Source organism: Chiroxiphia lanceolata, chromosome 7 (genome assembly GCF_009829145.1).
Source record: "Chiroxiphia lanceolata isolate bChiLan1 chromosome 7, bChiLan1.pri, whole genome shotgun sequence".
Lineage (NCBI taxonomy): Eukaryota > Metazoa > Chordata > Aves > Passeriformes > Pipridae > Chiroxiphia > Chiroxiphia lanceolata.
In genome coordinates this window covers 25,181,503-25,325,681 of record NC_045643.1, presented here as the reverse complement: position 1 = coordinate 25,325,681, position 144,179 = coordinate 25,181,503, and the positions used below count along the sequence as shown (strand labels likewise).

General features: G+C 43.4%; 1 protein-coding gene across 16 annotated transcripts; it reads right to left on the bottom strand.

The window, feature by feature from the left end:
- Positions 1 to 44,823: 44,823 nt before the first annotated feature.
- Positions 44,824 to 139,120, bottom strand: BIN1 (bridging integrator 1). Of its 16 annotated transcripts, none has more exons than XM_032692688.1 (20): positions 138,936 to 139,114; positions 101,284 to 101,364; positions 95,647 to 95,701; positions 95,133 to 95,227; positions 93,178 to 93,273; positions 88,560 to 88,667; positions 85,850 to 85,942; positions 80,521 to 80,606; positions 79,107 to 79,182; positions 77,086 to 77,168; positions 74,368 to 74,418; positions 69,537 to 69,687; positions 65,349 to 65,477; positions 62,401 to 62,508; positions 60,381 to 60,404; positions 55,722 to 55,814; positions 54,826 to 54,936; positions 53,371 to 53,472; positions 52,117 to 52,167; positions 44,824 to 50,386 (listed from the first exon to the last, which is right to left on the bottom strand). In XM_032692688.1, exons 1-20 carry the CDS (start codon positions 139,017 to 139,019, stop codon positions 50,279 to 50,281), a joined length of 1,785 nt encoding a protein of 594 aa, XP_032548579.1. In that variant the 5' UTR covers positions 139,020 to 139,114; the 3' UTR covers positions 44,824 to 50,278. The 16 variants fall into 16 exon arrangements, with proteins under 16 accessions (XP_032548579.1, XP_032548580.1, XP_032548581.1 ...); XM_032692689.1 differs by having other exon boundaries at positions 74,374 to 74,418; XM_032692690.1 differs by lacking the exon at positions 74,368 to 74,418 and having other exon boundaries at positions 138,936 to 139,113.
- Between the last annotated feature and the right edge of the window lie 5,059 nt (positions 139,121 to 144,179).

Below are 144,179 nucleotides of genomic sequence, written 5' to 3'. Positions count from 1 at the left end.
TCACACACCTCCTCCTCCTCCAGCCAATCCCACCATGTCCCCATCTCCCACGTGTGCAGCACCACTGTTATCCCAGTCAGTACTTCTCAGACCTATTGTGGCCATGGAAGTGCCATTCCTGGGCTCTCTGGACACCCACTTCCACATCTGCACCACAGCTCAGACTTGCTGCCTGGCCTAAGCACCCACAGCAGTGCATGGTTTCTTCTGAGCTCTAAGGAACGTACCTGCCAGATATACAGAGCCTCAGCCACTGTGAGAAAGTCCCAGAGTGAGGGAAGCCCCAAAGAGGCTGTCTGAGCACGTGAAAGAAACAAAGAGTGATGGAGAAGAGGAACTAATGAGCACAATGCCAATCACGTGCACTTTGTCCCTAACCTAAATTGTCCCACTGTCAAATAAGGTCTAGCCATGACAGAGGAGTTTATATTGCTGCAATAATGAGTGAAACCTTGAAGCCACCAGATGTCCTGGAGCAAGAGGCCGCTCATCCCTGCTGCAGTAACTTTCAGCTGTGAAATGTAAAATTCCATAAAGAAATTATTCTCACGTGCACACTTTGACAAAGGTAAAAGAGAGCAAGGAATTGCAGTGGGAGAAGAAAGTACCAAGTCAACAGCTATTTCTACACCCACCCAACCTGTTCCAATTATAGCACAGGCTTGACTCCACTTCCTGGATTTCAGCAAGGGAGCAATTGGAGCTGATAAATTAATAACCTCTAAAAGTTGAACCCGTTCCTTGCGATTGCTGGTCAGCATTTGGCAGAAGTGCTGCAGAAATCCATGTCATGAAAGGGAACTGCAGCTGAAAGCTGGGACTTACAGACACCAGTGCACATCGTCTTCCAACAGTGAGAAGCCCTTGAGGAAAGACTGAGTTCAGCAGCCAAATTCCAGGGCAGGAATTTCCTCACACAGTTAAAAAAATTAAAGTCATAAAATGTTTCATGATACAATAAAGAATACTGAGAACAGGGAATAATTAAAATCATTATTATTTTAACATAAGGACAAGACAACCAATAGTCAGCAGCACTACTTTCCTCTTAAAATGACTCAGCCTCCAGGAACGTGGGGAAGTCTGAATGCTCTCACTCTTTCATGCAGTTCCACCATATCCAAGTTATCCCTTTGGGGGTTCCTTGTAAAGGCTCCTGGGCCCTCCTTCAAAGTTCACCAAAATAATGAAGAGCTCTTCAGTGGTTTTGGAGTTGCTGTCGAAGTCCATTCAGAACCCCAAAGCAAAGGTGGTAGGAGGGTTAATGCTCCCTGAGTGCTGGAAAAAGCACTGCTTAAAGCATTCAGCAGACAGATGAGGCTGTGCATGCCTGCTCAGAGACTCACATAGGGAATTAATCCTGCAGTGTTCATTAATAATAATGGGAACTAAATGCTGTATTGCATGTGTCATGATGGGAACAGACTCCTTCTGGTACAGCGTGGGGCTGTCCGAAACAGATGATTTAATTAGTATGTTACAAGTATTGATTCTGGGAATAAATATTAATTCAACAAATATTGCTAATGAGATTCTTAACCCAGCAGTATGTCCTCCACACAAACCAGAAGCAGTTGCTAAATTTAATATATGTTATATCCCAATACTGACAGGAAATCTTAAAACCACTGTTAAAGGCAAGAGCAAAAATAATGGTTGCCTCCCTCAAATCTCTGTTTAAAGTTAACATGTACAACTGGCCTTTTCATATTCTCATTTTAATGAATAGGTTCCTCTTTTAAAAGATTTTAATTTTTTAGCAAGTAAAATGTACCTGTGAGGACTGGGAACAGGTTTCCTGAGACGGGTCCAGAAGGTAAGTCTCTGCTAATCCTTGGATTAAAACCAAAGATCTACACAATATTCTTTTTGCTCTGGGCTTTTCTCTGTGTAGAGGTGCTGTGAGCCTGCACAGACACCTCTGACAGATACGAGGACCAGTTCATGCCCTGCACTAAAATAATATGTTCAGAGCAGTCCTTATTCACCTCCTCCAGATCATGCTTGCAAGTTCTTACTGTGTTTCTTCTCATTCTACACCTTAGTTAAAGTCTATTGGGGGCCTAAACTCTACTGGCTGCTCACTTTTGCTGAACACAGCAACAAAGAGTTCAGGAAGATTTTAACCATTTTCCTCCAAAATCTGGCAATGAACCTAAGTGTTCAATGGGACTTCCTGTTGATCCACATATTATGAGCAGTACCAGGTCCAACTGCGAGTCCTCTCCTGCTACCATCAGCAAGCCAGACCTCTTCCAGATAATCCTACATCTTTTAATTCAGATTTCTTCTTCCTGACTGCACCACCAAATTTTGCATCCATTTTCCCTCAGATGCTTGAATAGCACCAAACTGGGAAGGAGGGAAGAAGGTTTCTTCCTACAGCAGTGAAGTAAACACATGTAATAAATAGGAGAGGCTTTGCAAGGATGCTGTCCAATGAATTTGACCTTCACTTACTAGTTATTCATAAGTATATATATGACCAAAAACTTTTATCTGGAGTATCTGCATTTTTTGCAAGGGAGAAATGGTCATTAACTTATGCTTCCCCACCTGCTCTTTGTAAGCAATATGCAGGCTTGTTATGTGGTAGTCAAGAGAAAAATCTCTCTGACTTTTGTGTATTAGTTCAGCTTTTCTCTGTTCTGGGAAGTTTGACTTATCATTAAACATCCCAGAAGTGCCAGCTCTAAAAATCATTTCTACTTTGATGTTATTTTCCACCTCTGAGAAATTGCTGCTCTCTTTTTGGGATTTGATTTTTATTAGAAACTTTTTTTAAAGGCCAAAAACTAGAAGTACATCAACAAAATCAAACGACTCCATCTCCAATTCAAGAACAGTGCCAAAACCCTTCCATATTTTGGTGAATTTTTTTGTACACATTTTCCAATCCATCTCATTCCCCCCCTCCTTTACTACACAAGTGTATGAAAGGAAAATTGATTTTTCTAGTCAAAGTTATTAGCTATTATGTTGTATGAGAAACTAAGAACAGTCATTCTGGGTTTAAACAGGTGTCCAGCCTGGTATCCTTCCACAGCACATCAATGATGACCATTGAAGGTCAAGTGAGCCTATGCAATACTTTCCCCCAGGCACTTCTTTCCTCCATGCAGTCATTAGCATTTTAGTTGCATTCAGTAACATTCACTTCTGCATAATAACTAACTACATGTAGTTCTTGGAGCTCAAATTCAGTGTCAATTTATCATAACTAGTTGGTGCTAATCTATACTGGTGTTGAAAGAGCTGAGCTCTCTTCCTTGTTCCCCTATTAACTAAATGCCAGTCTGCATGCACTTATACAGAGATTCTGAGCAGATGACATCTTTCACCATTTCTAACCTCCCCAGAGAAGAGTTTTCACTGCAAGTGTTCCCAACCCTTTGTGCCAATTAGTTGCTCTTGTCCAGTCGTGTCTCCAGAGTGAGCTGCTCGCTATCAGCTGTGTGGATCTGTAGGTTAGAATCACTCTCATGAATAAATAAGAAGGCACAGTCAGTTATCAGGAGCAAAAATATGCTGGAGATGAAAGCTCACTAGTAGAGAAAAAAAATCTTTTATTACTTTTAGATGCCTTTTTGGTCTTATTATAATGGAAACCATGGGACTAGAAAGTGAAGGGAGATAAGGGAGGGCTGGTACAGGTGGATTTCATTATTTTTTTAAACAAGAAAATATATACACATTGTCAAGTAACTGTTCCCATCTGGGAAATCCTATGTTGCCTTTAAGCCCTGCTCACGTAGAGCACAGTGGTAATGTAGCAGCACCAGTTCCAGGAGGAGCTGTTGGCACAAGAATGTCCTCCCAGCTTGGTTTGTTGAGGACATGGAACAGCACCAAGCCTGTGCTTAGGTCCCAGACCTGCAGCTAGTTTGCCTCCCTATAGCAAATTCGTTACAGGGCTGCTTCTGTCCCTCCTGACTAAGCAGTGACCATTGCACTCAGCTGGACTGTAAAGCAACCTGCTAACTAAGAAGAAGCAAAGGGTACACAACCTGGCCTTGCCTGTGTTTGTAAGTCCTAACCCACCAGCTGGAACAAGCCTTTATCTTTTTCCTATGGATTCAGGTATTCTAATGCAAGGACTTCAGGGCTTGATTGTTCTCTGCAAGCCTTTCCTGTAGACCTGAAGAACCGAACTATATAACAATTGTGGCATGGAGATTCTGCATAGACCAATCTTGGATTATTGCTAGTAATGCTTAGTGATCCTTGAATTCATGAGGAGGAGAGGGGACCTCGGTTCTCGCATGAGTCCATTTCTACCATGTAGAATCAGGTCCAAAGAAAAAGATGTCAATTTTCTTTCAGGGAAATTTCTGCAGGATTGCTTCTGCAGGAAAAAATTATATGAAAAGTAATTGAAATTAATTTTTTGGTTGGCTTTGTCTCTGGCTGGATTTTCTGATGTCTAATAGATTGTAAGTTCTGAAGCTTTTCCCCAAGTCTTGACAGTAATAACAGTGCACTCTTATGTAGATTCTGCTGTCTAGTAAAAGTTGCGATCACGCACTGACAACACATTAAAATTCTCTTTAACCTCTTTCAGGTCTCTTGTTTTTACAAAATACATAGAACCTGGCTATATTTGAGATTTCTATCCCTCTGCCAAATTTGGTGATAATTCAAACTCCTAAAAAAATTGGTGCAGGTAGAAGATGAACAAACATGGCTCCATAAACACAGGGAGCATGGTCACATAAGCCAAGGACAACATGACGGGATTAGCTGATCCAAGGTTTCCCTCCAATGCTGATCAATGCCAGCTATTTTAGGAAACATGTTAGAACATGGCAAGCATTCAATGATACTTCAAGCATTTTTCCAGCCTACTGTAAATCCTGTTGAAGGTTTTCCCAAACCAAAGGGGATACCCATCAAAGGATTTTTTTTCTATGAATTTTTCCACTTATCTTTTACATACGTGTAAACTTCTAGCATCTGCAGCAAGAAACACCACAGCCTAAGGGTACATTTTGTGAAGATGACTTCCTTTTGTTTGCTCCAAGTCATGACAGTTTCTTGTCCGCATATTGAAAAGGGCATGAGGTTGCAATTTACCAGATTTTTAAGAAATCATCCCAGTCAGTACAGGAAAGTATCTGGCCTGCAGGCTACTCCAGAGACCAACATCAGAGTCTCACTAGACACACTAGATGCTCAGATACACACAAATCTGAAGGTTACTAATACTTGGTTTACCTGTCCCCTGCACCAAGACTTCTGAAAAAAAAACCTGAAAACCAGAAAAGGGAGAGTAAGGGAATAAAAGTTTTCAGTTTGAACTCTCTTTCTATAAGCTATCCATCACACTGTGAAAGATCTCAGATATTTGATTCTGGCATTGCAGACTTTTGTAAGCTCTTTTCCTACATAAGTAACTGGGCAATTTTCTCTTTGTACAATATATTTATATCGTCCAGCGACTACTAGAATCAATGAAAGCCCTCCAGTTCAGCTTAAAGTAGTTAATCAGTCTCCAAAAGCTGATCTTTGTTAGTCTGCTTTGAAAATCTAAAAATTAAGGCTTATTTTCTCTTTTGAGGCATCTTAAAAAACTACCCAATCAGACCCTCAGAGTAGATTATTTATTAATCTGTTCTGAAAACCTAAAATAGAGAAAAAAATTAAGATTATCAATGTCTTGAAGATTGATGAAGGTGATTTTCACTGAATCTCTATGGAGGAAAACTTAAGACTGCTAATACTGAATATAGGTCAATAAATCATTCCAAGTAAAAGTGACCTAATTAACACTCAAGCACTGATTTGAATGCATGAAGCTCATTATCTTGACTCAAGGTTCACTCTCACAAAAAAGAAAAAACATTAAAACTAAAATACTCACGGAAAACTTTATGGGAGCAGAGTTTCTGGACAAGATGGAAGGCAAATGTTGCTGCTGGTTTCCAGTCTTAGATTCTTTAAGGGAAGACAATAGGAAACACTTTCAATTAGTCTGATACAGCATCACTGGTGATGACTCCCTTTGTAAAAGCACCCATTGCCTACTTGAAAATATCCCCAGAGTGCAAAGGACATCAAAGCACAGTTTATTGCAGTACCCAAATAGCATCTTTGCATCGACCTACGCCCATGGAATATACAAGCCCAGGCCTGACAGGCAGTCCTACAGGCCTCAGGGACTTTGTCTGGAGGAATAAAATCCATTGCTTTGCCCTCTCAGAGAGGCCGAAGGCCAAAGTAATTGCATGATCACCCATGTATCTAAGCAAAAAATCCTTCCCTAAATTATTCTAATGGCCCAAGGCTAAATCCACAAATCCTCTTACAATCCCTTCTTTCCCAACTTCAATCAGTTGAAATAGGAGTATTCTCACTACTTTTGTGCTAATAGTTGAACAGTGTACAAGGGAATATACTACGGCAGATGAAAAAAGTTGTATTTGTTCTGAGTATCACATGTAAATTCAGAAAGATTTAGACCAGGAAGTGACTAAAGCCTGCTCTTCAACAGACAAGGTGGATTCTCTCTGTGATACAAATTCCCACCATTGCATCCCCAACTATGCACAAGTGAAGATAACACAATCACAGACATTCAGGTTTTGAAAGAACTAAATACAAGGTAGTTTAGACATAGTTAATCTGGAAACTAGGAAATTATGTCTAGTAGATGGAGGAGAGGATTTCTAGAACAAGAAAAGTAGAGAAAGAAAAGTAAAGAAAAAGAAAAGTAGGTTTTGAAGCTGAAGTTTGATTGTATGACAGGGATTATATAGTGTAAATGCATAAAGTTCTGCAGTGGAGCAGAGCTCTTCTGTGACCTGTAGTCTTAGTACTACCTTTACGATATACAGCTGTGTATAAACTCATGTACATGGCTTTTTACGGTCTTTGGTGAAGGTGTATGAAATTGGGAAATTGAATCCATTTATCTCATTAACTGAAAAAAACCGCAGAGTGGAATCCTGTTCCATACAGCTCACTTGACTTAATTAACTAATGTCTGAATCAGTGCTTGTTTTCAAATACTGTCATTCTAAATCAGGAGCCAAACCCAGCAATTGTTTCTTTTCTATTAGAGTAATTGAGGAGGGTGCCATTTGATTAGCCCGTGGCTTTATTGATTAATTTATCATTTTTTTGTTTGTTTTTGATTTTGATTGATTTTCTGTGCTCCTTGCAAACGAGTAGGTTGTCATGAATACAAAAGTGCTTAACACAGAACCACTACCACAGCTCACCTGTCTGTTGTTTTCCTGGTGTCTTCTTCACTTAAACTGCATCCTTGTGCTGTCCACCAGATTTCATTCACAGCAGTTGCTGCCTGAACTAATAATTGCACCTGAGCTACGGCTTCCAAAAAAGAATAGTATCCTTACCAGTGACACAAAAGGACAGAAAAGCAGGTAGTCACAGTGCCCCTTTGGCATGAAATTAAGGTCTATTTAGACACAAATCTCAGCGCAGCATGACAGCAGAGTTTTGCGGACATACAACATTTGTAGAAATCTCTGCTGATACACAATAGTTAATATTTTAGGAAGAAAACAGTGATATGACGGTATTGTAAAGCACTACCATACCCATGTGGTGGCATCAACTTGTCCTGTTTGATTTTATAATGAGTAGAAACTCATGCCATTGCTAAAGAAACCTTATTCCAGTTCTCATTTACGCCTCTCCCATATAGAGTGTCCTCCAAGAGTAGTGGCAAGTAGGTGTACTCCATCTAGTGAACAATTGGTTTTGTAAAGGGAACCTTGCCTCATGAGCGTCATTACCTTTACAACCTGAGATTGTGTTAGAGCCTCTTCATACACTACTGTCTCTCCTCCAAGTCACCATCCATGGTCATGGACCCATTTGAAAGCTTCTTCCACTGACACAGCTAAATGTCTTCATAACCAACCAGCAGGATGGTTTGCAATTGTACTGAGCTTGAGACTCACAGTCCTGCACTGCAGATCAGCTGTTCAGTGACGACATGGTAGGTCTGGCACTGCTGTCACCTGCACCTGATCCTCTTGGCTTGAGACCAAGTGCACCTTGCTCATGCACTGACGCTTTCTTACAAAGCCAAGTAGGAGAAAGTAGACATGTCCTTCCAGAAAACCAGTGTCAGAAAGCTCAGCATCAGCTGTAAAGGCTTGTAATTTGCAATACAAAAGAGAAATCAAGTGAAAAAGGGAGTGTTCCAGCCTGTCAGTTCACCACAGAGTTTGGGTTTGTTTGTTTTCTAGTAAGACAGTGATAAATTGCAGCTTAGACTAATGAAGGGCACGGGGTCTCCGGGTCCTGAAACCAGCACCCTTGAAATCTTATGGTGTTCAGTGAATGGAATAACTCAAAATTTGAAACAGTGTAAAAACAATATCCAAATATCTATGTTTTGTAACCTGCTCGGGGATTGAGATTTGTAGCAGAGTTGTTCACTTCTTCACTTTGCTTTTTAGATCTCTTGTAAACTGTTTAGTTTCTTTGTGCCTTTCTCCCATAAAACAGATTAACTGATTATCTGACTCTAGCTAGGACTTTTGAAGAAGAAGCATCCAATATGCTCAATGACTGAGCTTGGACGAGGGAAGCGTTGAGGAGAGAGTAAAATAGAGTAGTAACAGTCGTATTATATGACATTAGGCAGAACTTAACACTTTTTACTTTGGTTAGGTTTGATTCTGCCAGTTCCTTGCAGAAAGTCCCAGCCACAAAATGATCAGAGCCATCTTGATATTTAAATAATAAATAATACTTAAAAAATCATAGTCTGATAAAGAAAAAGCTTGCAAGTACCTTGCTCATCTTTTCATATTCACAGACTTAGACTAGCAGGCTAACTGTTGTTATTAAAGAAATCTCATACTAAAGAAAACTGCAAAGAACCACTTCTCACACATGCTCGTTTAGAACTTAGACTAACTAGTTCCTATAAAGCACTAGTTCATTATATACATAGATATACATGATGGTTCCTCATGCATCCATTAAAAATTAATCTACATTATCAGCACTTCTATAATTTTTATAATCATTAACATCACCATAAATTTTAATATGTTTTCCCAAACCTCTTTTAGCTACCCGGAGTATTCATACCTTATCAAAAAATTGTCTAAACAAGTAGCCTCCCAACCATCTTATCAATATTTTCTCATCCTATTGTCATCCTCTAAACATATTCCACTTGAAAAAATTAACAGCAAATGTGAATCTAAAGCCTTGAGCATGAAAGATAAAATTTGCATTTGTGGGGAAAAGTAATTGGCTAAAAGTAGCTGATTCCTATTTCTGTAATGCCAAACACCAAAACTCCTAAATAGATAGAACTTTTAGAAATTGAGATTCCTCCTACTTACAGTTACTAAAATATAACACCCCAATATTTTTGCCAGGAATACCAGATGGACCCGGAAATAGAAAACAGAGGATACACTAAATGTGAATATAAAACACATGAGTTATTGAAAGGAATTTGATCTTATGGTTAAAAGTTCTGCAGCTAAGAGACCTAAGTTTGACTTGTGACTCTTTCTTCCATGGAAGAAAGAGTCAATTAGGAAGTCAATTAATAGTTCGGTGCATCCATTCATCATCAGTAAAAACCGGTATTGCTCTCTCACCTCCTGGAAGAAGTTGTCTTGAAGATAAATACCTTAATGCTGTGGAGTGTTCAGACACTGCATGGACTCATTGTCTGAGTACTAAGCGTTCAGTTTTCTGAACCAGTGTTGTTTAATTACCGTTCCATCCACAATATTGTAAGAAATCAAATCCCAACTGAAAATAGCTATTCTTTTGTTATTTCATGCTGCACTATTGGAAAACTTAGAGGGGCTGTGCTAACAGAAAAGGAAACTGACTGTTAACAAGAAACAAACTCGAACAAGGTAGACCAATCAGGAAACATGACCAAAAAAAAAATCAGGGAGATAGGGAAAAACTGCGGAAACAACCACTCTGCTTTTAACCATGTGGTAGAAACAGTGTCCTTTAGAGCAGCACCATTAGGAATGGAACATGGGAATTCTGATTTTCTATATATGTACCTTTATAAATGTACCTACATATATTTATTCATATATTTATTCACGTATGTAAATTAGTATTTTTCCAACTGACAGTCATGAGTTCTTTATCTGTCCCTCAAACATAGTTCACTGAAATGGGATGTATTATAACATAATCCCATACTAGTAACAGTTTTAAAATATAGAGCAACAGACAGTTTGAAGTGGTCCCAATTCATCTGTGATGGTAAGCAGAACAAAGACACTATTTTCAGGCTATAAAGAAGAAGGCATAAATGTTGTGCAGATCAAGAGTCTGAACCTTTTTCCATTTACCCCAGTAGAAGTTCCATATTAAATTAAAAAGATTATACTGAATTTTTAACAGCATGCCATAGTACTATTCTATTGTCACTTCACTCAGATCTAATAGTAAGCAAGCCACAGAGATAGAGAGAGGCATATCTCAGGATTTCAGGCCTGATTAAAACCTTTGGACTGTGATAAAAAGCACAAAAGCTACTGGGAAGTTGGGTGTCCAGATACCGTCTTTTAACTTTTGTCGTTTGATGTGTTGCTGATATACCCAGGATGATTCTTAGAAGCCAGGTGAGTAACCATACTAGCTTTTTCAATAAAAGACTACAAAGCAATGTATCTAGGGTTCTGGAGAAATAGAGAAAGTTGGATACTCTCCTTTTCACCTCATGAAATAAACTGTGATGATAACAATCCTGAAACATCTGTCTGTGCTGCCTTGCATTATAGAAACCTCATCAAAAACTAATTAAGAGCCAAATCCTATTCTATCTAGTTTAAGATATATTTCTATAAGCTTTTAGTGCCCCTTTTGAGCTAATTCTGTGATCTCATGAAAATAAGGCACTCATCATTACTCTCAGAATTACAAAGACACAGGTAGGACCCTAGCAGCCCTTTTTGCCTGAGGACCAAAATAGTACTTTGCTCCCAGGTTTAGATCTGATGCACAACAGAAAGTGTCAGAAGGTCAACAAATATAATTAAATTCAAAGCACAAACAAGCAGATCTTCACTTCAGGCCACATCTCCAAACAGCAGCCAGTTGGCAGAGCGGAGCTCAGCAGGTTAGCCATGGCCTCTCTGCCCACTTGCTAGAACAAATGGTGCTATTTCAGTCTGCCATGGCTGCAGGCAAGCGATTAACTCTCAGGCTGATGAATTGAGAGCAGAACTAAATGGAACAACCCAGTTTTTCCATGGGGTTCACTAATCACAATTCACCACCTAGTAGGAAGACGTGTAATCTTAGATTTTTGCAGCCTTTCTGCTGGGTAACATGATTATACTGTAAAGCCATAATACAGAATGATGCTGTATACCTTTATGGAGCCTCTGATGGTTTAAAGGCATTGTAAGAGAAAACCCAACCCACATTACACATAGAATATAATTAGCTGCTGTTACAGAGAAGTTGAGAAGACAAGACTAAGCTGATCAATGAAAAGCCTGCAAAATCTCCCTGCAATGGAGCGATATAGGAGAGGTAAACTCAGAATAGGACAGAAACCAAAAGAAGTGCAGGAGAGAAATCCTAAAATTAAAGAGAAATAAGGAGGATTCATCACCTGTGAGGTGAAGAAAGCCATATAGAAGGGTATGAGATTGAGCAGGACATGGGGAAGCTGAAAAAGGATTTCCAACAGACTGAACCAAAGCTAAAGACAGGTTGTGAGAGATCGGAGGAGGAACAGGCAGGTATTCATGGAAAGGGGCAAGAATAGTTTTAGTGGAGAGTTTCAATACAAGAGGCCTGATTGAGCCAATATGAGGCAAGGAAAAAAGAAGAAGGTTTAAGAAATTTGACTTGAAAAGCAACAGGGGAAGTAACTTTCAGTGGAAAGACAAAGGAGAGCTGAAAGAAACAAAGAAATGGGTGCAAAGAAAAAGAAATTCAGCAAACCCCAGGAGATGTGATCCTTTGGGAAACCAAGAGATTGTGCTGTGTCATTCACACCTTAGTTTATGGTTGGTTCTGGCTTTTGGCAGGAGGTTCCACTTTTGCTTCATCCATAACCCTAGAGAAAAAGCCAAAACAGTCATTAAAATACGAGGCATTTTCCCCACTTACTTCTGGGACAGAATGGCAGGAATTCTGTTCGTAAGGAGAAGCTGGTGGTGACCTCTGACTCAAACAGGTGCCTTCTCCACCTAAAAAGTCCAAACCCCACAGCCCTTACAGGTCCCTACAGGAGGGGATGCATACAGCTGATACACAGCTCCTCAGATCTGCTTGGTTTGCTTTCTCTATGATTATGTCACTTTACTTGGCTCAGAGCAGCTGGTAGGAAGGAGCCTAATGGATGTGTTCAGATTGCTCACCTTTCACCTCACACCCATCCATTAACACCTCCCAGCCTGAAGAAAGAGCAGAGATGCTTCTGCCTTGCTGCTTGGCTGTTAATAACAAACAGCATTGGATGGGAAGCCTACAGACTCCCTGGTGCTAAAAGAAAAGAGTTCTCTCTGGCTTGTCTGACCACTTTTTTGCAGGTTGGTTTTCAATTGACTTTTAGGCTACCCTACAGCAGAGTGCTCACAAAAGGAGTAAGTCTGTTCTTGCACATGGGCCTTTCATCTGTATGGTAAGGTGGAAATAAAAGACTGTGCCACAGTATTTAACTAAGGATTCTAGAGCAATTGGCTTCCCATTCGCCATGGATAGCCTGAGATCACGCCTAGAAAGACTAATTGCCACAAGAGTGTTATGGTCATCCAAAGACATTACTGGTACACATTCTCCAGCCTCTGCAGTATGTGTCTAATGGTAAACTGCTACCAAATTTAAACTAAGGTCCATAGAACACAAAGCTGGAAACCTTGGGGTCTTATATTTCCTACAGAAGCTGCTGAGGGAACAGGGCTGGTTTAATCCCTCTCACCAGCAGCACTCCCTGAAGCATAAACAGTACCCTTGGAAGTACATCACTCCCCCTCACCACCAAGGCAGTCCAAACAGAAAGGTTGATGTAGGTTCTGCAGTGTGGGTGGATAAATTGGCCATATGAACTCTGGAGTCTGCAAAACTGAGAAAGTAAAAAAACAAACAAACAAAAAAAATAAAGCACCAGCAACAAAACCAAACAAAAAGCTAAACAAACAAACAAAAAAAGCCCAAACACACATAACTGTTTGGACTTAATCTCTTATTATCGTTATAGTGCTGATGACACTGGTCTTTGCCGCAAGGTTTTATCACATGATATTTTAAAAACAGGGGGTTGGGGTAAAAGGATTATTTTTGCTTCAGTTGTCTTACCCATGTGATCAGTTCTTTGAGATGAACTAGAATGAATGTCGAGGGGAGAGATTGTCTAGATACAGAAGGAAATCTTTCATCTTGAGAATTAATCAAACCTCCACAGAAGTTCAGAAACTTTCCAAAAGCTTTTTCCAATTTTTTGATCACTCCAGAGATCTTGTTTACAGCAATACACGGCAAGTCTGATCTTTTGAGTGGATTGGTATACGACCTTTTCAGTGCCTCATAAAAGGGAAAGATACAATCTGTAGCAGTCTACAATGTGCTTAATGCAAAATATCTAAGCAATAGCAGAACCTGCTCTGCAAAGGTAGATCTTTTGGGAACTCATGGAAACCACCTGAACCATCAGTAAACTGGAGCAGTCTGGAAAAACACAGGTTCACAATTGCTACTAAGATGTTTTATCACAGTTTTCTTTTGAATATTTTATAAGCTCAACACACCCATATAGTATGAAAATTGGACACTCACATCTGCTCAAAAGGAAGCTGGGGGCAAGTTAAAAAAGTGCCCTGTGCATCACACCTTTACTTGGAAACCATGGTTTATTAGTAGTGGAAAAGTCTATTTTGCAATAGGAAAAACTGTAAACAGAAAAATTCCCTGCAGCGTTTAGTAACCTCAGAGTCCCTACAGAGCCCCTGCCATGGGTTACCCTACAGTAACCTCTTCAACAAGCAAAGAAAAGTTCATACCTTCTCCCATGAACTACCTGCAATGTTCAAGAAAGGTGGGCTTTAGTTCATATTTGCTTTCCTCTCCCACACATTTTTTATAGTTAACATATTAAAATCAGAATTGGAAATGTAAAAAACATTTCTTCTCAACCAGAGCAGAGTTTTTTTGAAGTCTGTTCATAAAGTCAATAAATCCCTTAACTTTTAGTAGGATTATTTAGATGCTGCATATGCATCTATATCATCACACTTGAGACGCAGGGCTTCACACTTGATTATAACAGCTTTAACATGATTTGACATATGACCTGGCAGCAACAAAATTCTTTGGTATGGCAATTTAGACACCCTTTCCTCTGCCTTTTTTCCTGTAAGAAACAATACAGTCTGATGTCCAGGACATGGGAGTTTCCAATGTCTCTAAGTGGTCACAGCCTCAGGAACATGGGGAAAGGACTTGAGAGAAAGAGGGCAGATACTCATTCTTCTGTTTTAGAAGTGAAGCCTCAAGGCCTGACACACAGCATGCTCAGATCTTCTGAGATGGGATGCAGTGCTACCAGGGCTTTAGAGAAAGGGGAGGGCTTTGAAATTTGTGGGAGATAAGCCCCCCTGCATCATCAGCATCAAGTAGGGCAGTGTTCTCAGCATGCAGGTAATGAGATCACACTACATTGAAAGTCAATGAAGACTTTGAAGTTCTGACTTTACAAAGACAAACTGATTCTTACATTTTTTGCCTTTCCCAAGCTTGCATTTCTGGCAGGCACCTAAAAAGAAATGGTAACTAGATGTAGAGTAAATATAAACAATTACTGTGTTTTACCCATGTGTTATCCCAGTGGTACTTGGCATTTTAAGAGCTTAAAGTTTAATTACATTTTTGCTTTTGGTACATTGGACAGCCATTCACCTATGAAGAAAAGCATCTGAGAGGGTTTCAAGCACATTTAAAACACTCAGAAGCAAAAATTGCTGAAGTGTGTGAGGCTGGCTCTGTGTTTTGATGTGCTATAGAATAATGTATGGAATTATTTATACATTCCCTAAGTGGTGCATTTTCACTGTGCTTTCAGCTAACTTGCAAACTCCACTGGTCCCATCTCAGGAAAACTCTCTCTCCATATTTGTTAACGCTTCCTTGACCCATAGCACACTATTGTGTGGAAGGAGATATCTGAAAGTCTGCCCAGACTGCCATGTTACAAGAAAAGGTGGAAAGAGATGACTGAGAACATTTCAGTCACTCCATTGCTCACAGAATTTCTTATTTATTCAGATTTCCCACTCACAGATTCCTCCGATGACTTTGGTTGCTGATGCCTTTCCTGCCATTCCTTCATGAGACAGGAGCTAGGGACCCTTCATGTTGAACATCTCTGAATCTGTTAATTAGCAAGGAATCCTTGTTACAACATTGAGCTCCAAAGGTCGTCCACAGGGTCATAATGTTATCAACAAGAAGTCTGTCAGGGCAGGTTGAAATGACCATGCAGAAGGTAGCTCTAGATGTTCATCAGGTGGGCAAGGGGGCAGGGAAATGGTCGTCACCATAAATCACTGCAGAGGTTTCCTACTTGCCTGGTTACCTCCTGAGTCATGTCACCTGCATGTGTATGCTTTTACATCCCTCTCTTGCTGTCCTGAGCATTCACCTGCTGCCAGGGGCATGGAGCCCCTGCTGTGCTCAGCTCCACCAGTCTGCACTCCAGAGTGGGGGAATTGATTTTGCTAACACACGTCTAAAAACACAGCCTTTTCTGCTGTGGTAAATCAACACAGCTCCACAGGATCAGAACAATAAAACACAAAGCAAGCTGGGGGTCTATTTTCTCTGCCTGAAGGGTGCTCCATCATGCCAAGCTATGATTACTACAGTCCCACGCCAGCAGTCTCCTCCATTTCTCAGGTCCAGTCTTGGTAGTGGGGTACAGGAGCACATGATTGTTTGTTTTAATCTAATCACTATTTATTTTCAGTTATCTGGGAAAAGAGAAAATCTTTCACACACAGAAAGCCCTGTATTTCTTTACTTCTGGCTATGAGTGTCCCAGTTGCAGAAAGACAGGACCCGGCCACAGAGGTTCTGTTTTGGGGAAAAGATGGGAAATGTGAAAGTGGGCAACAAAAGTATAAAAAAGAGCATAAAGAAACAGAGGGAAATGTATGATCAAAGAGAAACTTCTAAAAAATGGTCTAATATTTCTTATACATACCTGTATACATATATGATTACATTTATATGTGTAAAGTCACTGTGTACCTATATATGAAAATATGCATGTACACATGTGGGCTTCGCTAGAAAAGCCATTATTTTCATTCTAATCTGTGAGGGAAGTATGCAGCCTGGTGTGATTGTTCAAAGAAAGAAGGGGGAGCATTTGATGACTCTAACTCCTACACTGCCTCCTGCCACTTTCAGTGAGGCTTTTTTCCTCACTCAAAGCTGTCTGAAGGATTCACACATGCACAGATACACATATGCTTATCTCTTTGCTCAGATGCTTGAAAGGTTGTCCCGGACAACAGTTACCTGCTCAGTCACAGGGAAAACTTCTCTTTCACCAGCAAACTTTCTGAGAGGCCTCTGGACTTCCTCGCTTTTGTTTCATGTTTTGTTACTTTTTCTTATTTAGCTGAAGAAAATGGTTAAAGAGAAGTCCAGCTCCCCACAGTGCCTTTCAAAACCATTTCAAATGTACCTCACTGGGCTGAGACAGCTGTTTTTCTCCTCTTAGGAAAAAGAAAAGAAAAAAAAAAAAGAAAAATAATAGAGAGTCCTTTTGTTCCTTTTTTTCCCCACCCTACAGACTTTCTTTTTAAAAAGACGCGTGTGTTTCCACTTCTGACCAAAGTTTCACAGTAGGAAGACAGCATCTCCCCTACCACCAGCAGCCTCCAAGCCTCACTCTGTAGCCTTCCCATTCCACATGGAAAGGCTGCAGAGCTTAAGGCATTACCTTTATTTCTCTCTGCAGTAGCTGGGCACAAATCCCAGAGTAGCATCACACCATGTTACTCCCTGTCACTGAAGAAGGAGAGGTTACAGGGACATTTTCATTTCAAGACCAGAAAGTCAAGTGTACCAATTGTTGTTCATGCTTCGGAAGCCTATCTGAAAAAGCATGGTGGCTGGGCTCCTAATCCATATATCCTAACCCACACCATAACTCTACATGCTCTTGCAGAAGTGCTCCAGAGACACGCTGAGGGTTAAGGAAATGCAGTGACTGCCTGCAGTCCTAGGCTGGACAGTTCTACCAGGTCCTGCCTCAAGGACCCACTAGGTATTAACACAAAGTTTGAGGTTGTCTGCAAGACCAGGTTGTGTGCAGCCCATCTGGACCTTAGGCAGGACTGGATTAGACTGTGGCACCTCTTCAGGCTGCTGGATGTGAAAACATGTACTGAACCAGGAATCTATCACCTCACAGAGGGCTACCATGCCAACGAGTGAGCCGTCTTCCTACCATCCATCTTTCTTTCCTGAGGACTCACTTGTCATCCCTGGTGTAGGATGCCCCCAGCTCACACCAGGGAGATGAAACTTTCAATAATTATGGTTTTGTCAATTAACCTTTCAGATTCCAGCCCTAATGGGACTACTGCTGACATCAAGAGAAGGGATAAGGGGTGTTGTGGGATCAGCCCTTGCTAAACCAAGGGCCAGATAAGCAGCGTTTTAAGACATTGGAAAGTTATATCAAATATGATTTATAATCATTACTGTTACAGAGCAGATTCAATGAAAAAAGATAGAGCTACTTTGACAGAAATAAAGGCAACTACAAAATAACCTTTCTGAGGCACTAGCATTCCCATGTAAGAGTCTGAAACTGAATCTAGACTGCAATGAAATAGTTCTCTGAAAAACCATGCTACAGTCCATTGGCTGGGTCATGCACATGGCTGAACTGTGACTCTTGGATCTAAAGGCATCAGTCACTACTGGCAGAGCAGTGTTAGTAGTTGTGAAGCAGGAACCAGGATCTGATCTTTGTAAAGGGACATAGATAAGTTTGGTCAATATATTATTTACTGTGTGTCTACACTGACAGCTGGATTGGATCCAAGCCCCCTGGCCACCCTCTGATTTACCAGAGCCTTTTAGCAACCACATCTCTGCTTTAGCTCAGTGGTGAGCCAGAATTAGCCAGATCTCAGTCCTGCTGAGATCCCCAAAGAAGGGTTGTGGTAGGTCAAAGCAGCAGTAGCCCTGGGCAGAAAATGTCAGGTTTCTGTCAGTGTCCAGTTAGAGGGATTGTGGCAGCTCTGTGGGATCCTTTTCCTAAGATAAACTAGGTAAACATCTCATGCTTCTAAGGCTGATAGAGAGTCTGTCCTAGAATGCTGTCACTTGGAATTGGACATAAATAGTTACAAAGAGTTTTGTAGCTGAATTAAGACCCTCTTCTCTCGGCCATCAGTGGATACTCACTTTCTCATCTTCTCAGACAAACTCTTATACTGGATTGCCAAAGGAGCAACAATGTGTTCAGCTACAGTGTCTCTGCAGACACCTGTCTTGGTTCATTATGTCAAAGTCACCGTGGCTCTCCTGCAGGCTCTCATGTCCTCCAGTTTGGAAAAAGACAGCACAGAGTCAGGGTAGCGAGAAAACAGATACTTCTTAGAAAGTCCTCCCCAACCTTTACTAAAATACAGCAAGATCTGAGCCCACCCAAGGAACACTCAAACCAAACCACACTCAAAGCTCAGGCTCAAAATCAGGCTGGAGCAGAACAGCATGTTGCTGATCAGTACATTATTACACAGCAGCTAAGTTACACTAATTTTCCTCCTCCTTAGGCCTTGGTAACATCCCAGATAATACAGCATGGCTTATCTCCAGGAAAAAAAGGGTTACATCATGATGCACAAGCTGCAGAGTAAAACCATGTGAACAGAGGGACAGTCACTAGTGCACAACTGCCTCCCAGTAACACAATGAGTTGCTTTAATTTGGAAAATTGTCTAAGTTCCATATTTCATAGTATCTCTTTTAACATGCATATTGGATGCTGTTTCTTACGTCAGCCTGTGTAGCTTAGGGCTCTTCTGTCATCTCTTATGGAGCACAGTTCGTTAAGCTTCCCGACAGCACCCTGTACAGGTGCTGGGGACAACCACAGGCATTACCCTCCACACCAGGAAGACATGCACTGCTCCTCACAGGCCATCTCATCAACTTCCCCAATTGTACAGGAGTGATCCCTATGCTGTTTTATCCATTTTAAAGTCCATTAAGGCTGACACTTATGCAAATGTAAGTGTCTCATTCTTATTAGAAGGGATGTTTAAATTTGAGCTCCTAAAAGAAGAATATGTGTGCACTGTAGCCTTCAGGAGCTTCTCACACACCTGCCTACTGAGACATATGGGTCATTTCAACCAGCCACCCATCTTCTTCCCTGTGAAACCATGAGCTGCCTGCACAAGCGCCTGAGGAAAGCCAGAGCCATACTGACACCAACTGACTTATTCTATGCCTGCACAAAGGATGGACAGACATTTTAATCTTCATTAGCACAAAGCCATGCATCTGAAAAGGAAAAATCAAACACTAGGAAAGGGCAGGAGAAGCCTGAAAAATCACCACAAGGCCACCTTCCCACCTCTATCTTGTCATATCAGGAAAGGATACTCTGATCAGGACTGCAAATGGTACCCCTCTTCGTGAGAGAAGTTGAGTAGTTTTCTCCCATGCTCTGTCTCTCACAGATGCCACTAAATTGTGGTCAAAGAGAGCTAAGCTGCCATCCCTTTCCTGGAGTGACTTTGCCTACATGTGGCACTTAGGGACAAGATTTAGTGGTGGACTTGGCAGTGCTGTGTTAATGATTGGACTTCCAACCTAAACGATTTTATGATTCTGTGGCCATGTTTGGTCACATTGCACTGTTTGTTAAGTGATCTTAAAAACGTTTTTGAAAGGTGACTCCTAGCACTGACATCCTTGCAGAGAGGAGGAACTGAGGCACATCATCGTGAGGGACCTTGCCTCTAGTCTCAGGGATTAGGAGTAACTGTAGCCAGTTTTGCAGCCTCAGAGTAATTCAGGCTGCACAGTCCAGGCTGGTGCTAAGTAGCTGCTGGCACTGTCAGCTTTTGTTCCTACAAGGAAATAATTCTTTGATCATGAGATTTCTCATACACATGTATCTGGCATATACACATAGAATTAGTTATAACTGCCTCAATTCTGAGCCATGTGAAGTCATTAAAATTCATTCCAATTAATGGCAATGAGCCGAAAACAAACCCAACACCTGCAAGCCAGAGAGAAATCAGCAGTTACAATACTTTACATATGTCACCCTACCTTGGAAATTTTGCTGGAGCTTTAATGTGCAGGCTGTGAACTGAAAATGAGGATTTCTCTGCTCAGACAGATCTTTCCCACTAAGGAGTTGAGGAGATTAGAAAATCCAGTGCCCAGTTAACCTCATTGTGGCACATTGCATGCAGCTGGTCCAGAACTACCTGCTTGGAGGAATTTGGAAACCTTTTTATCACCTTATAGCAAGGGAAAATGAAGCACAGATGGAAAGGCACAATACACTAGAATCAGTCTCTTCTGAGTCTCACCTTGAGGAAGGACATACACAGTTTTTGACCTGATCTGGGTTGAACAAGCAGGCAGAGTCTGCAGTCCTGCTAGCCCACACTGCTTCAGAGAGAGCTGGGAGACAGGAATAACCAAGAAACCCACCTGCCAAAAGCAGGCACATGCTGATGGTGAGAGCAGCCCCACAAGCTGCCGAGGCCCAGCTGCAGCTGCCAACCTCTGCCCAAGACCTCTACTGATCAATTATAGCTTTCTGGGCAGGGAAGAGAACTTGAAAGCACAAGAGCACACAGGTCATTTTCAACAGCCCAAAACATCACAGTCTCTCTCAGTTCTGCACCAGCCCATGAACTAGAAGGGATGGATCTGCATACCCTCCACAAAGCCATTTCCAGCTCTAGAAAGGTTAAGTCATGGGGATTTCACTTTAGTCTCACACACAGGAATATGCAAACTGCAATAAAAGTAGAATTTCTTTGTGTCACTCCATCATGCATAATCTGGCCTGATGGAGCTTTTGGGAAGGGAGGCAGGAGAAAAAGATAAAAACTTCTGAAATTCATGTTTTTGTAACACAGCAGCACTTCAGAGACAGAGCACACATTGTGTTCATTCTCTCTCCTATCTGCAGTGTTGATATTTGCTTTAATGATTTTTTTTTTTCCATTTCTTCTCTTGGTGTTCAGTGGGAATCATCTGCATCTCTTTTTCCCTACCAGGAGTGAATGAACCATAAGTGCATTTTGTATTCAACTTAACAGACTGATTGACTTTAGACTAAGTTTCACTATTTCCCATCTGACTTTCATTACCCAGAATAAGATGGTAAGTCAACCTGAACTGAAAGTAATTAAGGGAGCTTTGGAAAGGTGGGGAAAAAAAAAAAAAAAAAAAAAAGAGGAAAAAATCACTCTCTTCTCAAACACATAATTGTACAAAAATAACACAAAATGCAAATGACTTATAGATGCTACAATCTGGCTCATTTATTGTCACTTTGAAGACAGTAACTACAAAGGGCTAATATTTTTAATCTACTGACACAGTAGCACTGCTAAATTGTGCTATTTAGCATCTTCCAAAAACACCTCATGGGTTTATGTAAAAGTGCCTGAAGGAAGCTTAAAAGTCATTTCCCATTCTGACATTCCCCAAAATACCAAATCAGGCAGGATATGGGACAGACTCACATGAGCTAACACTCTACCTCTTGGATTTCACACAAAGTGAAGTGCAGCACCTTCATCAGCGTGACTGACTAGAAGGTCAAAGGGATATGGCTTTAAGGGCTGGGCTCAAGGCCAAAATATTTCAAATGTACCTTCTCCAAACTTGGATCTGCACTTGACAGGCAGGATTTCTTTTGTAGCTATGATCAGTAATAGGAGCTTCCAGTACTTGGAGATGACAAAGGCAAAATCCCAGAGAGCTATAAGGGTAATCACAGAATCCTGTTGGAAATGATCTAAATATATTCCAGGTTACTTTGGAAAAAAAATCAGACTCATGGGGACAATATGTGCTGAGAATGCCTGTGACATCACCTTGCACCTGCTTCATCCCATAAAAATTCTCCTTTCAACAGGTGCCATTAAAACTCTGGTATTTGATGGCAAACCAGGAATCATTTTGGTTCAGGATCAGGGAAAAGGCAGACAACAGGGCATGGTACACTCTACCTCTAGCCCAATATAAATTACACTCCTTCAAAAAATCACACAATGGTGATTTCAACCTAGACATTATGTTGCTTAAACCACAAGAAGAGATAACAGGCTTCATATATGGTCCATCAGTCATATTAACAGTAAGAGGAAGCAGCAAAAACAAGCAGTAGTGACAGCAAATCCCCAGGAATGAAGCAAGGATCAGCAGTGCAGGAGGAGGAATACATGGCACCAGCTTGTTTGAGTCCTTACCTCTAACAGCTGATAAACTCCTGCCATTGAATCAGCTTTTGGTCACTTATCTAAATAATGCTTCCCGTATAGCAGAAGGCTTCAGCAAGACAGGAAGAGCTAATCTCTGACATGAAAGTCTTCCTTCATCTCAGCAGCACAACAAAATGAATTAAAGATAAAAAATGGGTCAGGGCTTTACTTTGGGGAAGGACAAAAGCACAAAGCACAGAGGTTGTCCTTCCCCCAAAACTTACCAAGCAAAAACCAGCCATGTGACTGCTGTAGGTGCTGTGAAAGGTCCATGAGAGCAACAGATTTCTGGCCACTGTGTTTTACTCATGACCATGGACTTGAATCACACACTGGATGTGTATCCATAGCCTTTGGGGGCTTTCGGATAACTGAACATTAAAAAATACTTTCTCTCGTTTTCAGGCAAATGTGCACTGCAGGGATTTATCCTCTAAATAAGAGATTTGTCCTCTAAACAAGCTCCTCTGTCACATTAAAAACAGTGAAACCTCTCATATCTTATAACAAAGAAGACTACATCTTCAAATAGTATGTTTAAACATCCAACATAATGAAAGAGGATAATTTATGCATCAAATAAGAATCTGTCACTTTGTTCTGTGATGGTGAACAGTGTGAAATTCATCACTTATGCTACCTCCCAGCAGGAACTGTAGGGAACATGGATGTGAGTGGAGTGCCCTGAGTAGCTGGAGTCTGGAACCAGCATCCTCTACCAGTTTTTGTCAGGTTATGAGACTCCAGCATGTCCTTTGGAAGTTTACAAGCAAGAATCTCCATAGATGAGAAACAGGCAGGGGATACAGGTGTATGGCTGTCTGTTCACCTGGCTTGTTTATAGGCTCTTAGTCTGTGTTTGTTGCTGGTATCCACATACCTTCCTGTCAGCTGAGAAATAGTATGATCCACACTGAATCTTTCATCTGTGCTTAAGAAAGAAACATACCCAATGTCTTGCATCGTCAGCAACGTGTTTCTTCCTTCTGAGTTTTATCAGAAGAGCAAGATCTGGTTTATTTGGTTTACCAAATATGGTAAGAATCTGTTATCCTCATAGAACATCTGGTCTCCAGAGATATCAAAATCATTTATGGAAATTAAGTCTCTCCCAGTTACTTAGAGGACTGTTATTCTTCAGCTCTAACAAAGCAAATAGTAACAATCTATCCTAAACCCTACCCACACATACCAAATATATCTATTTCTCTATCATCTACCATTAAAGGTCTTCCTGTCCTCAGGCTCTTTCTATGGCACATCTAAGGTTCCAGCGTAGATAACAAACAGCCATTGGACAGCATGCCCTCGATACAACACTACGTGTCCTCTGTGGGTTGATAGTACTCAGCCAACCCTTTCCGACTTTCTGCTAATTTCTAGTGATGCCAGGTCCAGCTGAGCCAAAAACACATCAGCTATTCATAGCAGTAGTTCTGGAAGCAGTAGCGGCATGAGTTGAAATTTTTAGCAGCAACTATCCTATCCTTCTACCTCTGCAGCTGCCCTGTGACCTAAAGGAAAAAAACTTATAATTTCTTCATGAATTATTTTTTAATTCACTCAGTCCTCTGACCCTGTTCCAGCACCTTTGCACAAACAGTGACTGTCTGTGCAGCAAAGGTAATAAGACCAGGAACAGCAAGGGGAAGGAAGGGACAGCAAGGGACACCTGACTCAGTGTCATCATGAAAGCTTATACTGGGAAATCAAACCTGAATGTTCCCACATGTTTCCAAGACTTTAGAAACCCTTTTCTCTCTAATTGTTTCACTGATTCGTGTAATTACATCAAAGTAGGACAATTGTCCTTAACATTTATTTACCTGGAAGTTTGCTGCTTCTGTTTCAGGCCCAAAGAAAGGCTGTTGTCCCCACCACTTCCTTCGATTTTTAATTTTTTTCTAAGTATGGTTCTTGATCTAATAAGAAAAGATATTATCCCTGTCTGCCAATCTTATCTCGAGTATTTATGGCAATTACACTACTAGGGGCTGTAGAGTTATTTAGTTGTCAATATCTGATCACGAATTTATTTGTTCATAATATTTGTTTTAATTTACCTGCAAGGCTGATTTTTCCTCCTTCTTTATTTCCATAGCAATCAATCTTCCCTTATGACAATGATCCTAAGCACCAGAAGCAGGAAAGAAGGCTCCCACCATGAAAGCCCCTGTTTTTGGCTGCCTTAATGATGCAAGGCCAGAAGATGGGGGAGATGTTACTTTTGCTTGTTCTAGTCCAGCAGTTTTTGTGAGTCTGTGTCCTCCTTTCCCTTGCATCCCTATGCCTATGGTGTCCACTGACTCTGCACCTACCCACATCTCTCACTGGGCATTCTCCTACAGAGAATGCTTCTTCAGGATTTCAACCTACAACACTTAGCAGAGTCTGGGTTAAACTTAACCAAATCTAGAGAAGCCAGGTCTGGTGCAGAAGCAGAGATCCCCTCTCCTCACATTGCATCTAAATTGTGTAAGTACAAGCACATAACAGCTGCAGAACTACATTTATACAGCTGGTCCTGTGCACCAGTTGATGGTGTAGATGTCACCATACCTTCAGAAAGCTGACCCCAAGTCCAGTGTCTGGGAGAAACCCACTGCAGGGAGCAGGATAGACACAGCCAGCAACCACAGCAGTTTCCTCATAGAGAGGTTACCTTCATAAAGGACAGGTTCAAAATTAAATTCCAGGCTAAAAAACAGAAAGAAAAAAAAAATCAAGCTGAAAGCACAGCTGGGGTTGAAGGCAAAGGTAAGAGAAGAATCCTACGGGAATCCAGTAGGCTCAAACAGAAAGCCTTTAGGATAACAACTGATGATCTCTTTATCGGATATACCAGGAATCACCATTATTATGCAGACATTATGCAAACCTTATACAGTAAAATCCTGAAAAAAATAGTTGTATGACGGTTTAGTCAAAAAGCCTTCCTTTTTTTCACCTTTTAGTGCTGTCTGTGTCATACAAGGAACTCATGGGTCAGAGCCTCTAGCTAGAGTTTTATAGATGAGAAAATGTGGATGGGAAGGAGATATCATCCTTTCAGGTTGCCTGAATTGTGCTCATGCAGGGAGACACCTCTTGGCTGCTTCATCTTCCATTCAACTCCTTCGTGTTCCTGGGGAGCTGGTCAACCTTCCTTCACTCATCCTGTTTGACCAGTTTGGTCATTTGGGGGGTGTTTCAGCAACCTGCCAGGTTCTTCCAGATGAGATACAGAGGGGAAGACTTTTAGAAAAAGGGCAGCTCAACAAAAACACTGTCCTTATTTTTGTAAACACAAAAGCTCCCCAAACCTTTGATTTGGATTTGCTTTTAGAGGACATTTGCAAAGCTCTGCCTGAGTGCCAGCGCTGAGCAGAATGGACCCACATGCTGGGAAATTACCCAACTGCTAATTTCAACAAACAGAGCAGCTTCTGATCTGGAGCACACTGGAAGGGCAGAAGCTGCCAACCACCTCCAGCGTGTGTCGAGGCTTTGTTCCTTTAACTTCAGAGGAGCCATTTTATCTCGGCACTCCAGCAGTGAGCAAGTGGAGGAGCCATGTCAAATGAAAAATAAAAATGAGCAATGCCTATAAAAGAGAGATATCATGAGAACCTGCCACTTGGGAATAATGAAAGGCTCGGGCAGGTTGCGCTGATTGTGCAACCTACCCGAGGCCTGTCAGCTCTGATAACAATGGCAGCCATCAATTCCTGCAAAAATGGCAACAGCGTGAATTGGAAATTGTGAAGCACCATTTAGGGTTGAAATGAGATTTTCTTCAGAATGCATTTGTCGGCATGTTCCCGTTCACTTGAAAAGGGATGGACAGATCAGAAGGAACATGAAGTAGCCAGGATTGGGAGTTTTTTTTATTATCCCTCCCCCTCCTTACGAAGCAGTTATAAATGCCAAACGCTTTCACAAAACAACAGTGGTTTCAAAGCTGCCAAAGGGCAATTTGAAAGTCAAAGGTATTTTCTTCAAATTACCTTGAATAACGATACATGTTATGAAAGGGGTTTACTTTTTGGAGCGTTAAAGAGATACCAAAAATCCAATTTTATAGTCAGATTATGGAGACAGGCAGTGGAGGGCTCTGTAAAATTGTCAGAGCTCCTCTTTAGATGCCACAGATGTCTGTTTGCCTTTCACAGACACCTACAATGAGGCATCAGACAGGACTGAAGGGGGCAAAAGAGTTGTGGTTGTTTAGAAAATTTATTTTGTTAGAATATTAACAAAAAGAGTCAGAACTTCCACAAATATTGCCTATTAATAGTGGAGAAAGCACACATCTCGAGACAATGCTGGTCATACTCCCTGAAGAGACAGGTTAAAGGAAGGTTGAGCCAGAAGAAGAAAATAAGCCCAAGACCCTCTTTGTCAGATCTAGATTACAGTATTCAGGATGCAGATTTTTAATATGGTTTTGTCCCCACACTCTTTGGTACATGGAAAGGGGTTTTTTCTTTTCATTTTTCTAAACAGTATGACATCTATTATTCCCAGGGAAAAGAGCAAATCAAGTCAGCCCCTCAAATGCACATTTTCTAACTGTAAGAGTGGATAGATGGAGAATAACAGGACAAGTCTTTGCAAAAGGAAAATTGAGTCTGGAATCTGAACAGGATGAACATAATCACTGTGTTCAGTGCAGAGGAGAAGGCAAACCTCAGGATTGAATTTTGCCCCAAGATGAGCAGGGAAATATAAACCAGAGGATAGGTTCAGTCCTGTTACACAATAGAATCTTTTTGCTTGCAAGTCCCAGTTCTATTTTCCCTCTTTCTGTGTTCTTGAATTGCTTTTGATCCTTCAGAGAAAGAAGAATTGTTAAAAAGGGGGTACTTTTTGAAAAGCTTAGCACACTTAGTTTCCAGCCAGTAGATATTTTTTCTCTGAAATTACAGATTTCTTCTCTTTTTTCCAGTCCAGACTGACCAGTGACAGCTTTGTCCCTGTGGGCAGAGATGGTGCTCATCGACCCAAACCCAAATATGACAGTAATGGATGATGCCCTCAGACAGTTTCTAGGAGATAAATTCTAACTCATCTAAGTCAGAGCAGTCAAATCCAGCTCCCACTGGGGTCAGGTGTTCCACATTGTTGTTTAAGTCCCTCAATGAGCACCAAGCAGTCAGACAAGGAGGTAAGACTGATGGGAACTGGGAAGCCTTTTCCATCTCTCTGTTTCTTGAAAACTGAAGTCAACAAGTTGCCTCCTCAGATAGTGCCTTTTCCGGTGAAACCAAATGTGGTGGACCCTTCAGAGAAGACTGTCCTGCTTGCCCGAGCTGTGCCTTTTTGCCTGTGCTGTCACAAGCCCCATCGGGAATATTTTGAAACTGAAGTCTGCGACTGCATAGAATTTAAGAGGCACTAGTACTTGCTTTGCATAACAGACAAGGAGCCACAACCTTGGTTAGTGCTCTCTGTGAGCCCCATGGAAGGAGAGACTGAAAGCACACTTTCCTCAAACTTTCCCCTCCACTTGTGACCCTTAAAAGCATATCTGCAATAAGGGAGCAAATCTGGCTTTGTGATTCCTTACACACTGTATTCATACAATCTAGGATATTTCAAAGAATCGTTATGAATAGAAACAAGCTTCAGACAGTAACTCACTGCATTACTTTTAACTTGTGGTTTCCTTGCCAACTAAGCTTCTACAAATGCACTAGGACTGACTGGAGAATTTCTTTATGAATCAGAAAGGCCAAAAGAGAAAAAAGGGGGGAAAAATTGTTTTACACTTCCCATTGTTGCTTGATTTGCTATTTAAGCTTCAAAGCTTCAAACTTCTTTCATCAAACAGATGGCAGATCTGTGTTTTCTGAGGCTGAAGTGTACATAGGTGCACACACACACTCACAAAACATCAATCCCTATCTGTCAGCTGCAGTAGACTCTTTCTTCCTGCATTTTACAGAGTAGGCTGAGGACCATGTTCCTCAGGCTACGCTGAAGTGAACAATTATGCAGCTGAGATAATAGATTCAGACTAAGGAGGATTGAAAGCTTTTTTGTGAAAAAATTTGTTGTTACCTTAAAAAGATTTGTCAAGTTTACAAAGCCAAACACACCGAAATCAGGAATTAAGTCCATTTGGTAAACAAGCCCTAGTTTTTTTGTAAATAACGTGTGTGCATGTTATTTACACATGAACATCCCCCCAGTACCAGAAGCTCTGATTGTACCTGCTTTTCGAAAGCCCAAGTTTGTTGCTTCCTGACTGTTTCATGAAGTTTCTAAGGAGAAACATGGCTCACTCTGGGAAAATAGCATTCCTGATTCACATTAATGGCCAAATTGTTTCAGCTTGAGGGGGTGGGGGCACAGAGGGGCCATTTCCTCGGGTGGAATATTAAAAAGCAAGGCGTTTGACCATTTTTGGCAAGTGTGGTTTGCCAGAGACATTACACGGAGAGGCCCTGAGGGTTGGTGTTTCTCTGGCTGGTTCTCAGGCTCTCTGATTACATGCTGCTCCCAGCCAGCAGCTACAACTGGAGCAATTTTTTTCCTTTCATGTTTTATCCTCAAATGTTGGCTTTTCAGTCTTACCATGTGTAGGCAACAGATCACAGAATATACTGTTTTGTAAAGGACCCACATGGATCATAGAGTCTAACTCTTAAGTAAATGGCCCATACAGGGATGGAACGTGCAACCTTGGTGTTGATTGGCACCACACTCTAATCAATGGAGCTAATCTCAGAAGCCTTACTTTGCACTGAATAACATATTTTGCAGGCAGAGAGCACAGCCTGGGGGAAAGAGCAGCTCTGTTTCCAAGAAAAGTCCTTGGGGAGCATTCGTTTGGGGCTGGTTGGAGCCTTGGGTACCCACCTTGTGGGAAAGCCTGAAGAGACTCAAATGGCAGAGCTGGATCTTAGTCACACACAGAAGTGAATGGCACTGGACTGTCAGCACAGCAGCAGTGGCAGGAGCCAGGGACTCATGGTCATGCCTCTCTGGTGGTAGCTGCAAATAGCAGCCCCCTTCCAAGACAAGTCTAGCTATTGTGGTTGTCCTGTGCCACGCTTTGGTTGTCCCCTTCAGATGATGGAGTGATGCAAATTCTGCTTTCTTCCTCTGTCAGGGATTTCTGTTCATTTTCATCAACATCATAAACCATCTTTCAGTGATTCATCTGTGCTAGAACCAAAGGGTTTAACCCTTCCCCCTGCCCTCCCTTCCTCATCTGTCACCCATGATGACACGGTGATAATAAATGCATTAGAGTCTGGGAGATGTTCACAAGCTGGTGGGTGCAGGAGAAGGCTGGTGCATCTTACTTGGGCCAGCTGGGAAAGGAAAGCCTTGGGAACAGTGTGGGGCTTAGTGTGTGCTTCCAGAACAGCCAGGGCACGTACAACGTTATTCACCCATCTTTGATATTCCACTTTCATCATCATCATCAGAAAGAAGTAATCAATTAAAAATTAATATCCCAGCTCAGAGGTAGCAGTATTATTTCCTAATAAGCTTCTTGCCAGCCACTGCAGTAAATCTGACATGACATGGTCATAAGAGGAAAAGTATAAAATTTCACTCTTTTTTATAAATGTCTACTCAAAATTCATCTCCATGCTTGTAGAAGTTTCCAGGTATAGGGAACCTTGTCCCTCTTTCTTAAGCAGTGTAAGAAGCAGTAGTTAACAACAACTAATAGTAATATTTGGCTTGATGAAGCCTTTTGCAATGTTTGGCAACACCCTCATCATTAAAGACCTCTCTTTCCCCTGGGGTGCTTAACCATCACCATCTACCCACTGTCCAACAATTTCTTTTGTGTTAACTCCTGGCAGTCTTGTAAGGCTAAAAAGTGAGAAAGATCTCATACTTTGAGTCACTAGTAGTAGGACCTCCATTCAACTACTCTTCTTTAAAATTTCTTGTCCAGAACATTCATAACCCATAACACAGAATTTCATCCCTAAGATCTCATCTTTCCCAAGGGTGCTGGGACCTGATACCTTCTTGCCCCAAATCCCAGTGTTAAGACCTAGAGAGGCTTTTTACTTCTTATTAACCCAGTACCTCCTTCAATCTAGCCTCTGCAATTCTCAGACTGAGTTATGTGCCCCACTGACTCAATGCTCAGTGTTCCTAGGCCATTTGCTAAGTACAAGCAGACTTTGTTCAAAGGAGAATACTTCTGGGCAGAGGGAATTTAGCAATTGAAGGAGGAAACAGCAGCAGTCAAAAGAAAATATATTGACTTGTCCATTGTGAGCTGAAAAGTCTAATAATAACCAATAAAGTTCCTCTACTCCCCAGCCAAAAAAATCTTCCTTTTCAGATTAACTCATCGCTTCTCAGGCTCCTTGCCTTCAGCCCTTTAATGTTTAACACAATATATTAAAGCAGAAAACAATGCCCTCAGCTCTTTTTCAGGAAGGACCATGAAGTAAAATATATAATAATCTACCTCTTTATCTTTTCTCCAAGGGAATCTTTGCTCTCCTTCCCTCATAAACCTTCCTGGTAAACTGGTGCTGCTGATTATCTCCTGCTCTCCATTGGACTGGCTCTACCATTTGCTTTCATTCCTTTTTTGCTTTGACGTTTTTGCTCAGAGGTTCAGACCCCAAAGTCCCAACAACCAATAAAACACCTGCAGAACACTTTGGTTTTGGACTGGACACAGTACATGTAATCTCTTTCTGAAGAGAAGTGCTAGAGACCTTCACTCACCTCCAGTTTCTGGACAGAGAGTGAGATGGGAGAGGAGGAACCACACGTGGGGAGAGATCTGCTCCTTGCACAAGTGAGTGCGCACATCTGGTAAAGTCCTTCATCCAGTAACGTGGGTTCCCTCAGGTGTTGCTGGCCTCTGCCAGTGTCTGACAGCCCCAGGAGAAACTGGATCCCATTTTATACTGGAAAGTGGCAAAGCTGAAAGTAAAGATGACCAAGGGCAGAGCGAGCATCCAGCCTCCCAGGTGACAGCAGTACGGACAGCACAGACACCCTGTCTATCAGCCCTCTGTCTAAACCACAGGGCTATTAAGCTAATAGGCATTAGTGTATGATTTTTCCCACAGGAGCATTTATTTCCTTGTGTGGTTAACTGCTCTGTCTTGTATTTCTCACTGTCATTGCTGCATTGGCATTCTGCAAACCTCCTTATTTGCTGTTCTTTGTCCTTCTCTCTTGGGTTTCTGTCTGCACTGGGATCGAGGTAGACTGAGGCGTATTTCATCTTGCCTGCTGTAGTAGTGATGTTTGCCATGAGAGAAAGGGTTTGATCTGGGAGAAGGAGGGGGAGGATTTAGAAGGAGGAAAACAGTGAAAGAAAAATGAAGGAAAAGCAACACAGGCAGAGAGAAGAGATTGAAAATGTTGATTTGACATCTGATGCTTCCGAGAAATTCTTGGCCATATCTACTAAGCATGAGCCTTTGTGCTCCCTTTCTAGCAGCAGCAGGAGAGGTACAACAGCAGAGACTTGTGCTGCAGACAGTCAACAGAATATCTCATCCTCCTAAAAAGCAACTGCTGTCCCTGCTCTGAGGAATAAAATACTCTGCCTGGATTTTGTGGAGTTTGCAAATCCTGGGAAACTGTGTTTGACTCCATTTTACACATTGCTACTTCTTCTTACTCTTTCGCTTTGCCTTTTCCTAGTTCAAGCCAAAGAGTCTCCATACCCTTTGCAAAATATCCATACTGGTTTATGATTAGGGGAAGTGAGCGTAGGACCAGAAAGCAAATCTGTTTTCTGATGGAGCTCTTTCCCTTTGGGCAACACCAGGTTTGATTCCACATAGCCATAGAGATACAGAAGACAGATCTGGAAACACGTGGAGATGGTCATCCACCACCATGACCTGCTCTGCCTAAGCACTGTTGACACACTGTTTTATAAGCACAACTAACCCCTGTATGGCTCAGGGTTATTATTTCACTATACAGGGAGCAGAACTAAAGCACAGCAAGAGCAAAGGAGGGAAACATGGTGAGGGAAACCTCCAGCTGGATGAGGAGCAGAAGTCATAATTCAAAAGCCAGTTAGCTGTCTTGGGCATTGCCAAAGGTCAAGGCAAGCCCTGATGCTGTCTAGAACAAGTGGAGACACTTCCCAAATCAACAAAGCTTCAAGGATATTTCAGGCCTTAAATCTGTCACTGCGCCAGGTTGGGATGTTACCTCTAAGGCTGGGATAATCCTGAGTAATGTATTGCAGAGAAGAGGCACACAACATACATATGTATTCACTTATACGCCGTGTCACGCAGCAGGATGTCTGTGACAGGACATCTTCCTACCAGGGCTCCTGAAATTCTCCACCACTAGGCTGACAGTAAGCCACTGTAAATTGCAGGGTGTTGGGGGTGGATTTATGATTCATATCCAGATACATAAACGTATTTCTATATCTCTTTATACATCATGAGGGCTGCCTTATTTCTGCCTTGGAGCCCCTGGACAAATATACATGCTTTTAAGCACATGGGCCACAGATTTCACATAAAAAGCACAGAGCATTCACACAGCAGATGTGTTGTCAGGGAAAAGAATACAGCTTAGGTACCTTAAGTCAGACTACAATGGATATCCAGGAAAAATAATGGAAATTCTTAAAATCAAGCTGAACAATGATTTTCGGGTGGATAAAGTGGACATATCTAGGAAAAAATGTAATATTCCTTTGCATTAATATCTATTTATAAAACTTTATCTAATTAGGTAGGTAGATTATATGAAATAAATAGATTTCATGGATGACAAATTGCATAGGAAAATAAATGAAATATATTTAGTAGGCAGATTTTACATCCATATATCAGTTGCTTGAAGTTTCTCAAACACATACAACTCTGTCAATCATCCCCAGGAGACAGGTCAGCGCTGAGAGCACAAATTAAACAGCAACTAGAACACCACAAGGTGTTTCAGACACGTGTGCCACTGCTACCTCTCAGCCAGCTGATGTCCAGACAAAGTGCTGTCATTCAAAGGCTACACTTTCCTTTGGGACTAGACAGTGCTAACGATCAATGGCGTGGCATTTTATATTGTTCCTTTCTGATGCTTCCTAGAGAGGTTGCACATTTTTCATTGCTACCACTTGTAGCAGAAATGTGTGCTCGGCACATGTAGTGACTTGAAATTCAGAAAAACAGAGAAATTTGAAATAACCTTCTTTTCCTTCAGGGCGGTGATTTAATATTGCCAGATGTGAACCCAAACTCAGTCTTGCCATAAAGCCACTTAAATTCCAACACAGCATGACTGAAGAGAGAGAGGTGTTACCAAACAGTGACTTTTTCAGTGTACCCTTAATTAAACCCAGCATGGCAGGACACAGAGTTCTGCAGTTTGCATCTGTGGGCTTTTTCCTATGAAACCCTAGATGCTCCTTCTGGGAATACAACTCCCTGTGTGTCAGCAAGGAAATTAAATCAGTGCACAGAACGCTGCAAACCATGGGGCAGCACTGCCACCCTGAGCTGCTCCTGTGGATGTGCACACCAGCAAGGCAGAGCGAGAAGTTTAGCTGCATAAGGCAACAGGATCTTTGTGTTAACTGGTTCAGGCAGCAGCTCCCGTAGCCATGAAGCAAGCTCTCAAACTGCTTCTGGCTTCAACAGGATCCTTTCCTCTCTGCATCACTTTTGGGTTACATCCCAGAAGCCATAGATTGTGTGGGACCCCAGGAATGAGACTCTAGACCCCGTGCCCTTGCAGCAGTATGGGTGTACTCAATGCTCCCAGCCTGGCTACTCACAGTTTGCAGGCTCTCAGACATCTGCATCTGTAGACTGGGTTGTTTCAGAGACCTGAGCATGGATGATACCCCTCTATTCATATCACACTCATTCAAAGTCATCCCAATGACACAAATCCAGCATCCAGGTTGATCCTCTGCCTTCTGAGGGTACCGGTGTATGGCTGATCACTCATGTGGGTCTTAAAATGAGTTTTCATCTCAATATCAACAAGTGTTGGTCTTATATCAGGTGGCTGGACTGTAAACTGGAGTATTAGAAGCCACTTTTCTTCAATGATGACCACAGGGCTGAATGGAGAATGGGTCTAAATTGGCTTATATCTGGATAGACCTGATGTCGATCCAGATGTCTATCTAACTTCTGCTTTGGTCATTTGTCCACAAAAGTAGTATGACTGTTTTCCTGCTCTATGGCAATACATGCACTTAAGACAGTGTGGAGGTGTCATCTGAGCGTGGGTCACAATAGATGCAATACCAAGTGTTTAAGGGACAGAGTCTTTGCTTGGCACTGTGACATAAAGGCCTGTACCTGGGTGTTTACCTGCAAACTGTGGCTGTCTCAACTCTGACTGTAAGATCTCTTCTCTCTTCCCACAGTGTGCTATCCCTCTTTTACCAGGGCCACCCGTCAAGCATTTTTCCCTGCTCACAACCTGCCTCCTACAACTTCCCCACGGCTGAGAGGTCATGCTGCTCCCAGGGGACCTGGCCACTTCATGGGGACTGTTTTGCTTCCTCATAGGAGCTGAGACACCTGGAAGGAAGAAATAAGCCCTTGCACAAGCGTGTCAGTAACACACCGGTTCCGTGAAGGCTTCATGGAGATACCCTGTCTGCAACATCCTGTGCAACACTCAGCACACTGACTCTTTAACATTAGGCTGAATTTAGGAGCAAAAATAATGATATTCTTTATAATGCACAGGTCAGTGCTATAAATCTGGCTTTTATAAGTACCTGGTGTGATCAGTGCTTTCACAACCTTTCAGCATGGTTATAACCAGTCCTGTGGCTTTCACTCACCACGGGGTGTTGCAAATGGAGTACTTTGGTCCAGCAGCCCAGGCACTTTTACACCACCAAAATTTGCTTTGTCACAGAGTCCATTAAGGGGAAACGGTGCTGTGCTTCAAAGCAAGTCTTTTGTACCCCTGTAAAATCATATAAATCTACCAGTCTCACTGCTGGGAGTGACTGCAAACAGGCTGAGGGAGTTTTGCAGAGATCCAGGGCTATTAAGTGCTGCTGACTAGACTTGAAAACACAGGGCACTGCTAGTTCTTTTAAAGTCTGTGCTAATGACTGCAACACACACTCCCCAGCTCCTCATCAGAAAAGTTGGCCTTGCCTTCTATTTTCTGATGAAAAGCCTGCCCAGCTGTCATTACGCTCTGCCCTTCTCCATCCGACGGCTGGACCACACCACTGGGTGCAATCCAGCCTCAGACAACAGAACTTTTATCCTCTGAGGAATGGGCAACACAACTCACTTCCCCGTAGCAAAAAAGTAGGAAAGAAATTACAGCTCTGGCAGATGTAGGGCTTTATCCTAATTACGAAACTCTTTTCCCCAGCTGAGATGAGGCCTGTTAGCTTTCCTCCATCCCATCCCATGGATCAGTGACACTTGCAAGACAATTTCCAGCCACAGCATGAGGCTGCATGCAAGGAGTTTGCCTCTTGCTGGGGCTCCACAGTCTCCCTCCTACTCCAATTTTTTTCCCCCCAGATGCAGAGCTGGGCTGAGACGCTGCAGAGCTGAGGTCTGCTTGAGATGTTTCTGCTAAAGGAAGGCAACCACTGCATGGTTGCAGCAGCAGGGTCATATCAAAACCCCAAAATGCCATAGAGACAAGTCCTACAAGAGCTGTAAAGGAATGGTTTGCAAGCAAAGACTCACCCCTGTCAAAGCCCAGCTCAGGAGCCAGCCATGACCCTGGTTGTAGCAAGAGAACAAGACCTGAATGTCATAAGGAAGAATTAAGTCTGAAAGAAACCAGAAGAGGAGAGCACTGTTTGTTCTCCATGTCTGACAGCTGAAGGTGGTCTGCTGCCCTGTAATCTTGAATCTGAAGAAGCAAAGTCGCACAGTGCTGTCTTTGGTAACACTGAAAGACACTACATCATTTCTGCAATGGCTTTTACAAGAGAGATGTGTTCTTTCCAGACCATCCCAAAAGGAAAATCAACCTCTAGGAGACATATTATGCTAGCCTAGCATAATACCACGCTTTTGTGACAGGTTTCCTGCTGAGAAACATGAATAATATTATTTCTGGAGAGGAGAAGCAGCCCATCTCATCCCACAGGAAGCCCCTGACTTTGCCCAACACCAACGAGCAGAGAAAGAACAACCAGAGAGAGAACAACCGTTACTCTCAGCCCACAACAGGTACTCACAACAGAAGGTACCAGCACAGGGAATGCTACATCCACTCTGAGACACAACCCCTGAATGCGCTGGTGAAATACACCACGGGGCCACTTCCTACACAGAGCTCTTATGCAGGTATGTGGCCTTTCATGGCACCTTTTTCACATGCAAAACAGCTCCTCAGGTTGCTGCCTGCTCAGGTATGGGCTGGGCTTCTGCCTGCAGATGAGGGCAATGGAAAAGATGTGACAGAAAATCTTATTTTATCTGAACATCTAAAGGAGAAAAATATGCTAGTAGTTTCTGATGAAAATTGGATACAGTGGCCATCAAAACCTGCTCAGGGACTAAGGAGGACATGGGGTGAGAGACCTCTAATCCAGCCTCAGCTGCTGTGTTCTTAAGAGCCTAGGACTCCATAACCTCCTGTGATTATGCAGCAAGTCTGGGGCAGGGCAGAGACCAAAGCCAGCTCTCTTGAAGCCTATTTCAGCTGAACTTCCTTTCCTGATCCATCTACTCTTCCTTAAAGATGATCTCTAGTATTTCAGAGGCAATCCTTTATCAATGGAAAGGACATAAAATTATATATTTATCTTGTTTACTCTACTTCGGCTTTGGGTATTTTTGTAACTGCCATCTCTCCATGACACAAATATGTTACTAATGTCTATTCTTAAAAATGGGACTTCTCAGAAGAATCTTGGCAGTTCTGACACCAAAACACCCATGATTTGAGTAAGATTTAGGTACAGAGGCTTTTCAGTCAGTCCCCGCAAGCATTTATCTGAATCTTACAGCACCTCAACTCCTTAGAAAATCCAGCCCCAACACGACACTGTAGTCTCCCACTAGAATGTCTGAATTCTTTCATAATCAACACAGAAAACCAGCAGCCTCCATGCAATTATCCAGCTGACAGCTGCTTCCACTACAGCAGTGCCTACATTTGTATGAGTGAATATCAAAGTGGGACAACTTTTGTACATCATCACAGGAGTATTTGGCCATAAGATGACTAAGCAGCCCATCAAAGCTGATGCATGTAATAACACAGATAACAGAACACGGTTTCCAACTACAACACAATGTATTTATTCACCCTTTACTCCCGTTTTCTTTCCTTATTTTTCCCTTTTTCTCCACTCAAGCAACTGCCTAGTGACTATCTCACACCTGAAGACAGGTGAAGTAGAGGTGCTTTGGGAGTGCTGTTGCTGTGTGATATTCCATGGGTGTCAGCAGCAGTGCTGTCTCAAAGGCTTGCCCTGGCTACCTGTCCTGCAGAGAATTGCTGCTGAAACATTGCTCTCTTCGCTATTGTTGTGCCAAAAAGTCACTTCACCTTTAGCCATGGAGAGCCCAATTTTGTTTTCTGCAGCTCGAGATCTTTCTGCTCAAGCAAGTGTGATGGTTGGCACCAGCTCTGACCACAAAACCAACCCCTCAGCTTTAAAAACTAGGCTGAGCCCAGTCCTTCCTTTAAGGCCAACAATGGCTTGTTGAAGCATCCATATCCCTGGTCATACAGACTAAGATGTGAAAACTGCTTGGATAAACAATAAAGGGCACAGGCCTAGGGAGGGCAGAGGCAGGAATGACTTCAGTGCTATACATGTGTGGTCTACTACACACACAGAGAAGATGCAGTTCAGTTGCTACAGGCTCTATACAGAATGATGCAGCCATGACAGCTAACACCTTAGGAGGTTGTATCTACTTCAGGCTATGTTTAATCCCTTCAGTGGCAGCATAATTTATAAACCTACACATTAATAAAAAGGGGGTATAGGAAGAACCGTTCATCTCCTGGTGCAAGTACTTTGACAGAACCTAAATGAGGCCTTGTAGGAGTTAAAGAGCACCAGAACAGTAGAAAGTTCAAGTGGGAACGAAGAAAAGTCATTACAGATTTAACCAGCTGTGTAAAATCCCCAAAGCTTAGAATTAAAAGCTTTTAAAAAGCCTTGGATGGACTCATAGAGTCATCAAAATTTAAAGGCAGAACTATTCCAAAGTAGATGCTAACCAGACTTTTAACTCTACAATGGAGAAAGAAGTGGAGCAGGAGAGGATTTTAAAAAATAAAGAAGAAAAAATTCCTTCAAAGCCTATAATAGATTTGGGCTGGCCAAGCTACTGATAGGAGCACTTCTGAGTGGCTGTAAATCCCACACTTAATCTGCAGTGTGGAGCATGAAGCAAATCCACGACTGGTAACTGTATAAGAAGTTGCTGCAAAAGTCTGGAGTGAGCTGGGTTCCTCACACAGCCTTCTTCCAAGCAGCTCACCTCTCCAGGGCTTGCAGCCAGCATGCCTGAGGTAGGGGTCCTGTAAGGTCTTTAATCTAAAGGTGTCACTGGTTGTGACTCTGAACATTGCCTTTCATCAGTCTTCCCCTGTCCTTTCATGCTCTTTAGCCTATTAAATATGAGGACTATTGCATTTCAGGACTGGGTACATCCTTCTTGAGATTCAGAAACAAGGATCAGAGGGAAACAGAGGTACATACCTGAAAAGTCTGCAGAGAAAACTGTCTTTTGGACATACTGATTCATATTGAAAAGTTTGGAGTTTAGCACTTTCTTTTTCTGGATATTTTTAATACTATCACAGCAATTGCACTTTCTTTCCCCTTGAGTTTCTTAACACACTAAGATCCACAGGATTCCCTCCTGCTGTTGGAGATAAAAATGGTGCAAGCCCAGGGCTCTTCTGAGGAGTGCTCTGGTTATGAGGCAAACAAAGCTGGTCAGCACTCCTCCAGCTGCACCACCTTACATCAAAAAAGATGTTGAATTAACAGAATTGTAAAGTTTTGTAGAATATTTGTAGTAAAAATGTTATGTTCTAGTGGTTTTGTTATCTAGTTTTCACTTTCACTGTATATAATAAAAATGGAAAAGCTGAAACACGAAAATACAGAAAAGAGGAGTTCTGTGATTGGTAGAACAATATTGTGCATGAGCTCATTGAAACTCAATTTTAACCTTTTATCTCAATTTGCTTTTAAGGTAAATTTGGAAGTTGCAGGCTAACCCACAAGTAGCAAATCAAACTTTTGTGTCAACTTAAACCCACATTCCTTCCTGCACCACATTATTCACACAAAATTTATTGTATTAGGACAATAATGGCAGAGGAGAACCCCCTCCTTTTTTTTCCCCCAAATTTCCAGCATATACTGCTTATAAAGAGCTTGAGCATCAAAATGAATCACAATCAAGTAACAGGCCACAGGAATGGCACCTGAAAGGAGGAAACCAACAATATAGTCTAGTTTCAGGCAGAGAAGACCTTCCTGGCTGTCACACACTCATCAGGAAACCATTTGTTTATACATTATTATTATTTATGATAAATGGAGTGTGCTCTAAACCCAAGGCCAGAAGAAGCTGTGCAGCTGGAATAAGATGCTCCTCAGATGGCTGCTCTGGGGAGACTGAAATGTTTTTGCAGAGCTAATTGCCTCATAAATTGGTTTTATTCTCCTAGCTGAGGCTAATGTCTTCTTTTAAAGTTAATAAAAAGAACTCAATTTGCTGATTGCTCTGGACTGGTACTAGCAAAAAGAGCTGTTCAGGGACTCTGGAAGGGCCCAGACAATTCCTCAAAGCCATTGCAGCTTGGTTGCTAAGTGGTGACAAGCAAGGTGTTCCCTGTCTGCTATTTAATCCATTTTTCAGTGATGCTGTCACATTGGGCACCTTGGGTATCCCCAAAAACATTGATGGGGAGAGATTATAATTGACAGCCTCCTGTAGCAGACCCCAGGGCTCAGGAATTGAAAGAACAGAGCAAATGTTTATGCCAAAAGAGCACGTTATCAGCAAGCATGATATGAGCTACAGTGTCAGAGCAGCACTCAGACCCAGACCAGCCTCACGCAGCTCAGTGCACAATATCAGGGCCACCTCATACCCACCCCATTCCACGGGTCAGAGCCACCAGCTCACTAGCACACCACTTACAAGTGCATCCCTCCAGAGATCAAACTCAGAGCAACTCTGCAAAGGTTTATCAAATGGGGCCTGGAGAATTACACATAAAACTGGTGCACATTGACAAGCCCCCAAGCACAGACAGGTGCTGTGTCCTGTCCCACCAGCCGTCATCCACAGCTAGAGCCTGGGAGCAAGTGGAAGAGCACCAGCATGTACTTTTGTGCCCTGGTCAGGTAAGATATCAGCTATTCCCAGCTGGTGATCCTTACATCACAAACTCCCTGCCCTTCCAGTCACGAAGTAAAGGAGCTCCCTATCCAACACATACCATGTGTGGTGGCTGGATGCTCCACGCAGTCATTGCAGCACACTTACACCAGCTGCAGCCATCACACGTAGGGGAGCTCTTCCATAACCTGAGATAATCGAGAAGGTGACAAACCTACAGCTTCTTACGTGGACAAAAAATTTCTCAGGAGTTAAGAGGGGACTGAGTCCAGGAAGAAAACCTTAGCAAATATCTAAGGAAACTGCTTAAAACTCGGTGCCCCTCCACCCCCCAAGCACTGAAAGGATCAAGTCCTCTACTAGTGCTGAGCACAGGGAATTCAGCTCTGTTGCTCAGCTTAATTAAATAGAAATATGAAGTAAGAAAGAAAGGCTAATTAGATAGAAATGCAGAGTTACAGGATATGAATGCTGATTAACCTAATAATAGACAATAATGCTGTTGAAGGAAGTTAAATGGATTGTTTAACGGATGGAATGATCTACAGTATGTAATATATAAAGTACTTAACAGTAAACATTTAATTACCAACTTCAATGGCATTTTTCTTCACCGTATGGAGAAAAAGTACTTCATAAAAGAGTTACTGGATGGGAGTAATTTACAGTCCTGCAAAAACATCTGTATCATATGGGAAAGAGCAACAATTCCTCAGACACAGCAGAATGCCTGAAACACAGTGAGCAATGCTGGGAGCTGCCAGATAGAGTAGAGTAAAGCAAATCAAATGCCTGTACCACTGATCTGGTACATCACCACTTCTGTGGGGCAGGACCGATGGCCTTCCTGTGCCTCCCACAGGAAAGAGGACTTAGGAGGCAGAAGACAAACATGACACTTCACACGATGGCTCCAGGTGAAACTTGCTGAGGATTTAGGAAGGTGGTCACTTGTCACAGAGGAGCAAAGCCACCCTCTGGTGTGCATTATAGGGAAAGTTCTTAGAGGGCTGAAAGCATCTCTGGTTAATGTGATCATCAAGTGCAAAGCCATAGCCCAGCCACTAACCCACCCTGTTCCCAGCACAGATGCTCTCGGTTTGAGCTTTCCTCAGATTTCCTCAGAGGGGCCAGGCAGAAGTCTGGCATACGGAAGGTGTTTTTCAGACATTCGGGATGTTTTGTACTGAGGTAAGGCGCTCACAGATGTCTCGAGTGCCTCCATGTGGCCGGCTCACACCTAACCACAACATCACCTTCCACAGCAAATACAGCACTTTGTGCAAAATCAATAGTCATGTCTCTCCTGGAAGCCTTTAATAGGCATGTACAGAGGCAATCCTGGACATTAGAGAGGGGAAGTCACTCCAGGAGGCTCTCAGGGGTCTCTGAATTACAGTCTGTGGCACAGGAGTTACTGAATATGCTTGACTTCTGCTACAGTAGTGAACGTTGTGACAGTTACAGAATGTGCCCTAAAGGGGAACAGGATCCCCTTTGGGATACAGAACAACAGGCTTGCACTTCTTACTAGCACAGCAGCAGTCCTAGTACTATCACATTAATTTCATACTTTGGGCTGTGTCATGCTGCTCAAACAATGTGAACGTGTGCAATTTAATTTTAATAGGTTGCACTCCTGCTAGAGCTTTACTTTCTTCTACCTTATTGCAAAGCAGCTGGGACAGAGGTGATGACCTGCACTTGGTGGAGCTCAATCCCCTCCCTGGCAGGGTCACCTCTGGAGTGTATTGCTTCCTCTTCACTTGGATTTCAAAAAGCAGCCTTGCTTGCACGTCCTCCTTACTGCATGGCTCTGTCATCCTCCCATGCCTGATGCAGCATAGATGGTACCTAAATTTCTATATATTAATTCATCAGTAAATGCTGAGACAAGCAGAGTACATATGGAGAAGTCAGCCTCAGTAAAAGGAAGCATTTCAAAATGCAGACAGGAAGTGAGTTACCATCAGTGTTAGGAAAAGGAAAGCTGATATTAGATTGGGCCCCTACCAGAGAGTTGGCTACCTGACTCCGATAACTAACAAGTCCCCTTACAGATCTATTCCCCCATCTATTCCCCAGAAAAAGCGATCTCACCAAATACCTACGAGCAGTACATCAGAACAGCTCACACATTCTGCCCATTGCTCCTGGCAGGGGGCTGCGCCTTGCACAGTGAGAAGTGATGCCTACTCCATTACCTGCACCACAGGGCCAAGGGGAGCAGGCTGGCCATTAACTGCCTGTGATGAGCTAATTAATCATGGGCATTTGCTGAATTCCTGTTCCAGCACCATTATTAATGGCTCTGTGGATTGGGCCGCATAGCAGACGGGCAGCAGAGGCTCCTCCACCTGCTGAAGCAGCAATCCTGCTCTGCAAAGGGCATCGGCTTCACCCACCCAGCAAACTGGATTGCCAAGAGCTGCCCCAAACTCCCATCTCCTCCCCAGGGTTGCAGAATGACTCCCAGCTCCAGTCGGGCTCAAACTCCCCACCACAGTGTCTTCCCAGGTGGCACAGGCTGCAACTGAAGGACAGCCCTGCTACTCAACCACTCCCTTCATGTGAGGATGTCATGGAGCGACTGACACCAGTCACTGCCAGTCCTCTACAGCACATAATGCCCTGGCTTCCACCTTGCCCGCTCCCAAGCACCCTGGCCTCACCTCGTGCCACATGTGTATTCTCCATCTTAGAGGCTTTCTTCTCCAGCTGTGTTCCTGCTCTTCCCTCAGTGTGGTAAGGGCTTTTTCAAGGTTGGACCCAGGGAACCATGAACCTAATGCTGTTCCAGGTGTACTGCCAGGGTTTATGTGGCCACAGCTCGCACACAGCCAATGAGACCAAGTGCTGCTTGTTTGGAGCAAGAAAACATCACTGGGAATGAATTATGCAGCTGAGCAGAGGTGGCTGACAATGAATGTACTGTTCACTGCTTCCCCTTGGCCAGCCGTCTTCTCCTCTCCCATTTCCTTTGTATTTCTGGGTTATGGGAATGAAACTGTGTGAGGAAGGGCAAACAGAAGGCATGCACGGAGCCTCCATGCCTCCCAGTCTCGCTCTTGCCCTGCAAGCTTCCAGCTGTAGCAGAGCTGGCCCGGCTCAGCCTTCTAGGAGTTATCCATCATGCCACACTAAGGCAGAGCCCGGGTCACCAACTGCAGTGATAGTTTCAGTGGCACAGCCTGCCTCTTCCCCTCTGCCACAAGACTTGATTCAGGTCCATCCCAGTGATATAGAGGTGAGAGGGTAAAAGGCACTAAGTGAAGGAATTATGTGAGCACAGCCTGGTCAGCTCCCCGTGCTGGCTCTGAGGCTTGAGCACCTGCATGCTAAAGCTAAAGTGGACTCTGACAGTCCATTCATCAAAATGCTAACTGGCACTGATTTCCATCAGATCCTAGTCTGGCCTTTGGCCAGAACTTGCTATTTACACACAATGTCCCATGTGCAGCTATGCCAAGCCCGTCTAGAATGAGGCATCCAAGGGATTGGCCCCAAACAGTCAGCTATGAACTGTGAACCCCTCTAATCCTGTCCCTCTTAAGTCCAAGATCACTGTAGTGAAAGGGCACCAACACACCCTTTCTACCCCATTAGAGAGCAGATCCCAAAGCCAGCCTGGGAATGGAGACCAGGTGTGGCAACAGGCCAGAGGGAACTGGGAGAAGTCTGACCAGATGGGGTAGAGTGCCCTTGTGGTGTCATATTCACAACAGACTTGCCTTAGAGAATGAAGGTCACATTATTTAGGAGTTAGTAGCTATTAAAAAGTAAAGATCTCAAATCCTTCTCTACACTGCATTTGTTTGGTGTCAGGTCCTCACAATCAACCGGAACAGAGATGGCTACTAGAAGAGTTTATTCTACTGTAGTAGTCATTCAGGGAAGGACCAGTATTGCCCTCTCCGTTCCATGTGTTTGTAAGAACTCCCAGTGTTAAAGGTGCCTGGACACCAAACCTCTTTGAAGCTACTCACCGCTTTGAGGAGAAAAATTCCTGAATGGTTTCAGCTTCTTAACATAAAGGTAGGGAAAAATAAGAGAGAGAGAAACGGACGCAGGACTTAGGATGACACAAATTATATTTCTGAACATTGCCAAGAAACAAGATGGGACAAATTCATCTAGCACTTGTCACTGGAACTGGGCATCACAGCTCTGAATACAATGGGAATTGTTCAGCTTTGTTTAAACAAAACAAAAATTAAAATAATAAAAAAAACCACTCAACCCCCAAACATTTCTCAGGTCATTGTGATTAAACTCAGATACTGAATAAACAGAAGGAAAATAGATTGCTAATACATTGCCAAAGTAGTTCCCATTTAATTCAGTTAAAGAGAAGCAATAAGCCCAGGACTGCATCTGGCAAGTTTCAAGTAGGGACCTTCTACATGAAACGCAGACTAGGGTCAGGATTAGCAGAATATGCTGCAAAAACAGGTGAAGGAATTACAGCCATAGGACACATCAAAGTACAAGCTCATACAGACCAGTCTTCACGGTTGTAGCTTGTCCATTTAGTTTCATAAGCCAAATTTCCAAAAGGATCTTCTAATTCTCAGACCTCATGCATCAGCTACAGACCTGATGCTTCATGAAGACTGGTGGCACAATCTACCTCTGGGGACCACAGGGACACTTTCCATCAGGAGTTTGCTATGCAGAAATGTCTGAACCCAAGCATGCATGCAGAGAGGTGTCTGCACCAGTACCAGGGTGGTAAGGAATAGCTTCCCTTTTGGCAGCCCAGAGACAAAAAGCTGTTGCTTGTTTTCCTGATATCAGCACTATAAAGCTGCATTAGGGCGTCGGGTTTGCTGACGGACACGTTTGTGCATCTTCTAGCTTTGCACTTTTTGCTTATGGGACATGCCCTATGCTGCCATCATCCTCAAAGAGCATGGGAGAGGCTGGGAAGTGGGAGGAGCTGGAGAGTGGGGCCAGATGATAAAAACACACAGGCTACTGAAATTAGAGGCTACTGTGTTAGATGTACACAGGCTTGTCTGTGGAAGATCTGTAGGTCTTCCTAGAAAGGGCTGAGAGACACCTCTGCATCCTCCAACAAAGAATATTCCCTGTTTTGGGGCACTGACTGCACAGCACCCAAAACATTTTCAACACTGGCAGAGCATTCAGTGTGTCTAGCACAAAGCAGGAAAGAGGAAACTCTAAATTCAGTGCTCTTGGCAGGTGAAAGGCAATTGTTATCATATTGACCATGCACATCTGTATTTGTATTTTGTTCTTAGCCCTAAATAAAGAGTTTCTGGACTTTCCTGGAACTAAGAGGTGAGAGAGTCAGCACATCAACCCAAAATGAAAAAGATAATGGATCATGTCTCCATCCTCTCCCAGCATTTCCTTAGCCTTGGGCCTTTTGCCTCCGAGAGGCTGCTGCAAAACTCAATTGAGCTGACATCCCAATTCCAGGCAGAATATGGGGCCCTCACTCCTGCTTCAACTCCCCTTTGACTTGGGGGTGTCTGCCTTGGCCACAGTCTTTGGATAGTGGGACAGGAAAGGGTTCTGCAGTTGTGAACAAAGCTTCAAGGACTGTGGCAAACCAATCATACAAAGCAACACCAGCTCTGAGCAGCTGGAATGAACCTGCACAACCCCTTTTACTGCATCACCTTCACAGCCAAGAAACACAAAGGTGATGCCCATGGAAAACAGCAGAGTATGCAGGAGTCTCACCTGGAACACCACATTCATCTTTATCCTGGGACCTTCCTTAATTCTATCTAATAAAGATATACTACTGACACTGCTAAGACAGAAAAAGGGAGAAAAAGCAATGCCTTATTTCTTTCTTATCAGTTGGGCAAATGATAATTCCCACTGCACAGTGGGATTAGGCTCAAACTGGAGTAGTATCGTAAATCTATAGTCATAAATCTGTGACCAAACTAAGACCAGAGTAAGAATGTTTTTCTAAGCCAGGCTACAAAACCAGTCAATGAGAGATGCTTTTATTGTTCACCCAGTAAAACAATCAAGTGGAAGATTATTAAATGGGGAAACAGCAGCTTTGCTGGGCCAGATACCAGGTATTCCCTGAAATGTGTCCAGTGTGCCTGTCAGTGGAGCAGAACTGGGCAATAGGCTTCTTTGGGTTCTCTTCAGTGGATAATGTATTCGCAAAAAATACAGTTTAGGATTAACTGTAATCAGTCATCAGATTAAGAAGAAAGGCAAAGGTAAAAAGACTACTAACATTAAAACATTTTCTTTCAGCATTTTCAGAACAGGTTTCACATTTTTGCTTCAAAGCAATTTGATAAAAGCCCAAGACACAACATGCAACCTTAGAAATGAACGTTTCATTTTGGCATGAAAGGAATTGTTTGTTTGTTTTAATTTTTCCCTTTTTCATTCCACTGAGAAAATGGGGAAAAAAAAAAAATTGTCTCAGGCCACCCTTACAACTTTTTTCCTCAGATTTTTCAGTTCAGCCCGCAAACTGAAAAACCACTGTGGGCACAGCCTACTTGGGAGTTTACTTGTCCCTCTTTCTATTTGAATCAGACCTAAGCCAAAGAAGATGGGAAATTCATTTCATCAGGTAATACCAACCAGAACCAAGGTATTTAGGAGATGCAAAAATACTGAAAATGGGAGGAGTCATGGCTGTTTAGGAGGCTGAACATGACCCAGGAGATAGATCTCCTGGTTCCAAAAAACATTGCCATCTACAAGCTTACTGCTATGTCATCCTACTCTCACATAAGGCAATTTATAAACTGTGGGTCTGATCCTGCATTTTCAGAATCTGACTGAGATGTGCTGACACCATTTATCTGTGAGCAATGCAAGATCCAGGTAACCCACCCTAACCTGCTCTAAACAAGGGGGTTTGGGGCTTGGGGTTTTTGGGTTGGGGGAAGCAAATGGAGAGAGGCACAACACCCTCCCCACTGGCAATATTGGAGCATCACTCGTGACCTGAAAACAACATCCCTTTTTCGCAGAGTGCTACCACTTCTGCAGGGACAATACAGTACTGGATAGTTACTTTGCAAGCTCAGTAAAATGAAAAGGCCTTACAAGGATCTTTGTTGGGACAGTCATCTGGTTTAAACACAGCAGAGGACAACAACAACAGCTAAAAAACCCCACAATAAATTAGGTATCAGCACAGCTTTCTAAATGGTCTAGAACACTTACTACAAGACGAAAATCACAGCTCTGGTACTTAGAATCTTGTCTTTCTTTTAAAAAATCGAAAGCTATTATCCACAGGTTTTGCATAAAAATAAACATTTTAAGCTGACAGCATTATGTTAATTGGATCAACCCGCTTTTTAATATATATATATTTCTATGAATATTTAAATGTATATTTTATATGAATAATCTTCAAAGGAGTAATGGGAGTCACAATGCATAAAAATAGATATTTTGGGAAAAAAAGAGTAATAATAAAGACAATCCCGATGAAAAAAAAAATATATATATCAAACAGGGCAGTATTCTAAAGTAACAGCTCACCATACTACAACTTGTGGAGTCCAGTCCTTCTGTATTGTGAGCAGTTACTCCTAAATATGATTGGACTTTCTAATAGTGATGTAAAATGAATTCCTGCACATCTAATTAAAAAAAAAAAAAAAAAAGAGATGGGATTTGGGTATGTAGAACAGATTTGATACCTATTAATTGCTGTAAATAGCTAGCATGGATCATCTTTCAAACAAAGCAGGAGGAACTCCAACAATTCATGCATTTATAAGAATATATTTGCTAATAAAAATCAGATCAGTCCCTCTGAACTAATTGTTTTTAAAAAACACAATTTTTGTCCTACAATGTTTTTTCTGTTGTTCCATGAGTAATTCAAACAGATTGGAAAAGGTGGGCTTTTCAGTAGTCTTTGTCAGCATTTTGTGCAGCTTTGACAAAAGCCAACTCCTAAAAGTTCAGAAGATAATTTCAGAGTAATCCTGCCCCTTTGCAGCAGGAGGTAACCTCACTGTTAAAAATCCCTCAGGGTAAAACAATCATGGGGCAAGAGGGGAAGCCATAAAAAATTAAAATAGCCTGACTTGCTTGCCAGCTGCATCAGTATTCAAGTAAAGTTTAAAGTACCTTTGTGGGACTTTAGAGTCTTGGAGAGTCAGACCGGCTTATTTTAACAAGTGTAATATGCACTTAGAAATAGCCTTGTCATCTGCTTGTCTAAACTCAAAAAAACAAAACTCAAAAACAAACAGAAGCAAAGGAAAGGTAGAGGAAAGGACTCAGCATCAGTATTAGACTGCGGAGTGTCTCCTTGACACTGACACTTTGATATTCATGCCTTCCTTTCTAATGCATTAAAACATCATGAAGTCACGCAGCCATTTTAAACGAGCATTTCAAGAGTCCAGTTTTTATAGAGGTTAACTTGATCATCAGCACAGCACTGGAGAAAGCTGATCTAATGATATTTTACTTACAGAACTCTTCAAAGGAAAATAAGTAATACAATTCCACAAAAAACAATGCCAATGAAAAACACAGAAAGCAAGTTGTTTTTAACTCGGTGTTCTTTCTTAGATATGCTTACAGGAAAAAAAATAATTCTTCCCTTATCTCTTTCTTTAAAAGCAAATTTTCTAACCAGTAGATTTTAGAGCTATCTTCCATCTACATGAATCTAAGCTTTTCTGAAATCACCTATAGGGTTGGGGGGGAGGGTCAAAGGATTCCCTCTCCTAAATTTCAGAGATATCCAAATAGCATGTTTGTTTTTCCTTGCTTCTCTTCTTGAATTTGTCCATTCCCCTTAGGATTTCACAGGTTAACACTACTGTGAGAATTTAAGTGTCTGCATTTGAAAGAACTTTGGACTGAGCACAGCTTCACACATTTCACCTTCTTCATGCCCTTTCCATGTAGTTTCTTCTGTCTTTACATATACGAAAATCACAGTTTGTGTAACATTGTTTTAAAGGAAGAAAATAAAATACACACACACACATACATTGTATTGGTGAACACTATACACTAAGTATTTTTTTCAACAGCATAACAGAAAGTCTGGCCTACTGTAGGTTGAACATGTAGGGAAGGCTGAATTTTTATGGTTGCCATGCAAGTCACCTTCAAGTCAAAACAGATTAACCCAGCCAAGAGTAAATGTACCTTCTACTCTCAAGCTGTTAGACAAATACTGCCTTTCCAGGGATCAGGCTGACACCTCACCAATTCAGTCAATGCAGTATTTAGAGAACCACACTGAGTTGCTTCTGCATCAGTCCTTTGAATTCAAATGCTGTTTAAACCAAAGGGGAAAGAGGGTATCTGAATTGCCTTATTATTATTAATATGTGTATATTTCAATAACACTTCGAATTTCAATTTACTTCTGAAACCTTGCCCTTTGAGAAGAACACACCCTTTAAGCTGACTTTTTTTCAGGCTTCTGATCCTTTAAAATTCTCTCTTCTTTTCCTTCTGTTGTTCTTTTTCAATTATCTATCAGAAAACTTGCTTTCTTCCAGCAGAAATGCAGCTGGTGGGCTTGAGCTTTCACTGCACCCGTTCTGTGAAATTCTCTGGGAAAACCCCTCGGCATTGGTCAAGTTCCTTATGCTGGATCCAGTCAGACTCCTTCACACCCATCAGCCATCCTTCATCCTGGAGGAGAAGACAGAAATCAAGTGCTAAGGGATAGATGTGAGCAGGGATTTTTGTTACAGAGGGTAGGCCAAGGAGGTGTCAAGGCATTATCAAAGCCATGCTTGTATTTGGCTTGGAGACAATCCAGGAGGAGCATGGGGAAGAAGGAAAAAATGCATTTGTTCCCTTCTAAATGGAGAGAATGCTACATCCCACCAGAGCTCCAATTTGACCCAGACTGTGCAGACACTGTGAAACTGTAAAGAATGAAGTGTAACAGAAATATATTGTAATTTATACCCACTGAAGCAGGAGAAATTCTGCCAAAAGAGACCCTAGACCTACAGGATGGGAATCACCTATCTCACCTTTCACCATCTAAACATGAGGGGTCCAGCATTTTCCATAGTCATAAAAGTGACAGGCACGTCCAGAGTGTAATTCAACCCATTCATCTTGGGCACAGGTATCTGGAAAGGATGAATGAGTCCTTTCCAGATATGATGAAGGAGATGCTCATCCCCTGCTCCAGTCAGAGCACCTGATGACTGGCATTTTAGAGCTGGTACAGGCAAAATAAGTCTTGTTTGCTACGCTGAAATTCTGATCAATGAGAATTGGGAGCTGAGAAGCTCAATTCATCTTCCCAAAACTCAGGAGTCTGTTGGGCTTTATGCAGAGTGAGGTCAGCAAAACTCTCAAACTTTGGCTACACACTCAAGGTCTCTCTGAAGGGTCTTCCCTAGCCACCAACCTATACATCTATAAACATGGATGAATTTTCACTGAGGCAAATGGAGTCCTGCTTGGCAGAATCCACTCATGAGGAGAACCAGACTTTTCACCTTCTGCCTGCAGGCTGTCTAGCACCAAGATTTCTGCTCCATCCTAGGCATGTGAGGAAGACAAGATATTCAAGGTGGGAAGGCTGCACTGCTTGCAGCTCAGGTGTGCAACCACCCTATTCTCCACATGCCTTGGAGCTGCCACCATGGAAGCACCCCTTCAGCATGCAAATGTACCCTCTCATGTGAGCCATTTGCAGTGGGGCAGCCTATGGGTTAAGGGTGCAGCATGAGGCAAAAGAGCTGCATAGCTCTGGGTGCCTGCAAGCTCACTTAGCCCTTGCTGCTGCCTTAGATTTGAACATTCAGGAGATGTCATGAGAATGGCAGGAGATGGGAGCCCATCTGCAGCAGCCAGCTGCAGGGGCTGTGGGAGGATTGACGTGCCATAAATCAGGAAGACAAACAACTAGGCAGAAGACACTGGGCCCAAGTGTGTGGAAGGCAGCTTCCAGCTCACAGCACGCCAAGCACAAAAGCTCATCCATTTGCACATAGCGTCTGTGCCATACAGCATGCATCACTCCCACCTCATCCTGCTACCAAGGGTCTCCTCAGCTGTAGGGATTAGACACAAGGACCCAGACTGAGCCCTGACAATTTTAAACCATGCCACTTAAGTGCCAGCTTAGAAGCACTGTTGCACTCAACCCTTTCTTCTATCAAGAGAGATGAATCCAGGCCTGGATGACATATCCACAAACTGATACCTAAGCTGCAAGACAGACCACAGTCTGTCATCCTAAGCTTCCTCCACTCACGTGCACAGTTCATGCACATGTTAACAGCCAGCATTTTCTGGCTGGGGATGGTTGAGGTTAGCTGTAGCACAGGATGCACTGTAGAAGGGTTAAGGGGCTTCAGTGCAGCTACAGTGTTATGTTAGCAACACTCAGAGCTCACCCTCTGCAGCTTGGAGAGTCTCGAGTTCATGGCTGTTGCACCCACATCCAGCTAGAGTGCAAACACAGGGCGTTGAAAAACTGCTCCACAAACGCCAACTCCTACCACAGAAACTAAGGGAGCTGTCAGGCTTTTCCCATTCAGAAAGCTTTCTGAGAAAGAAATGCTCAGAAATGCTTTTGCAGGGCAGTTCTACTCAGTGAAGAGTCTTGTCTCCAGAAGGAATCACTGTGTGTTCCCCAAAGAGCCCTTCCCCCCTAGCTCTGTGGGAACTGTTGGCAGATTATAGCTCCATTTCACAGGCATCAGCATGATCTGCCTCTATAATTCACAAAGCCAACAGAGGATCCACACCTTCTGAGGTAGTGAACTACCTCACCTTCCCTTTAATCCCTTGTGGAATCCAGACCCCGTCTGGACTTGGCCAAACCCAAAGAGCTGATGACTGCTGAATCAGTTTGGAGAATTTGTTTCTTTTCCAAACAAAAACCTGGAGATGTGAGCATGAATTTTATAAAATCACCATCTCTCTCAGTGGAAGTAGTAAAGCTGCTGCAGATTATCAGCTGGGTGCCCCTCAAACACAGCAAGTGAGGAGGACTTAGTCAAAGCTTCCAGAAATAACTCAAAGAAAAACAGGGCCAATTAAATTCAGGTTGAAGATGGGCAGCAAGACTGTTTTCCGGGGCTGAGAGACCTGCACCAGCCTTTGATTCTGCTGCCATCTCCTGACCAAACATAGTCATTTGGAAACAGCCATTGCTATGGTGAAGTATAAGCCATCATCCACCACCAGCTGCTTTCTTGGAGCTCCAACATTTCTCAAAACAGGAGAAAACATCATCATAAAGTGTGGATCACTCCTCTCAATGCTACAGTCTGAACTTTAGTGATCACACAGAATGTGCATCAATTTAAGGGGCAGTGAAGAGGCAAAATATGGGCTCTGTTGAGCTCCCTGATCAAGAGAGCCATAGTATTGGCTCAAATGTTCTGACAGGGACAGGAACCCACTGCTACTCCATATGCTTTACGTAGGATAATGTCTCTACTTTCCAATAACAAGCAGAGTCCTCCCCTTTATTGCAGGAAGCCAATCTCAAGCTCAAGGACAACCGGTTTCTCTTGCCAGCTCCCAGCCACAAACTAATGGCTCTGCATCCAGCCAGCCGACTGTTAGTGAATAAAGAAGCAGCTCTGGAAACCCCATTGGCTCCACATGGGCCAGGCTCACACCCCATCTTCCCCACTCACCTGCTCCTCAGGGTTCTCAAATGGAATCACAAGCACCACATCCCCGGCCTTCAGCTGCAGCTCATCACTGTCGGTGGCGGTGTAATCGTGCATGGCCTGGACCTACAGGGAGAGAAGAGGTGGGTGAGCCCAACCTTCTCTCACCCAGCTCCGTAACAGGTGACAAGGGTTTCCTCTTCATTGATTCACTGGATGATTCAGGTTGGAAAGCACATTTCAAGGCCATCTGATCCAACCTGATGCTTAATGTAGGGTAAGCTTTGATCACAAATGTCACATCCAGGGGAATAACTGCTTCCCTTAATTTAATGACTACAGGCTTGTTCATACAGCCTGGCATGCAGCTCTCCTTGGCCACAACAGCATCCTGGTGAGTCTTATGCAACTTGTTATGTATCAATCAGCACCTCCCTGTCCTTCAGGAGGGTTGAATTCTCATGGTGTGGGCACAAAAACCTCACAGGGTAGAAAGTCTGTGTCCACTTGAATGGTGCCCTATATTCTTTCTGCAGCTGGACTGCAAGACTATTAGAGATCATAGCTTCCCACCTCTGTCACAGCAAGTAGGGAGAAAAAATGTAGGAAAGAGTATTAGTTTGGATGATGATATCCATGTTTTCTCTTTGGTATTCAGCCTAATGCCTTTCAACATCTGTGTTACAGCTTTTCTACTTCAAACCACAGCTCTCCACTTTGAGCACTACAGCCCATAATACCACCTGCAATCAGCCTAAATGTTAGGAGCCTCCTGCCATTCTTCTGATTTTAGTAGAATCCCAGAAAAAAAAAACAATGGACATGACTAGAGCAGACAAAAGCATTCCTGTAGCAGGAGGCTGTCATTTCTCACTTTTCAGGGCATGATGCACCTATGCTGTCTTCCTGCCATATTCCATTATGCACATTATATTTGTGGCCTATCCTCATCCAGAATCACTCCTTCCTCCACACCTATGAAAAAAAGCTCCAAGTGATCTTTGACGTGTTCAGAACATCCACCCAACTTCCCTTCCTACTCCTTTATTTTTCTCTCTTCATCCTGGCTTTCTCATTTCTCCAAACACAGTCCTCTGTTTCTTCTGGTGTTTCCTATTCTTCTCCAATTACCACTTGCACCAAAGCTTAACTCTTTCAGCTAGGAGCACAACTTTTTATTCACTATCCAGAGTCTGTGACTGACACTACCACACCACCAAGACAAAACCAACTGCAGCAGAGAGAAGGGGTTTTTCTACACAGCACAGTAACACCTTTAGATGCTGATGCTCTTACCAGTCCTTTGAAACATTTGGAACTGCATGAAGCTGCACTGAGGAAGGTGTATCTCTCCTTCAACTTCCTTTCTGCATTTTAATGTGGCATAGCCCATGGACATGCTGAGTGAAAGCAACTAATTCATTACAGGAAAGAAAAGATAATCACCAGGAACTCAATGCCCCACCACCACATACTCACCTTGAACAGAAATCCTGGGGGCATGTCAGCTCTTTCAGATGAAGCACCTGCTTCCACAGCGCCATTGACAGTTGCAGGGAAAGTTTCCACAACAACAGCAGGCAGAGAGGTCTGGTAGGCAGTGGCAGCCAAGGAAGGAAAAAAGCCATTGAGAAAAGAGAATCCAAAACTGAAGCTCCAAGTCCATCCTGGAGGATCCACATCCCAACCATCCCATGGCTTCAGTGGGTTTTCCCAGCACACCAGACAGTGACAAAAAGACCCCAAAGGACAGCAGAGGCAGTAGTGAGAAAGCAGGACTGGTGACTGCTGTCTTCCTCTGCCTAAGACTGCAGAAAGGAAGGCAGAGACGATTTATAGTTTTTCTGGGACCATAATGCCCAGCATTTCCCATTTGCTGTGGTCACAATGCATTCTTACAGAGCCCTCGTGGAACAGACAACTCACATATGACAGCCTATAAGACCCAAGCTGCCATGAGTTGGGACCTACTCCAGTCCCCTAAAAACGTGGCAGTGTCACCAAAAAAAAGAGGGAGCCTGGATATTCAGGGGACCTAGGCAGAGCCCAGAGGACAGGGCAGGTAAAATAAATGGCAAGCAAGGGGGAATCCAGCAGACAACACAAGTCTAGGACAGCATGGGCTGTGGACTGGCTTCACAGGATGGATGAAGGGACAATTCTTTTAGTGAATCTTCCACCAGAACTTCTCCCTAAGCACTGCACAGATAAAATGCAACAACTAAGCCTCTGAATAAAAGCATTGTAACTCCTCAGGGAGCAGGGATGTGCTTTTCCAAGCTATGCAGCTCTTTTCCCAACCCAGTCTCCCACATCTTCTGTATAACAAAGGGATGTGATGGAGAAAAGGGACTGCTGTCCCTCGAGGTATTTACCGATCCTGAGTCAGCTTCAGTTTTAGATGCTTCAGCTCCAGCTGCTGCTTCTGATCCAGCTGCTTCAGCTCCTGCATGGGCTGCTTCTGCAGGCTGCAATACAAAAGTTATCCCGGTGGGACGCTATTCTCATTCCAGCTACATGTGTGAGCAGCAACGTGCAGCCAGCCTGCCCAAGTGCTCTGCTGCTGCCTGCTGCCTCCTGCTGCAAACAGGTGAGACACTGCAGGTTCTGGCTATGTTTGTTCCTCCCTCTTTCTCTGCAACCCACAGAAATCACCACATAGCCCGAATTGCCTGAATTCCCTCACTCCAGGCTCACAGCAGGAAATCCATGAAACTCCGAAAATTTCGTGCATCTCTTTCTTTTCACGATTTAAACTGCAGACCTACTTTACACAGTATCTACCATTACATCTAGATTGCCCACTTGTACATGAATACAAGTTCTCTTGCATGCCAAAGTACAAGGATCTCTCAATAAGCTACTTCCAAGGATACAATTACAGAATATTTAAGCACTTGCCACCTCCCAGAAACAGAAGAGCATGGTAGTAATGTGTTCAGATTTAGAACTTAGTCTGGACCCAGCATCAACATGACATTAACTCTGTTTTAACACAAAACTAAAGATATTCATTTGCCCCTCCCAGAAATTGCAGCAATGAAGGAAGTATGTTGCATCTGGTAGCATCAATGTTGTAGATCAGCCCACTGGGAGATGGGCCAGGCAGCATCTGGGAAGACTCCCAAAATTTGCCATTTTTAATACATGAGAATAACCAGCTTTAGTATGCCTACATGCCTTATACATTTGATAAACATGTTGTCCTGGTTCAGCCGGGATACAGGTTATTTTCTTCCTAATAGCTGGTACAGGGCCATGTTTTGAATTTAGGATGAGAGTAGAGTCGATAACCCACTGACGTTTTAGTTATTCCTGACCAGTGCCTACACTAAGTCAAGGACTTTTCAGCTTCTCATGATGCCCCGACAGCGAGGAGCCTGCAGGGCACAAGAAGCTGGGAGGGGACAAAGCCAGGACAGCTGACCCAAACTGGCTGAAGGGATATTCCATATCACACGTCATCATGCTCAGTTTATAAACTAGGGGTAAAGCTGGCCAAGGGCCGTTGCTCAGGAATGGGCTGGGCGTCAGTGGTGATGAGCAATTGTTCTTCATTTGCACCACTTGTTTTTCTTTAGTTCTATTTCTCTCTTATTGTTATTTTCCTTTCCATGATAACTGATTATTATTATTTTATTTGAATCAAGTTGTTCTCATCTCATTCCACAAGTTTTCTTACTTTTACCCTTCCAATTCTCTACTCCCTTCCATCAAGGGGAGGGAAATAAGCTGTAGGGAAATGGTGCTTAGTTTTCAGCTGCAGTTAAAATATGACACATGTACCCCTGAACACAATAATATCAAAACAAGACATTGTCCAGATTCCTTAATGTTGCAATTCTCACAGTCCCAACCTTAAAAAAGTCCAGTGTAAAGCAATGACCATGGTAACCCTTAAATATACACCCATCTGGCTACTAGCCATGCATTGGCACGGTGCTCCAAGTAGTATTCTAATAGCAGCAACAACAAAGAAATATATCCTTGATTTGATAAAAATCTATTACTATACCTTCAGCTGCTCCAGTGGTGTCATCTAATACATGCTCTCCTCTCCTATCACATCCTTCCTCATGTCTCCCCATCACCACGTCCACAGGCCTATACTGCCAGAACACATGACAAAGAGCAGAGCTGTTCCCATCCAACAGAGGATTCCCTCTGCAGCTTTGGTAGTGCTAAGGCAAATATATGCATATGAAATGATACAAAGGCTTCTCCTGTGTAATTGGATTCACTCCCAGGTTGCTTTTTATTTGGATTCAGTGAAACTGGAATTGGGACTGATGCCAGGCCAACTCTATCTGACCAAGCATGTTTTTTATGTGGACAAGTGAAAAGGAGCTCAGTATGAGGGTTTTTTTCTTAAAAGCAGCTAATTTGCAAAAACAGTATTTAATAATCAGAGAAACTGAACCTAAATTAATCCCCTGCATTTCAACATGTCAGCTACTAATTTTTCTATTTTATATACCTATGGGGCATTCCAAGGCCTATAAAAGCATTTACAGTTGTGGAAAGATACCACAGGGAGAAGAAGAATTGCTCACTGCTGTTACTAGGTTTGAAAGCTTGGCTTATTCCAACAGCAGCATCATACATACCAAATGCAAGTTTTCCAGTCTGCAGAACTAAGCAAGCTGTGCTGCATTCACGTTTCTATGCAGTTGTTAACCTCTTGGTCTATGGGACTACATAACCATACAACAAGTCTCTCATTAGCAAATTTGCAGATGACACTAAGCTGGGGGGGAGTGTCAATCAGCTGGAAGGCAGGAGGGCTCTGCAGAGGGACCTGGACAAGCTGGAGAGTTGGGCTGATTCCAACGGGATGAGGTTCAACAAGGCCAAGTGCCAGGTCCTGCACTTTGGCCACAACAACCCCCTGCAGCGCTACAGGCTGGGGACAGAGTGGCTGGAGAGCAGCCAGGCAGAAAGGGACCTGGGAGTTTGGATTGACAGGAAGCTCAACATGAGCCAGCAGTGTGCCCAGGTGGCCAAGAAGGCCAACGGCATCCTGGCCTGGATCAGGAACAGTGTGGCCAGCAGGACCAGGGAAGTGATTCTGCCCCTGTACTCAGCGCTGGTGAGGCCACACCTGGAGTGCCGTGTCCAGTTCTGGGACCCTCAGTTCAGGAGGGATACTGAGGTGCTGGAGCAGGTCCAGAGAAGAGCAACGAGGCTGGTGAAGGGACTTGAGCACAAGTCCTGTGAGGAGAGGCTGAGGGAGCCGGGGCTGTTCAGCCTGGAGAAGAGGAGGCTCAGGGGAGACTTCATCACTCTCTACAACTCCCTGACAGGAGGTTGTAGCCAGGTGGGGGTTGGTCTCTTCTCCCAGGTAACTATCAGTAAGACAGGAGGGCATGGTCTTAAGCTCTGCCAGGGGAAGTTTAGGTTGGATATTAGGAAGAAATTCTTTACAGAGAGGGTAATCAGCCATTGGAATGGGCTGCCCAGGGAAGTGGTGGATTCTTCATCCCTGAAGGTTTTTAAGATGAGACTGGATGTGGCACTTAGTGCCATGGTCTAGTAACCACAGTGGTAGTGGATCAAGGGTTGGACTTGATGATCTCAGAGGTCCCTTCCAACCGAGCTCATTCTATGATTCTATGATTCATCAACAGCAAAAACACTTCAGAAAGCTTGAAGAGGAGGATTCCCCAGCTACAGGGAGTTCTGCTTTTTGACCATGTATGGTATGCCAAGGTGAGAATTGGTATGGTGAGAACATCTTGACTAGTAGCATTCCCTGGTTGAGTAAACTGTCCTTTGGGTGAAATCAGTTTCCAGGAAGGGAGTAATGGCCCAAAACACTTTTTACAGCCGAGACTGCATGTACAGCTCAATCAGAAACAGTCATACCTCACCCCTGCCCATCCACTTCAAAGGAATAAGATTTTTCCTTGCTAAACCAGCCTTTCCTCTCTTACAAAGACAGACTGACAATGCACATACAGGAGAATGACAGGTGTTAAACACTGACGGCTGATAAAACACACAAGGGAAACTTCTTTCTCAACATCACCCAAGCTCATGTGAAGGAGAGTACCAGCCACAGGGAGTCCTTAGGCCAGGTTCTCAGCCACAGCTAAGTCATGTCCTCCCAAGTACTCACTCTAGGTGGTGATGTGGCCCTGGGGAATGGAAAGGTTGGCAGGACTGAATTCCCCAGCATAAGCCAAGGCTGTGAGCTCACACACTGGATACAGTCAGCTCAAGCAGCAAGCAGGCTTGAGTGCCCAGATCGAGTGTTTTCTGTCCACACTACTGGTTGTTGGTCCAGAGGGACTAAAAAGTAGTTATGCTTGAAATATCTCACAAAGCGCTAATGTGCAGCAACCTGAGACCTTCCCAGACCAGATGGATATAGAGGGCATAAATGAGGGTCTGGTTTCGGTTCAGATGCAGAGCATGTGTAGGGTCTCCCTTGTCAGCAAGCTTCAAATTGAGGTTGAGGCGGATGCCAGGTGAGTCTTGGGCCTGCACCTAACTTTCAGTGTAGACACAGGGGGAGCTAATTCACATCAGCCTTTCTGACAATGACGGTCGATGAACAGGAAACACCACAGATAATTCCAGATGTGTACATACCCAGTGGTACAGGCAGTAATGATGAGAGGCAGCTGACATATTTATACATTGCACACAAGACCAACAGGATGTACAGAATTTAGGAAATACTGCGTTGTAGAGAGTGAGCATGATGCCGTAGTGGTATTAAGTATGAGGTGAAAGTCACAGCATTATGCCAAGAGAAAGATGAGTGAGTTAGCAAGAAAAAGGAATGGGTTTGTGCACGGGTAGAGTCATAAGTTTTAGAGTGCCAGACTTGACTTTCAAACATGTCCCATGGTTGCCCCTGGGGCTTCACAGATGGTGCATAAGTGCATTCAGCAGCACATATAGCAACTTTGATTCGGGGTGTGCAGAAAGGAAGAGCGGTGAGGGAAAGGAGACAGGTATGCAAACAGAGATGGCATTGGCATATGAACGGTACACGATGAGAGATGAAAGCCATATGAATTTCTTACCTCCCATAAATCCCAAGGTAAAGACTAAGCATGTCAAAGAGCAACAAAAATAAAACATGTTTATACGTGATTATTTCAGTGAGTACAAACATTACAGACGCTGATCAGACTGAAGCAGACATACACATTCAACAGCACTTATCTCTGCATGTTTTGAAATATTTGTTACTACTTGAATTTATACACCCCTCCCCACTGCATATTCAAATCTAAGCACCAAGGCACTTGAGTAAGAGTTTTTTCCACCTCTGGTATGAAGGGAGACAGTCAAGCCACATTCAGTTATCAGTGGCAGATCACATAGTCAGAAAAAAAAACCAACTAAACAAACAAAAAAACCAAACCAAACTCACAAGTTTGTGGTCCATTAGGGTTAAATGTTTCCCCATATATCGATGCCCAACAGAGTTGGCATGATTTCAGAGCAAGAGATCAACTGGTGCCCCAACCCTGGCAGTTTTCAAGGCCAGGCTGGATAAGGCCTTGAGCAACCTGGTCAAGTGCAAAGTGTTTCTGCCCATGGCACGTGGCATTGGTACTAGATGACCTTTAAGGTCCCTTCCAATCCCTTAACATTCTATGGTGTCTTTGGATCAGTAGTGAAATATCTTAACCTCTTTGCCAAACTGCTCACCCTATAGAAAAGAAATCTGACTGCTTTGATAACTAGGTGGTTTTCACTCAGTTTTATACTTTCGTTACCATTAGAAATTATCAATTTCAGACTCTTTCTTTTACTGACTTATGAAGCTAATAATAATTACATTAGAACACCAAATATTCCATTGCTGAGCGGTTTTGGAAAACTAATTTAGTGTAATATTTGTTGCTTGCTGAAAGGGTAACAAATAATTCCATTTTAAGTCTAATTTATACTCATATCCTATGTCAGTATAACCAATTATCCAAGCTATAACTGGTGATTCAGAAAAATAATTCTAGTAAATAAATCTAAAAAAATGCTTATCCTGTAAATTTATCTTGCAGCTTGTTCTGTAAAGCAAGTTCTGTAAGGCAAGTAGACACAAAATGCCCATCTGCCCACTTAAAGTTCCAAAAGGGGGTAGCTTGCCATATTGGCATATATCAAGTTATGATGATAACTACTATCTTGCAGATACAGTATTTTAATTCAGGAGAATCAAATGCCTAATGTTTGATCTCTTTAATAAGAGAGGTCTTATTCCTACAAAAGTCTGTGCCATACAGACCTACTTGACATGAGAAATACGGTAAACATCCCAATTATGTTTATTACAAATTTTAATGGCATCCACAAAAAATAAGCAGTCCATACATATTAAATGTAAAGTCTCAGTGAGGACAACAACCAAATTCAGGATGCACTTCAAAGCCTCCAGCCGTTTAGACATAAAATGAAGTGCAGTCCACCTGCATCTGATGGTGGACAGGACCAGTCACAGATCAGACCAGAATTAGGGCTTTTTGATACCCACTGTGCAGCACTGTGGCCAAGGAGGAAGCTACTTCTTAACTAAGAACACAGGCTATGTTACACACAGAAAAAAAAGGGCTTCACATCACTTGAATATCCCATCTACAGCTTTATTCACCTTAAGTCACTGCAGATTATCAAAGTGTCTATTAAAAATCCCTTAGAGAGCAATTTATAACAGGAACACAGAACTCAGGCTGAATTCTCATCCATAGAGTTACAGTTTAAATCCATATAGCAGACAGAGGATGCTAAACTAAGGAGGGACATACATTAAGTTGAATGAGGTGCCAATAAGTAGGTTGTAAGAGCAAAGCACAAGCATCCCACAAACACCTAGTGCCAGACTGTGGCCAGGCTAGTAGCCATCTGATTCTCACTGGACTTGCACATCCAGCAGAGAAGACCAAGGTGCCCACCTCTAGTGCCCAGGTCTGGGCTCCCACACGTAACACCCAGCCACCCACAGCTCGGGTCCACATTATCATTCAGGTGACTGCAAGTCACAACACACATGGCAACAAGTCAGTTACAAAGGGAGAAGGAATGGTGATATGAACCAACCTGGGAGGCGGGTGTGGGGGTCTTCCCCACAGTGGCATCTGGTTTAATGGGATCAAAATCCAGATCCAACAGGCTGGCTCCCTCCTGGAAGGGCCCAGGGGCATCAAACTTGGCAGCAGTGAGGAAGAAAAGCAGTACGAGCATTAGACACACACACGTGCGTGCACAGTACAGGGAGGGTATGTGATATCCCAGAGCTAAAGCTGCAAGCGCAGAAGACATGGTGGCAGTGCAAACACCTGATGTGACTCCTGACTGTCTGCATCCTACAAACACAAGCAGGTAGCACAGGGTGCCACTGTAAACCAAATCTGAGCCTTTTCCACAGGACTCATTCATCATCTCACCTGGCCAAAGGTGAGATGGTGATGTGGTGTAAGCACCTAATCTGCTGTGGTCAAAAGGATCACTGCCACTACCAAGTCAGAAAGGCTGTTCTTCTATTTATATCTATTCCTCACAGCTCATCCAACTGCCTTTGTACTGACAAACCAAGACTGACTCCCTCAAATACATACAAAAGAACTGGCATCTATACAATCTATCTCAGGAACAAAAATCCAGGGACAAAACCACTCAGACTGCTGGAAGGTAAATCTGGGAGATATCAGAGCTAACTAAAGCTCCTAATTTCCTTCTGCCTTCTGAGACAGAAATACAAAATACAGTAGCTCACCCTAGTAAGAGATTTGAATCCCTTCCAAATTCAAAATGCCATTTTCAATGGTTTCCATTTCTGGGCAACCCAGAAATATACACACACAAGTCTTCTGAAAAAGCACAAATTTGAGAAGCTTTGCTACTCTACAATTTCAGCAGCATAACTCCTTTTGAGTGATTAATGCTCTACCTAAGGACAGTGATGGCACATTTGCTGATTGTCATTAATAAAACAGTCACTACAGAGGACATGAGTCATTAGTATTCAAAACTTGACTATCACTTTCGTGTTTTAGATTTAATCTAACCAGTACAAGACACTCCTTTCTACTCTGCTTCAGAGGAAGCTGCTCTCTCTGGGAAGTCAGGAAGATTTGCCCATTTCCTCTAATCTCCCAGGAGACTGGCCTTACTGTTTCAGTGACCTTTCCAACAAATGTGGCAGGTTGGTCTCCACAGTTATATCATAGCCCCACAATGGAAAAACTTCTGGAAAGTAGTAAGACACACTATTTAAGAGAAGTTCCCTGAATACTACCAACACCACCATAATTTTCACCTCCTCTAGTTTCTCTTACTCCAATTCTCTTAGAGATGTTTCTCTCCCTTATGAATGTGTCTTTGGCATCCGCAAGGATGAGGACAAGGAATCAAGCTCTCTCATCTCCCAATAATATACCCTGACCAGTATGGAAAAACCAACTGTCAATCTACTATGCTCTTCCAGCACATCCAAGCTACCCATTAGAGCAGTTCCAAACGCAATCTTTAGTTTCATTTGGTAGAGACACATCAAAGGCTGCAGTCATGGAATAGCCTTACCTGCCATTCAAGATTTAAATGCAAGGGCTAGCAGCCTTTCCCTTTATCCAGATCTTCCACAAGACAGCTCATTGAAACTAAGACATCTCTCATTGGAACTAAGACATCTGACAGGAACAGCCCTGGGCAACACACTGAGTTGTAGGAGCTGTTGGGTACTTCAGTGAAGATTGTTTTGGCAATCAGAGTCCTCCCTCGGAACTACCATCTAATTGAAAGTCACAGCAAATGCCACCCTGGGTCAGAGCACTGATCAGGTGCAGAAGAGCAAGTCTGACTAAGGGACTGGCATTCACGTGGAAATACATGATACAAACCATGGAGCAGACAGAGCTGTCCACTAAAATACAGGAGAAGGAAGCACAGAAAATGATAGTGTTGCTCAGCTGCCTGTGGTCCCCACCTTCCAACACTGATGTCAAATCATCTCTCTGCTCTGCAATGCAAAATCTGACATGGACTTCGTTCCCTCCCCACTTCATCTCTGCTCCTCAGCAGATGGGTGGAAGGTGGCAAACCAGAGGCAATGGAGCAGCATGATGCAAAGAAAAGTTAGGGGCTGAGTCACAGAGGAGCACTAATAGAGACATTATTTGTGCTTTAACAAGCATTTAGGGAGAAAAATATATACACATGTATACATATATATAAATATATAAAGTATATGCAGGTATTTCATGATACAGCCAGAAATCTGGTCAGGCTCTTATATACATAAGGACTGCCATTCGCCTAGATCCAACACAGAACTCTCTACCTGGGCATCCCCTCTGGCAGTGATGTAAATAAAAGGGAAAATGAAGAGGAAAATATATAATATGAAAATGTTTTTCCTTTTTCAGGGCTTCTTTTCAGGTTCCACCTGACAAGAAATACTGACAGACTGTGTAAGCAGTCCTAACTTAACAGTAGGCCCATCTAACTGCAGGCCTCTATTCTTTGCAAAGAGAAATTCATGCAATTCCTGTTGGTCTTTCCTAGGCAGGGGTGGGCTTTAAGCCACAAAACCCACGTGTAAAGGCATAGAGAGCTCAAAACTGCCTTCTCCCAAAACTGGTAGAGATACCTGGGTCAGCAGTTAGGGCCATACATGAGCAGAAAAAACATGCTTCATCCATACTCGGGATCAGTGAGTCTGGAGAGAGCTCATTGGATATGAAGACAGCTGTAATCCACATGCATCGCTGCTGAACAAATGCAGTGATTACTTTCTGGCATCCTGACCAGAAAGTTTCTTCTATGAATGAAAGCTCTCAAAGGACAGTGTGTTACTCAAGACTTCCTTCTAGCCACCCTCCCCTTTAAGGTAGCCTCCTATCTAACCCACTGCCTTCCAAGGTCCAATGCTGAGCTTCCTTTCCTCCTTTACCTGACCAGGTTTCATGACTTAACACCTCCAAAGAGAAGAAAGGTTGAAAGGAAAAGTTCAGAGGCAGACAAAAATTAGGCAGGGCATAGCAGCTAACCTGCGAAGGGGTTGTCACACTTATCTCAGGGACAAAATTGTCATCAAACAGACTGATGATGTTCTCCTGCTTGATCTCCTTGGAGGGGGTGACTTTTGGAGGCGGAGGCACCGGAGGCCCTTTCCTCAACTGCATGCAAGTGAGCACACGGCCACAGCACAGACGGCGACACCCAAAAAAACCAAAGACAGGAACCAGGTTAGTCACAAAAACTGAAGGTGAGGGAAACCACAATCACTGGCTTAGAGCAGGGTCCAATCAACTCCATCTGAAGAGGGAGGGAGTAGGGGTTGAAGGGCTGTATTGAAACAAAACAAAATAAACAATCACACGCCTCCAGAGAAGGTTTGGCATCATTAGTTACACTTCAGCCGTGGGCAAGTTTCCCTCTGCAGAGGAGAAGCGTAACACAATTAATATGCATTGACAGGACATGCATACATAATTAAAGCATGTGCAACCTTCAAAAGAACCACTGGGAAGGGAACAGATCAATTACTGAGAACATGATCCAACAGAACAGGCCAGCGCTGCCTCCCTTTTTCTGTACTTACCATACCTAAGGGAACAAGAGAACAGGCTCAATTTGTCCTACTATGGGCAGGTGACCATGAGGACAGACTGATCTGCCCAGTACTGGCTCCCTGGTGCACTGGTTATCAGTGTGCTGTAAGAAAGGTCTGAAGGAGCTCTTGATGGCATCTTAGCTTTAGATAAGAACAACTCTAACTTCCAAGAAGCCACAACTGCTGTGAACCCAACTCTGCTCTCAGTTTCACCAGTGAGCACTGACACTAATGAAGTCATGTTTTCCAAATGGAGATCCCAAGGAATGCATAAAACCATCTGACCCGGTAACTCTAATACCCAACAGCCACCATCATGCTAAAGACTCAGCCTGACACTGCATTCACACCCCTGTGGAAGCTGTGGTAGACCCTCCCTAGATCAACCCATCCACATCCTTTTCACCTTTTCCTGTGCTAAAAGTTTAATGATCATTTCTAGGTCAAATCAGACTTTGAGGAGCTTCTACTGTGTTGAAATAAAGCAGCCATACAAGTTCCCAGCACCAAAGCAATGCTTAGCACTGACAATGCTTTCCATTTACAATACAGTTTTACAGCTACTTGATCTTCTCATCATACCTAGAATCCCAAGGCAGCAAGACTCAGAGACCTGACAATGTGTACCCAGTCTATCAGTGTCAAGCCCAGAGCTGAAACACAGAAATCCATGGCTCCTAGTCCTGTGTTCATTCTTCCAACTTATAACTGAGCTCTACAAGGATTTATTTAGATTCCTAAGGATGTGCCTGGTCTTCTACAGGGTTAACCTACTTTAGAGAGAGTGAGTGTGTGTGGAAACACAGAATTTTCCTCTGTATAGCTAACTAGGGGAAATAATGAAAATAATGTGTTCTTTCAACTTTTCACTGTTTGCTGAAGGTGGTGTGTCCATACTCCCTGAGAACAATCCCTTTCTGAAAACCCCCTGCTTGCAAGATGAGATCAGAAATTTCAGGGAAAAGCTATTCTCAGAACCTAGCCACCCTCTGCAGAAATGAAAGGTTCCAGTTACTAACTCTAAAGTCAAAAATATCACAACTTTTCTGCTATTTATTTCTCTAATACAGTCTCCTTCCTTCCAATGCATTAGTGTTTTGGAGACGACCACTTCCACACTATCCAGCATTACCTCCAATAGCAGTCTAAAATCACATTTCAAAGACAAGATGACTACATACTGATGTTGGGTTATACCTACAAATTAATCACTCACTAAAAACTTTGTTGCCTAGAATAAAGCAAATCCTCTAAAATTTTTCTGCTGATTTGGATCCCCCAGAGCTTTACCTGTCGAAATTCAACATAGTTGCACTGATTTCAAAAGTCTCATTACAGCATTTCAGTGGTGTAACTGAGAGCAGAAGTCTGACCTTTGAAGTTTCATGGACTCCCTGAAGTCCTGTGTCATCATCAAATCACTACACAGAGAGCTGACAGCATTAATTTCTTCCAAAAGACAGAAATAAACTGTTCTCAAGAATTAAAGGACAGTAAAAGAGGTTTGGTGTTTTTTTCTGGTATAGGGAATAGTTCAAAATTTAGATAGCATTTATTTGGTCACTCCTGTTTTGTCGTCTTTCTTTCCACAGCCTTTGCTTATGGTTTCCTTTAGTATTTCAGACATGAAGAGGCCAGAGAACTGTTCTTGCTTTTTGCATTTTGGTCCATCCTCCCACAGAGGGTGAGGCCCCCCAGCCTCCCTCGGAGGACTGTTGAACAAATCACTTACCCAGAGGTCAAAAGTAATAAGACCTGTGAAGACTTCAGTATTAAAGTTGAGCAGACACTTGTGTTTCCCAGCTGGCTGACAAGCTGACACACACTTTCTAGACTTTAACCATAGAGACACCAGGCTTGGCTCTGAGTGTGAAACTCCTGCCCTTGTCTTCCCTCCCTCTGGAGCTAGCTCCATCTCTTATCAGGTAGTGTGATTATGGAGTGGAGCTCTTGCTCTTCAATGTAGTGATGCCTGGGGGGATGAATTAAATATAGACTGGGAACGAGCTGCCAGATGGTGGCAGCATTAGCTGCAAATACCATTTCAGTCTCATCCTGAGGCCCATCCGAGGTTGCAGGGCTGCACTGGAATGTTCTGCTTGCTTGGCAAGGGGTGCTTCTAGCCCCATTCCTGTGGGCAGGCAGGCAGGCAGCAAGTGAATAAGAAAGCACTTGCAGGCTGGCAAAAACAAAGGTTATCTGTGCTATTTAAAGGAAAGGGAAGAAGCCAAACTCATTAAGACAAGTCCACAGACAGGGTGAGCGAAGTCTGCTGTGAACAGCTTAATAAATCTGTACAATTTCTTGTTTAAAATTTTAGCCAAGTTCTGTAAATCTCTGGGGGGAAAAAAATCAAAACCAAACCCACAACAGAAAGGCAATTGTGGATATACTATCTTCTCTCCCCCATACACACAGCCTACTCCAAGGTCCTAGCCTTGGTCATGGTGAAGCCACTCTAGGCTGTGCAGAGACCCTGGAGAAGTCCTGAAAAGACACTGCCAGGCATCCACACATCTCACAGGGCTGGAACCTTTTGCCAATGCAAAAACATCCCCTTCCTGTCCCTGCATAATCATAAAAGTCAAAAATGCAGTGGACAGAAAAATATTCTGAGAGGCTCTCCAGAAACAGGAGACAGCCTACCCCACAGGCCTGGATTTGGAATAATGCTGCTACATATGGCAACGACAAAGAAGTTATGGGTTGCACCCGTCTCTTTTCAGAGGCAATAGGTTTTCCCATACCAGTTTGGCCAGAACCTCTCTCACCTTTAGTTCTTCCTGGAAGACTATTCCCTAGTGTCCCACTTACTGAGATACAAAGATTAGGACCAGACATAAATTTGGTCTAGTTACTACTTTTCCCTACTAAGCTTTTCTCCCACTCAGCAACAGAGGGACAGGAAGAGGAAGTAAATGTTTTATTTTCCTTAAATCCCAAAGTCAAACATATCATATGATATGCTGAGTAGCTACATCTACTATTTTGAACACGCTGCTGGCTATCTCCTGTGTATGGAAAGACCTAACAAAGGCCATATAGAAAGCATCAGACTCCATATAATTGACAGTCTTCTTCCTGGAACTCACATAATTTCTTCATAGCATAAGAATATAACCCCTTTATTTTTAGCATAATATGTTATCTTGGTAGTAAAGTAAAACATCCAAAGTACAGATGTTCTCCTTATTAATAATAAAATTTTTTATTTTAACCTTCTTCATCTACAGCAGTTCTTGAGAAGAAACTGGACCATTGAATTCCACAGGTTAATTCAAATGTAAAGAACAAACTTCCTTGCCTAGCTACAACTCCATCCTCCCTGGATCTTCTTGGCCATCATATCAGACAGCAAAACATATTACTGGCCTTCAGCCTGTAAAGCCATTCAGAGATACTCAGTTCTTCCCTATATGATATAGAGATGACCCAGAAGCAACTCGAATTCTCAGGAACTTTCTCAGGAACCAGCGAAAGAGAACAACCACCATGTCACATTCTGTGTTCTCAGTAGCAGGATGAGGTCCAAAAAAGCAACTGCTGGATGTCTTTGACTCACAGAGCTTGTGCCATCAGCGGTCATACTGTGGAGACATGGTCAATGTCATGGGGACACTACCTGAGATGGTGACTTTGGGATGCTTGCCCCAGGCGCTTCCAAAGTGGATGGTTCCAGCTCATGGTTGACAGTCTTGGTCTCAGGGCTGGTGATGGGAGATCCATCTGGTGGAGGCGAGGGGCTTTTATTTGCTTTCACTGGGGTGCTGTCACTGAAGGAAGTGGAGAGAGAAAGGGAGAGATAGGGAGAGAGAAAGAGAGAGAAGTCTGAGCCAGGCCTAGGAGGAGTTTTGCTAACCAGACCAGATCAGTGGCCTCCATTATCTCTTTGCTTCACTGTCCAGACACATGATGAAGATATTTGAAGCCTCAACAAGCTTCTGAGAAGCATCTTCGCTGAGTCACTTGCACTCCAACACACTGCAGTAGCATTACTTTGCAGCACTCACTTTAGCTACTCGCTAAATTCCTACAGAATAGATATACTTGCCTCACACACAACAAAACTAGAAACAAAACAACCAGGCATAATGATTTTGCTAGATTCTAACCTACGTGCCTGATATTAAGTCATAGTCTTTAACACTGGAGAAGCAGATGAGGAAAGGAGTTCTTTGCTTTTCATTTAAGTTCTACAGATTAGAATTTTTCTGTGTGGTGGTCTACTGACACTTGCATGGGTTACGACTAATAGATTCATAATACCTGAATAAGGCTGTAACCATAGTAACATTTACTTCTACGTAGTACAAACTGGCTAAGCCAGAAGAGAAGCAAACTAGACAGAGGTTTCACAGATCATTGCAGACAGCAGTGCCTGGAACAGTGAGGTTCCAGCTGGTAATAGATATTTCACTATTATGAAGTCTCACCAGTTGGTCTTTATTCCAGGACTGTTTCTGACACACAGAGGGATTCTTCAGGGAATTAAGCTGCAAGAAGTTACACCAATGGCATTTGTTGGTTCATAGCTTGGACAGATTTGGGCAGTTTTTTCAAAGGAATGGCAAGAGGCACACGCCTTTCCCTAGAGGGGTGCCTTGGCTGAGTGTCAAGTCAGTGCTTTAAAGTACAGAATCATGAAAATTTGGTAAAATGTTGGTTACCAGAGAATTTCAACAGGGATGAAGGTAACAACAAAATTCTCAGGAACAGCTGAATCATCTTGGCTGAAATTCAGCTCCCATAAAATCAACTAATCAATATCTCTCAAGTCATACAGAAGTACGCACACTGGTGTGGGATATTTCAGCAGAAGTGGTTACAGTTTGGCAAAACTATACACAGCTGAAAACAGAATATCACAGCATATTGCAAAAAGGTTGTGCAACCTCATCTACAGGATATGATATTTGCCTCCACTTATAAAGTCATACTTCTGTGAAGTTGAAGGCCTTGGGAGAGGCTGAAAAAAACATATCCTTTCCTACAACTTGATAATAAATCCTGGCATAGGGCCAGAACTAGAGCAATGCAGACCGGATTCTGAAGGGACATCAAGTCATTTATTTCTTTGCTCTGTCCCAAGAGGGCCCAGAGCTTCAGACATGTGCTTCATCCACTCACACTTGGACACCTAAGTTATGGTGGTCATTGGCTAACATGCATGATGGCCTCATTCCTAAACATTTGTTTACAAGTGGGGGATAGCAAAAGGAAGAAGGGATAGCAAGGCATTTCAACAAACCTCCCCTTCCAAGCAAGCATCTCACCCTGGTCAGCATTCCAGCTTTCAAGCTCCCATTCACTTCGCCCTCACCCATTCCCCCCACTTTCTCCCCATATCCACACCCCACACGCACATTTCCCCACAAAGCACTTGTTCTCAGGTCCACATGCAGGTCGGACACTTCTGATGACACTGATGCCAGCAGCACACCAACATGATGCAACAAACCCAATGACGTTCTCTGCCAGCAGCTCTCAACCAGGGGCACACACACCAAGGGAAAAAGGGAAATTAAAGGAAAAAGAGAAGACGAGAGACTAAAGAACATGTACGCCAACCCTTGCAGCTCTTCAGTCTGACTGGAAATGCCTACAGTGTCCTTCCTCGAAGGTTCCCAGAAATCATTTCAATACAGTGAGTTGTGTGACAGATTCTGCAAAATTTACAAGGTTGTGCTACAGATTCAAAATAGTACCGGTTGGAGGGTGAAGGTAAGGAAGTCCTGATCTAAATGGGAGCAACCAGGAAGCAGCAGGAAATGACAGAAAACGTCCTCTGATGCTGGGGGGGGGGGCGCGGGGGAGAACCACGTTACCTTCCCCAGAGCTGAAAGCACTTTGGAGAAGATGGAGGACAGAGTGATCTACACCTAGACTGCCAAGACTTCTCAAATGCCCAGACTACACTGGGAATACTGGGACTGCTGGCTATCAGCTGGCCTACCAAGACAAGGGTAAGCTTTCCCTTCTAGGGATTTAAAAAGGTCATTTCTCCCAATGAGAAAGAAGTTTAGGCTTATTTTCTAAAGGCCATGAAACAGCTTTGTAGTGTCTTATTTCTGGTGCTGGCATTTACTTAATTTGGAGATATATTGGTAAAAGGTTCCCATGTGAGTCAGCCCTTGTAGGATGAGGGGAAGAAAGTGGGCTGTGAGGGCCTCACACTAAAGACTTCGTTAAGTCACTACTATTTACAGCTTATTTGATGCGCTGGCCAATGCCCCTAGGAAAATGCCAGTGCTAATTTTGGCTGAGCCTTTTTCAGCCCCTGGAGTGGCACCTTCATTCCTGCACTTGTTGTATGAATTTAGCCAGTGCAACCAGCATCAAGAGAGACAGTCACCAGGATCCTGTCCTTCACATGTCCTCAGGGAGCACACACAGCCCACACAGAGCAAAGTCCTGTCTCCAACTAACTGCTTGCTCCAGGAAACACAGAAAAAAGTAAGAGTGTGGGGACTGTACCCACACTGAGTAACACAGTAAAAGCAAGCCAAAATGACAAGGTCATTGCTCTGTCTTTTTCCTTCCCATGAGCAACTGGAAAGTGATGCCAAATCCAGGAATATCAGGTGAGGAAGGGAAGGGGGTGTCAACTTTCTTCTGCAAACAGAGAGTCAGGAACAGGGTCAATGCAGCTATTCCAGCTGAAAGTAAAAATCCCCCAGCCTGTTTTAGTGCTGCTTAGCTCCCAGACCCTTCATGGGGCTGCTTCATTTGTTCTGGAAGAGCAGGGTAACATCTGCAGATGGGATTCCCATGCACTTGTAACAAGCATACATTAGAGGATGAAATCTACTTTCCAATATGACAAAAACAGACCAGTTACCTCCTGCCAAGTTCTCAGATTAAAAAGAAAAAAAGGTTGGCATCTCAGCTAAGGCACACACAGGTCCTTTCAGCCAAAAATAATTCATTTTTTACCATCAAAACATACTGAAGAATTATTAAAAAAAAAAATAGAGCACCTACATACCCAAACCTGTGATGACACAAATGTACATTCTTTCTGCAAATAAAAGACTGACCAAGCCCCAGGCCCTTCTTCCCTGCACCAGGGATTGCACATTTATCTGTGACTCCAGCAGCTGCTCTAAAAGCAGAAATCCCCAGCACAGCCCAGGTCAGGCACCTTAACTGCTGGGCCAGTTGGATTTTATCAAGGCAGAGCAGGAGGACATTGTGGCTAGAGCTCATCGAGGTGAGATTTATTAGCTCTCCTTCTGCTGTAGCATCCATCCGTTCTCAGTGACTGGAAATATTAGACTTCCTGCCTGGTACAGGTACAACACCAGTCCAACCAAGGCCAGAGACAGACATCCAGAAAAGTACTCCAGTGAATCCTTATCCTCCTTTTCCTATAGTAGAAAACCTCAGAATAGTAACAACACAAGACATTGCTTCACTACTTTTCATTTGAGATGTAAGTATCAAGAATCAGCTTCCCTGTTCCATTACCATTCTCCACTCTCCAACCTCCCACTTCACAAAGGATGCATGGCAGAGACAAAGAGAAGGGCATGACTTGCCCTAGGCAGTAGGAAGCCAGAATCAGAAAAGCAAGGATACCAATCCACCAGCACTTGCTTTTATTGCTTGCAGGATACCATCTTGATAATTCCATTTTTTTTCTTCCTATAGGAGCCCCATGGAGGGAGTACTAACACAATGAATAAAAATAAATGAAAATTAGAGGAATTATGCAGCAATTCCCACTTTGCTCCAGAGCATGTTTTTGTCAGTCCTCAACCTATGGTAACTCTAGGCATTGTAGCAATCCAGTTAATGAATGCCATCACTGTCTTGAAAGGCAAGATGCAGGCACTAGTCTTTATACAAGACAACAGACTTCCTTTTCCTTCAGCTCTGCACAAAATTTTAAATGGATAGAGCAAGACAGTGAGGATCCTCAAGAACAGAGCGAGTAAGGAGCAAAGCTAGAAGTGTCCTTCTCCCACCTCATCATCCTTCCAACTGCAACAGGTAGATAGGACAGGACTTCTGAGTGTGAAAGACCTGTTTATTGGTCCTCCCTGGCCAGGCAGGAAATGAGAATACAGCATTTCAGACTTGTTCAAATGGGCAAACCCAATAGTTAAAGCTAGAAGTGTTAAAAACCTAAAACTGATCATATATCCCATGGAAAACACAGCACTGCATTTTCCATCACATAAAACCAACTGGACAGACAATGCCTGAGTTTTCACACTGCCTTCTTAGATAGGAAAAGAAGCAAGGATTCAAATCAGGCACACAAGCAGTTAATGGGATTATCCAGACACAGAGATCTCAGCAGGACCCAGCAGGCCATGAACACATCATATCATGCAAAGAATCCCTCTCCCACCACAGGGTTAACACGTGCCAGGCTGTTAGAGTCCAGCAACAGCCTCTCCAGTTTTAGGAACTAAATCAAACACGTATCGAAATGCTGCTCTCCATACCGGTACCTGCTCATCTTTTTCCTCAGCCTGGCGAACAGTTTAGTTTTCTTTCTGTTGAGGATGGCACGCAAATCACTTCAGTTACAGGATGGCACAGTTAAACCAGGAAGCTTCCATGCACCCATTTATGTGGTGCCACAAAACTCGTAATTAAGATAACAGGACCTCCTCTCTCTCTCTCACACACACACAAACACACGCTTCCCTTCATTCCTAGAAAGCTATGGCCTGGTTTGGAGAAAGTGGGAGAAGGGTTTTTATGCCTGTGAAAGATCTATATACATGTAAGCAAACTAGAATTTTCCCTGCACTTTGGAACATGGGGCCATGGTGCACATGGAAAAGAAAAAGGAAACTGTATAGACCACCAGAGTCCTGTAAAAGTCTTTTTTTTCACAGCTGCTCACTTTCCACTGTGATTATTGCTGCAAAAGAAACAAGCTCCCCATTCTCCTTTACTTATGTGATCTGCACAGTCTTGTACATGGAACTTAATCATCAGCTTTCCTACCATGCCTTTTTCCAGTTTGTCCAATCATTCTAGGATAACGCTACTGATCTCCTAGCTCTTCTAGGCATCTGAGCCCTGAATGTTCAAACTTTTTCAGAAGCAAATCCCAAACCCATGCCTGAGGTTCCCAGAAATACACCAGCTGCTCTGTGCTACTGTGCTACACTGCCAGCATCAGATTCATCAACCACAGTAGTATTTCTGTAAGGCCTCACACAAATGTCATAATGATATATACAGATAATTGCCTCTCTTCTCACACCTCCTCATTCATTTCCTGCCATTGTATCAATCTCCAATCCTTTTCCCAGTAGAAAAGGGTTAGGGAAGCATCTGCTCCTACTGCAGACCACAATAAGCTATTTCCTCCCACACACTTTCACTCCAGCCTTGTGCCACAATGAGAGGCCAGATGTGCAGCAGAGACAGAAGTGCCTCACAGCATTTCCTGGTCACTGCAAAACATATTTACTACCTTGGCAAACCTTTGCTACATCCTCCTACAACACCCTGCCCCATTGCACTAAGGAGGAAGAGAGTTGCTCTGAGGCAGATCTAGCATCTCAGCCAAGATGCAGCAAGATGAAGCTGCAGCACTCAGATTGCTCCCCACACAGGGACCTCTGCGCGTGCTCTCAGTTTTGGCTTTTAGGGCCATGTGGTCTCAAAGCCAGACAAAGAGTACAGAACTGCAGCTGAGATACCCATTACAGTCCCAGATGAAGCCAGCAGTCTGTGGGGGCAGGAATTGTGAGAACAGGTAATTTGTTCATTGAAAGTTCTTTCGGGCCAGAAACTTCATGCACAACAGCAATGAACATCTCTGGGCCAAACTGTCATTGCAGCCTGCAATTAGTTTGTCAAGGAAGAAAGAAAGGAGGAGGAAGGAGCTGGACAAAGCAATGGCTATAGCCTTTATCTGTCCTGTTACCTCATCCTCCTCCAAAGACCCTGGAGGATGTTACTAACAGAGACAATGCAGCCCACAGCAGCAAGAGGATGGGCACCACAGCCTCCACACAAGGTTTCAGTCTGATTGAGTTGGGGTGATCAACAGACACCCCACACTAACTTGGGAAGAAGACATCATTTTCACAAGCAGCACTTCTACATCTCTGAAATCTGGTGTCAGCAATCCAAAATTCAGGGGCCAAATTCAACTCAAACTTCCTCGTTCTTTAGAGCTGGCAAACACCACACACACTGGAGGAAGGCGGCACACAAGTCATCTCTGCGTGACTGCAACAAAAGGTTAAACTGGGAGGAGCAACAAGGGAGCACAGAGGTCTCAACAGCTGATCTACTCCTTCTGAATCAATGCACTCAGACCACAGCTTGCTCTTACTTCATGCTGACTTCACCTCCTCCCTCCATCAATACACCAATTGAGGACTTGGGCTGTGCTCCTGACTGCCCAGCACGTGGGATTAGCAGCAGCTGGAAGCCAGAGCCTAACACTATTTCATCACTCACACGCTTGGATGAGAGCCAGTCAGCCTAATCCAGAGCCCAACCTCTCCCTCCCTTCTCAGTGCTAGAGAATGTGCAGACTTGCACTTAACCATAAAGGATAGGACCCAGCTGAGGAAACAAAACTAAAGGCTTAAAGGACACTCACTCCTTGCATACACGCAGATTGAAAGTTCTCTGAGGTCAGGAGGCCTCATATTAGTGACACTGCAACTCCTTCCTCAACACACAGAAAAGGAAATCCACTTCATCTGGGTATATAGAACCGGCATAAGGTTTTGGCAAAATGGTGATTCCAAGTTTGGGGGGCCAAAGAGGAGGCTGGGGAACTAAATAGGCTCTTGGTGCTCAAGCTGTAGGTACATAGTGGAAGCTTTTGAGAGAAAGAACAGGACAGGTGCTGGGCAACTGGACCCAGAAGGAAGGGCAGCTCAGTAGCACATGTCAGTGCATGGAATTAGACTTTAAAAAAGCAGAGCTGAGAATCAGTTGCCTACATATCAACACCCAGTGAAAGTTTAGGCCTCCAGATGCTAACCTAGAAAGGTAAGAGGTATTGTATTGTGTCAGCCAGCGCCAAGTGCAATCTTGGACATGTTCTAGGAAGTCTCAGGAGGGCACTGGCAGGTAATCAAATCACTTCCAACTGACAACATGGAGGTTTCAACATCACTAGGCAGAGACATCCCTGTCCCTCCTCCCCTGCTGAGGGAAAGACACTACCCACAGTTACTGACCTGGGCTGTGCTTTAACAGGGAAGGCATTGCCTGAGTACTGCTTGTCTAGACCCAGCAGGACATCATGAAGATTTTGGTTCAACTGCAAAATACAAAAACAAAAGAAAGAAAAAGAATGAGAAAAGAGCATGAGTGCCAGAAGAGAGTCTGGGCTGGCCTGCACAGACTGACCAAACACAGGCTTGTGCCCAGATATGCACACATATTCAGCTATCCCAAGAGAGAACAGCCCTAAATCTGTTTCCACTTCTCTGTGGGGTATGAAATGCTATTGAACTGTTGAAGAGATGCTGGTTCCTCATGGGAATGCTCTGTCTTCCTTACAGATCAACCTCTTAGCTTCTCTATCACTTGGCCCTGCCGGTGTGCTGCCAGGTGCCACTGCAGAAGCAGGGTGAGTGTTTATCTAAGGGTCTGTGTGCTAGAACTGAAGCTTCACTCTGGATTTGTAGCCAAAAGCTGTTCCTCAGACCTGCTTATGAAAGCTATAGCCATTTCAGCTGTGGAGTCAAAGGCAACTAGACTTCCAGTTAACAAGCTGTAACTTCACAGTCTGCCTGGGCCACCTAGGTTTAGTCAGGACCTAGATATCTTTGCAGAAATTAGGGGTTAAACGCTCCCTGGTACCAAAGGCTGCAATAGTCACTTCAGACACTCCTACTCTGAAACAGCCAATCCCATAAGTAAGATGAGACACCAGATTTAACACCGGTAGGAGGAGGGATCCCATGCAATCAGTGTCAGAGGCATTTTGCAGGCAACAACAGCAGTTAATTGAATGTTGTAGCAGTAATAAGAAACAGATGGGTTTTATGGAACAGAGTAAAAGCTCTGCTCTCATACCAAACTCCTCAAGATAGAAAAATTTTTACATACAAGAAGAGCATTCTTGTCTAACAAGCACCTTTCCCATGTTTTGTTGAATGTAAGTTAACAGTAACAAACTGATAATTATAACAACCCTCCCTATTCTTAACAGTTAGTTCATCCCTCAGTGGAGAAGAGCAGGCTATTAATTGGAAAAGATCCCATAAAATGTCAACAGGGCTCAAAATTGATGCATTACACCAAGTCAGAAGGCCCCTGACTGTTGGGAATTGAAGGACTATAATGTTTCCTGTTGCTTAGCAGCTGCCTTGTTGTCAGGATGACATTAGGGAGCGGAGGGAATATAAGGGTTTTCCAGCTGGGCTCTCAGTCCCTCCTCAAGATTAGTGCAACGTTTACAGAGGGCGTGCAACTCCTGGAAGCAGCATACAGACCTAAGGAATTCAGGAGACTTCTCTAGCTTTTAATTGAAAGAACAAGAATATATTTGTAAATTATACTGGCAATGGAGGACTTTCCCACAGACTGGTCCGGAGGTCTCTGGGTACTGGCACAGAGCACCAGGATCCAGCTTGCCACCACCAGCTTACAACACTGCTTACTGCTGTGATTCCCAACTCATGACAAATTAGTAGCCCATATAAGGGCCATGTTAAGTACTCAAATGCCTTCTTTTGGGTCACAGGGCAGGAAAGAAACCAAAGCAGAAAGGTACTGCAGGGGAGTGCCTTCTTGAGGGACTGGAGTGAGGCAGGTCTCAGTCTTTAGCCAACTTGCAGACTGGTAGATTCCCTGCTTGTGCCCAGGTTATAGGTTATAGGTTATAGATCCATAATGGAGACGAACGAAAAAATGTAGCAAGAGATAGATCTGAGAATGGCTTCCCTTTCCTCTGAGGATCTGCAAACGAGCGCTGTCAAGTGACACCAACTCCCCACTGCTGCATGGCCCTGGAGCCTCTTCCCTGTACTCCATCCCTTTACATTACTATGTCAGACAGCCTCTGTCCAAAGGAAAAAATTACGCATTTATATTTTTCTCTGACTCAGGGTTGGTTTTTCCTGACAGTTTTTTGGTTGGCTTTTAGGGGTTTTTTCGGTTCTTTGTTTGGTGGTGGTGGTGGTGGTTGTTGTTGTTGTTTTTTACTAGCAGCGAAGAGACGATAAGTAGGATAAGCTGTTAGTTGCCTTACCTTGCTCATTTCTTTATGGAAGTTCTCTTCTAGGCCTGCTATACTCTGGAATGTGTTGACATAGAAACCAACACGACTGCCAAATGAAAAACAAGACAGAAGAACTTAATGGACACAATGCTCTCCTATACTTTTCAGTTCTGCCCCTTCTGCTATGTTCCAATCACCATTCCCATTTAAACTGAACTCTGTCAGGTCTGGTACATGTGGGAAGAGAAGGGTGGCAGGGGAGTGTGAAGGGGGTGATGGAACAAAGGCTAGGTACAGGGTAAACATATCCAAGGGGAGAAGGAGACCAGGGATAGGATCTGAATTTGTGCTGGCTAAAGGGAGAGGGAAGTGCAGGGCAGGGAGGAAAGAAAATAAAAATATGAAAGAAGGGGGAAAAAAAAGGTGCCTGAATAGGAAGATGGAAAAAGGATGGAGGCTCTGATGCAGACAGAGTGTTGGGAGAGCTGGGGGAATTAGCAGGATGATAGATATTAGTTTCCTCTGAAGTCTCTCAGCAACAGGGGAAGCAAAAAAGTATGAACTGTTTGCTTCAGAGGCAGGAAGAGTACAAAAGCACGGGATAGACACAGAAAGCAATAGGGAAGCAGAAGGATAAGCTGGACAGCAGGAGCCTGTGAACAACCTGTGGCACCTTAAAATCTCAGCAGCTGCCTGTCACCCACTTGACTCTAGCCAGCCTGCTGGCAGCCAACAGAGAGAGCTCTCAGCTGAAAGAACAACAGCAGGAGTGAGATGGTCACCAAGGCCAGCAGCATCGTGGTTCTGCACACGGAAACACCCAGATGCCTGTATCCCTCCCAGCTCCTTCCTCAGTCAGGCCTGCAGGCTGCTTTGAGCAAGGACACCTACTCCAGGCTGGACAGAAGGCAAACATCAGCACTTCACTTTCCCACCCTGCTGCCACCCACTCTCCATTCCCCACAGACCAGCACTGCCAACCCAGACATGACTGCTGCATTCAAAAATAAGAAACTGGGACACTTCTAGGAAGATTTTGACTGCTTTCCACTGTGCCCTCCCCATAAATCAGCCTCTGCTGCCCTACAGGTCATCCTTCAAGCTAAATGTCAGTCTTTTTCTTTCACCTCCCTTTTCATCACCACAGCCACTGGTATGGCAAATCCATGGTCTCTCAAGTGTTCCAGTAAAGTTGGGCAGAGTTGGTAGGGCAAAAGGATTAACTGGACAAGCAGAGAAACACAGTTTCTCCCTGTGGTAAAACTGTATTTTTCAGGAAAATCATGAAGCAAAGCCCAAAAAGCACAGGGTGAATCTGGCTGGGGGGAAAATCCTAGGACAGAATGAGATGATCCAGAAAAGAAGAGCACACACCCAGTCCAGACCAAGAGCTTGGCTATTTGCTTCCTTCCAACCAGCCCTTGGGAAAACTTCCAGCACTCACCTATTCCACAGTGAAGGCAGTTCCTCCTGCAGATCAACATTCATCTCTTCAAACACCTTCTGAGCCTTTACTAACTCTTCTTCAGCCTTAATAACAGAGATGGGAGATTGTCAGCTCCAGCACAGACAAGTATCCTGCAAGGCTGAGACAACTGTGACTCTTTTGACTTCTTTGGGAGACCAGGCAAAATTCTGGCATGAGGTAATCAGCATCCCAAGTGAGTCTCCCAGGAACCAGGGTTGCATCATAGGTGACCTGATGCCCCTTCATCATGAATGTGTTACTGTCAGGCTTTCTCTCAATGGTTTTCCCCATTTGTATATTCAGAAAGTAATTCAAACAACAACTAATGTGTTTTAAGTTCTATAAATTTCCCTAGCTTCAAAAACTGAATGGAGTTGGTCAAGCAGTTCAGCCTTGAGCTTGGATACAGATGAAGGTAATAGGGCCTCTGTCCCTTGCCAGCTCTCAGAAAGAGTTGAAATCCATTCCAAATGGCATTAGAGAAGAATCTTCCCTTGTGTGGACTCTTTTATGATCAGCTAACGTCATGCCAAAGCCCCGTCTCTTCTGAGGAAGGGAGGAGGTCTGCATCCTTGGCTGATACAGCTCTCCCACAAAGCTGACTGGAGAAGCAAGGAAGAGTATGCAAAGCATGAGTTGTGCCAGCAGGAGGCCAGGCTGCAGGGCTTGAGCAGTACATCTTGGTTTCAGTGGTCTCACACAAGCGCATCCCTGGCTGGCTGTCAGCCACCAACACCAAAAGCAGTGTGCCTCGTACAGGACCTCTTTCTTCCAGCTGAGAGTCTAAATTTGACCTGTTCATTGCACTTAGACACTGACAGATCCCAACACTGATGGATGAATTCTGTCAGGTTTCAGTGACAAAAAGGATGATCCTGGTTGTTGCTGACAGCAGACACCAGCAACAAGCACATTCCCCTTCCTACATTTGTCCCAGGTAATTTCTTCCTCTTTACAGTGCCCTGACTTAAAACTCAAAGTTTTCTAAATAAAATTTTTTATTCTGTTTTTATTTTGTAATCTACAACAGGACAGCATTCTCCCATAACCCTGTGCATCAGGTTACAGGATGGAAAAATCCCTGCATAAGCAACTTGACAACACATCAGGAAGGTCAGCACGAGTGCCTATACATGCGACAACAGCAGGAATGTCACAACACCACAGGCCTCTGCAAAGAGCTCACAAGCCACAGGAACTGGATCTCCCTACGAGCCTGCAGTCAGATTTATACCTCTTCTAGAAATCAAGTTTTATCTTCTTTGTGCCAGCTTAATTAAAGAAATCCAGCTTACTGCTCCTTAGTGACGCATACACACAACAACAGGATTGATGGGCAAAAGGGTTTAAAAATATTTTGCAGTTCAGAATCCTGTTCCTCACAGAATTGTGTAGGATTCTTACACTCTCTGTTTCTCTTCTGACTTATGAGCAAGCCACAGAAGCTCCTACTTTCCATCTAGCTCCAACTGTAAGCAGGTTGCTCATTGCTGCCCAAGGAAAGGCTAAGGCTTTGTATTCAAGATCATAGGAGAAAGTTTACCCCAGAGAAAGACACAACTGGTAACTATTCAAAAGTTAAGTAGACTTTGTGAGGAACAGACAGGGGGAGAAGGGGTCATGATGCTTCCACCCAGAAATCCCTGTTTCGCTGCTACACTCACTGAAAAACTTAACATTTCAAGAGTTTGCACAAAACCACCAAAAAACCTTTTAAACAGAGACACAGTTTACGCTGAATCAGAAACAATGATCACAAAGACTCATTCTGCCTTGAAATACCTCTATGAATGAATACATCTAATGTAACAATTTTAAAGGAAATAAAAAACCCAGTCCATCCCTTTGGCTTTACCTTATTCTAATTTCCAAACTATAATGGAACCAGAATCAACCCAGGAGATGTGGTAGCTGGGAGATGAGACACCATTGAATGCTGTTAGTTTTACAGATATGGTGAATAGTAATAACATTCTTTCCCTCTCTCGTTTACCTGTTTATAAGATCAAAGAACCTAGAAAGCAATGCATGAATATTGTGACATCCCGAGGTAAAGGCAAAATCAGCAACAGGCAACGTTCACTCTAGAGTAGTTGTAGGAATCAGGGATCCATCCAGTGCCTGTGGCTCAGCTACTGCTCTTATTCCCAGGTCTAGCATTGAATTAATTCTTCAGTCCTTTGTTAGTCCAGGGATTTTCTCACCAGTGGGATTTACTTTGCTTGGAAGCAGGAGTCCTGGCACTTGACAGCCCTCACTGTTTCCAGCTAGAGCTGAAGACAGAGACAACCTGGTCACAAGGCCTGCTAGAGGACAAGCCGGCTCATGCAGTAAGGTGGGGAAAGGCAGACACAGCTTTCAGAGCAGAGCCCATTGCTACCATAGCTATGCACTTTCTGTTTCAGCTGCCACCCTTGCCAACCTGATGGAAAACTGAGGCCAGAACGAGATAATGCCCAGGTCCACAAAATACAATCTCAGAAAATCTTTCTCTCCTCTCCCTGCCTGAAAAGGGGAAGGTTTGAGCAGAAGCTGGACAACACAAATGCTTTCCTAACCTTCCACCTTAGCCAAGGCTCAGAGTGCCAAGTAGCACCAGTTCAGTTGTGATGGAGGGCGGGGGAGGAATTATTCCACACTGTTTCTCTTATTATCATGCATGTCAGCTCTCATGAGTGTCCAGCTATGTCCAGACTGGTGCTTTCAGACCATCTGGTGACCAGTCCTCTTCAGAAACTATGCTGTGAACTGTGGTAATTAAGCACTGCTCAGTAAATAGTTTAGATATCCATGAGGCAGGATTAAGGAGGAGAGCTGGGAGCCTCCCCAGCCCCACTAGTCTCAGCCAGACTCAGCTCTCAAAAGGGCAGCACAGCCCAGGATTCAACTTACTGACTTTCTCCTACAGACAAAAATATTTTTCTGTTATCATTGCAGCACCAAGGATGTTGCTTTTTACATTCAGCATGTCAATGGAGCTTATTCAAAAGGCAAGAATTTGCTGTTCTAAGCCATTTTCCCCTTTGTTTCAAAAAGCACAGTCACTAAAATTTGTAAGTGGGAGCATGCCACAGCAACTCCCCCAGGAGACTTCACAAAAAAAACCCACTGTTGTTTTTGTTAGTATCTGCTAAAGGCCTAAAGAGCCAGTGGTATGTACACCAGAGGGAGGGACTTTGCTTCATAGTAGAAATAACAGATCTCACTGACCCCATTTTAGCATGGAGGTTGTAAAATTATCAGGCAAGAAGAGACAGCAACACAGCTGCTGGTAAAAGGAAAGACTTTTTTTTAGGCTTAACATTCTGAAGCTTCTCAATAAATGGAGCATCATCAGCCCTCCCAGTTTTATCAAGAGCTTAATGAGATTTAGGGCTGTCATTAACACCTTCAGTCTTGAAGTCACGCAAATGTAAAAACTGCCTGCTCATGTTTGGGAAGGCAAGCTGGAAAACCTACAGGTTCAGAATACAAGCTAACCTTCTCTATTGAGGAGCTTTTTTGTGGTTTTTTGTTTGGTTTGGTTTGGGGTTTGGTTTGGGTTTTTTTTGTTAGTTTCCAATAAAAATAAAAATAAAGAGAAAGAAAGAAAAAAAAAAACAACCCCGAATACTGACACAAGTAGACACAAAAAATTAAGGTGGGCAATAGTATTACTTAGCTCAAGAATGAAAGCGGAAAAAACTTCGAGGACTTAAATTGATTTGAGAGTATCTGTGGTCATTGAAAATATTAAAGCTGTGTATTAGGAGATTAACACCCCCACACCACAGTGGGTGGAAAGATTACATAGTCCCTTGCATATTCTTTAGGACAAAGTCACGTACAGTGAAATTTTCAGATGACTCTTGGTACCCTGCCTAAGATCCAAGTGCATGGATGAGGGGACACCTGTAGGTACTGGGTAATCTGTGGGTAGTGGCATTACTCTCACTGACTCCAGCCAGTCTGAGAAGACAAAAAATGCCCAAGAGCTGTTTTATTTATATATTTATTTGTGGCTTGAGAACTTCCCATACCTGCTTTCTAGTCCTCCAGAAATACCACCAGTCTAACAGACCAATCAAGAACCACAACTGTGCAGACAGTTCCCAGCTGGGCCAGCAGAGGCACAGGAAAAGCCCCTGGCAGCTTGCCATCTCTCCTCCCTTCAGTCAAGAATGAATACATATTTCCTCCCTTTGCTCTACATCTTAAGCAGGGTTGTTAACAGCTCTTCTTCCTCCAGGCTTTACTGACATGGTAATCTAGTTTTTTCCCAGATCTGCAGTCATAAACTGACTGTGAAAAACCCAGGTGCTTCTTAAGGTGAGAAGAATTCAGTGTTTCTAAATGGAATTAATTCACTGACAAGGAATGTGAAGACATAGGAACATTCAAATGAGAACAGATGAGCTCACCAGGAACTTGTGAGCAGGTAACTGGTACTCTCTCAGTCTGGGTAATGATTTACTATCCCTTGCTCATTGAAAGCCTCTTCTCACTGACTTCTGTCAACTCCCTCTTATCCCTGAAAGTGTTCCATGGGAAACACTGAGGGAGATTTCATCAGGAAGTCACACTTCTATGCAAGTAGGATTTAAATTTTATTTGCTGCAGTTCCTCTGAGCTGCTCTCATGTCCCTCAAAACACTATAACTTAAATTCTGACAGATGATGCAATGATGACCTCAACCTAGAACTGTTCAAATACATCACATAGGGTGCAACTTGCCTGATCTGGGCCCACCTCTTCTCCTACAGATATTGAAACCCTGGATCTGGAAATGGCTCTTTTAAACCACAAGAGCCAGGACAGTGCCCATTTGGGAAACCTGGACTTTACCACAGGAGAATGTTGCAATCTAACTCAGCAGCCACAGAAATTGTAATGTTATTTCTTTCCAGCTTTACTGAACAACATGACTGCATAAGTCAATTTTCCAGTGTTTCCTCTTTTTCTTTTTTTGAAACAGCAACAATAAAAACTGACTGCTTCTCTTAGAGGAAAAAGAAAACAATAATTGGAGGAACTATACTGCATCATCCTCTGTCTCAGCATTATTCCATAGCCTTTCTTCCTCCACATTTCATTTTAGGAGGAGGAAACAGTAGTCCAGTATTAACACACCTGACTAAAAATCAATCAGGCAGGCACAGATTCATTCACTGGTCAGCAACTTCCATGTGTCCATGTGGCTCAGGAGCACCAAGGACACGTAACAGAGGAGGCTAGAGTGAACGTTGCCTGGAGATTACTTGCATGGTACAATCTAGAGCCCAAAATAGCGCATGCAGGGTTAGAGCCAGGTAGATCAGCAGTCACCTGATTTCGGAGCAGATTAGTTTGTGCAACGAGGTGAGCTTGTAGCTTCCCTTGACACCACTGAGGCGCAGCTTTCTCAAGCAGCGAAACAGGCTGGGGGGAGGGAGCATGTTTGAGTGAAAAAAAGAACAAAAATAAACAGAGAACAAGAGAGAGACAAACATATATCTTTTAGGATAAAAAAATTAAAATCACAACAGAGAGTGTATTTAGAGGCTGGGCCAAACCAGTATCACCAAAGCGAGAGAAAAAAACAAACATCCTGGGACCGATCAGTTATGAATCCTTTGAAGCATGCCAAGTTTAGCAGTAATTAATGCTCCCGTGTGGGCTGGATACTGCAGACCAGCCAGGCAGCTGCAAGAGCAACAAATACAGTTGTTAGTGACCTAGCACACAGACAACCCTACTCCAAGGCATGGCTGTGAAGTTGGAGCTCCTTAAAGAGAGGTCAGGATTAATTAACCATCATTTTATTATTTGCATGCAACAGCTGAAAGTCCACAGTGCTTTATTTTAATGGCAGGATGTAAGTTTAGCAATAAGAGGCAGGGGTCCTGGGTGGGAAAAGAACATCCATATATTAGAAAAGAAAGACCATATAGTGCCAAAAAGTATCGTATTGCTATTTCTGTTACTATATCATGAAACCTCAATCAAGTCAGTTCCCACTTGTATGCTGTGTCAGAAACATGATTTCTCTTTCCTAGGGGCCTGTTGTCATATTCCAAAGAAATTTACAATGGAACAACCCTACTTCAAAGGTCACACAAGCAAAACTGCAGGCACAGGAACAGAGAGGTGAACTACCTACACCAGCCAAGTGCATGTTGAGCCCCGGCTGTTGCCCACAGCCCGACAGAGCTGCATGACTGCAAATGTCAGACCAGAGGCTGGATTGTGAAAACTGCTCACTTGGGAAGACCATACTTACATAACTCTCTGCGATTTAGTGCTCCCATCTTTGCAGGATCAGGACAGTGCAACGTGTCACATATTATCCTGTGCATGAGCTTATGGCCTAAAGTACAGAGAGTGGAAAGATCTGATCCAGTGCACATTTTGGCTCACAAGAAGAGTCCAATCAAGTACTAAAAGACTTTTGCACAGGATGAATCAGGAACAGAACACCAACTCCTAAATCTCAAGAACTTCACTCTTCAAACTGCACTTTTTTTCATACTTGTTATATCAACTTAGGTGAACTTCGGGGGCAACAGCGAGCGCAGCAATGATGAAGGCAGCCAGCCTCTAGTGCAGAGCACCAGGTACCAACCTGAGTGGATCAATTCCTACAAAAACCATTTTCACTGCAGCAAAGATCCCACAGGCATGCACCAATAAAAATAACACACCCCATGGAAATTCTGGTCTTACCCACAAATACAGTGAATTAGTGCTTTGAACTGAAGGCACAACCAGCTGGGCCTCATGCCTTGCATACAGAACGAAGACTTGCTTTGCCACACAAATGAAACAATGACACTTGGGCTATCAATCTCTCTCCCCTTTTGTCTGTCAAGGTTAATCACAGTGCATGCACTGGGTGTGTAGATGACTGAAGAACTGCATCTTAACAATAAAAGTATTGTGGCCATCAAGTGCACATCTTTCACTCAGAGGAGAGATGCATCTTAATTTCTTCCATGCAGGAAAAACACCAGTATCTCTCACGTCAGCCCATATTCCCCCTACCAGAAATAACTCTAAGCAAAGGATGACAACTCTTGTCAGCCTATAAAAGATACAAATCTTTCCTGCACTGCTCCTACCCTGAAGAGTCCCAGTGTGCCATGGCCCACACTGAAGAGAATTAAAGATGTCTCCCCAGCACTGGACTATTCTGTTGTGTCAAAAACTGTCCTGTGGAGTGAAGGACATGGATTCAAATAACTTGGGGTTCAGGAGTAATCCACAGCTCATTTTCTGGGCAGTATTCAAACCATGTACCTACTCTAGAACAAAGTTAGCACTACGATTTTTTTTTCAGCTTCATTAAAAAAAAAAGTAAACTTTATTTTTAATTAAAGTAAATTTTATTAAAAATAAAATCCTTCACTCGAGTGTTGGGCATGCTCTGCAGTAAACCCTGGATCAAGCTATTCACAGGCATGAAAGAAATGTGACAGTCATATTTATTATCCAGTAATTGTGACCAACAGACAACATAACACATTCAACAAGTGTGCATAGAGTGCACTTCCATTGACAAACTTGAAATTCACACTCCTAAGGGTCTCTGTCCTAGGATATCAGAGGACTTCACAAACACAACCCACCTCAAGCAACACTCAAACACTACTCTTAAGATGGGGAGAGAGTCCCAAGAAGCAGGCAAACTGGGACATTTTTTGGGGGCATTGCAAGGTTTTGCTTCCCTGAGAGATGCATAGGCTTTTGAGCCAGAGGTTACTGGTCCTGTAGCATGGGACTAAGCACATGCATTTAGCCACCAAGAGCTGAAGACTGATGATGGTGGGTCTGAACCAACCCAGCAGAGGCTATCCTGTCTTCTAGGAGAACTAAACAAATGAGAAGGAAATACCTAGCAAAACCTCACCAGTTCACAACACCGCAATGATCTTAAAGGTCCTTTCCAATGTAATTGATTCCATGAAAACAAAGTGAAGAGGTACAGGTGCACTTAAAAGCTGCTCAGTAAGCAAATGCAAAATGATAGGATGGCTGCATATCCTCCTGGTTGCTTTACCTTTGCGATTTTGGTTTCATCCTTCTTCTTTGCAGTTTGCAGGGCTTCAAAGTGGTGTCTGGCACTGTCATAATCCACAAGCTTCCTTCCTCGCTTTGCTATACGAGACTAAAAAAGAAGGAGAAAAGAGTCATGCCAATCTTCTCCAGCAGCCAAAACTGCAAAACCTCTCAGAAAAACAACTCTCCTCTTCACCCAATTTTCAGAGCACCCCCATGTTCTGCCCACACAAGGACACTCACTGGATCCTCCATACAGGCTGCCCAGAGAAGTGGCCATGGGAGCCACCTGTGACAACCACTACTCTAGAGGGAGCTCCTCAGGAGGCAAGCAGACATAGCCAGGGAAGGTAAAGGGATCTAACCAACAGGCCCCACCTCTGGCTGACATTAATGTTTTCAGAACTGGAGCTCCATTGTTTCCTAAGCCCCACTCATTCATCATTTTCAGGGCTTCCTGGGGGCTGCAGCCAGTCTCTAATCAGTTCACTAGTTTGTGTGGAAGCTTACGAGTTTAAGTTCAACAAAAGAAGGCATTTTCATCGCGAGCACAGCAAAAGCACTCATCCATATGCTCAGGATATGCCTAGGACAGCCCTTTGGACCTTGTGACAGGAGCTGCAGACAGAAGTGACTGCAGCCACGGGCAGTGGTCTGCTGTCAGTCACTACTGAGCAAGGGCAGTGTGAGGGAAAACCTGCAGCACTGTATAACCAATAGGCAAGACACACTAAAGCTGTAACAAACATAAGGGTTTGTTGTGAGACTGTGTACCAGACTCAGACTCAGGAATGGAGTCCTGACAAATCCATGGTTGCGAATCCAGGATAGAAAGGCAGACCTTTGGCATGATCCTCCCTTACACTTCATCATCTGAGGTGCCTCAGGCTCTCTCCCCCAGCAGAGATGTACTATTTTGAGGCACTGGTCCACTGGGCTGCCCTGTTTCAGGAATTATCCATCCCCTCAGACCCTTGCCTCCCACACTATCTGCAAACACCCCAGACTATCTGGGTTGGAGCACAGGTCTTCCCAGCCTGACCCTAACCCCCAGCAGCTCAGAGAGTCTGGACAAGCGTCTGTGATCCGCAGTCTAGAGATAGGCTGGAGAACAGAGTGAAAAGGCATGGCAAAGAGCCAGGAAGGCTTCTAATTAACCACATCACCCAGGGACATAGAAAGTGCAGAATGAGGAATCAGCATTTGGATTTACTCGCAAAAGCAGAATCCCCCTCTCTACTGTGCTTGGCAGGGAGGTAGGGTTTCGTCTCCCCAGGCTCCCGCAGATAAGCTGCAAAACTGCACTCAGGGCTGATCTCTCTGCCAGACCAGCTGGGACCAGTTCGCACGTCTCCCACACATGCTCCTATGAACTTCCAGCAAACGCTGGTGCAGCTCTGTGTGAGTCACAGCAGATCTGCAGGATCTCAGCCACGCACACACCCAAACTGATTTCTAAATGTTCAGCTAAATCCGAGAGGAATCACGAAGAAGCTGAGCCACCCCACAGCTGAGGTCACTATAAGACATCTCCCAGACATCATGTTGCCAGCCAGGAGACAGGGTATTGCAGGGGGCTCCAGCAGAATGACAATCTCTGAGATGCTAGTTAATGTATCTTGTGAAGGCACCAGATAAAACACATGGCCCAATCTGGGATTTGAGGTATGATTTCTCCCCAGGTCAGACTGGTAGAGATAGCTGGAGTTTTCCCCACCTCTGACAAAACAAACAGCCATTTCTAGGTTTTTCTGCTACCCCACCAGGCAGTTTGATTCAATGTCACCCATCTCTCAAACAAGGTCACTCCTCCCTGTTTTTGCAGCTCCCAGTCTTCTAACACCCACCCTCATGTTTCCAGTAGAGTACATGGAAATGCTGCAAAGTACAAATACAGTGTGAGTGAGCCCTCCTGGAGTAACCACTGTCCACACCATTGCCTGTGATGGCAGTAATAGGATTTAGCCCAGTCCTGGAAGGCTACAGGAACTCCTTGTATGGCTCTAGGACAACTGAAGGTACCCACCACTAAATGCATGTAATAGCTGAACTCCAACAGAGTTTACCACTTTGCAACAAATCCATCTTAATTTGAGCCTCCTTAAAAAAAATTTAAAAAAGAGAGAAAAAAGGAGAAAGAAAAACAAAGTCAAACCACACCCTCCTTTACTGATTTCATTTTAAACCTAGTAGGACACCAGTTTCAGTGCAAGACAGAAAATTGCCAACTCCACAGCTATTCAGAACTTGGGTGACAGTTTATCTTCCCTGGGCTCACTGCAGAGACTTATACTCTTATCGCACATTCTGCAAAATCAACGAAAAACTCACTCAGAAATATTAAAGATTATGCAAGAATCCTACTCTAAGAGGTACAGAGAGTGACCTGCAAAAAAAGGATAACGTACTTTTTGTATTCCCTTTTGCCAAGTTAGAGAAAATAGACAGGCTTTGTTCAGGGGTGAACAACCAACACTGGACAAATTATTCTCTTTAACATACAAAATCCCTTACTAAAGGAATACTATGTTTGCACATTCCTGCTGTGCATCCCTTTGCAAGTCCAAAAAATTCAAGGGAATTTTTCCAACCCCTCAAGTGAAGACAAATTCAGAATAAATTAGAATTTAACAAAAAATAACGCATGCATGATCTAACTCATCACATATTTTGAAATAATGGAAAACAGGCCTTCACATAACTAAAATAAAATCATCTTCTCTCCAAAAATCATCTTTTGTTATCACAATAATGTCAGAATTCCAGCAAAAACAGAAAATTTTATTTTGTGGAAAACAAAAACCAGAAAACTATTACCACAACAACAAAAAGCAACTCAAATATTGTGTAAACTACATAAGACTGGGTGTTTTTTTCTGCCAACCTCAAGAACTCTAATTCCTTCTGTGAAGCCAAACTACACATCTGTACAAGCGCAGAAACCTTCAACAACTGCATTTCTAGGAGTTTCTACCAGTTGAAGAAAATATACTTGATCTGAACACTTCTCAATGCTCTGGAGTAAGGAACATGATGCATCCAGGTGAATGACCAATAAAAACATACTGACTTTTTTAAATTCATACCACTGGAAGTCCATTTGAAAGAAATAGCCAACTCTTGTGAAATGTATCCATATTTTATTGTAAGAACCAACATAAAACCAAGTTCTCACTTGTTTCAGGAAGGGAAGCAGAGGTGAGTAGTGCTCTCTCTAAAACATTACTCAAATTGTGCATAAAGTTGCTTTTAGGCAATAATATAAAATTTTCCTCTTCTAGAGCATCATCTGAAGACTGAGAAAGAATATTAGTAATAAACACCTTTGTGGCCCATTCAGAAGTCACAAAGTATCCATGGGAATTCAGTACCTAACACCTTGAGTTTTGATGGAATTTGGGTGGTCCCAAGTCTTGTGCTCCTCTTAAAATCCCACCGTAAAACCTCAGAAGGACCCCATCAGATTTAAGAAATGATGAAGATACTCAACATGGGAAACATGACACTATGAGGTGACCCAGTGCACAGCCAATGAGGCTGGTAAAATGTGATTTGGACCAAAACAGTGCCAAAGTCTGAGCCGACAGCAAGCCCGAAATAAACCCTCCTGCTTAGGAAGCAGCACACAAGGCTCTGCAGTGCTAACTCAGGCACATGGCATCACCCTACATGGAGTGATCAGCTCTACAGCCTGCAGTGGGTGGAAAGCAGCAGCAAGCCTCTTCGCCCTTCCCCACTTCAGACTTCCAGGGTCAGAAGAGGCTGGAAAAATGAAGCAAAAACAAGGAGTCCCAGGAGACAAGGACACTGCTGTTCAGGGCTCATTTTACAAGCCTGTGACCTGCCCCCCTTTGATACAGCACGATCCTCCTGAAGCAACAAATATTGACAAAAGTTTTAGGAGACATGTGGTGGAGAAAGGGTTGTTTTCACTGGAAAGTATCCAAGCTGATACTTCCATATGGTGATATCATTACTAGTGCTTCCATATGGCGAAGACATTTCCTGCACAATCCTGAAAACGAATGGAGAGGAGATAACTGTGGGGGAAGGGAAGGTCACAGGACTTCATTCAAACCCAGGTCCTTGGATACCATCTCTCCCAAAAAGATATCCAGCGTTCCCCTTTCCCTGAAAAAAGCTGTTTATACACACAGCAGGACTTCAAGGACTCACAGAAATCTGCCTTCCACACCAGTCTCTACCAGTCTCTTGTAAAGTACATTTGCCACCAACTTCTTCCTCAATGTTTTTGTGCTTACAAGGAAGTTAAAAGACAAAAGGACTAAAAAGAGAGATTGAGAACTTCTGAGCTAGTGCTGACACTGCCCCCCTGCATTCTGATGCAATAAGGAATTTGATGGATCCTCCTGTTTCACACTTATGTTTTCTCTTCAACATCTTTCCCCTGGATTCTTCACTCTCATTTTAAGCCCAAAAGTAAAACAAAACATTTTCACATAACCCAGAGCTGCAAGCATCTTGGCTGCTCTCAAGGAAAACCTTGGAACAGCACAGCACACACATCCTCCTAAAGAAGATGGGGATGCAAGAAATTGATCTTTTGAGGTTTTATCTGCTGTTAATCTCTAGATGAAAAGATTTAAAAAGAATCTTACTTTAATATCTGGAAATTGGCCAAGGTACGTATCCATGGTCAGAAGTGCTTGATCCACCAGCTTCTGATGGAAATCTGTCCATAGGAGATCATTGTTCTGAAAAACAAAAGTATTGAGCTAATTATTAAGAACACAAGGCTCCACATTTCTATTTTTTCTCTGTGAATGCTACAGTCAACAATCTCAGTTCCCCAGAGGTCTTAAGAAATAGCAATTTCTTTGAAAAACTAAGGAACGGAGAAGTTAGTTGAAAACAGAGATCTTGGCAGAAATGTAGAAAGCCTGATGTTGCTAATTCAGGTGACCTCTCCAAGAACAAAGTGCCTTTGAAGACCTGTCTTTCCTCCTGCAATGTTAGATCAAGTCCTTAAAATGGAAGGGAAGATGAACGTCAGGCTGGCTTTACCTCCTTCTCCCTGCAGCCACAAAAATGGGACACCTGACACCTCGAGGCACCATTTTCTGCTTTTCATTACAAAACAGCTTTCTGGAGGATCATGAAGAATAACAGAAAGCTATTCTAGCAGTCTTCAGCCCTCACACCACCTGCATCCACAGCCCAACAGAGGTCACAGCCAAGACTTGTATCCTGAACTGCACACATTTTATCCTTGACCTGATCTCAGGCACAGTAATTTGCTATCAACACTTTGAATTAGGAGAAAATAACCCCTCTCACCTGTTTTTTCACTTGAACAATGGGTTTTGGCTAAAACATTCAGGAAAAACTACCATTTTATGGTTTTTATTTGGCAGGAATAACACTTCTCTCTCACCTGTCTTTTCACAAGAGGAATATAAACAAGGCATTAAAGGGGGAGGTGGGGGGTTGGAAATATTCCTGCAGACTCAAAGAGTAGCTACACTGAGTTCTCAGGATTCCTGCTCCCTTTGACCTCTCTGGCTCAAATTTTCTGAAGGGTCAGTCTTCCAGGAGGCACCACAGCAGCTCAGGAAGAAACAAGGCCAACAGAGAATGTGAAGCCAAACCAGCTGAAATGCAACTCCATTATTTACTGCAAGAGCACTTTCTAATGTGAAGTTTCCATGCTAATACAAGAATTGACCGGGAAATGTTCAAGTTTTGTTTATCTGCTTTGAAGTCATTATTTCCTGGCCAAGATGCAGATGTTATTTCAGGTGAGACCTTCTGCAGGGAAAAGAAGGGGAAGGAAAGAATCCTTCTCCTGCTCTCCTGTCTATTCCTTCACCACTGCTCTGATTCTACAGACAGCTGCAAATAAGCCCAATCCCGCAGCTTCATTGCAAATGGATCCACAGAGCTGAACTGCCACAGCTGCTGCTCAGCAGAACAGCTGAGTAAGACAGCAGAGGGTGCCTGCCTCCAGCTGGACCCACCACATGCACATGCCAAGGGGGATCCAAGCTGTAAAATGTCAGGTTGTGCCCTAAGCTCCACAAAACACACCAGGGTAAGTTGGATGAGCATCACCTCACCAAGGGATGAGAAGAACAGCAGGTTGGGGTGACACATGGCTCAGCCAAACAAGGAAGCAACTGAAATAAGGCAACTGGTGGTACTGCCATGACTGAGAGGTTGTTGCAGCTACACAATGGCTGCTCTGACCATGCTTTGGCCACAGATTTATCTTCTTCTTTCTCTTGCACAGAGCATAAGCAATACATCCAGTTAACCCTACTGATTCTTTTGTCATCCTCTGTCCCTGTTTAGCCACTTTTGGCAGAACAAACAGCTTTTGGGCATAAGCATACCACTCTGTGTAGCATAAAAGCATCTGGGGACAGCGTCCTACACAGACAAAAATACAGGCCATATCCTTTCAGCCTTCCTTTCTTCCCAACGCCAAGTTTGTCTTCAATTCTTCTGCAAAGTCACATACCTGAAGAAATATGGTGCACAGACATGGCTTTCAAAACTCATCTCTACTGACAGAGCAAGTTTGGACATCCCCACATCCTGGACAAAGTCTTACCTCTGCTATTTTATTTGTGTCATCTCTTCCAGGCCAATCTGGCTCATAAACTTCCTGCAAACACTCTGTCAGCTTCTTGGAGGCCTCGTGCATAGCTAGGAAAGAAGAGGGAACTGTTCAGAAAAAGAAGAAAAGTATACATTCCTCACAGTTTAACCCTCACCCTGAGGAATGGAGACACAAGAGACTTACTAAATGTCTGACCCTTGATAACACAGAGATGGAAGGTAACCAGAGGGAGAAAGGAATGAAGGATGCAGTTGCATCAAACCCTTTGTGCTCGTCCTCCCCTAGTAGAACATAATAAAGTCTATCTACTAAGACAGCACCAAGTTTGGCACAACCCCATTTCATCCCAGCTGGTCCTGAAGGATTCAGAAAGATCCATCGCCAGACAAGGCTGACCTTTCCTACAACTCACACCTGAGGAACACCAGGAAGGGGATGGCTGCAGAAACTGACTGTGTAGGTAAGCACTAGAGGGGAAACAATCCTCTGCTTATGCAGACCTTACCTTTCACGGAGGCCAAGTAAGTTCGGAGGTCCTTCTGCAGCCTTGTGCCTTCGGACTGTGAACATAAGGAGAAGACCATCAGTTACTCTGTCATATAAAGACAGCGTAAGAAAGAGAAGGAGTCAAGGATTTCTAATTAAAGAAAACTGATCTTGCAGATGTGCTATACCCTAGTCCCATGACCACATGAAACACAAATGTTAACAGGAAGAGCACACAGTCCTCTGACTTGGCAAGCCCACAACCAGAGGCCCGCAGGCATGTTTGGCCAACAATACAACAAGGTACTGAGTAACCTCATGTGGGCAAATCTGTGATTTACTCTTCCCAGCAGAGCCAGCTTTAGTGTCTTGGTTTCATACAGAGAACTAGAAAGTGTTCTGAGGGCAACAACTAGTTTATGTGCCAAGGGCTAGTGGGTCCGTGCAACAAATGGAACTGAAGGGAGTCTGTAGGATACAGAAGACAGATGCAACTGATTTAATTTGTACTGGTTTTGAAGCAGTTTAGCTCACTACTTTTTCCTGCCACACTGAAAAACAAAACCCCCGTGTGCAAAGTGGTTACAAGGAACGTGTGACCAACCCAAACATCGTGTCTGAATTGTTCTGTGCAGCAGGACTTGCAAATACAGTTAATCATCTTTAGCTTTACTGTGGAAGTGGCCTGCCAGCAGCAGATCTCACTCACTGGAAAACAAAGGATTAAAACTAGAAGCTAGGCTGAATTTTAACAGTTTGAGCCTTCAGATGACACAGCTGAGTGTAGCACAAGAACTCAGATTAGAAAGGGTCACAGAGACTTTTACATCAAGTTGATTCAGACACACACACATACATGAAGTCCTTATACAACTGCTGTCCTGCACTAGGACAAGCATAGTCAGGCTCACCTCCCCTCTACCTTGCCATATGTCATCAACAGTGGGGCAAAGAAGTACTCCCAAACCCAGACAGTAACATTATAGACAGAAATTAAGAGAAAAGCAAGGCTTGAGAAGTTGACTAATACCACCACAGAGCATGTCAGCAAAGGAAGGAGTAAACACTGAGGACACCTGTGCAGGCAACCTATGGACTATGCAAAAATACAGAAAAGTTTGAGAGACACAGATCTCTGTTATAAAAGGGTTTCTCTTAACCTGTGGGATCTCACTGGATCCTCACTATCCCCCCAAATTATCTGTAAAAACAAGAATGCAGAAAAGCGACCACCTCACCTCAAAGCCTGCAGTCTTTTCCTCCTCTTTCCCAGTTCGTGTCCCATTGGAAGGGCCCCCAGCATAATGAATTTTGACAGCTGAAGACAAGTCCAGAGATGGGGAGCTCACAGGACATCTCCAACAGCTGCCTAAAAGCTACCGTCTTCAAGAGCAGATGTTTCCCATCAGCCCTCCCTACCACTCAGGCACCTCTTGTCTCAACTGAACTCATGCTGTCATCCTTTGTGCTCTCAGTGCAGCTGCACTCTCCAAGCAGAGGCTAAATCTGCCCAGCTGTTAAAGTGGCAGTGATAGCACAGCTTTGTGGGGAAATCCATCTGCTTCCAACAGCATGGCCCAATTTGTTTTCCATGCCTCAAAAGTTCTGGACGAGTTCATTGAATGGTTTACTGCCATCAATAAAGGAAATGAGGGGTGAGAAAGAGCTGACCAGTTTTACAAACAAAAGTCTCATAGTCTGGAAAAGCAGTGGGAACCAACACAAACTGAGTACAAGAGGAGAGGAATTATGATCACATTTGCTGTGAAAGTCCTAGAAGTTCTTAAAACACAGAGCAAATAAATGTTGAGCTGTTTGCTGACTTAAGGTGAATGTGGAAACCCAGGCACATCAAGACTTTCCTAATAATGCAATCAGAAAGAGATGCCAGAGTAATCAAAGAGCACACACACAGGGGGCCATCAGGGAGGCCAAGCTGAACAGCAGCAGTTTAATCAAGCTGTAAGATGTGTTTGCTTGTTCCCAATGCAGGAAGCAGGAAAGTCTTGAGGAAAGCAGTGCCATCTGCCTAGAATTGGTTCATGCTAGAAATCATAGACTGGAACTGGCAAGATATGTCAGAACATAAGAAAAAATGGCACAGAAGAAAATATGCAAAGTCCCTCCAATGATACATTATCATCCTGTAGCTGTATCATTTTTTAGAATGACTATATTTGAGCACGCAACTTGGAGGTTATCAGAAACTAATCAGCAGGGAAGATCCTCTGCAGAACTTGCCCACTACACACTCAGGCACTGCAATGCTGTAACATTCAAAACTACAGCATCTGAAAACAGAAGCCATCTCTAAAATTGTGTCCATTCTTGCCCAAGTCCTGCCACAGCAGCAAATGACACAAGCCAAACTCAGAACTCTTTCAGTCTCAGTACTCAGTGCCAAAGCCACAGGGACAGAAGTATCCTCTGAGTGGAAAACCAGCATCACATTTAAACGTCAAATCAAGATTTTTAGATAGATCATCTGAAAAATCTATAAGTCGGGACCTGAAAACTGGAACACGCAATTGCAGCAATGCACAACTAGCCTTCTGTGTTCTCCAGGCATCCTCAACACCACTTGTCTTGCCACAGTGTACAGTCAGCCAGTATGTGATGTTGCATTCTATAACTGCAGTGGTCTTTCTCAGTCATCTCTTGCTGATGTTTAAAGTCAGACTTACAGCTGATCTCTGTGGCTGTGTGGTTACCTAAGTCTCTTAAAAGTACTAAGCCTGCCAGTTGAGAGTGAGCAGACTTTACAGCCTCTAAGATCTGCAAGCAGAATGATTTCTGAAGAGAAACCCATATTCAGAGTTTTTCCCAGCTCCCCTGGGTACCTGTGGTTCCTGCCCAGTTCCCTCTTTGGCATTTCCATTAATTTATTTCTTCTCCACCAGTAAAGTAACTTCCTCTCTACAAAGGCTTATTTTTATTAATTTAAGCATTAATGCTTTCCCACAAAACTTCGGGGAAACTTTAAGACCACTGCTTTTTCTCCATGTATGCAGCACCTGCTTTCTTCAAGTAGCCTATAGTGAGCTGTCAAATATTGCCACAATTCTGCATAAACTACAGAATCACTAAGGCTGGGAAAGGCCTCCAGTAACAGTTCATGAAGGGGATCAAAACACAGCTGCTCCATCATGCAGAAACACACCACAGTGCCAGGTGTAAGGGCTGCCACCAACCTCGCACTTTCTGTGTCTCCAGTGAGTATTTCAATGCAGGGTAAGAGAAGCCAAAGCCTGGCACGCCTCAGGCAGGGGCTGTGTTGCACCTTTACAATAGGCCTTTTGCTCCCATGTCTGTGAGAATAATATCCAGGACAGATCCTTGTGCTGATGCCTGAACACAGGTGACACTGGGAAAGGGAAGGAGGGGGGAGCCTTCAGATGGACTTCTGGCATGGTTAATTGCCAAAGATAATCGCCATGAGGGAGTAATATGAGAGGCTGTTCTGCTGCTTGTCAAGCCTTCAAGAGATGCAGGCAAGCCCTGCAGCTGCATGGTTATGTCCAGCTCATTTAGCACAAAGCAAATCCATCTGTCTGAGCTAAAAAGCTCCTACCATTCAGAAACCTCATAGTGGTACCCTTATATGAATCTGATGGACAGAGAGTGGGCAAGTGCAATGCTCTCCTTTATGTCCACTCAACTACTATTTAAGAGAACACAAGATACCTTGGTTGAAAATGCGTAAGTGATTTTTAGACCTGCGCTCCATTCACTGACAGCCCACACAAGGAACATGTGTCAAAGAGGCTCAATACAGTCATTAGAGCCAGAGGAGCCTCTAATCAACCAGTGAACAAGGCCACTGCCTGGTCACACCCCAGCCAATTCCACAGGAGAGCAGAGATGTTCTGTCTCCAGCATGCAGCAAAAGATGGGCTTTCCTCCAGACTTACATTTCGCACTGGAGCAGGTTTTTTAATGAAAGGCCATAGAAATCTCATGGATAACTATACTACACACACCTCTTATACACATAAAAATAAAAACATGTATGTATCTATGCACACATAGCTGAATTTTTTTTCCTAATCTGCTTAGCATGATAACAACTCCTCAGCCCTGCATATCCTAACAATCCAGCTAACTCACATTTATGGATTGCCCCCTAAAAAAAGATACAGTTTGCATTTATTTTAGTAATAAGGAAACTGAGGGCCAAAGCAAAATGAACAGATCCCAAGCAGCAAATGCAGAGCAACCTTCAGCTTTTTTTATAAATTATTTGGGGAATTGAGTTCCTGGTCTGCCCCTGCAAGATGGGAAAAGAAATTCAGATGTAAGGGGTACAAGAGAATGCTTCTTTAACAGGCTTCTTAGTGCACCACTGGAACTCATGGCTTTGGAAATTGAAAAACCATCCCAGACAGTCACATCTTAAAGTTTAGATTTGAGGGGTTTAGTACTTCTCCTTTAAAAAGGTTATTTCCTTATTGCTGATACTTAAAAATGATACAAGAAAAAGTCACATCTGGTAATCTCATGTTGTCAGAAAGAAGCCAAAATGTATTCCACTGTGTACAACAGAATATCATTGCTGGACATGCTATAGACATGTTGCGTGAACTTCTGGAGCAACAGCTACTATGGCTGCCAAGAGAATGAGCATTAGTCTCCAGGAATCTGCAGTCAGCTCTGGTTAGACATAAGTTAAAGTCAGACTGAAGGATTTTCATTATATTCAGCTGTGGCAAATCTCTTCTCAGCTGGTTTTGTGACACATGACCACATCTGTTGAGTCTTAACAGACACAATGCAGCTGCCACTAACAGCTCCAGAAAAAGCTACTAAATGTGTCAGGGCACAAAGAGGATAAAAGATTTTTTTCAGCACCACCTGAGCTATGGTGTGGCACACATTTCCTGCCATGAAACAGAAGCAATACTTCCCCTAACAGCAAGGACCAGGGTGCAAACCCCCGAAAGTAACTGGTGTTTTCCTCTCCTCTGGGTGGCTGAAGGCTCTAGATAAAAAAAATTAATAAAAACGAAAACAAAACACACCCAGTTGAAGATAGAAACCTACTACTGTTGAAGTAGGAGGGTGGGGGGAAATTGCTACACTGTTAAAATATTTCTGTGCACTAAAATATAGGGATGAGGCAGACACATGGAAGATTAATGACTCAGGCCTGACACAGTGATTGTGCAAGTATGGGGAGGAAGTCAGATATAGGTCTTAGCCATGAAAGGATGTTCCCTTTTCACCATTGGCTTTCTTTGTCTCCTGCTCTTCACTTAGGAAATTGAAACTGCCTTGTTCCATATAATTTTTTATTTCTAATCTGTTTCCCATCCCATCCATCTTTCTGAGACACAGTGTTGCTCTTATATCTCTGCTTCCAACCAAGCAGGAAAAATTACATTACAGAGCAATTGCTAACTGAAGGAAGCATTCTGGTTCAGCTATTTCTTTTCTAAACTTGAGTCTAGAACAAGTATTATTTTTCAGCTTACACTCTCACTGACTCCACTGGAAGTCACTGTGTAATTTCTCATAAGTGAACAGCTATGAGTTGTGGGTCACTTCAGTAGGCTTATGTCATCATTTAATTTAATGGCCTTGATTTGCATATTGCAGCAGATGACTGGAAGCTAATACTGAAACCCAGGGTGCAATTACATATCACCGATTATCTTACCAGCTGTTTGTTGAAGTTCTGCACACACTGTTCAAACTGCTCATCTTTTGTTTCATCTGCTTTACCAAGCTTCTGAAGGACCTGTAGGAAGAGAGAAGATATGGAACTTCAAACACAGACACAGCAGAGACAAAGAAACAATGGCATGGTTTTGCTCCTGAGGCTGACAGAAGGAAAGTTAGAAAGTCCCTCTTATTGTTGCACTCAGAATTTCTGGAACATTTTTCCACATCGTCATAGTTTGAAAACAGATTTACAGATGAGTCAGGAAGAACTCAAACCTCTTATACTCTGCTGTACTGAAGAGCATGACTGAGGCTTGTGCTTCACTGGTCTAATGCTTTTTGCAGACAAGACAACTGCAATCCAGTTGTTTATCTCCCGATCCAGCAAGAAACCAACCACATCCCTAAAATGCCTTGTCTTGTGCGGTTACGCTTATCCTGATTTAACACTAGTCTCTGGTCCAGACAGGGTGGGGTTTTGCTCCCAGAACAACTGGAGTGCCCTCAAACACAGAAAACTGCATAGAGATCTCCTCAGAGAGAGAAGGTAGCTGAAGCAGTGGAAGTCCAAACTTCTTTCCACCTTTCTCACTAGGCACATGCTTTACAGGAGCTGGCTGCTGAGAGCAACTGGGACCTTACACCATGAATCTATGTGACACTCAATTTAAGTGTCACATCAGAGTGTCAGCAGCCAGTCTTGCCCCTTTCACCACCTCCCTTCTAAGCACAGCTCCCCACAGCCTGAAAAAAATCCTTATCGGACTCCTTCTCTTAACACCCTTCTCTCTTAATCCCCTCTCCAGGGGGTTAAGTGGATCACTCCCAAGCTCTGAACAAAAAAGCACTTCATATTCTGAGCAGGCAGGTAGGTCCATCAAAAAGGCTCGGCAAACCCCAGCTATGGAAGAGGGCAGCAGCTCTTTGTCATGCCCCAAGCAACTCCAGCTGCAGGGATACTGAGATGTAAACTATAACTGGTTAAGATCAAGTACATCATCTTTGTTAATCAAAAATAAAACATGACCATGCAAAAAACAAACAAACAAACAAACCAAACCAACCAAAAAAAAAAAGGCACCTTGTCTCACAGGGCCAGTAAAACCAGAGAAAAACCCACCTAGTCCTCAGTTAGAGGAGGTTTTGGGGGATAGGGTACTGAGGGAGCACCTCAAAATAGCCCTGCTGGAAAGGGCATGACTGCCGTAGAGACAGAAAGCACTGGAAAGCTGCAGTCTCTTTCTCTGCTGAGCACACCAGTAGCAGTCCTTTACCCACAGACCCCAGCCATCATGTTCAGCTTCTTTTGGGAAGAAGGGGATTAAGATGGAAAAAGCAAATGCCTGTCACTGACATCAGGTCTACAGGTAGGCCACTATTAAGTGCCCCCAGAAGAGCCACTCTGAGGAATTGCCAGGTAACATGACAGCAACCCAAACCAGCTTCCTCCAGCTGCCTTTGCTACCCATGGATCTTCACAGAAAACATAAAGAGAATATTTCCCCTGCAGGGCAGAGATCAGACTTTCATGATTGGTCCCCAAAGTGGAATTGAAAAGGACTATGCAACAGGATGCAGAATAGAATATTTTCTGTTTGAAGGGACCTACAACAATCATCTAGTCCAAGTGCCAATGACTCAGTCTCATCTTTTTATACTGTTGAGGTGGAGGACATCTGTTACGTCTACTTGGCTAATCTCAATTCCCCTCTCCTCCATATAAGAACAAATATTCCCATCTCACTCCTGACCACAATAACTGACTTCAGTGCTAGACATGATAAATCATTGCAGTCGTTCAGCACCCACCTCCTAAGTACCTGTATTTAGGATGGGATTAAATGTTTAGGAGAGAATCACTGTTTTTCATTCTCTCTCTGTTCAACAGCTTCTTGGCGCCTCCAGGAATTGCTGAGGTATTCTGGTGCCAGCAAAAGTAGGGGAAAGGACAGACAGAAGAAGATTGCCCTCTTTGTGACCAAGAGCTGAATTAAAAACCTCCAGAATTATAAGCACAACTTTCCATAGCTTAAGTGACAGCAACAAACACTGCAGCTACAAGCACCTAATGTGCTTGGTAAACCTGTCTATGCAGCAGGACATAGACACCATAAATATTCCTTTCTTCCTCTCAAACCCTTGGCACATAAGAGTTTGCTGGAGAGGAAAGAAGCAGCGTTGATTGAACTGGCAGAGTCCTGTACACCAGACATTGGTGTCTCCTGTGTTCATCCAATCCAGCAAAGGGGAGCACATCCCACAGCAACACTGCTGCTGAGGCTGCACATTTCTCTCCCATGCCAGCGGGAGAGAAGGATTCTGTATGGCCTCATCTTTCCCATCGTGTGGTATGAGGAACCTCTTCCAGAAAGAATGCTGCTTAAAAGCCCTGTGTTCAGCTCTACTCCCCCAGGCTACCAGATCTATGGAGCAGGGATTTCCCACCTGCTGGGTGACTTTCTAGATATCCAAAGAGCCAGCATACCAATAGCACCCAGCATCAATAACAATAAAGTAGGCAAGCTACTCCAAAGCAGAATGATGTTCCCAATGTGCAGATCAACAGAATTACTGGGGATATAAAGGAGCTTTTTATGGGGCAATGCATCTGCCTGGCTAATCAGGAGATGTGATGCTTTCAGGCCTGGAGAGGAGGAAAGGAGACCATTTAACTGGGAGGAATCTGGAGTATGCCACTAGGGTCAAAGGTTTAGAACAGTCTCAGAGCTTCCTGGTGTATAACACAGAGCAGCACTCAAAGACTATTCATTGCAGCTTCCCACGTGTCCAATGAGTTAATCTGCAATTCCATTGCCCCCTGGGGGACATGCACACTGAATCTGGGGTTATCTGGCCAGCTGGGAAGATCTTGTTCCACTGTGCTGAGGTGCTCTGCACAATTCCTGCAAAACGCTGGGCACTGGAAAGGGCTCTAACTCACAGCCTGTCCCTAAAGAAAAAGCTCTTGCTGCAAAGTGATGCTCAGCTGAGGAGCAGCTTTGAATGAGGAGAGAGTAGGCAAGAAGAAACCCTGCATGATTCCATACTGACAAGGGGAGGGTAAAAGAGAGGATTCGGTGATGTCAGCAGAGGAACAAGTCAAGAAAAACAAAACCAGTTACAACAGAGAGGTTGTGAGAAGTGAATCCCTGGCTACACAAAAAACCAAACTGTTCTTGCTTCCTACACTATTCCCCATCTGGTAGATGAAGTCTTGTGCCCTATACCTCCTGGCCCTATAGGCGAGTCCCAGCCATACAGCCCCTTGATCCCTTTACCTGGTACGACACAGCAGAGACACAACAGCCCTGGGCTGCAGCAGGGCAGGGGTTATCTTCTCATAATGCTCTCCCTCAAAACTAGATCTGTCCCACACAAACAGCCCAGATGTCAAACCCTAAGTCATCTGAGCAGCATAAAACGATGGCGCCACAGTGCTGCATCCCCTCAAGCCTACTCCCAGCTCTCCCATCAGAGAGCTGTCCTGGCAAGTCAAACTAACAAGTCCCTCTGGACTCATTGAACTAGCATGGGATGGAGCAGATGGCCCTGGGTGTGCTGCTGATTGCAGACATGTCTGTGCTCACTGCTAATAACCCGTGAGCTCACAGGACAGCTCCCCTCCCCAGGCTGGTACGTGCCGTCATAGGTCAGGCTATTCCGGGTGAGCCACGGCTGCTCCCTCCCCTCCCCTGCGACAGTTTTTAATCCTCCAGCTCACTGCAAAGCCAGATAAAGTTCGCATGGAAACTTCAGGCTCTTTGATAGCTATTAATGGAGCAGATTTACCAGGGTAGGAGACAGGAGTCCACTGCAGCTCCCAAATCTCAGGGCAGATCAGAGATGGTGTGATCTGTCAGCTGCTGTCTGGAGGCAAACCACACCAGGCAGCCAGCATGGATCTGGCATTTAAAAGATTAAGCAGCAACCCTGGCTGGGCTCCTTGGTCTGCCCTTGACCTGAGAAGTCCTGGCCCTGAATAAGGATAGGGACCATTTCAAGATGGTGCAAGCCTCTCCAAGGACGGAACACTTTGTATGAATCCCACAAAACGCCTTGTGGAATGGATTTCAGAGGGGGCTCTAGCTGTGTGTTTCAGCCTTGCTTCACTATGGTTTCACTATGACAAGGATGGGGCCGTCATCCCAGCCAGTGTTTTTGGCCTCAGGCACCAGACATCATTTCCAGTGTTGCTCAGAAATCAGGTAGGTCTCTTCTAACAATTATAGCTAGACCTGCAGATGCTCTGCATTTCTCATAAACTAAGACCAATAGACACAGGCCAGCTACTGCAGCATCTCCAGAGCCAAATTCCACCATGGAGACTCAGTTTTCCCCGCATTTGAATAAAATCAACGAGGATAGTCAGAGTTTGACTGAAGCTTTTTTCAAAAGCAGCTAAAGATCCTAGAAGGCAAGATGCTATTAAGAGATAAGGAAATTATCACTTTCATATCACTGATGTCTTTGTAATCTGTTGTTGTGGGCAGAACTACTTTCAGTAAGCTTGGATTGCTATACTTTGAGAAGTAACACAGAAGAGAAAGAGAAATATGGAAATCCTCATACCAGAGACGTGGCATTTTGCTAGCAATGGTCAGAGAAGTAAAGGCATGAAACAGCCTTTAAAAACAGCAGCTCTTCCCAGAAAAATGGAAAAGTTGCTTTGGAATTTGCAAAAAGTTTGCAACCAAGTTGCAGGTTCTCTTCAGAGGTAAGACCATTAGATTCATAGGATGCTTGAGCACTACCTAAATACCACAGCTTTGTAGGACTCAAAAGGAAGCATCTTATCTGGCTGTATCCAGCTGTCTACAGGAGGAAACATTCCTGAAGGACAAACCCCCACAATGATTAGCATAGGGCCTCCAGTGCTTTGCTTTGAGCACTGGACATGAGGACAATGGAGATCTGGAGATCAGCCCTGTGACCACTAAGGTTTCTGATGTAGAGCAACAATCACCATTAAGGACAAACACTTGCTGGCAGTGCATCATCAAGAAGCATCAGACTAAAATGCAGCTCTGCTTTGCTCAAAAAAGCAATTGTAAAAATTGTAAAAAGCAGTTTCATATTTATGCTTTCTAATAAGGAAGTATATGCCAGCTGCTTAATGTGTCCACAGTTCTCAGTCAGCACCTTTCCTCGCTCTCTCCTGAAATATCAATGCCACAACACAAAAAAAGTCCTGAAAATCCAAATATTTTCAACAGGCCCCATATGTAAACTCATTATGTGAACTAATAACCTAATAAACCTCTACTTTTCATGGCATATGGATCACCCAGAGCAAAGACCAGTTTAGAGAATGCAAGTAATGTGTAGGAAGACAAAATTAAAAAAAGTATTTATTTTGTGGATCCCAAACAAAGCTAAATCTGCCTCTGAAACATCTGAAGTTAGGGTGGTCCAGCCCTCATGACAGGGGAGTCATTAAGCCCACAGCCAGAGAACTTCAGGACTGCAGGTCCACACCTTACTCCCTACTGTATCAGAGATAGACTGCAGTCACATCTTACTGATATGGGCCCAGTGCCCATAAATCACTCCATCTCCTGACTTCTCCACCCCTCGTCACCAACACCTCTGACTTTTGCTGTATCTGCCAACTCCTGTGGATAATCTCCAAGTGCCAATTGGGCACAGAGCCAGTAACTACTGTGACTAATTTTGAATTGCAATAAATTGGCAAGTGCCAATGGGTCAACTAGAAACAGAACAAATAAATCTTTGATCTCAGGCTGCTGCCTATTATTCCATGGAAGACATACTCGGAAGAGGAGCAGAAGAAAATAGTGCTCAAGTCAGATGGAAAGCACAAAGCCACGTAACTTAATAAGGTACAAACAAAGGAAGTTTCATAAGCTTTTTTAAGCCTCATTTCTTCTGTGCCCAGATGAAATGTGACTTGCCCAATGAAGGAGATTTGTGCTTATGGAATAATCTCGGTTTTGCATTCAGATTTGTGGAGAAAAGCAAGAGCAGCAGTGAGAGTCTGCTCCCCCTTCCAACCCTCCCAGGGAGGGGGCACGTCCTCCTGCCCTCCACGCTTGACTCTAGGCTGGTTTGGGGGACAGCCTGGCTTTCCTCATGCAAGCTTAACACAATTAAGTCTTTCTTTGAAACAATTGGACAAAGGAAGATGGGGGTGGAGAGGAAGTAACTCCAAACATATTAACGCTTCATTTTAAATTGAGGAAATTATTCCCGCGGCTGAGCAAGCTCCAAGACCCTCAGATCACTGAAAGATGGGAAAGGGCAATGTCATACTTGATGCAGACAGAGTAGTTCTTGTTTGCTTCTTACTTGCTAACAAGGTTCAATAGATCCCATGGAGACAGGACATTGCCTCTGTTACTTAACTAAGAGTTGAGAAATGAGGATTCAATACAGCATTTTGTTAGACTTCCTGAATGACCTGGAAAAGCAGTGTCCAATGTCACATCCATCCAGCTGTAAAGAGGAGTGTTTGTTCAGCATGTCACAGAGTCACCAAATTTATCCCTGGCATCTCCAGCTGTCAAACGGGAGGGAGAGGAACAAAGAGACGAGATGAGATGACCATCTTGAGTGCTCAGCTCAAGACACACTGAGTTTGATTTTCCCAGGTTTCTCAACTAAAGTGAGTTTACATGCTTAGCCATATCAGAAAACCCAGCTTCACTAGGGAAGAACCTCCCAAATAACTAAAAATATAATTTTCTGTTCATATCCCCAAAAAATATGCTAACAGTGAAGAATTTAAATCGTTAGGATAGATTGCATGAAGATCCTTTGCTAATGAAAGACTAAGACATGCACCACAAGTGTAATTTAAGCCACTGATCCCACTCTACACAGGGGATGGAACTTGTAAGGTCCTTCCAAAGCTATTCTTCCCAAAATCCTAAGATGACAGCTATGGAAGGTAGCTTTGTCCCTGAACAAATACTCTCCACAAAAAGACCTCATTCCTTCCTTCATACTACAGTTAGAAGTGTAACACACATTGAAGTGTGACCAGACAATAACAGTATTTTTTATTACCTCTCCTAGGAAAAGTCCAAAATATGCTTGTAAGGACTTGTAAAACTGGCAATGTAGAAGCCTTCTTTTACACAAGACCCTACAAAAATATCCTCCCAGTGGTCAATAATGAAAAGACACTTCTGAAAAAATCAGCAGGTTTTTTTTTTTTGAAGTCATACGACCAGTCCCAAGATCTTATTCAGTCTAAGAACAGGTTGCCAATTACAAGCCCTCTCCTTCCAACAACAACTACTGTGAACACATCCCCATGAAGCAGGTTTGCTCTATCAGCTACCAGCAAGATGGACCTTGAACTTGGAGATCTTTAGAGGGAAGATACCATGAAAAAACTAAGCCAGCCATGGTTGGCCTGGCAGCAAATGTTTTCATCTCTGCAAAGGTCAAATCTGGAATGCTTGCTGCCTTCTCCCAAAAGCACAAATCAAGGTGAAAGGCACAAGGACACCAACCACAGCTATATCAGGTACAGTACAAACAACACATTGCTTGATTGCATCATTGGGGAGAACAGGGCCCTTCCACACTTCACTGTCCTGCCTATATCAGGCATGGATTTACCAGCAGTGTGAAAGTGGATGCTATCCCCACATCACCAGTCATGTATGTGTTCCCACAGTAGGCAACAACACAAGTTCAGCTGCCCCCTCTTCCCAGAGGATCACAACTATGTCCTCAACACAGTGCTGTGCAGACTTCTCAAGTGACTTTTTCTTATGTGGAAGAAGATGCAAAGGGCAGCTGAGAGAGCCCAGCTCAGCTGACATTACTACAGGGCTGCAAAGGGTGCTGTACTGAAGTACACCAGTCTGTCTCACAGTGCACCAGATGACATAGGGATTGCTGAGCACACAGGGATTGCAGGGATTGCTGAGCGTCTGTATCTGAGAGTTTGGCATATGAAGCCAGAGTGGGAGAGACACCTCAGGGTGCTTTGGGGTTTTTTTCCTGTTTGTTTTAAAGAGAGAATGCTCTTTCATATGTTAAAACAGCAGCATTGTTTGCTAAATCCTTAAACAGGGTACACTGCAAAGCACGAAGTGCTCTTAGTTATCAACTCAGTCACTTCTGTCCTTCACACAGTTTCCAGTTCTCAGATATCCAGATCTGATTCAACCTCAGCAGCTTTTATTTTTGACAGCAGTCTCAGAGCTCAGTTACCAGCCTTGGACAAGATGGCTCTATGCTCAGCTCCACACTGGAAGGGTGTCGACAGATGCTGAATATATTACGAACAAGTGGACATGAGCTGCCACTCCCATAGGAGAAGGAAAAGGTACACTGAGGAAACTGTCACTATAGATCGACTGGAGAGAGTCTGTTAAAAGACCTTCCAACTGTTTTTATTCCTGCTGCGCACCATACATTCAGCGGCATTAAAACAGGTCCGTGAAACAACACAGGAGTGATAATTTAAAACTGCTGCAAAGTATTTCATGGAGAGCATTAGGCAGGCAGAAATGGCTCAAAACATCTCTTTAATCTGATGAAGTGTGGAAAGAAAAAGTGTTTCCAATTCTATTTTCCTCCAAGAAAGGCAGTGCCAATCTACCACTCATACCTTTATGGATGTCAAATGGAATGTCTAGGGATTTTGGTACTATCCCATATGTAGCTACTGAAATAAGAAGATTCATCAATCAGTAGAACTCTGCACCTTTCATTCACAGGACTGCTGATGGACCGACTCCTCCCTCTCACCCACATCTGGTACACTATGCCTCAGAAAATCCCAAATCCAGGCAACCAGGATTTCTGATTACAGCATCAGTACAGCTGCAAGCCTGGTCTGCTTTGCATCACTTCTCACTGTATATGACCTCAAGGCAAAAGGCCTCTCTTCTTCCAGATTTGTTTGATTAGAGTGGGATCCCGACCCTGGGGTTTTACCCTTTGGAACTGCTGCAGTACTAATGCATTATCACACTAAAAAGAATGAATCTGGACCATGTGCCCAGCTTAGGAAAGGACAGAAGGGTTGCAAAGCATACTTAACTGAAAATCCCAAAGTCTTCTACAGACAAAAGATGCAGCTCACTTGACAAATATCAGGTGACAGTGGGTAACACTGCTAGCACTGCTTACATAAGTGTAGTTTTGTAAACTTGAAGAGCAGGGAGTGAGGGAAGTGGAAACAGAAAGGAAAAGGGATGGTAAAAAAACCCTTTCCTGCAAATTTTTTTCCATCCATCATAGGTAGCCAGTCATATCTGACAGGGAACTCAGAAGCAAGGTAAGGTAGATACAAAGACATGTGGACTGCTGACACAATGGAGCAGTTCTGAAGGGGTTGATGGAACCAAGTCCCTCTACTCTAACTGCACATTTGGACCTTCATTTTAGATTAAAAAGGAGCCAAACACAGGAGCTTTCTTGCCCTATAAAGGATGGCTGAAATCACTTTTCTAAATGCTGGTGGTGTTCTCAGTTCACCTGGTTTACTCAGGTGGCCTCTCTGGACACTACTTGACACCAGACCTTCCTGCCTAAAGTACCTCTGTCTGCACTGTCTGCAGTCACAGGTGAACTCTCCAGAAACATGTGGTCATGATGTTTGCCAACGGCTGAGTTCCAGCTTTCACTGTACATTTTTCACCATAATGCCAGGGGAACATTGGTGCAAGTCCTTCATGCCTCTAGCGGAGGATACAGAGCATCCAGCCCTCAGGGCCAAGTCGAAGAGGGAACTGTTTTTATTTGGGTTATGACCTGCTGCCAGACCAGGCCTGGGAGAAGACAGCATCAGGAGAAAGCCATGTTCCTGAAAGAATGAAGGCTTACCAAAGGTCTGTAATGGGAGACAAAACCATTCCCCTTTGGGTCATTCATCTGAAATAGCCTTCTATGGGATATTGGTCAAAAGGTGCTCTCACTCAAGCACCTTTTAACAGTGTAAAGTTATGCACAAGCTTAGGACACCTCTGGCTCAGCTATCACTGGACAAGGATCTGCTCCTCTCTGACTCTTACTATGCTTCAGCACCGCTTGCTTGAGGATCAAATGGAACAGGCTTCTCTGATAATTCTCATCCCCCCCGGCAAGGCAGAGAAGCGCATTGCTGGCTCTGCTCTCTTGGTCTATTCCACTGTGGGAGGGGGAAGGATTTTTCCCTTGCAAAGGGGTTCATTAACAGGAGAAGCCTCTGAAAGAGTAACAGGGGTGCATAGCAAGAAATGAAATCAACAGTCAGCTAAGACCACATGTTATTCCCAGATGGCTTATGGACATACACCCACAAAACATGTCATTAGCTGTGCACAGGTGGGACTAAGGCTACCAGCCAACAGTAAGTTCAGCTTGCCCAAAAAAACCCAAAATACAAAGTTAAACTGACAGCCCCATAGTTATGAAAAATTACCACACATTTCATGAGAGCAAATCCAAAGTGCCAAAGTAGGTAATAACCCTTCAGCACTCTGGTATCTCAAACAAGGATCTAGAGAAACTAGTCCATGAAAATCCATGAAGGTTTAACGCCTTCCTCTTTCACGTTCAGCCATGGTTTAAAATTTCTGTTCCATTTTTATTTGCAGAAGGCCTCTCCTGTTTTTTTATCTTATTAAGCACACACATGCAGACAAACACCAAATCACCATCTAAACTTAGACTGGAGAAGTTAGCTCTGCTGTAAATGTCACCAGGTTTAAGCCATGGCTGGGAGGAGAACAAGTTTGTGTTACTGTCAATCAAAAGTCAGGCTGAGACATATTGCTGTATCAAACACCATTGCCAGCTGTCTCCCCTAGAGCAAACACAGAGTCTATTCCCAGAATCTGCAAGCCCTTGCTGTGGCCATTAATAACCACGGGAACTGTCAGCAACCTGCAGCTCTCCCAGGGCCCAGTTCCACATGCCACCACTTGATGTTACAGTCTCACTTGGAAAGGCTTGAAATTGCAAGTGGATCTGCATCATTCATAGAAAACAAGAACATTTTATATGTGAATCAGTGCACCTGCCTCTGGTTTGCAGAACAGCACACACAAATGGACTGAGCTGAGCACAGGCTCAGCTCACCTGCATCATCACTCAGGTGCGTGTCACATTTGCTTTGCACCATCCCAGTCACACCCTGTTACAGAGCGAGAGGGAGGCAGCCTTGTACCTGCAGTCTCATCCCACAAAAGGACTCACTGAGAACGTAAGATTATTTGGGAAACAGGTGGATACTCAGTGATCTGGGAGTAAATCCCATTGCTTTTGCTTGAATAATTCCAGCTTTGTGGCAGTGCTTGTGGACAAAACCCAGCCCACTCACTTCGCTTTGCACCTCAGATATGAAAGGGTGTAAAGAAGGGGATGTTGTGTTATACACTACAGGCCCCAACTTTCCAATACACATCTTTCAAAGCAGAGCAGAGACAGTCCCTATAGAAAAAGCAGAATAACCAGAAAGAAGACACAATTTGTGGCTTTCTTCATGGAGCAAAGCTGGGCAGTACCTAAAGGAGAGGAGGTATATCCCACACCCTGGTCCCTAGGCATGTATATCACCAGCACCTGAGCATCCCTTGCCCACCACATTACTTGTCATCTTCCTGTTTATCCAATATCCACTAGAAAGCATCTGCATGTCTACAGATATAGTCATCATTTCTTCAATCCTTTTCTGTCATCATTAAAAGGATACTAATATCAGTCAGAATCATAAGAGTTGCTAAGACATCCATGTGCTCAAGTGATACCACCCTGCTACTCTGTCCCAGCTTCCCTCTTGCTCTGTGATCTTCTGTTCACCATCCTCACACTCCTTTATTATACAACTGGTGCACAGAAGGAGTGCCACAGTTCTAAGCAGTCCCAGCTCCTGCAGGAAGAGTCAAGCATACAGTTCTCACCTTTCCTGCACAGCTGACTTCGCCCTTAGCATACTTTCAAAAGGGCCTCAAGGGGCCTCTTGGAAATTCAGGGTTCAGAGTCTGGGTGTGTCTGCTCCCTCCTACAAAAGTCGTGCAAATCAAAGTCCTTTTTAAACCTCTTGAGCTGTTACAATGCAGAACCATAAACTTATTGCACTCAGATAATAAGCAAGAGGGGAGAAGTGTAAAGTTACAAGAAGGATAAGTTACCTTGCCAGAAATTATTAACTCCAGTTGTATTTCCATTATCAGCCTCAGATCCCCACTTTTAAAATACAATGCCCCTTCCCATCTCATCTCAGTACAGATAAGCTAAAGTCACCTGGTATTTACATAGGTTAATGTTTCTCATTTAAAAAAAAATGGGATTAGCTTCACTTCAACATAAAGAAAACTCCAGAACAATTTTAAGATACCATATAAACTGATATTTGTAGGGTGTCTCTGATTTTATTCCTTCGGCTGTGTCAATTGTGTTTACAGGAAGCTTAAAATGGAGACAAAAGAAAGGTATTCTAGTCTGAATCCTAGTTCACTCCTACATGTGGGCAAACTCTGTTGTGCCCTTTGGTCTTCTGGCATAAAGGCCAGCCATGATCACAGGAGCAGTTAAGAGAAAGGGGAATATCTGGGTTGTTAACACAAAGTTTATTTAGCATAGTTCATTTATTATGAAGATTCACCTATTTATTAATGCTACAAACACTAAGTCTTCATGCTGGAGCAATCATTAGCAGCTTCCAATCTGTAAGTACACAAGTGAAAGCAGCCCAGGAATCAGAAAGGAACTTGCACTCCAGAAGAAAATTTCACATAATCTGTAGCTTGAGCTGTGATGTTCATTGTCACCTCAGTCAGGAAGTCCAGGACTACCTCTGGGTTCACCACAGACCTAAGGAGAAAGCATCGCTTCCTCTCCCACCAAAAAGTTCGACAAAATCCTTTTCATGGATTCTCTGTGGAAGTTTTCAGCTTTTTGGAAAAAACAAACAAACAAACAGAAAACAAGCAAAACAACAACAACGCATTCTTTCAATATTTTGTTTCATTAAAGTTGAGAGTTTCTACGGAAAACACTTCTCAGTGAAGACCTTATTTTGTCAGTTTTCAGCCACATCATTTGTCGCGATAATGAAAATGTCTTCATACCAACCCAGATACAGAAGATTAAAGACCACCTGACTTGTTCTGTGAGTCATTTGGTGCTAATCTTGTTATACAGGCTAACAATAAAATCATAATGTCTATCTGGAGCCCGAAGGCCTTGCTGACCTTCTGTGGCTAAAAATCACTTATTCTGTAGCCAGCAGCAGTCACAAAAGGAAGGCCAGAACTGCATCTAGTTACTTTTATCTCCTCTTTTCCTAGAGTTTATTTGCAAAGGGTTACCAGAAGGCAGCAAGTCCAGTTACAACTCTCGGTCTCTGGATCACAGCAAGACTCTTTAACCACATCACTGCTGTTCAGCAGATCTTATGTGTGTATTCACTGTTGTCCACCCCTGGTTATGTCACCACCATCTGCACAGCTTTGTGAAATCCCCTATATCACTTAACATGCTCTGCACAAACACCATCAGGACATCTTTATAGTATTTCACAAACTTTTTCTAGATTCCCTTTGCAGTACCAAGAGTTAAGTTGACATGCAGTAGATACACTGCACTACACTGGATGACTAGGAAGGATTCAAGTACATAATCTACTTTATGAGTTAGACCAAAGAACCTCCTAATACATCTCTAGTCCTGGATTTGCTCTGCAGCAATATGGACACTGATGCCCCAGCCTTGCAGCAAGTTAGCCTTAAAAGGAATGCGGCCAGATTCCTTTTCTGTCCACAGCTGGCTGTGCATGCTGCTGCAAGACATGATGTCACTGCAGGGAAAACACAAAGATCTGGCTGTGTATATGGGTACAAGAGTAAACCTAGCTTAATATACTTTCTATCTCATACTTGATGCATTAGAACCATGTCCACTAACCAGTAAGGCTGTGCTCTGAGCCCAGCTCATTTTGTACTGTCTGTACAGTTCACCACCACAGTGACAAAAGCACCAAGGTAGATTTGCCAGTGTAGGAACACTTAAATGCCAGCACTCCATCCAACTCACTCTGCTGCACAAAATTTAACATGAAAGCCAAATAACAAGAAAGGACCAGACAAGCTTTTGTGCTTCTATCCCACAGGATGCATTTAAATGCCTTGTTACAACTAACAGGGCAAGTTATGTATTCTAAAATCTCCCTCATTTAAACATTAACTGTCTCCAGACAGTCATGTACAACTTTGTGTGTAATGATCAGTCTCCCAAACAGCTTTTTGAAAAGCTTCTGTCTCTGGAACAGGGTGTACCAGAATCTTTACTATACTATCTTTACTATAAGATTAACATTTAAAGCATTTTTACTCCAGATAATTATGTGCAAGTCATTTTGCCCTTCTTTATCCCAAACATGAAATACAGCAGAGGTCTTTTCCACTTGCCCAGCTCCTTGCAGTGGATTTGCTCCACTGGTAACTTGAAATTGACTTTTTTTCTGACACAGTCCCCCTAATCCTGGTAGTTCCTCATCCTGCTTCTCTTCCTGATGCTGATTAAGTCAGGGAAGAAGCAGAACCAGCAAAAGAAGGAAAGTAAGATTTCAATGACTAGACCGATTGAAGGGTTTGTTCATCTGTTCAGAAAACTAAATTCCCGGAGAATGAACCCTGCAGAGCAGAGTCCAGATCTATGCTTAAGGGGAACAGGAAGGGCACTGGTTGAATATATGAAATAAGGCAGAAACCACAACAGATGATCTGGCACTGTAGGAAGCATCAGAAAGCAGACACAGTTGACACATGGGAGTTGCTGTAGAAGTTACTCCTTCTCTGATTACCCCTGAAAGCAACTGTCAGTCAGGAGGTAAGATGAACAGTGACAGCCAGGAACACACAGGCATCAGCCAAGCAATCTCACCATGTGGCAATTTGGCAATAGCCAAAAAGCATCCCTCTGAGCAGAGACAAGGGAGGCATTTGGTGCAAAGCCATCTCACCACTTAGGCAACCAGATCTGAGCAGGTAATTTTGTTTTGCCCATGTTTGGATGGGCACAATGTTAAGCTCTCACCAACATATTCTGCTTCTAGTAGTTCAACATCACATCGGTGGGGGTCACCAGGTTTTATAAAAAAAAGTACCTCCAAGAATACAAAGGACATGTGAAAGTTACACTGCCAGCATTCATCTAACTTCTTCAGAATGGAGAGAAAAATCCCACTGAGTTTTTAGACCACTGCCACAAACAAATCTGCTACATCAGTGCAGGACTGGGCCAAGAGGATTCCAGATGCAGATCATCATGTTAGGAACAAAACAAAAGGTCTGAGCTCACTCCACAACAGTCATGCTAAATTTTGGTTCAACTTTTTTCCATTTGCAGACTCCAAAAAGTATTTTTTTCCATGAGGGTACAGACCCTCCAGAATTAACCTATACATAGAAATGTGTCACACACCAAAAAAAAAAAAAAAAAAAAAAAAAAAATCAAGCTCAGTTGAGTGACACACAGCACCATGAGCTTTATGCCTGGACAAAAGAGGCCATACCAAGAGTTTGAGAAGGAGGCCAAGAGTGAAGCTATTCTCCCATTCTTAGGGCTGACATATGCCACTTTCACATCCTGTTCCATGCCTGCCTTCGCCCTGGTGTCTGAGGCACCTTCGTCCAGGGATCAGGCTATTCTCCAGTGATATTGCTGCCAAGAGCTTCAGCCATGTCCAGCTCTACATTCAAAACCCTCCTGCCAGCAAGAGGACAAGCAAACCTGACACTTCCAGTGTTCTCTCATTCCTTTTTAACTGAAATTTTAGGTAAAAATTTAGGGGAAAGAAGGGGAGAAGTATCTTGGGGGGAAAAATGGCAGTGGAATCAGCAGTGGAAAGAAAGGCTGCCTGAGGACCCCTGCACAATGAGTAACCAGACACCATATGTGCCACAGAAGCCATCAAGTGCTGCTGCAGCCTGGTAACGTTTGAAGCCTGTAACATTAGCTAAAGCAAAGTAAGCTACTGCTTCCACAGAGTCCTAATGACAAGGTCACAGGCCACGTGGAACAAAGAGAGGTGGGAGAGGAGCAGGTGAAGGGAGGAGAACTTGTATCTGCAAGCCAACCTATGTGAACTGGAAGAAAAGTTTTGTGAGCAGAGAGTGATCTGAAGATCCATGCTTGGAGTAGGGGGGCAAAGAGACAGAATCAGTGCCATACAGCCAGCCTTCAGTTTTTGCATTAAAACTACCTTTCAAAAGGGGAAAATTGAAAACTCTGCTCAGTGAAGCAAGCTGAGGACAACCCAAGCACATGTGGAAGGACTACAGGGGCCTGCCTGTGCATTACTGTTTGCTTAGAATCACAAACTGTAAACAACACAGGGAATTAAACACACAGCAAGGCCAGAAGATACTGGGTTGAAATTACAGATCTGGTAATAAACATAAAAGAATGTCGCGTGATTGTCAGCATGTGGTCTGCAGACTTCAAGGCCAATGAAGAACAACCACAGAAAGCAAGCTGTATATTTGGCATTTACAGAGAAGGCCAAACCCCCTGGAAAAGAAAATTAAGGCCGCATGACTCAAGAAAAGGCTTGAAGCCCTGCTCTAATTCATCTAGAACATGGATAAGACTTTTTTTCCTGAGGTACATTCCTCATCATGGTTCTAAGGGAACTTCCTTCAATCCCACTGACACATTCACGTACCACTCAGCTAAGGGGTCGGAAAAACCCCCTTTACCTTAGACACAGCTCACAGTCTGCCAGGTCTAGACCCTCTAACAGGAGCCAGTATCCAGTGTGTCTGACAAAAGAGCACTTCATTAGACTAACACAACACAGTTTACTCCAGTTATGAATAAAGACTTAAACCTGGAGTGAGTGGGGTACAAAACAAGAGAACCATAGTGATGAGAGTTCTTTCCAAATACATTATAAAGGTTTCTCTGTTTTCTGCAATTCCCAGACAGAAGTAAGGGGAATTGAGTAACATCCCTTTCTTGATCTTTAACACAGAGCCATGCCAGGCCTGCCAGTACAGCTGCCCAAACATGGCACATCCCATGTTATACATCCAGTACCTCCCAATCCAGCCATGAAACTCCTTCCTCAGTACTGCAGGCGTCAGCACACCGCATGCTAACCCACACAGATGTCTTTCTGGTACAGTCACATCAGCCTCCTGGGCAGCTCCCACGTACTAATTTTGGTTCGGCATGATTTTAATAAAAAAATGAATCATGACAGCAACTAGCAAGTGTTCCATGGCTGCTGCTACCCACACTGGTAGCTCAGAAAAAAGAAAAATGGCATGTGCACACTCCTCTGTGCCTTCATTTCCATGAGGCAAGTGCCAACACCTAAATACTTCTACTATCACCTGCAAGAAGGAGGTAGGCATTGAGGCTGCTGTCATTAGTTGTCGCAGCAGCTGCTCCACTCCCCACCACGCTGTATCATGCTGCAGATACCTGCTGGGCAGGGGATACAGTGTTTCAAATATTAAACATGAGCTTTTGAGTTCTCATTGGCAAGAGACGTGCTCAAAGGCCTCTCTTCCCCACCAGTCATGGGGACAGTAAAATCTCCCTGTTGGATCCTATCCTGCCACAGGTTTCACTTCTCTCTCCTTAAAACAGCTCTGCCACCACAGCCAAGCCTGGACAGGAACTGAAGTGCTCCCACGGACAGAAACAAAAAACCTGAGAAAGGAGGAGAACTTCTTGTACCAGGCGGGTGTTCCCCAGCTCATGCCCCCAGTCCCAACCTGCTCCTTCAACACCTCTCCCTAGCAACACTTTAGTTTCAGTGATGTGCAGCCTGCAGATCTTCAAAAGTATTAAATGTTAGAATTGCCTGAACAAAGACAGGTTTTAAGGAAACAAAACAAAACAAAAACCCAAAACAAACAAACACGCAACTGAGATTAGTTGCATAGAGTATCTTTAAGAGTGAAGACAGAAAAGAACAGGGAACAAAGTCTGTTTGTTCCTGCCGATTCACTGTTTGTTATCTGCACCTGACCATAAAGGGTCACATTCACCCTGTATTTAGCTTCCTCTTGTGCAAACCTCAACCACCATTTCACTCACACCTTTTCCCTTCTCCCTCTCCCAGAATATGACAATAGGAAACACCCTCTAGCCAGTGTGGTGACTCCAAGCCAACACCCGTGCATCCCAGGAGGCAGTGAAATCCCTGCATGATGCGCCAGGAAGAGGCAAGTGCTTCGAAGCACGTCCATGCTCATGGCTGCAGCTCCCAACAAAAGGAGCCTTTGTCCCCTGGTGGCCTTCGGCACAGGCTGTGCCAGAATCAACAGGGATCGATTCCAGCAGCACTAGGAAACAGGATGGGGCAGGAAAGAATAGGCTGGGCTGTTCCAACCTTCTGTGCACCTCTGACTTGCACTGAGGGGGGCTGCATACCAAAGGGACCTGGCTCTTAAGAAGTGTACCATCCTAAGAACCTTCAGGCACTGGAATCCATCTTCTGTAGACAACTTACTCAACCTGTCTTGCCAAACTTGTATTTCAACAGAACTAAAAATCTCCCAGTCATTCCTAAAGAAGGACAATCGCTGCCAAGCCTTTTTCTTTCTAAAGATAAGCTGGTGAATTCTGATCTCGGCATTTCAAATTTTTTTAAACTCTTAATTATACAAGGAAGATGAAGATAAGTCAGCCACATTTTTAGACAAACCTATTCAAATTCACAGTGTTTTAGGAGCTAGTTTATATTTACCCAAAACTTTGGCTTTGCTCACTAAGAATCATTTCCAAACCTCAGTTTTTACACACTTTCCATAATGCTTCAAGTCCTCACTAAGATTCAAGCGGTAAGAAAAAAAAAGTGTGAATTTCCTGTTCAAAGCAACATAGAGTATGACCCAATATTATGGATATAAATCTGTAATGGCAAAGCTCCAAAGCACTTCTGTGTGTCCAGTTTCCATCTAGCTGTACCACAGAAACAACATCCAACTCTGTGGCAGCCAAAACTAGTTGGATTGTGCACCAGAACTCATCAAATTCTCACAAGAAACAAGAAAACTGGGAAGGCAAAACTCAGAATCAAGGTTTCACAGGTCACATGAACTTGTCATATCTACTACATGCTGTTCATTTAGATGTAGTAAGTACCAAGAGTAACAGGTATTCTTGAGCAGGAAATGCAGCCTGAGTATCCAGGATCCTTAATTACATACAATTATTTCAGAGAATAGGTACTATTGTATATTGCCTAAATCATTAATTAAACTTTTGTATGAGAAAAGAGCCAACACACCTTGATATGTTATTTCCTCAGTAACAACCACAGCCCTATTATTAAATGCAGTCTAGGATCAAAGAGGCAGCTTCATCTGGATTCTGGTTGCACAGCTGCCACAGGCAAAGGTTAAAGATGATGGGAAGAGAAAGAAAAAAAGAGAAGAAGGATCTAGAACAACAACTAAATAGATACTACTGTGCAATAGCACAAATCCTGAGAAAGAAGTCTTAGCTTGGAAGAGGAAGGGTTGCCTGTGTTTCAGCTGGTCTATAACTAGAGGACAGAAAAATCCGAAAAGTGGGTTGTCTGATGTGATAGCTTCAGGTTTTCCAAGAGCAGAAAAACACAGTCAAAGCAAAAAAGTCATCCTTTTCTGACAACAAAAAGGAGCTGCAGGCACATCCACATGACCAGGCTTCTAGGGCTTCCCCTGGATCTCACTGGGGAAAGCCCTTCTTGGTAGCTGAGGAGGGTATCCAGGCCTTAAGTACTTGGCTTTCTGCCAAGTACAGTGATGGCTGGGGATTACCATGTGGGATCGAAAGGAAGATGTGATTTGAAGTAGGAACTTTAAGGATGCACAGCTGATGCTATCCAGACATTAGGAGCTTTGCAGCTGATAGGACAGAAATATATGCAGAATCAGAGCCCATCACCAGTAGATAACCAGTTTCTTGTGAAGGAACAGTATCCAGCTGCAGCTATTTTTCAACATGCACCTGCGGGTGAGCATGAAATTCTTGGACATCTTCCTCTGAAACAAACACAGAACCTTCCTCAGTATCAAAAGAAACAAGTGCATCACACGACAGCACTGGTATGGCCCCATGCACTGCAAGCACAAAACACTTTCTTTCTCATCTCTGACTTCAGAGCAGGGACATAAATAAACCAAAGATGCTTGCTGAAAGCAGGCAGTCTCTGTTTCTGCCAATCTTCACCACCACAGACAACACAAGCCTAATACATTTCTGCTACAGACAGCAGGGCAGTCTTACCCACAGTACAACAGCACTGTCGGGAGGAGAGCAGGCTGTGTGCAAAGGCTTCGCGCACATATGCATGTACCCAAAGATTTTTTTCACCCAAACACAGAACCACTTCCTCCTCGTTATTTGAAGATGTCAGAATGAGACCTCTAGAGAACAACTTGCCCATGGCTGTACAAGGAGTCTGCAACAGTGGTACAAAGCAACCCTAAATTACATGTAGGTCAATACTAAACATCAACCTTTACTACAGAAGGAATGGAGAAACTGTCACAGTTCCTTTCAAAACAGGAAAAGCTGCACTGAAAAATTACCTCTCACAGTTACACTGTTAAATTTCGTACAAATCATGATGCCCTTCCACCTTTCCTTTCTGTCGAATGGGGCTAGTATTCTCACATAGAGAAGGTATGATAAAAAAAAAAATCAAGTGTATGATTTCACAGTTCCTGAACATTATTCCTTACCATTGTTGGGACCATTGTGTTAGCAGCATACATATGCAAGATAAGATTTCTGGCAGGTAGGCAAGCCCAGCTGGTAGCAGTAGTTGAAGGAGATAGAGACATTATGCTCCTGGCTCTCAGCCTTCCAGGTTTCGAGCACTGGGTAATGGTGAAGGCAAGATGAAAAACTTTTGCAACCTTGAGTCAGCTTTGCATAGGTTGAATCTCAGTCATATATATTAAAAAAAAAAAAAAAAAAAAAAAGTGCCAGTCTAAAGGGTTCAAAAGAACCTTCCCAGATGGTCAAAGTGAGATTTACTGCTTGAGTGAGACAGAACTATCTATGCATCCAGGATGCATAGATATTAGTCCCAAGATATACTAACACACGTAAATAAACAACAGTTACCCTAACCCTCTTTTTTTTTCCTGCAGTCCATGTGTTACTGGCTAGAACTAGTTTTGAAGCCCAAAGAAATGAGTTGCATCAGTGCAGCATGCCTCAAGGACAAAGCACAAGGACAGGGGAACTGACTGACTGAGCCCACATCATCATCTCCTCCTATTGTCCCCCCTGCAAGACTCTCCCAGAGCAGTCACAGCTGACTTTAGCAGAGAATATCCCAACTTGCACCCTTTTTTTTCTTTACAAAACTGGAAAAAATCAATCCAAGCATGACTGACACCTAGAAGGAACACCAGAAAGAATGACAGCAACAAACAGAAAGCAGATCATTGGATTGTAGTAAGGAAGCTGTAGAGCCAGACAGCAAAGGCAGAAGAAAGAACTATACATGAATTTTCATCTCTCAGCCCATCACCATGAAAATAGATTCTGTTTTCATACATTTTCATCAAGTTTCCAACCACTTGTTAACAATCCTGCTTATCCTGGCCACAGCTTCAGGGTAACACATTAATAATCTATCCATCCACATGGGTTAGAGTAGAAGAGCTAATAATGTCCCCCCATTATTACTGGGGACAATATTCTATGAATAAAAATATCGTCAGAAGGTTACTATAGTCAGAAAACTAAGGAAGGTGGCAGCAGCAGAGGGAAGAAATGAAGGAAGAATTTGTTCTCTTGACACACCCTCTTTTCCATTTTTTAATCTTCATCATCCAGAGACTCCTTACAGGTGAGTGCTTAAGCATGGCACAAAAGTCTGCACATCTTTCAGACCCCAGCTTTCCCCTTTCTGCATCTTTCCCAGTAAATTTACCACAGAAAAGATCTTGGGGATGGGGGAGGGCAGGTCAGGAAAGAAACAGGAAGGACTTGGATAAATACTCACTGCCCAGCTCTGATAAGCAACCCTACACTAAGAGAACAACTGAACAATGCACTCTGCTTGAAACAGCTTTCTCCCCAGCTCCAAGTATTTTTTTTTTTTTAAAAAAAGGACATCAGCCAAATCTTTTGATTTTCCATGTGCAAGGGAGCTGATGTGTACATTACAAAGACTTTCTTAGTGCCACAGATCCACTAACAGCTCAAGGAGGAACAGAGAAGGAAGCTCTGAAGGCAGCAGATTCCAAACATGACAAACTCACCTCCAAAAACAAGTATTTGTTTTATCTGATGAAAAATAATGCTTTGTTTTCTGTTTTCCACTCCACGAAAACAAAGAATTAGATAACCCTTAAAGATGACACCTGGTTCCTCAGCTTCAGGAGACTTAAGATGCAAGAATAGCTAATTTTTTTCTGGCCCCTTCAACCCCTGCCCCTACTCATTCTGGCTAAAAATATCCATCAATGCCTTTGATACCCTTCCATATCTACAGCATGACTGGCTTTGGACCCGTGCCATCCCTGGGCTTGAAGAATGTGCTGCAGCGTTCCTCCCTCAGCAGAGCTGTCAGCTGTCCCTCTGCTTCCCGCTGCCCATCACTGGAGGTTGGCAGGCAGGTACTGCAGGCTCTCAAGAGGGGCTTTATTTCCAAGGAATCACTGCCACTCCACTGTCCCATCCTGGTTTTCATTCACAGTCCCATTCACGATGGTGAAACTTTAACTCACCCGGGAAACCAACTTGTGTAACTGTTAATTCACTGACCAGGGACACACAATATCTGTGTCTGCAGGGCTGTGAGGACAGACGCTGTGAACGCTGCACGTTCAGCCCCTGCCAAGGCCAGCAATAGCCTTAAGAACCTGTTCAAGGGCAGGACTCAGTCTCCACAAACACCTGCTCCAGAAATACAAGGCAGACCATCATGCTTTAGGGATTTGTTTGGCCACCTCCTTCTTTCCTATCCTTCTAAAGTAGCACTTTTTTAGAGGAGAGCTGGCACTAGCGTCACTTCCCCTACAGAAAGTTTCATTTCCTCCTCTGGAAGCCCCACTCCAGCCCCCATTCCTTCCCATTCTTCATTACCCCTACATGCAGTTGGATCCTGTCTCTGTTCAGCTCCCTAAAACACATTTGTTCCTTTTACACGATCAGATCTTCTCTTGCGACCAGGAGACCACTTCCATTTCCTTCCTCAAGCAGCCTGTGCAACTCCCAGCACACTGCTGCTCTCAGCCACAGAATATCAAATGGTTTCTGATGGCCAGGTCACTCCTTTACTCCCTTCTGCCACTCTGCCTACCACCAAGAGGGGCAGCTCCTCACCAACCCTGCCCACTCATGGATGTCAGACATCCGGCTGCTGTGCAACATCCAGCTGCCTCCCATATGAGATCCTAGAGTCCCAACATGTACGATTCTTTTCCCCTTACACCACAGGAGAGGGCTGGAGCTAGAAAACACAGAGGTGTTAGAGCAATTCCAATTTAGATGCCAAAATCTGGAGGGACAGAACAATCCTTTATTTTTTCCATATTTTATTCCAGAATACTTTCCTGAGTACCTCAAGCATCATCACAACTCATTAGTGACAGTTTTAACAGCCCAACTTCCCACACAAGCACCTCACTATCTGCCTCCTCAAGCTCTTCAAGGAAGGACAGTTCCACAGAACTGTTTCTTAGGTTGACTTTTTCACAAGCAGACTGCACTGCTCTCCATAACAAGTCTGCCAGCTCAAATTCACCTCCTGAGCACCTCTTCCTTCCTCCAAGTATCCATCAATTCCCTTTAATCCACCCTCCTGGATAATCAGAATAATGCTCTTTAAGCACATAACTATGACAGGGCAAATCCACTCTCTGGCTGCAGGTTGCGTTAGAGGGCACAGTGACCCTGCAGGTAATGTAATTGGAACATTATGCTCCAGAGCCTCCAAATAATCCAGTCATGGAGAGGGCTCCCCAGAATAGGACATGAGCACTGCAGAAAAGGCCCTTTTGCTGAGTTTCCTGGCATACCAAGGATACCTTGGCTAGGCAGCAACTTACTGCAGTCCTAAATCAAAGTGTTCCCTCCCCTCCCCCAGTCACCCTGGACATCTTCTCATCTAAGTTAAGAGCGACTTTGGATGAATCATTTCTCCCTATGTGAAAGAAAATCACCTTAAGAGCTGGCGGTATTATTTTCCCTTCCTTTCTCAGTAACTTGTCCAGGCCATTGGCATTCATACTGTACTGCAGTTGTCAAGTCATTGAGATACTGAAGGAAAAGCCACTCAGACTCTTCACCATCACAACAGACTGCTTTTCCAACTCCCTGGTAGCACTGACCTTGGAGCAGGAAGTGAAAAGGAGGCTTTGGCACCCATTGCAGGAGAAGCCAAACTGGTGCACCATGAACCAGCAGAAAAGGAAAGCTGCTGTTAGCACCTATAAAATACCTTGAAATTAAGGTGGTAAGGAGTGTAACATCATTTTGCTTTCTTCTTTGTCCCAGGAGAACAGCCAGTTAGATTTCATTAATATGTGCAGCTGTAGCCTCAGCCCTTACTTACATTAAGTCACAGTCAGCTCACCGTGTGCATGAACAGGCTGGAAGGGGGGGCAGGTTTGTCACCCATCCCTGCCAGCCCAAAGAGCTCTGAGATTTAGGGAATTCAGTCAGGAGTCTGGCAGTCAAGGGTAGAGACTAAGTTTTTTTCATTTTATGGTAACAACTGAGTTTTGCTGCCACTTAGATTAAAACAAAAACAAAACGAAATGGAGGTAATGGGAGAGCTTTACCCTTGAGACAGGACATTAACATTAAGGATGTGGCTTCTTAGATAAAAATCCCTCAAGTGACTTTCAGAAATTACTGACATGTAGCACAGACCTCTTTGAAACTGCTCTCACAACAACAAAAAAGCCAGTATAAGTAGGAGACTAGCCCAACAGCACTGCAACAAAAAGCCAGCCATGGAAATAGGCAAATATCAGTTGTTTGGTATAAAATGAAACCTGAGTAGGAGCAAAGATCTAGCTGAAAAATCTGTATTGCAAGAGAAAATTAATGCATCTTCTATATGTCTAATATCAGCCTTTAAAAGGATTGCTTTTCACAAAAAAACAGCCATACTGGCAGTTTGGGAAAACACAGAGTACATCTCCAGGATGCAAGAACTATTTTCCTCAAGGCATGTTTACAAAAAGACACAAATAAATCCCCAATTCTCCGGATGTTTTGCAAGTGTTATCTCTCACCACTTTTGCAGATTGCCAATCAGTTAAGATGAAAAGTTCCCTTACCTACATAACCAGAGGCTCAAACCAAACATCTGCTCTCTCACAGAAGGCACTTGCCTCCAGACGGTGGAGTGGCTGGGGCCCCTGGTGTGCATCCAGCACTGCCCCAAATCCTGCCATTCCAGGATTTTTTTACATAAAGATTTTAGTCCCTTGACTATCTTCAACATTTTAGGTTGTTTCTCCCTCCCTCTCCACCCACAGTTTTTGCAGTTTAGCTTTTATCATCACTCAAGTCTAAATTAAGTGATGATACAGCAGGAGTGGTGCTGTGACAGACAGCAGAGAAAAGCAATTCCCCTTCTCACTGACACGATGCTTGGACGCTCACACACTTGTAATGCAGCTCAGTGTCTGCTTACCCCTAGGCCATCCAACCACCTTCAAAAACAGGTTCTTTTTAAAGGCTCCTGCTACATTAGTTGATTTATCTTGTTATGTTACTCCTATCTACCCCTCTCTCTCTGATTTCTTTAGGTCATTTGGCATAATGCCAGCCTTGTAGGTACAGTCCAAGCACTAAGCTTGTACTGTAGCCTTAATTCAAGTTCTCCACTATAACCAACATTATATAAGAAACTGAAACAAGAATTATTTCCTGCTTTTTTCTTCCTTGAATACATATATGTTCCCACCTCCTCACCCATCCCCAAACATCTGACTGATACATCATCTTCCTTCAGGTCTAAGTCACTGTGTTATTAAGTGGACTTTCCCCCCCCATTAAAAATACATGAGCTTGCCTTGCTATATAACAGCTTATTAGGAAAAAATACTGAGGTTTATTTATTTATCTTTTCCTTTGCTTGATAGATTTTAACAGTTTAAAAAGAAAGCAGAGATATCTCCCACTTCCACCCTTTACTATTCATCCCCCATTTATCTTTAAGAACATGAAAATGTCCTGCTCTTTCACCACCCAAGCAAATCCTGGTAAATGTAATTTAACCTTCACTTTCAATTTTTTCCTCTTCTATTTCAAATTCTTCAGTCAGGGGTTTCAGAGAGTCAGAATATAAAGGAAAGAGAATGTAAAATTAAGAAGTCAGATGCAAGGCATAGGACTCATCAAGCAGAGCTGGGACAGAGGCCAATGCCCCAGCACAGGCATCACCCCACTGCCCTGTGGTCATCAATTCAGTCATTCTTCGGGCTTATTTCCACTTCACCCTTACCTCAGGGCAGATCCTCTCTTGAGCAACCTGGATTGCTAGTCTTTCCCCTGTCTCTGTACTTTTTGCTGCCACTGTAGTCCCCCATCCAGAACCCACTATCAAATGTACCTATGCAAAGAGAGACCTGAAATAAAATCAGCACAACCAGAGGAATGTTAACAGGGCAGTGGCATAAGGAAAGGAGGAGAAAAGGTGCAGCTGGAGATGACACATCTCCGTGGTGATGTGGTTTAAGAGTGATGTGAAACTGCTGGCCCAGCAGGAGTAACTGGGTCAGTTCAAACTTTAGTCTGGCAAAGACAAGATTTTATCTACAGGCAAGTGGATGGAGACTCACACAAAGTCTTTCAGCAGCAGGTGTACAGAGTAGAAGACAAGGCAGCGAGATAACCATTCAGAAGTGGTGACTTCTTCCACCAGAACAAACCCAACACCAGAAACAGGCACCTACCTTGAGAAGTGTGGGAGATTAAGAATCTTAAGAGCTTAAGCTGGCTTCAGACTTCTAATGCTTCAACCTTGACACCTTAAGCAGATGGCCCAGTTCCAGAGGTGCTGAAAACTCTCAGCTTCACCAGAAAACACAGGCACTATTAGGGTCATCCTGACAATTCAGCCTTGTTTTGTCAAGTCTGGGGTTCACAGGCTGCACATGTCTACCACACTACCACATAAATGCCCAAGAGACAGACCACTGAATTGACAGCTGTTAGATGTGCTGGTGCAACCAAGCCATATGCAGTTGTATGCCTAATTCATAACTTTATGTGCAATTTTTTCCTACTTAGTTTGCTCTTATTCAAAGCAGGCAGCTAAAACCACTGAATTCTTGAGTTCCCACTATTCAGCCAACCAGAAACTGGAGAGAATATGTATCTATCAATATCCTGTAAATAAAGAAGGAGGAAATGTCAGTCTCCAAGAAAGCAGGTAAATTTCCACCCTACCTTCTGTCTGCCCAGCTTTAAGAAGATGCCAAATAGAGATCAAAAAATGCAGGCACAACCATGGAGCTACATAGTAGCTACATCATAGCTCTGTAGTTAATAAGGCCAAATGGCATCAATTCATTTGGCATTCAGTGTGACATTCCAGGCAACAGGATTTCAGCAACATCAATGTCTATTACTTGGGTAGGCATTTAACACAGCTTAATTAAACCCTATATATAGCCAACAGTAACACTAGCAAGAGGAATAGATAGTATAAATAGTGCTGTTTGCACAGATCCCCCTTCTCAATTCCTCTGCCTCCTCCTCTGCAACACTCATTTTAAATGCTGATACTTTTGCAAGAAGTATTTTTATTTTTATGCAGGCCCTAATGAGAAATGGAACAACCAAACCAGGAAAAAACATAAAAGGCATTTGAGGCCATGTGTGAGCTGGAGAAAGAGATAAAGAAGCAGGTGTGTGCTAGGAGGGAGAGGGGCAGAGGAGCTCTTATAAGGCAAAACAATGCTAGAAGAGGCTATCCAGAAGGGACAGGCTGGATGCAGAGCCTTAAGAGGCTAGGAAAGCTCCTGTATGGGTTCACAACTACCTTGCTGAACAAGGATGGGAGTTTCTCAAAAGCAGGACAGATAAGGAACACGTAACATGCACGATGGGGTGAAGGGAAGACACAGACAGTTGGAGCAGATGTTGAGACTCCCTGAGCTGGAAGGCAATAGCTGCAAGGGATCAGACGTGAGGGAGAGATTTAGGAACAGTGCACTCCACAGCCCACAGGTTGGGTTAGAGAGTATGGTTTGTCCCATCAAAGTGGAAACATAGGGATTAACATAGATGATCAGCTCTTGGTTCTTCCCAAGGGGCTTTTGAACAGATCTTTTTCCTTTCCACCCAAGAGGACTGCTTTTACTTCAGCAGGACAGGTAACAGCAAATTGGAGAACTGGGCTTGATACACTAAGTTCTCCTGCTGTGAATGAGTGTTAAGTCCATCAACTTCTTTGCCAAAGCACTTGCTAAGAATCTGGGCCATGCTGGTTTTGGAGAGGAAAATCACCACAAAGTGCTCCCCAAAGAGCATCCTCAAAAATTAAGGCCTCAAACGGAGACCTGGGACTGCCAGCTTAGAAGACATTCCAGCTAAAAACACCCCACCACTAAGTCAATCACCTTCATCCAGCACAGCAACAGCTCTTTTAACCTACCATACCCACTGCCTCATCAAGAGGGCATCCAGCCCTGATAACACACACTTCCTCTCTGAATTATTACAGTCACCAAGGGTCAGGGAATAAGGAGAGCAAAAGCCTGCAGCTTGGCAAAAAATTTCTAGTTCTGGCAACTGACTCCAATACCCATTTACAGACAAGTCCCAGACCATGAGCAATTTAGTGCAGCATATCACTGCAGGGCTCTATGATCAACTGGTCACGTCACCCCAACTGTCTCTGACTCCCACTACAGTCAGTCTCCAAACCCTCCCCTCCCAGCCCTGTACATACAGCTGTTTTTCCTCTCCAAAGAAAGACAATCTATTTTTCCAATTTCTTCAGCTTATTTTCATAAAAATTTTACTGTTCAAAAATAGCCCTCCACCCTTGCCTACAAAGCAATCCTTATCAAACTTCTGCAAAAAATATCTGAAAATCCTTTTAAGTCTTCTGGAATACAGAGTTTTACTGAAACAAATCAGAATTATCTTAAGTAACTAAGACCATCCAGTATTTACATTAGAATTCTTTTAGGATAGGGAATGGCCATTTGTTAATACACAATGCAATCACACTATAAATACTAACAAATAATCATACTGTCTGTAAACATGATGAGGGAAACATTATCACAGTGGATGTATCTTCTTAATGGCTCAAGTTTGTTAACACACACGGCTAAACTTGGCCTTTTGCAATGGCTGTTCAGTATAAACAGACAGAAAAGAGAAAAATCCCTTGTATCCTCCTACTGTAGAGGTTGGTTCAATACACAGAAGAACAGTCATTTCACTCCTCTGCTGAGGGAACTGTACCTTAAGGAGTGTTTCAGTGCAGAACCCAAGGGTATTTCTCCACCTGAATGATTTTAAACTCTTCCCGAGTGCTCTTCCTCTTATAGAAGCTGCCATCCTGCTCAACAGAATTTTTCCAAAACCATATTTTCAAGTAACCTTTGAAATATGTTGTGCCCTGCTACAATAACTCAAACTCATTTTGGGCCTCTTGTATCAGAGTCAACATTTGGACCAGAGGGGTCATGTTACACCCACAGAGGGTAAAGAAAGTATCTCCCCAAGAAAACATTTGACTGCCTGAAAATTCAAAATTAATGAGCTGAACATTCAAATTCCAGGAAAGGAATTCCCCAATTTTTTTAAAATATACTGTTTTTTCCCCTCAAGGTATTGCCCATTTTCCCCCCATAAGTACTGAAGAAATAGGAATGGAAATAAGGCTGGTCCTTCCACACTCAGACTCATGGAGCTGGTAGGATCAAAAGACTTTAAAAGTTATAACATTCAGGAATAGTTAACTTTACCTACAGGGATACTAGAGAGTCACAGAACTGGCATATCTGTTAAGTGAAAAAGATGCAAAGATCTACATTTTCTTCACATTCCAGTCTTTATACCTTATTCAGCATGTTTATCAGTCACTGGCACCATTCCAAATAAATCCAATAGGACAGAATTGCTATTTCACTCCACAAATACCATCAAACTCAGCTCTGAGTTGGTTAAGTCACAGATTATTGTTTCTGGCCTGATAAAATGTGCAATCAAGCCAAGTAGTACAAAGGAAAAAAAAAAGCGTAAACACTTCTAGCTGTGTTTTCAAACAGTGTAGTTTCTGTACCATTGAAGTTCCCTTTCCATCCTTGATGGCAAACAAGCCTTCATCTCCCTCTAATACAGTTTCAAAGCAGAGTATTAGCAATTGCCCAGTGAAAAATGTTTGTACTTCAGCTGTATCAACCTCTAATCTCTCTCCTAAAGAGCTAACTTTGAAAACAACTGAGAAACCAGTGTGGCTCTTAAAGCGAGTTTAACAAAAAGTTCTAAACATACTTAAAATAAGCAAACCAAATATGATCAATGAAGAGTTACCAAAAAAATAAATTATTTCAGAACAGGTTACCAGCTTTCTGAATTTACACGTTAATTCCTTGCAGAGAGGTCAGGACTTCAGAATTCCATTTCTGCATATCATCAAGAGATTAAATGCAGCCCATGGTTTTCATAGATTAGTTGTTTTTAAGCACTTCTTTCCTCCTTATTGGTAAAGTTTGCACTCTCCATCCTGCCTGGCAGCCTATATTAAGAACACACTGCCATCCAGACTTCTCCTTTCTTGTAAAGAAAGGGACAAAAAGAAAGGCGACACTGTCTGGCTTTCGTAACTCTCATGACTCTCCTAACTGCACTTCTCTGGAAACACCAACTTGTAAAAACTTTAACCTGCCAGCCGCAGGTCTGAGTAAAGTTTACTCCAGCACAGCCTAAGTAGTTGAAAAATCTATGTTATACATGTGTACTTGCAGAGGTCTGAGCAAACACAGTATCTATTCCTCATTTCATAAGCTGCTCCACAGTGATTCTGTGAGACCTCTGTCTAGGTCTGTGAATGCCAGAAGTTCTGGGTTTCAAGTTTTCCACAAAATATAACTCCCTGCTCTGGTAAATCCTTCCTCAATGCAAGTTCTCAACATAATAAAGGAGAAACTCAGGAAAAAAAGGAGAGACAAAAGGAAAAAATTAATAAAACAACTGTAAAACTTAAGCAGGTTGAAGAGTTTCTATTCCCAAGTGCCAGGGCTGTTCCTTCAGACCACAGAACTACAAATCTAAGGAGAGGTATTTTGTGAGTAGCAGCTAAGAAACAAAACTATGCAAGCAAGTTGGCATAATGACAATGTAAGCCAAAACACAAAAAATACTCATCAATCCTATTTGCTGCTAATAAATACATTTTCAATTTTTCTCCAGGAATGTGGGGCAGAACCTACCCTGCAGGACTTGCCAGCTTTGTGAAGATCAAACAGCTTCAGAGGCTAGCAAAGCCAAACATGTTCCAAGGGAAACCTGAACTGTCTGAGGTCCATCAGTCATTTGGACGCCCCTGCTGAAGAGACACCTGACAAGATTTATTCATCCCTTGCACCACTGCCAATAGTTCAGGCATAGCTGTAGAAGTTCCTCACTCCCATTCAGACAGTATTAAGTAGTCAACTAATACCACATTTAAAATTGACTTTAACTAGTAAGACAATGGAAATTACTTTACTCTCTCTCTCAACCCTTTCCTGTGAGAGATGTTCCCTTTTAGCTCAGTAGTATGAATGCCAGAATAGTACAGGTTTGCTGCCACTCGTGCATTGAATATTGCAGGTATTGGAGAAAATCAAATATACAGGCCCTCAAGAGAAGGCTAAAACACAGCCTGATGTCAGAATGGACCCTGATGCACTATTCTACCTCAGAGAGTGTACCAAGTATGCTTTATCCATATTTTAATATTTGTTCCTATCTCATTGCTCTGGGGTAGAGAATCCACAGTCAACATTAATACAGTCCCATGTTAGAAGCAGCTAGCCTGCACACTCTGAGATGGCCAGCCCACTTAGGGACCTGAGCTGTGGCCAGTTCAAGATGACAGATCTCTGTTCTGCTTGGGCATGGTCATGTTAAGTTGTCAGTACAGAATTTCTGGGAAGACAGACTGATCCCTCTAGGTACAGGTAGACAGCCAGGACTGTAAGATGACCCTTGCAAAGTTGCAGAACTCACAGAGTGGGCAGCTCAGGTGTCTGGTCACCATCACGACAGCGGAAAAAATAGCCACTTTAATACCTGCTAACCTAAGATACCTTCTTGTCACTCCAGAAGTTTCTAGAACCAGAGCTTTATTACAGATTTGATGCCAAGCAACAGAGTCTTGTCTCTCTGTCCAAAGAACCATGAATAAAATAAAATTTGCATTGTTCCCAAAGACCCCAGTCCAGCTAGATGCTGAACATCTCTGGCTGCACTCAGCTTTCCTCAATGGCTTGGCCAGCCATGTCATCTGCAAGTCACACGCCAAGAGCAACCCTGATGTTGGGGGGTTGGGGGGGAATAAAAAGAAAATATTTCTGCCTAGAAACACAAACTTTGCCTAACAGTCAATGTGCAGGATGGAGAGGCCAGACAAGTTTGATGTCACCCCCTGAGAGATGAGCTCTGTAACACTAACTCTATACAGCCTAGAGCCTCACTGAAAAGAGATCTTCCAGATCCCACTTTATAAACTGATCTCACAGGAACTGCATTGAAGAGGATTGGCCGCAAGACTGGAACTTACAGGGAACATAAAGTGACGAGGAATAGGGCTGGGCCTTTTCCAAACAGAAAATTCATCCATCCATGAAATTCTGCTCCTTAAAAGAAATTTGTTAACAACAGCCAGACAGAGGGGCACCTTCAGCTGGGCACTGCAAGCACCCTGCCAATCAAACCATTCCATGGGCAAGGAAACATGTGGAGGCTGGTCTCCTATTTCACCTCCTCCCTGCCCCATGCAGATTATCTGATACCAGTAATACAGTCTGAGCTCATACTGGAATCATCTGTACATTAGGGGCATTAGTTCAGATCTCTCTCCTCTATCCAGTGCCCATCTTCCAGCAACCCTCAGGCACAAAGTACCTTTAAGACTCCACCCACCACCTAAGCCCTGCATTCTTGAGAAAGCAAGCTAACAGAAATAAAGTAAAAACCCCTTTTCTTGTCACCTGGGGAGTACCTCAGGAAAAACACAAAAAGTTTCATGCCAGATCAGTAAGAGAACAATTCTTGTAGCTCTTCAGGCTATTTGTACTTCACTGCCACAGCAAGGCTGATTGCATAGGGTAGGATGGTTTGGTGGCAAAGACAAACAAAAAACATAGAACCTTTGAAGAGATGGAAGGATCTTGAAGGAAAACCAGTAAGGAACTTCTCCCAAGTAGGTAGATATTGATATTTCTCAATAATAGAGCTTTCTGCATCTACCATTTTTATATAAAATCCTCTCTCCCCATCTGCAGTTTCTACAGATCAGGCAGCCTCTGATAGCTGAATGCTGAAGACAGCTGTATTTAAATTTGGTTTAAGGTGCTTCTCATTGGTATAGACTCCCACCTGCTTCCACAGGGCTGAGATTTCATTCCAGGTATTCTCTCCTGCCATTCTCCACCTATTGGAGCTTGTCTTGGAAGGAGAAAAAAAGTCTTATCAGGGCAAATTCAAAATGCAAATCATGCCTTCTGCAAACCCCATTCCACCCAAACCACAATCCATGAGACTAGGACTGCACAGCACAGCTTCCTTGGACTGTGCAGCCAAAGGAGAGCAGAACTTTGCTCAGGCAGATGGTTTAACCAGGAAAGCTTGAAACACAGATGTGGGTAAATATCGGTGGGATAAAGTAAACCAAGAACAGAAAGCAGAAGTGACATCTCATGGCAACACAGCAATTCAGTGGCAGAGTCTACAACCTAAATGTGACATCCTAACACAAGGGAGTTTGGATGTCCAAACTAAACTTTGCCAGGTCCTGGAAAACAAAGCCTTCTCCTTTGGTTAGGGATGGAGAGAAAAAAGGGGGCCTTTTTGGTACATCAGAGTAAAACCATGACAAAATAGGACAATCTATTCATGCCACAGAACACAGACTCCTTATTTTGCCCAGCTATATAACAAGTGAGAGACCACCACTACTATAAGATAGAAATTTCCCATGCTCAGTCTAAATAAAAATAAGTTCATCCCTTTCTACTCCTTTCCACACAAAAAACCTCCAAGGCAAAAACAAACAAACAAACAAAAAAAAACACCCACCAAAACAAAAAAACCCAAACAATCAAAAAACGTCCCAAAACAAAGCAAAACAAAACACAAATTAAAAAAACCAACCACAACTTTCTTTCCAATGTCAACTTCACATACAGCCAACACCATCCTTCCAGTCTGAATCTCTGCCTTACGTGCTGAAGGAAAGAGCTTGATCCTGTGAGTAGGACCCTCACCACCAGCCAAGTTACTAAACCCCAATTCATTTGCTCTCCAAGGTCCTCCTGGAACCCCACAGAGGAGTTACCCTCACACTAGGATTGCGTGAAGTCACCAAAATGCTGTTTGAATTTGTCCAAAGCATGTGCAGACTGACACATCCAGAAACAGGACACTCCCAGAGGAAAATGAGAAATGTGGAAATCAGGGAGATTTTTAAAAATTTGAAAAGTGTAAGATAGAAATTGGTCACAAAGCAGAAACACAAACTTTAACCACGATGATGGATCATAGACATAAAGAATAAGCCTCACTAGCAAAGTTTAAAATAGCTTGCAAACACAAGGTTCCCTCTAAGACACCGTGAAAGTGGAGGCATTAAAATTTTACTCCATTTTAAGAAGTTTAGAATTACAAAAGGTCCAGAGCTCAACATCTCAGAAAATCCTTCAGCTAATAGAATAGAAGATGACTTCCAGCCTAAATATCCTAATTTATCCTAATTAGTTGCTAAAGGTGATATAGGAGTTAGAAACGTTAAGTGACTCCTTTCTGCAGGTGGATTCCTCTGAGGACAGTGGCATCAATTTACTTGATACATTTGATACACTGGCTAATGGACAAATTATTGCCCAGTATTGTACTTGAGTAGAGACAAAGGTTAAATGCCCAAACCATTTGCAAACAGCACAGTCAACCAATCTGCCCCATTATTTCCTGTGGAATTGCTAAAGTGTCTTCCAAAAATAGCCAATAGTTTTGCTGAAAGGCTCAAAACAAACAGCACTTCTGAAGGAATATCTTACATAGTTTACGTAATAGCCATCTCAGAAGGGAAAAAAGGATGTGTACAGTGTTTCAGTGTGAATTCTGCATTGAACAAAAAGACATCATTCTTTGCTTAACACGAGGCTTAAATTCACCATGAAGGAAACTGCTGAGGTCAAAGCCTCAGGGCTCGAGTTGAGAGGGAGATATCATTCGAAAGGGAAGAACTTTTATCCTAGATTCAAATAAAAATAAGATATGTAAAAGGAACACTGTCAGCTTGTTTAAGTCTCAAAAAGGAAAAGTTCAACCCAGTCAGCATCCCTTCACAAAAAATTAATACATTTTTAAGTTGTGTACCCAGATCTACCTCTGCACACTTCCGCTTACCTTCTTTCTTATTATTTAACACCTCGTCCTTATCACTTGACACTTGGTTTACCCTTCCTGCTAAACACAGGACCACAGTTAAAAACTAAATACCACAAGAGTAATACCAGTACAGTGTCATAACCACTGATGAATTCCATGTCACATCATATTCAGCTGTATCCTTCCTCACCACCTGAAAGTTAACATTCACGTATTTGCCTCAGTCAAAGTCTGTCCCTCAGAGACATGGGTAAAATTCCAACACTTCGCTAAGGAAGAATTGTTACAGATGATACTGTAGCAGTATGAGGGGGCAAGTCAGAAGACGAAGCAAGTAATACCATCTTTTTTTTTTTTTTGAGAGCCCAGAGAGCAAAGTTGTTCTGTTTGCATTAGGATAACAACAGCTGAAGGGCCTAGAATTTGTGTTAGCTTATTAAGCAAGTGTTATGGGTTTTTCCTTTTCTCCTTAAGGGAAAATAAGCTGTGCTTTCTTCTGTGTAAAGAGATAAAAAACCATTTTCGGATCCTGGAAATCATTTGCCATACACAGCTAAACACTCGATTATTACTGTTGTCCTCATTCTCACAGCCCCAGTCACCACGAGGGCGTTAGTGAGGAAAGTGAGGAAGTATGCAAGATCACCAGTTAAGAGAAATTTGTGGAAAATTATCCCTAGGAAAAGGACCTGTGTGCCTTCAGATAAGAAGTCAGGGAAGGGCTTGGCAGGCCACACTTGGCTCCAAGTTGCACCAGTAAGTACAATAACTTCATCAGCAGGCCAAGGAGCTCAGCCTTTACCACCTACCTTAATATTAATTACAAATATGGTTGCCATCTGGTGGCTAACACAGAATGAAGTTAGCATCTGCGATGAGTTCGGGGTGGACCAGGTATCAGGAGACAGAGTCCCTGTTCTGTCCCCTCTGGAACCCCAGTAAGGTGAAAAAAACCACAGATGTGGCCATGATGACTCTTATGTACAGAGTGAAGCCAGGACCTTGCTGCTGCAGTTCCATACTGGATCTGCTAGTCACTTGGGGTGTTTTCCAAGCAGTCAGGCAAGTTCAAATAATGCTCCTAGTCTTGGTAAGTGAGCTAAAACTAGTGGATACAGCATGTGCTACATTAGGCCCAACTGGTTTGGACTGCCATTCCGACCCAGCAGCGTTTTTGAAGTGTCAGATACTGCTACAAGGCTCAGGCCAGCACTGCATCTAATCCCAAACCTCCTAGATTTAATCTAGCTGCTAAAGATAACTCCCGGGGAACAAGAGCAGCAGTGGGCAGATTTGTTCTCCCTCCCTCCCTCAAAGATGCACCAGTCCTTATTCAGTCAATGTCATCTCACAGCAAACCACTGAAAAACAAGACGAGCGTGCCTGCGATAGAAGCAGCTGATCAATGTCCCTGCGTAAAACGCCCGATAATCCCTACAGAGAGCAGACATCTGGCATCAGATGCAGCATGCCAGAGAAATGAACACGAAAAGTATCCATTGCATATTCCTGGCACCTTTTGCTGGCACAGGGCTGGGTGGAGAGCACCGAAAGGGCCCTTGGGATTCAAAAATCTCCCCTTCTCTCAGCAGACATCGGCACAATCTTTAAAGGCTGTATGGATTTGGCTTTACCACCATTCCAAAATCAGGAGCTCAAGGTCAGTACATTAAGTAGCGACTATTATGCTTTGCTGTTAGAAGATAAGCAGCAGTGTCCACCTCCTTTTCCTCACCATCTTTTGAGGTTACGCATTTAGTGCTATGGTATAATACAGAACTGCTCGTGAAAATGCTGCATAAAGCACAACCTAAATACCATAAAAAGAAGGTCTCCTCCTTGCTGAAACAATAAGCATCTACAGATCCAACACAAGCGTGCGGCGCTCCGTCCTCCCTCCCCGCTCCCGGCTGAATCCGATGCCATGTTTCTGCAGGCGGACGGTAAACCCTTACCGCTCGCAATAGGGATATTCTCCATTCTCGGGATGCAAAGAGGCCCTAATTCCGCAGGCAGGGAAAGCAGCTGCCAGTCCCCCACCAGCACCCACTGCGAGACGCATCCCTGCTTCGGGGAGGGGTGTCATACCCGGTACCCGCATCCCCCCCAACCCCGCATCCCGGGGATGCCCCCCTTATTCCCAACCTTCTCCTGCGCCCGGGTCAGCTTCTTCTGGACGTTGCTGGCGATTTTCCCGGCCGTGACCCCCTTGCTGCCCAGCTCGGCCATTTTGCCTTCTCTTTTTAACGGGCGGCTGCGAACGACGGACCGTCAGGAAGGGGGGGAAAACCCGGCGGGCAGGCGATGGCCCGGCCGTCACCGCCACCTCCCGCCTGCCCGTCCTCCCGCCGGCCGCCTTTTAAAGGGATAGTGCTGCCGTAAAGGGAGAAGGGATGGGGGCAGATTTTGGTCAGATTTCGCCCACCCTGCCTGCCCCCTCCGGGTCCCCGCCGCCGCCTGTTCCGGAGGGGGCAGGCAGGGTGGGAAAGTCTGGGAAGCATCACAAGTGATTTATCTTATGTGACGGTAGGAGTTTGCTGTCCATTTCATCCTGCAGCAAAGCAACATTTTTATTTAAAGAGAAAGGGAAGAGTATCTGGAAATTGATCGAACCCCTGATTTTAAAAGGCAAGCTGAAATTTCAGAAGATTCCATCCTTTAATCATAGAATTATTAGGGTTGGAAAAGACCTTCAAGATAATTGAGTCCAACCGTTAACCCAGCACCACTGTGTTCACCACTAAACCATATCCCCAAATGCCACATCCACACACATTTCAAACACTTCCAGGTACAGCAATTCCACCATTTCCCTAGGCAGCCTCTTCCACTGCCTGACCACCATTTCAATGAAGAAATATATTTTCCCAATATCCAATCAAAAGCTCCTATGGTTCAACTTGAGGCCATTTCCTCTCATTCTACCTGGGAGAAGAGACCAACCCTCACCTGGTTACAGACTCTTCTCAGGTAGAGTGATAAGGTCTCCCTACCTCTCTTTTTCTCCAAACTAAACAACCCCAGCTCCCTCAGCTGCTCCTCATAGGACTTGTGCCACACTTGTGCCCTTCACCAGCCTTGTTGCCCTTCTCTGGACACATTCCAGCACTGTGATGCCTTTCTTGTAGTGAGGGGCCCAAAACTGAACACAGAATTTGGGCATGGCCTCACCAGTGCCAGGTACAGGGGGACGATCACTTCCTTAGACCTGCTGGCCACACTATTTCTGATGCCACTGACCAGGATGCTGTTTGCCTTTTTGGCCACCTGGGCACACTGCTGTGTATGTATCAACTTATTATGAGTGCCTGGTAAGTGCCTTCACCTCAGCCCTGTCTCTTGGAAAACTAGAATAATCAATTTGCTAGCTTGTCTCACAGGAACCTTATGATGACTACTTAGTTATATTTGTACCTAACTTTGTCCTGTGGTGGAAGATCTTTTACATATTTTTGGATTTGCACAGGAATTTGGACTCAGCATGGCTGCACATGATGGCTGTTCCAGTTGAGGAGTAGTGGTGACAGTGGAGGGAGGCGTTTTGTGTGTCTCTACTGCAGAATACACTGCAGTGATGGGGCATTTGTCAGAAAACCAACCATGACTACACAGAGGGCTTTATATCCATAACTTCCCCTGAATTCCTGCTACCTTAGTCTGTATGGTATGACTCTTCAGCTGTGTCTCAACTGCTTTTCAGAGTTGTTGCTCCTGGCCTGCCCTTGTCCCCTTTCAGCGAGCCTGGACTCAGTTATACCACTGCTTTCATCCCAGCAGGGCTTTGGTTGTGCTTTGATAGATCTACTGGGCAAATACCTTTTGTGAAACTCTATTCCTTTACACAACAGGACAAAGTTCTGCTTCCTGGAATAGAGGAAGCCACCTCAGCACTGTTATTCGTATCCTAATACTCAGCCTCAAAGCTTCCGTCGGTACCACACACCAGGGCTTGGACAAGTGGAGGAGAAATTCTTTCCTTGCCTGTTTCTGCAGTCACCTTAGTTCTTTGTGAGAGCTCAGCACACAGTGTGCACACAGCATCCAGTACAGCACCGACCAATCCAGTGCTCTGCAGAAAATGTAGATATTTAACAACCTCGTCTTTGTTTAAGATGGAGACTATCCTCTCTTATACCTATTCAGCCAGGCAGAGAGGGACCTGGGAGTTTGGATTGACAGGAAGCTCAACATGAGCCAGCAGTGTGCCCAGGTGGCCAAGAAGGCCAACGGCATCCTGGCCTGGATCAGGAACAGTGTGGCCAACAGGTCCAAGGAAGTGATTCTTCCCCTGTACTCAGCGCTGGTGAGGCCACACCTGGAGTACTGTGTCCAGTTCTGGGCCCCTCAGTTCAGGAAGGATATTGAGGTGCTTGGAGCAGGTCCAGAGGAGAGCAACGAGGCTGGTGAAGGGACTGGAGCACAAGTCCTATGAGGAGAGGCTGAGGGAGCTGGGGCTGTTCAGCCTGGAGAAGAAGAGGCTCAGGGGAGACCTCATCACTCTCTACAACTCCCTGACAGGAGGTTGTAGCCACGTGGGGGTTGGTCTCTTTTCCCAGGCAACTATCAGCAAGACAAGAGGGCATGGTCTTAAGCTGTACCAAGGGAGGTTTAGGTTAGATATTAGAAAGAATTTCTTTACAGAGAGGATAATCAGCCATTGGAATGGGCTGCCCAGGGAAGTGGTGGATTCTTCGTCCCTGGAGGTTTTTAAGATGAGACTGGATGTGGCACTTAGTGCCATGGTCTAGCAACCGCAGCAGTGCTGGATCAAGGGTTGGACTTGATGATCTTGGAGGTCCCTTCCAACCCAGCTGATTCTATGATTCTATTTTAATTGAAAGATGGCATCCAAACCTACTTGTGTTCCAGGACAACTTCACACAGCCATTACTTTGCCAGATGAAGATTGTTGTCTCAAGTTTATACACATAGAGAGTAGTGTAGCACTCACTACTGCAAACTAAAGCCACAGAAAAATGTCAAAGGTGATAACTTGAGAGAGCTAGGCCAGATTTTCCAACTTAAATGCCATTTATTGTTTCCATTTCTGCTTCAGTACTATTTCTGTTCATTCAGAACTTAAAACAATTGTCTTTTCCAGAGCCCTTAAAAACTGTGGGCAGAGAACCTGTCAACACCTTTGTGTGAGACTTCATGAGACAGTGCCTCTGCATTTCTTGCTTATTATGACAATGGCTTTTTTTTTTTAATGACAAAACCTTAATTCAGAAACCAGTTTAAATCCATACTACACTTCAATTGTGTTAGTAGACATACTATTCCCATTTAATGAAATACTTGGGCATGTGTTTCAGTTGTATATGAGAAAAGTGCAGTGATCCAAGACATTCTCAGACTGAAGCGTGTGCATACCCATGATGCCACTCCGTATTGCAAACTGCAAATTCATTCAATTCCTTTCTGGCTTTACATTTAGTATTCATATTTCTGTATGATTAGTATTTAGTATTCATTTAGTATTCATCTTCCGTAGATAAACAACAGTGTCTGACATGCATCTGAATTTTTCCATACTTTTGGCCTTACAAGGTATTTTCATATTACTTTTCTTCTCCAACCTCATCCATAATTCAGCAGCATCTCACTACTCAGTATCATCTGGGAACATAATTAATATCTCATTTCCTCTGTCTCTCGCCCCCATCTCCTCCTCCTTAGCTGAGCTTTTATGGGTGAAAGATGCACATGTGGTTAAACGTTTATAACATAACGTTTAAAAGAGCAGATGTCTCAGGGTCACAACACATTCCTCTCCATCCTACCTCATATATTTACTTCTCCTGCTTAGGTCTTTTCTTCATCGAAACTGGTTTGGAAGGGATTTTTGTCTGATTGCAAAAGCAAATGATTGCAGCACGGGAGCTGAAAAGAGAGTCCATGGCAAACATCAGACAATTGTGAAACAAAATCATCCAGACACACATATTCACCACAATGAAAAATGATGACAAACCGTGTACATTTTAAAAGCTGGGATTAACAGCAAGCATCCACCTCTCAGCATGAGTCATTTCCCAGTTATTTCTGTGCTTGATTGGATCAGCACCAAAGCTGCAAAGCATTTGCCTGGCTCCAGGTGTGTTGCAAAGGTATTCCCCTGGCATGACCCAGTGAAACCACATACTGTGAGTGGCTATGCATCTGAATGACCACATAAGCCATTTTAGCCAGGTAATATATGAAGGTTGTTACTTTGTGAGTGGGAGAGGCTTCAGTCTTGTGTCTATCCACCGTTGTACTGACCTCAAACTTACAGCATTTTACAACCTTAAAAATGTAAATAATTTCAATTGGACTGCACAAAATAATAAACATACAGGCTTGCAACTTATGTTTGTATTTGTTTGTGCTCTGTGGTATTGTAAGGCAGAGATGTCTAACCTTTTGGAAGCCATTAGTGACAGATTCTGCACAATTGAAGTTAAAAGAAATCAGACAGTGCTTATGTGCACCTCCCACAATGAGATCCATTAAGTGCAATATGTGCACAGTTGTCTCATCTATTCTAACACTAGACCCCAGGGCACTTAATTTCACCTGACTATATCCAGCTAAACATATCTAGTTTAACTTGAGTCACCTTGGCTCCTTTTATAGTCAAAAGAGAGAAATCAGTATCTCTAAAGGATGAAAAAGATAAAACAAAACCTCTGCCTTAGCTACAGAGGGAGATTAAATGAATATCTTAAATAGCTAAAGTTAAGACAGCCAGATTGGTTATGAAACCCACCTGTAGTCCATCTCCCTGGTGACAGGATGATTCATTTACACAGTTCATGGGGAAGAAGCAAACACACTAGCACAAACACACATCTTTAACATGTACATACCACCATTGCTTTTTTACTGCTTTCTTAATTGATTAATACTCTAGTCAATAATGCCTATGTTAGGCCTCAGCCCCATAAGTGCATTTCACTTCTCAGTTGTCTCATTAAAGGGAGATGAACTGCTCACCTGTTTACAATTAAACATATGCTTAAGTGCTCACTGATTTGAAGTCTATTATTTTGTAATTTAGGTACAATTTATTCCCTTCATTGCACAAATTGTTATTACAGCTCTTTTTTTCATTATTATTATTATTCCTGTTTTGCCAAGTTTGTCCATCTGGGAGCAGGATGGACATGATTCTTAATTTAAATTAGAATAAATATTTAATTTTTAAAGAGTGATTTCAGCAATGTGTCCATTAACATAGTTTTATTTTTTCTGACTTGAACCTTTTAATTGTAGTTTGTGTGTTTAGAGCTAAAAGCTGTGATAATCAAAATATATTCATTTCCCTGAAACTGGTGGCAAAATCTTTCCTGTATATTCTAATTCATTTAAATAAAAAAAAAAATCTAAAATTAAAACAGCAGTAAT

Coding starts and splice junctions, on each gene's coding strand:
- BIN1 (XM_032692688.1), bottom strand. CDS start 139,019: ATGGCCGAGCTGGGCAGCAAGGGGGTCACGGCCGGGAAAATCGCCAGC. Junction 85,943..88,559: donor ATGAAACCAAAATCGCAAAG/GTAAAGCAACCA, acceptor CCCTCCCCCCAG/CCTGTTTCGCTGCTTGAGAA. Junction 54,937..55,721: donor CTGAAGCTGACTCAGGATCG/GTAAATACCTCG, acceptor ACTGCCTACCAG/ACCTCTCTGCCTGCTGTTGT.